The sequence below is a fragment of the Rhinoraja longicauda genome, chromosome 21 (assembly GCF_053455715.1).
Source record: "Rhinoraja longicauda isolate Sanriku21f chromosome 21, sRhiLon1.1, whole genome shotgun sequence".
In the NCBI taxonomy this organism is placed as follows: domain Eukaryota; kingdom Metazoa; phylum Chordata; class Chondrichthyes; order Rajiformes; family Arhynchobatidae; genus Rhinoraja; species Rhinoraja longicauda.
The window spans coordinates 4,940,683-5,053,739 of NC_135973.1; the positions used below are offsets into that span (position 1 = coordinate 4,940,683).

Genomic DNA, 113,057 nt, shown 5'->3' on the forward strand with positions numbered 1-113,057 from the left:
TAAAAAGATGTCATGCATTGGTGAAAGATTTAGAATTCTGTTGCTGAAGCAGAGCTGTGCCTGTATCTCTCCCAGTCTGAAGGGTCTCGACCCAAAATGGCACTCGTTCCTTCTCTGAAGACATGCTGCCTGCCTGCCCTGCTGAGTTACACCAGCTTTTTATGTCTATCTTGTGCCTGTAGACTGTTGCTCTAGGCCACATTTACTGGAGCATTCTGACTTTGGGGAGCATATTAGGATTATGCTTCTTGCATTCAGCATTACGCCAACTTTTTGGTGGCCACACCCTCTTGGGGCTTGAAGTTTGCGGATGGTGGAACGTAGACGAGGACTGAAGAGTTGTAAATTATGGCTTCAATAATCAAAAGGCATTGGTCACCCATCCCCCCCCGAAAGACTTGATGCAGTGACCATAATATTGAAGTGGGGAGGGGGGGCTGGGGTAAAAAGTAAAAGTCAGGCAGCATCTCTGGAGAACATGGGTGATATTTTACATTGGCCTTCATCCATCTGCCTCTCAAACACTTTTCCTCGTTGCTCATTTTCACCTATTACTTGCCACATTTGGTCCTGCCCCTCTCTTCTAGCTTTCTTCCACCCCCTGCCCACCCTCTCAGTCTGAAGGGCTGCAACCAAAAACATTACCTCCATTCTCCAGAGATGCTGCCTGACGCATTGAATTACTCAAGCATTGTTTCCACATGTTAGTCCAAGTTGCAGCAAGATTTGGGCTACCAGATGGAAGATCGATAAATTCAGCTACCACCTTGTTTGGCACACCTATTGGAAGTTTACTATTTTACTCAGACCTTTAAAACAACAAAGCCAACTGAATTTTTTTTTTCTGCAAAAGAGTTTATTGGTGAAAGTACAAGTTATTGCACCAACTGCTTTGCTGCACATTTTAAAGTTGGAATCTATTGTTGAGAACATCGACTTTGTACTGCATTCCTTCATTTCTGTCTTCTGGCTCCACATCTGGAACTTGGTGCTCCTAGAGAAAAATCATTCAGGTTTTAATAGTTTGGATTATTTCAGTCTTCAAATTGTCATCTACTAAAAATATGCAGGAAAATTAACTAGTACCTCCCTTATCTCTCTTCCTCACCCTTAATTCCCCCCCCCCCCCCCCCCTCCTAAAAGAAAAAGTACAGCAGACCACTCTGGACAGCAGGGACATTTCACAGCGACATGGCTGAACTGTTCTGCGGGTTGCAGCCTGCAGGAGGAAGGCACTGAGCCCATCCCCATGCTCATTGGACCCAGTTGACCGCCAGCCTGGAAGGGGAACCTGCTGTGCTCGTTCCCTGAAGACCAGGAAGAGGGAGCCAGCAACGACAGGCGTGATGTGCGAGGAGCAAGGCTGGTAGGAGAGGATGGTGTACTGGGGTCTGGCCGATAGCACCCTCTGGGCACTTTAGCCCACGCCAACCATCCATCACCCGTTCACACAAGCTCTATGTCATCCGACTTTCTCATACACTCACACACGAGGGACAATTTACATACAAACGCTTGGGATATGGGAGGAAACCTATGCAGTTGGATTTAGCTCTTAGGGCTAAAGGAATTAAGGGATACGGGGGGAAAAGCAGGAACGGGGTACTGATGATCAGCCATGATTATATTGAATGGTGGTGCTGGCTCAAAGGGCCAAATGGCCTACTCCTGCATCTAGTTTTCTATGTTTCTATGTTTTACAGGAAAAATGAACAAACTCCACACAGACAGAACCAGAGGAAATGATTGAACCCAGGTCTCTGGCGCTGCAAGGCAGCAGCTACCAGCTGTGCCACTTAATGCAAATAAACTGTTACATTCTAGACTTTAGTTCAGTTATTACATTATGTTAGTGACCACACCATTAACATTAAACTCCTAGAAGATAAATTATTCAAGTACAAGAGTTTGGTTTATGACAGTCTTCAAGTTAGATCCTATAGATAAAAAATAAGTGTAGTTTAATTTTGAATTGATATGTATCAGCATATTTTAGTTGAAATAAAAGCACAGCAAAGGACTTACAAAAGTAATGCTCATTTACTTTTTGGCAAACAAATCAAAATAGTCATTCCTTCCCCTTATCAGTAGCAGGATCAAAGGATAGCCATGAATCCAAATATTCCTCATTTCACAGTAACAGAAGCCAGCGTAGATTTGAAAAGAAAAAGCATTAGGTAGCAGTGGCAAGGTCACCCGTGAGTGCTCACCTCATCATAGAAATACTTCTCAATTAGCTTTAACGAGGTTTGATACACCATGCTATTTGAATGGAACTGAAGAGCCTCTATTTTCTCCAAGCCATTAAATTCCTCTATTATTAAACATAGTTTATCTGTTTCGCCCAACTGCTCAGCAGCCTGTAACACAAAGATACAATTAGTTAATGGCTTTTTTAGTATATGGTTGCTGCTCATCGCAGGCCCTGCTTGTCACACCAAGATTCCCTTCTCTTTTGGCTGATTCAGTGGCAGGTTCTGTAAAATGGCAAGACTACACATAGAAACAGAGAAAATAGGTGCAGGAGGAGGCCATTTGGCCCTTCAAGCCGGCACCACCATTCATTGTAATCATGGCTGATCATCCACAATCAGTAACCTGTGCCTGCCTTCTCCCCATATCCCTTGATTCCGCTAGCCCCTAGAGCTCTATCTAACTTTTTAAAATTCATCCAGTGAATTGGCCTCCACTGCCTTCTGTGGCAGAGAACTCCACAAATTCACAACTCTCTGGGTGAAAAAGTTTATTCTCACCTCAGTTTTAAATGGCCTCCCATTTATTCTAAGACTGTGGCCCCTGGTTTTGGACTCTCCAACATTGGGAATATTGCATCTAGCTTGTCCAGTCCTTTTATATGATTTTATAAGATACTAGACCAAGTCGGCCCAAACCTCTCCAAGATGTTTCTAAGAAATCTACTGACATACACCAGGAAAGAGGGGTAGAGCACATTACAGAGAAGACTAACAAGCAGAGTCTTCACATTCTTCAAAGAATCCCTATATGAAGGAGTTACGATTGAAGTCTGATACAATAAACCGAAATGCAAGTTTTAATACAATCCCCAAAATTGAAAGAAATCTGAAACTGTAGAATGGAAGTGCCGGTTGACCATAGAGCTGATTATACTTGGAGGTAATTAGTCCCACATCATTAATGTTCCCTTTACTTTTACTGTCCCTCTTCACAGTAATCTTCTATCTCCAAAACACTCTTCACAAGCTCCAACCAAAGCCTTTGGTCATCCAATAATGGGCAAGTTTCATAAAGCTCGAGTTGGTCCTAAACAGGTTGATGCCAAGCATGGGTTCCATGGACTAGAACCACTGGCTGGGCAGAGCAAGACCATCCAAACGGTGGGGAATAAGCGCTGGACAGATTGGCACATGTGGGAGTGCACACTGAGCCTGTAGACTGGGGATGAATGGAACGTTCTGAAGCTTTATCACCAGAGGCTTCAGCGAAGTGGCCGAGTGGAAAGACGCTGCCCGAACAGCTGGGCTCAAGTTCAGCAGCAGGAGGCGCTGCCAGGTCACAAAGGCAGACAGGCGAGTAGAGGGGTGTCGCATCCAAGAAATGAGATGGCGAGAGGTCTGCAGCAGCTGGAGATCTTGCCTGGATCGGGCACCGTTCACAAGAACTAGAGCCAGCATCCTTGTGAAGCCATGACATTGCTATGCCAACTGGCAAATCTCACACTAATCTTTACCTACGCCTTTGTCTGTGCAGGAAGAAACTGCAGATGCTGGCTTACATTGAAAATAGACAAAATGCTGGAGTAACTCAACAGTTCTGGCAGCATTTGTGGAGAAAAGGAATGGGTGACATTTTGGGTCAAGACCCTTCTTCAGACAGAGTCGGGGAGAGTAAGTCTAGAGATACAGAAGGGAAAAGTTCCGTTTATTTCCCCATGTGTGCCAAGTCCTCAACTCAACACAAAATCTGCTGGGGGGTAAAAACTGCCCATAACCCAATCCTTCATTGCCCAGATCACTGCCGTAGCCTCTGGTATTCTTCCCTTTGGACAACTCGATGGCTTTCTACAAGTAGTAGGGAGATTATCTACAATGAGTTTGCAACATCCTCTGTCTATTCATTCCGTAAAGAACATTGTTGCAGAATCCTCCACAACTGCGACATTGGGAGATACTTTTCTCCAGTAAAAGGACAAAGTCTTCATTCACGAAGTCAGCCATGAACTTTAGCCTCCACCAGATTTTTTTTTTTTTTTAGTCACAACCCTTGTTACTTTAAAGAAAAAAACATTTGCTTACAAGAAAGATATTTCCCAGAGCATCCAGGATCACAAGGATCATTTTGGCATCTTTGATGTCGAGTAGATTAATGAGGGGCTGCAGCACTCCGCACTGTACAAGGTGCACAACCTGTTCAACCATACCACCATTAGTGTAATTGGTAATAGCCCAAACTGCTTCCTTCTGAGCTTTAAAATCGCCCTGCAAGATAAGTGGGGGGAAAAAAATAAATTACTATTAGCTCAAAGGAATGTTTTATCAACAAACATAAGGCCTCAGTTAAAACACAATTGCATTACAGTCACTCAATGTACTGGACCATAACCTTCAATAGTAATATTCTATTAGTGCCAGCAATGCTCATGTCCATGTTTAAATGTGATTGCAATGGTCACGTTTGTAACGGCTTGGTGGGATTTTACTGGTTAAATGCCACCCTAAATGAGTGGTGCAAAAACCTTCTGGTGCTTGCCAATGCTGCTAGGTAATAGGTACAATGTTTTTAACCACAGATCAAACAATAAATAGTAGGCAGACAAAACGCTGGAGTAACTCAGCAGGACAGGCAGCAACTCTGGAGAGAAGTAATGGGTGATGTTTTGGGTCGAGACCCTTCATTCCTTCTCTCCAGAAATGCTGCCTGACCCACTGAGTTGCTTGAGCATTTTGTGTACATCTTCAGTGTAAACCAACATCTGCAGTTCCTTCCGACACATGCACTCAAATAATTCTCATTTAACAAATAGTCATCAATTCTGTGAACGACTCACAACTGAAGTACCTACTTTTATCAGCAGCTCAATAAGAGGAGCTATAATTCCACAAGTAATCAACTGTTGAATCTGCATTGGATGTCCTGCAGCAATGTTGGAAATGGCCCAGGCTGCTTCCTTCTGTACGGAGATCTTGGGATGTTTCAGGAGCTTTGGCAGAACAGAAAGAACCCCAGCTTCGAGGACAGCCTCTGTTTGACTGTCAGTCCCACTCACAACGTTGCCAACAGCACGGAGGGCAGGGGTCTGAAATACATCGCAAACCCAAGACACTTGTGAGAAAGTGGACCAAACTGAAATGCCCAGCAACTCATAATAAAACTATGGTTCAATAACTGATGTTTAATTTGACATATTCCCAAGATGGAGCATCCATGGCTACAGATGCTGCCGCACTCTGGAAAGTCTAGCTACAAATACAAACGTCACATTTAAGGACCGGGAACCTGCGTGAAGACTTGGTCAGTGGGATTGGAAACCAGTTCATTGGATTGTGGACCTGCCCGAAGTCTCGGATAAGGTAGGTCGCCTTCCAGGTAGGCTACAGGAGGCATCCCCGGGACTCAAAGATGGCTGGGGAAGGAGAGGAGAGTGAAGTTGTTTCATAGACATAGAAACATAGAAAATAGGTGCAGGAGTAGGCCGTTCGGCCCTTCGAGCCTGCACCGCCATTCAATATGATCATGGCTGATCATCCAACTCAGTATTCTGTACCTGCCTTCTCTCCATACCCCCTGATCCCTTTAGCCACAAGGGCCACATCTAACTCCCTCTTAAATATAGCCAATGAACTGTGGCAGAGAATTCCACAGATTCACCACTCTGTGTGAAAAAAACCTTTCTCATCTCGTTCCTAAAAGACTTCCCCCCCTTATCCTTAAACTGTGACCCCTTGTTCTGGACTTCCCCAACATCGGGCACAATCTTCCTGCATCTAGCCTGTCTAACCCCTTAAGAATTTTGTAAGTTTCTATAAGATCCCCTCTCAATCTTCTAAATTCCAGCGAGTACAAGCCGAGTCTATCCAGTCTTTCTTCATATGAAAGTCCTGCCATCCCAGGAATCAATCTGGTGAACCTTCTCTGTACTCCCTCTATGGCAAGAATGTCTTTCCTCAGATTAGGAGACCAAAACTGTAGGCAATACTCCAGGTGTGGTCTCACCAATGCCCTTTACAACTGCAGCAGAACCTCCCTGCTCCTAAACTCAAATCCCAAGTTTCATGGGAACTGTTCCAGTACATAGAGCTCGCGGGTTGACCGGACTTTGAATAATGGCGGTGCCTGCACGTGTAATATATGCAAAGGGAATTTCACCATGCAGTTGCAAATAAACCATTATTGAACTATTGCTAAATTTTGAAAACCTAATAAGGACCCGATGAGCTGCAGGTGAAACAGAAGCCAATCTCCCTCCTCAAAGCACCTGTGAAGTAAATGTCAGGCAACATGTAGCTGCTGTACACATCCTGCAGAAGATCTCTTCATTCTCCACACCAATAAAGACTTGCACATACTCAATATCCTCAAATCCGATCAAGCTGCAAAGCTAGATCCAATCTCCCTTTTGACAAAATAGCAATTTCATTTGGCACACCGTGCATGACAAAAAAACCAAGAATTTTAAAATCTTATCTTATTTTCTCTGCTCTAGTTTAGTCGTGGGTCCAATCAGCGAAACGTCGATGAAAGTAGGTGCCCACTTGATAACCCCAATGACCTGTCTGCCTAGCCTTCCTCAACATCGGAGGAGCATAGGTGAGTGCATAAGCCTCCCATCACCACCGGGAGCAAGTTGACATTTGGCACTTTGGATTTCTAACATCTTGTCCTGTGTATTTGGAAACATTGTCATGTGGAAAGAGACACAGTGACAAGCCTTTTTGCACGCTATCCAGTCAGTGGAAAGGCAATACACGATTACAATCAAGCTGTCCACAGTGTAGAGATAAGGGATAAAGGGAATAACGACTATAAAGACAAGTAAAGTCTATGTTTCCCACATCTCAAATACCCCAAAAGATTAATAATACTCATCTGGGAATTTATTCAATGAATAACTTTGAGCTGTTTCTCCCAGAGGATAGTGGGTATGTCGAGCGAGCTGCCAGAGCAGGTGACTTGGACAGTTACATGGTTAGGCAAGGTTTAGTGGGATATGAGCAGCATTGGATTAGCTTAGCTGGGGCATCATGGTCAGCATGGAGGAGCTGGGTTGAAGGGCCTGTTTCCGTGCTGAACGCCTCGAGACAAAACAATCCATTGTGTCATGAATAAGCATCTCCACCACAAGCAGATTTTCCAGCATTGTTTTGTGAAAGCTGATCACACAACAGTCTGCCATTTTCTTCTCGTCTTTCCTTGTAATGTAATTATGGCAATAATGAAAACAAAATACTCAACGTGCAGTTAACTGACAAGTGCTCACAATTACCAATTCAACACAAAATTGCTTTTTGTCATCGGCGGGATTCTGACGTCCCAGTTGATTAATTAAAATGGGCAAATTCGGAGACCGTGCGAAATCAAGTAGAAGCAAATATTAATTTCTAGGCCACACAGCCACCTTTGAAAGATTCCTTACCCCATAAGTTTAGCAGAGCATGATGTTTTCTTTGAATAAATTTACACAACTTATTTTGAAGTTTAATTTAACATGACTGGGGATCCATCCAGACTCAGGTGCCCTCTGTGCAGAGTTTGCACGTTCTCCGTGGCTAAACGGGTTTCCTGAAGTGGTCTGGTTTCCTCCCACATCCCAAAGATCTGGATTAATTGGAGTCTAAATTGTCCCCAGCATGTAGGGAGCGGATGTGAAAGTGAGATAACCTAGAAATACACTGGTGTGCCTGCGCTGCCCTAGCAGCTGCGGCTTGCCTGCAGTCCGTTTATCTTTTGTGTTTTTTGTCTTAATTGTAGTGTTTAGATGTGATGTAGTGTTTTTTGTGGTTGCGAGTTATGTGTGGTTTCTTCGGCCGCGGGCCGTGTGGCTTTCGGAAGCTCGCAGGCCCTGCCCTGGGTGGGGGCTGACATCGGGAGCTCCGGCAGCAGCAGCGTCTTTGCCCACCTTGAATCGCGGGGCTTGGGTCGAACCGCTGAGGACCTTTCACCGTCCGGCGCGGCCTGCAGAAATAGGCCGCGGGATATTCTCTGCCCGGCGGGGGCTTCAATGTCGGGAGCCATGACCGCCCCCACGTGGCAACGTCAACAGCCTGACCGTGGGAGAAGACGGCAGGGGAAGAGAAAAGACATTCTGGCCTTCCATCACAGTGAGGAGGTGGCTGGAGGAGACTCAGTGATGGATGTTTCTTGCTTATTTTTATTGCTTATTTTTATTGGTCTTATTGTTGGACTGTGGGTGATCTTTCATTTCACTGCACATTTATGTGTATGTGACAAATAAAACATGCAAGGAGAAGCAAGGTAGAGCCATCAGGTTACTCACCAACACAGTCAGTTGTGCATTACCCATCAATTGGACAAGTTTTGCCAAAATACCAGTCTGGATCACCACTTCGATGCGCTCGTTCGGGCCATCAGTGAGGTAGGATATTGCCCAACAAGCATCAGAGAGCAGCTCAGAGTCACGATGATGAAGCAACTGAACCAGCGTGGGGAGTATCTGGCGAACTGTCTCGAGCGGCGGATGTGGGTTTTTGTTGCGACATAGGTTTGACAAAGTCCATGTGATATTGCGCAAGAATGCAATCTAAAATTTAAATTTAAAAATTTGATAGGTCAACACTTAGGTAGAGGTGGGTAATTTATTAGGTTTAACAACAAGATCAGATATCAGGGGAATAGTCAATGTACCAACTGTCCAGCCGCAAGCAAATTTACAAAGATATTCTAGTTGCCCCCATTGTCGAGTTAAACATAATCAATTTGCACAAGAAAGGCAACTGGATCAAAATCAATGACAAGGGAGGAGTTGTATTTGCATCAACCAGGTTCTCAACACAGGGAAGACAGGATGCAAGAGGTACCTTTAGTACTTTAAATGTAGCAATGTTTCTCAAGGCATTTCACAGCAACACTTTCAAACAATATTTGACTGAGCTACTTGAGGTCAGATGTTATTCATTTATTTTCTAAGAATCTTGTGAAATCTAAGCAATGGAACAAAAGGAGAAAATTCTAAATAGATCCGTGAAAGCTGAAGGCAGAATATCAGTGAAATAGAGAGGTTCACATTCAAAGAGCCTAAAAAAGCAGGAAAAACCTTTTGTGATCAGAGGAATATTCTCCTGATTGTTATTCATGTCAATGGTACATTGAAATGAATAACAGGGGTGGCAGTGGTAGACTTGCTGCCTTAGAACACCAGAGACCTGGATGCTGTCTGTACGGAGTTAGTACATTCACCCTGTGACCATACAAGTTTTCCAGATGCTCCAGGTTCCTCCCACATTCCAGAGATGTGCAGTTTAGTAGGTTAATTGGCTTCTGTAAAGTGTCCCAAGTGTGTAGGATATGGGCCCATTTCCACACTGTGTCTCTAAACTAACTGTCACATGGACAGTTCATTTTTTTGCATAAAGTTCAGTAAAAATGTTACTATGTATCAGCCCAATTATACTCCAGTACAAGTGCGTAGGAATAGTAGATTACACAAAGACCGTACACAAGAGTTGGCTCAACCCCAGCACCATTGACATCATTTCAAATTGTAACCTCAACAGTACAACAGCAGCCTCCAACAGGATGGTAAACAGAGGAACTACACGTGGCAGTCTACACTTACGGAAAGGTCAGGTTTCACCAGCCCCAGAAGTGCCGGGACAGCAGAACTCTCAATGACAGCATCACGATAAAGAGGACCATCGCCTGGAAGAAATGTTAAAGAGTTACTGCTTCCATCGCTGTGCATCAGCCTGGCTAGAATGTCAATTAAAAGCAGCTGGCTGGAAACAAGCCGTTTTGTACCTGCAATGTTACCCAAAGCCCACACAGCTTGCTCACTGATGTGCACGTGTTGAGAGTCAAGGAGACGAACAAGTGCTGGAATAGCACCTCCTTCCACCACAGCTTTGGTCTGGAGCGATGTACCAGATGAGATGTTAGTGAGTGCCCAGGCAGACTCAAACTGCAGTGATGAATGATCGTCACAACCAAGGAATTCAACAAACTTTTTGACTAGTCCCACTTCAATTATTTCATCTACTGGAGGCTTCCACGCTCGTGACAGAACCTTCCTATAGAGGAAACATTGTACAAAGGATTCAAATCGCTGGATTTTTACTCATCACTAAGTGAATTGACTAAACTGGATGAGGATTGTGTTTTGGCTGCTTTGGGTGGCACCAAACCTCGAGGACAAGCCTTTGGATGGAGCGGCAAAGGTGGTGTACGGTTTGCTTGCCTTGGCAGGTTGGGGCATTGAGTACAAGAATCAAAATCATGCTGCAGCTTTGTAGGACTTTGTCTAGGCTGCAATTGCATTATTTGGGCAGTTCTGGTTGCTTCAACACAGGAAGATGGACAATAGACAATAGGAGCAGGAGTAGGCCACTTGGTCCTTCGAGCCAGCACCACCATTCAATGTGATCATGGCTGTAATCAAGATGGAGGCTTTGGAAAGGGTGCAGAAGAAGTGGTTTACCAGATGGCTGAATTCGAGGGTATTATTTACAAGGAGAAGTTAGACAAACTTAGATTGTTTTCTCTGGTGCGTTAGAGGCCGAGGAGAGACCTGATAGAAGTATAAAGTGATGAGATGCATAGACAGGGTTAGCATTTACAACGTTTTCCCCAGGGTGGAACTGTCACAGAGTGGAGAGTGCTTGGAATGAGCATCCAGGAGCAGTGGTGGAGATATATGATAGGATAATTTAAGAGGCTTTGAGATAGGCACATGGTTATGCAGGGAATGGAAGGATATGGATCTTTTGAGTTAGAGGAAGTTAGCTTATTTTGGCATCATGTTTAGTGCAGACATGGTGGACTGAAGGGCATGTTCCACACTTCCTGTTGTATGATAAAGACAGAAGTGCAAAATGTCACCTTGCATGCAAGGATTCAGAGGTATGGATAATGTAAAGAAATAAAATAACTACAGTACATACGATGTTTGCTTACTTGAATAAAAGTTAGCATTTTTCTTCAGGGGATATGGAAACACTCAAGCAGAGAGAACAATGTACAGAGAAATAACAGAGCAATCATTTTTTGTTCTGATATTTGAAACTTTAATGACTTTCCCTGATTATCGGTTGGTTTGACATAGGCCGATGGGGGTTTGGGAGAAGAAGCAAGACCCAATGAACAGATCTCAATTCAATTGAGAATTCAATACTTTTGTTGATAGTGTCCTAAATTTAATCACTTCACAGACCTACCCTTACAATGGAAATGAGACTTAGGCGGGTCGATTAATATGGTCAGCAGTTTTTCAAGCTCATACCTGGCTTTGTAGGCAGCCTGGAGTTGTTGCAGTGGCTCCTGGCTATTCATTCCCATCACCATCTCTTCTGTCGTCATGTCAGAGTCCTACAGGAGATTGAAGAGTAACGCTTCAGGTTTGACTGAACAAGGTTATCAGGTTAATGTTTGGATAAGGATAATTTAATGGAGTGATTGGTGTTCATTAAATTTAAAAATGGCTAAATTAAAAAAGTGTGCACAACAGTGCCACAGCAGGAGAGCTCCTGCCTCACAGCGCCAGAGACCCATATTAAATCCTGACTATGGGTGCTGCCTGCACGGAGTTTGTACGTTCTCCTGTGAATGCTTGGGCTTTCTCCGGGATCTCTCCTTTACTCACACATTCCAAAGAAGTACTGGTTTGTAGATTAATTGGCTACTGTAAATTGTCCCTCGTGTGTGCAACAGAACTAGTGTATAGGGTGATCACTGATCAGCGTGGACTCGGTGGGCCAAAGGACACATTTCCACACAGCAGCTCCAAACTAAGAACGTAGAAACAATACAAAAACCATGCAGAACAAGTTGATTCAAGTTTTCTATATATGTGGTTAGGCGCAGTTGCTAATTCACTGCGTTCGATCCAAGTCTCGGGTGCATGTGACCATGTGGGCTTCCTCCCACATCCCAAAGACATGCAGGTCTTGGGTTAATTGTAAAATTGCCCCCTTGTGTGTAGAGTGGATGCAAAAGTGGAATAACAGAAATAGTGTGAACAGGTTACCAATGGTTGATCACCTGAACAGGTGATCAATGGGTTGATCACTTGGAGGGCTGAAGGCCTCGTTTCCATTCTGCATCTTTCAAGTCAATCAATTAACAACTTGTATCTAAAAACGGCAGGTCACCAGCTCATTGTGGGGTTGTACCAAAGCAAGACTCCCGAGAATGAAAACTCAAGGTACATGGCACACGTCACGTTGCTGAGAAAGACTGAGCATTTCACCAGAAGCCATACACACCACCCAGCAAGGATTACAAATCACGTTTGGCAAACAATACCGCAAGGAATGTGCCCCGTCCCTTCAAATGTTGAAAAGCAAAGCCAATACAAAATTAAGCAAAGGATAAAATCATAGTTTCAACTTCAGCTGAGTGTTTTGACAAAGACAACAGCCAATGGAACAAAATACATACATTAACTCCCGCCGGTTTCAGCAATGAGTAAATATCGCCATCTGGAAAATTGCCTATATTGCGCCTCTTCAAGATTTGTTCATCTTTTTTAGCTTTTCGTAATTCAACACAATATTCAGCCCTTTGTCTCCTCTGATCCTGTTTTGTGGGTGGGGTGGGAAGAAAAGAAACTAGAGAGTTATCAGAGGAATTAAGAAAGAGTTCTTACAATTCACACAAGGTCATAATCCAAGCACTTGAACCCGTTTGCAACAATTGAAGATATTTCCATCTGTTTAAGTCCCCCAAACTTAGTGAATTTGCACAAAACTATTGGATAAATAAATACAACTCTATGGCACAGTGACGCAGCGGTAGAGTTGATGCCTTACAGTGCCAGACCCAGGTTGGAACCTGACTACGGGTACTGTCTGTAAGTTTTCCCCATGACCACATGGGTTTTCTCCAGATGCTCTGGATCCCTCCCACATCCCAAAGTCGTGCAGGTTTGTAGGTTAACTGGCTTCTGCAAATCATCACTAGTGCGTAGGATAGAAGTAGCGTACGGGTGATCACTGATTGGCAGAGACTTGGTGAGCTGAAGGGCCCGTTTCCGCGTTGTATCCGAGGTCTAAAGAATTACTAAGAGCATATAGTGGAGAAATAGAACGTAGAGTCCAAACATTGCACGTGTACTCAATTTCACCTCTTCATCTGGCTCCTTAGTTCATTAGCCAATATTTGTTTCCTCGTATGCTTTCCTTAAATGCATCATTTCAACTGCTCTGTGGCAGCCAGTATTGCACGCAACATCCTGGCAGAAGGACTACTTTCGGAACGTTTCCTTAAATATTTACTAGTGGTCACGTCTTGTTGGGGCATTCTTGATCTTCAGCACAAATCTTCTGTGTTAAATCCTTTCATAATTCTCAGAAGCTGCACCAAGGTCACTCCTGAGACTCTGCCCAAGTAGTAAGGAAATGTATCTGTGCTTTGCAAGGAAGTACGGACAATATCAATTCTGGCTTGACTTTAATGCACTCTCAACAATGCTTTTTTTGTTACACAGGGCAGTCAAACCCATGCGCTGTACTTTTAAGTTTCATCCAGGATTTGATAAAGTTTTTAAAAAGTCCCCTCTGGAAGTAAACTGAATGTTACAAGCTCATAAGGAGTAGAAATGGGCCATTCGGCCCATCAAGTCTGCTCCACCATTCAATCCTGGCTGATCTATCTCTCCCTCCTCACCCCATTCTCCTGCCTTCTCCCCACAAACCCCGACACCTGTACTGAACACGGCGTGACTTTGGACTGAATCACTATTCAGCCTTTCTGCCTTCTAGAATTAGACTTGTAATTCCATATCCTATTTTTCCACTACCATTACCAAGTGACCACTCTTCCATTAGTTTAGTGCATTATTGTCACGTGTACCCAAGTACAGTGAAAGGTTTTCGCTGCGTGCCAAACAAAGGAAAAAACTAGACATGATTACAATCAGGATATCCACTAAGCTAAAATACGTTCATGAGTTTTAAGAGGAGAATAAGGTCATTCGGCCCATCAGGTCCACTCTGCCATTCAACCATGGCTGATCTATCTTTCCCTCTCAACCCCGTTCTCCTGCCTTTGCCCCCGGCCACCCGTACTAATGAAGAATCTGTCATCCTGTTGAGTATAGGAGCAAAGAGGTCCTTCTACAGTTGTACCGGGCCCTGGTGAGACCGCACCTGGAGTACTGTGTGCAGTTTTGGTCTCCAAATTTGAGGAAGGATATTCTTGCTATTGAGGGCGTGCAGCGTAGGTTCACTAGGTTAATTCCCGGAATGGCAGGACTGTCGTATGTTGAAAGGCTGGAGCAATTAGGCTTGTATACACTGGAATTTAGAAGGATGAGGGGGGGATCTTATTGAAACATATAAGATAATTAGGGGATTGGACACATTAGAGGCAGGAAACATGTTCCCAATGTTGGGGGAGTCCAGAACAAGGGGCCACAGTTTAAGAATAAGGGGTAGGCCATTTAGAACGGAGATGAGGAAGAACTTTTTCAGTCAGAGAGTGGTGAAGGTGTGGAATTCTCTGCCTCAGAAGGCAGTGGAGGCCAGTTCGTTGGATGCTTTCAAGAGAGCTGGATAGAGCTCTTAAGGATAGCGGAGTGAGGGGGTATGGGGAGAAGGCAGGAACGGGGTACTGATTGAGAGTGATCAGCCATGATCGCATTGAATGGCGGTGCTGGCTCGAAGGGCTGAATGGCCTACTCCTGCACCTATTGTCTATTGTCTATCCTCAGCGTTAAAAATATCCATTGACCTTGGCCACCATAGCCTTCTGTCGAAATACATTATGTCATGGAACCATTTATCTGGTTTGAACCATTCATCTTTCCTTTGATCTGATTAACTTATTCCAAGATTGACAACCCCTACCTTCCTTTGAAACCTCTGGAATGATTTGAAGCCGAATTTATGTTTCCAGAGAAAGAGTACAAAGTCCCAAGCGACCAATTATAAATTTCAGTCGCATATATTGAGCACTCCAACCGAACAAGAGGCAGACGATAGGCAGAGAGAATGCAAGTTCAATGCAAGCGATAGCCAAACGAAGAGAAGCGAATCACGCAAAAACAAGTACCTGAATACTTTTGCCATAATTCTTGAATTTTTTCATCCTGTCATGTTCCGATTTGCAGCTGGACGACATCTTCACAGCCGGAGTTTTTACACAGACCACGACAAGGCTTCAAACAATGAGAGCAATAAACTAAAAAAACAAACGACATTTTAGCCAAAGATCACCACTACTGTGACTCAAAGTTAATCCATGTGAGCACAGCCTAGAAACCACAGTGTTCTACATATAACCACTCATCTCTCCTTTGATCTGATTAACTTATTGCAAGATTGCCAAATTCCACCTTCCTTTGAAACTGCTGGAATGATTTGGTGCAGAATTTAAGAAGATAACTGCAGATGCTGGTACAAATCGAAGGTATCACAAAATGCTGGAGTAACTCAGCAGGTCAGACAGCATCTCAGGAGAGAAGGAATGGATGACGTTTCAGGTCGAGACCCTACTTCAGACTGAAGAAGGGTCTCGACCCGAAACGTCACCCATTCCTTCTCTCCTGAGATGCTGCCTGACCTGCTGAGTTACTCCACCATTTTGTGATACTTTGAAACAGAATTTAAGGTTCCCGAGAAAGAGCACAAAGACCCAAACAACCCATCTAATTCAGAATCTGACAACAAAAATATGACATGCAAAAAATACTTCTACACAACTATTCACTACGCACTTCAGGTACTTATTTTCCCCTTTGGATTTTTAAATGGTTAACTAAACAGCCCATTTCAGTGCAATTTAGTAATTTTGCTTCCATGTTATTGCTCATTTTATGTTAGAAAATAATTGCATCCATATGAAATGAGAAACAGTTCAAGAGATTTTGAATGATTAGTCACATTCTATCCCCTCTCCCAATAAACATCAGCAACCCATATAGATTGAATGCAATTATCTTTAAAATACTCAAGCAGGAATATTAATCATCAATTCAGTGGTTTTTAGTACAATCATTTGAAATGCACAGGTTTGCCACAACCCACATTTGCTTTTAAATAAATCATTGTTCCGGCAATAACAGTAACTTTGTCTAGACATTCAGATAGCCAAATATCACAATGGATTTGCAAGAAGATACATTGCCACTTGCAAGGTTAGCACTACAAGGTAGACAGAAGTGCGTTAGAGTCTGATCATTGGTTTGGTTTGGAGCTGGTGCCTTCATAGAGTGCAAGGTGTTCTACACAGTCTGCTTATGTCACGTGAACTTTATGCAAAACCAATTTGAAGCATTCCACTTCAATTCCCTGATGGCATTTTTAAGAATCTTTATTCACTTACTGCATAATCTGCTGGCTACATCATGTGCTTATTCTTCATTGAATTTTGAGTCAACCATTCCTGACAACTTTGGCATGTGGATTTCGGGAGGGGGGGGGGGGGTGGGTAGGAGGAAAGAGGTGGAAGAGTGCAAAACAGGGTTGGGAATTAAGATTTTACTTTGAACTCGAAGGCTAAACGAGGGAAACCCATCTGATTGATGAAAGGGTGGCGGGTGCCTGGAACAGGGACACGAGAGGAGCAATTACTGGACAGGCACATGGATATGCAAGGAATGGAGGGATATTGTGGATCATGTGCACGCAATGAGATTGTTTATCTTGACCACATGGTCTCGATCGGCATTGTTCCTATCCTATACCACGGCTCAAGAACCGAACTGAGCATGGGATTGTTAAAGCAAAATAATTGGAGTCAGACATAAAGTGAAATTTGGAGTGCACTGCCAGGGGTAGTGGAAGCAAATTCAATGTCGGTACTTGCAGGGAGCAAGTTATGCATGAAAGCAGTTGTAAGAAGAATTACTGGGCAGGACGGGGTTAGGAATGGCTTAATGGTTCTTGTGTGGGCGTTGTCCCAAGGTGAGAGCGAGCAACGCGACAGCTTAATTGATTCAATAAATGCACAATTATCACTTTCGCTATCGATTTTATAAAAAAAACAATGTGCAAAACATCTCTCGGTGCTTTTAAAAAAAACAACCTTCTCACCCATACAAGAGTTAGAAACAAAAAGACTGAATACAAATCTAGATTGTACTCAATCTTTCCCCAAACGCCAGTAAAACAATCTTGTTCGCCGATAGCTGGATGAAAATATTTATAGCAATTGGAGCTTTTAGCAAAATAATTCGAGGTCGCAAATTAGAGAACATAAAACCCATTCAAACAAATACTCGAGAATTGTGGCATTAATTCCTCCCCCCTCCAGTTAGTAAACCGGATTCACCCTTCGTTGACAAACTCCTATAGAAAAAAAAAATCCATTGCGCACGAGTTTAAAAATACACATGAGCAGTCAGCCCATTAAGCGTTTTCAAAATCGATTTAATCTAATTAATCAATTCTCCCCACAGACCATGAAGGGTTTTCTGGCGTCAAGGTCCCTCATCAACCTATTTAAAGATTTGATGGCTGTGTGATATCCAATTATGCATTCAATTTGAAGGCATTAATACAACTTGGATATTGTTTTTAGCCTGGATACCAAATTCGCGACATCGAGTAAACAACGTCTTCAAAAACCTCATCGTAATGAACTCGATATATTCTGATACTTTAATCTCACAATAAATTTACCACGAAAGAACAACAACCAGGATCCAACCCAAGAAGCGTTAGAAAATTAACGTTGCTTTTAATCTACACGAAACCCATTTGTTATCGTTTGTTACCAGATTAATCAAGTCACCGAATTTTTAACTGAAACACATCAAATTATTTTACGGGATAACTATTGTCATGGAAAGTTTTAATACTAACGTAATCCATGTTAACAAAGGTGCAGCTTGATTTTAGGAAGGACCCGATTAAAAAAATAAATTATGGGGCAATTTGATACTAGGTAGATTTTAAATGGTAAGAAGACTGGTCTTGAACAGGAACACCAATAATTCAGTTACAATTACTTTGTCTTTGGTTAAAACGAAAAAAAGAGTTTACAATCTCGGTTAGAAACAAATTTCTTACTAAACAAAATTGTTACAACATCCTCTGCCTGCCTAACGAGAACACTGCAAGAAACGGGAAACGGAGGGGACTGGAGGTGTTGCAAATCCTGAGCAAAGCCCTGAGCTGGAGGAACTCAGCGGCAGGTGCCCTCCACAGATGCTGACTGACCCGCTGACTAACTCCTCCAGCCACAGCACTCCATCTTAAACCAGCAACACCACGGGCACCAATGATACAGAGAACACACAAAAGGAATAACTGAACAGGAATAATTGCAGGCGTCGCGAAAGTTGGATTCGGTGCCACATCCAAAATGGTGAAGGACTAGAGGTTGGGTTTATTTATTTAACAAGATTTGAACATTAGAGCAACGAGATTAAAGATTAGTAAAACATTATGAGGTTCAGACCTTCAAAAGGGGTTAATAATTTGTCGACTTATGGGCAAAAATAAGATAGGCGTTTTGCACCCGTTAGCAAAGAAACGTTTCACAAAAACGACAGGTAATGGTCCCTAATATCTATGACGAATAAATGAACTCAAATCTCCCTGCGCCTTCACTCACCGCCACGTTACTTTGCTGTGAATATCAACAGGAGTGGGTGCAGAAGTCGCGGCGGCGTTTAAATTTCCCGGCCTTTGCTCGTCTCTCTCCACCTCTACACCGGTTGGGTGACCCGCGGTGGGCTCCGCCCAGGGGCCATGAGCATGTTGACCCGACCTCTCCTGTCAGTAACCACTGATTCCAACGAGAAAGACACAACAAGCTGGAGTATCTCAGTTAGCATCTCTGGAGAGAAGGAATGGGTGACTTTTCATTTTCCGGTCGAGACCCTTCTTCAGATTATAATGATATGTTCATTCTTACTTTTCAACAACAACAGTTCAACAGAGCTTTATTTGTCATTCGGTACCAAGGTACCGAACGAAACTACATAGCAGTCACACACAAAAAAGAACACAAGACACATGACCCCAACACAAACGTCCATCACAGTGACTCCAAACACCCCCTCACTGTGATGGAGGCAACAAAACTTCCACTCTCTTCCCCACGCCCACGGACAGACAGCTCGTCCCCGACCGACCCGCACAGTCCCCGCGGCCGAGTCGCACCGGGCGCTGAAACGTCTCGCGGCCGAACCGGGCGATGGAAGGCCCCGCGACCGGCCGTGCGCAGCTAAGTCCCGCGGCCGAGCCGCGCCGGGCGATGTTAGGCCCCGCGGCCGAGCCGCACCGGGCGATGTTAGGCCCCGCAGCCGAGCCGCACCGGGCGATGTTAGGCCCCGCGGCCGAGCCGCACCGGGCGATGGAAGGCCCCGCGGCCAAGCAGCACCGGGCGATGTTAAGTCCAGCGGCCGAGCCGCACCAGCGATGAAAAGTCCCGTGGCCGAGCCGCGCCAGGCGATGTTAGGCCCCGCGGCCGAGCCGCACCGGGCACTGTTAAGACCAGCGGCCGAGCCGCACCAGCGATGTTAGGCCCCGCGGCCGAACTGCACCGGGCACTGTTAAGTCCAGCGACCGAGCCGCGCCGGGCGATGTTAAGTTAAGTCCAGCGGCCGAGCCGCACCAGCGATGTTAGGCCCCGCGGCTGAGCCGCACCGGGCGATGGAAGGCCCCGCTCTAGTGTTATATGACTCTGTGGTATTTATTCACAAAATGCTGGAGTAACTCAGCAGGTCAGGCAGCATCTCAGGAGAGAAGGAATGGGTGACGTTTCGGGTCGAGACCCTTCTTCAGACTGAAGACACACAGAGTAATTCAGCAGGTCAGGCAGCATCTTTGGAGAACATGGATAGTTTTGGGTTGGGACCCTTCTTCAGACTGAAGAAGGGTCTCGACCCGAAACGTCACCCATTACTTTGCTCCTGAGATGCTGCCTGACCTGCTGAGTTACTCCAGCATTTTGTGAGTAAATACCTTCGATTTGCACCAGCATCTGCAGTTATTTTCTGGTGCACAATATGACAATAATAATGAACCTACATCTGAATGGGCTGCATAAAATCCGAAGTGCAGTATTCCTTTCACAATTTCATAAATTCAGAACTTCTAGGAGCAGAATAAGGCCATTCGGCCCATCGGGTCTCCTCCACCATTCAATCATGGGAGATCTATCTTTCCCTTTCATCGCCATTCTCCGGCCTTTGCCTCATAACTCCTGACACCCCGACTAATAAAATCATCTGTCAACCTCCACCTTAAAAATTTCAATTGACTTGTCTGTCTCTCGTATTGCTAGATTTTTCAAAAAATTAAACAGAGCAATATAAAAATTAAAAGAAATAGCTACGATTACAATTAAAAGTACAATATTTATACAATTAATAGGAATATACTTTTCTTTAGAGGCTTTGAGGGATGTGGGCCAAACGCAGGCAGGTGGGTTTAGTGTAGATAGGCCAATAAACTTATTCATTCATTCATTCATTCATTCATTCATTCATTCATTCATTCATCTTGGTTGGCATAGGCAAGTTGGGCCGAATGGCCTGTTTCTTGGCTGTATGACTCTTTGACTTTACTCTTAGCCTGGCCAAGCTAGAGAAGAAATTGTTAACACACAGGTAGTTCAGAAGGTATTGATGCAAGGAACCGCAGATGCTCGTTTACAACAAGAAACACACACAGAGTAATTCAGCAGGTCAGGCAGCATCTTTGGAGAACATGGATAGTTTTGGGTTAGGACCCTTTTTCAGACGCAATAAGAAGGGTTACAACACAGAACGTCACCAATCCATGTTCCCCAGAGATGTTGCTTGTCCCGCTCAGTTAATCCAGCACTGTGTGTCCTTTGTGGTGCAGAGGGTAAGATTCTTAATAATGCATTACATTTATATAGCGCTTTTCAAACACTCAAAGACGCTTTACAGGGATTACTAGAACATAGAGAAGAAAATAAATAGATAAATAAGTAAATGAACAGAAAAAGGAGACAGAAGGTGAGGTGACGGTCAGTGGTTGAAGGCAGTGCTGAACAGGTGAGACTTCAGTGTTGTTTTGAATGTGGTGAGTGAGGAGGAGTCTCTGACGGTTTGGGGTAGTGAGTTCCAGAGGGTGGGAGCAGCGATGGAGAAAGCCCTGTCCCCCCAGGATCTGAGTTTGGTCCGGATGGGGGGGACAGGAGGTTGGCAGCAGCAGAGCGGAGGGTGGAGGTGGGAGTGTGTCTGTGGAGGAGGTCAGTCAGGTAGGATGGGGCCAGGTTATGGAGGGCTTTGTAGGTCATGAGGAGGATTTTGTACTGGATTCTCTGGGGGATGGGGAGCCAGTGGAGCTTGTAAAGGACAGGGGTGATATGGTCACGGATTGGGGAGTGGGTGAGTAGACGGGCAGCGGAGTTTTGAATGTATTGAAGTTTACTGATGATTTTTGAGGGTGAGCCATAGAGGAGGCTGTTGCAGTAGTCCAGACGGGAGGTGATGAAGGCGTGGATGAGGGTTTCTGCAGCTGTGGAGGAGAGGGATGGACGGAGACGGGCGATGTTTTTGAGGTGGAAGAAGGCTGTCTTGGTGATGTGTTTGTCGAAAGAGAGGGTTTGATCAAAGATGATTCCAAGATTCCGGATGTGAGGGGAGGTGGATACTGGGAGACCATCAATATTGAGGATGAAGTTTTGGGTGGATTTGGTGAGCGTTTTTGGACCAATGATGATGATTTCGGATTTGTTGCAGTTGAGTTTGAGGAAATTTGATTGAAGCCAAGATTTTATTTCAGTGATGCAGTTTGTCAGTGTAGAGTGTGTGGTGGTGGAGATTGACTTGGTGGAGATGAGGAGCTGGATATCATCGGCGAAGCAGTGGAAGTTGAGACCATGACGGCGGATTAATTGACCAAGGGGGAACAGGTAGAGGATGAAGAGGAGGGGGCCAAGGACTGAGCCTTGGGGGACACCTTGGGGGAGGGGAGCGGTGGGGGATTTACAGTTGTTAATGGAGATGAACTGGTGCCTGTCGGAGAGGTAAGATTTGATCCATCTTAGTGTGTAAGAAGGAACTGCAGATGCTGGCTTAAACCGAAGATAGACACTAAATGTCGGAGTAACTCAGCGGGACAGGCAGCATCTCTGGATAGAAGGAATGGGTGACGTCTCGGGTCGAGACCCTTCTTCAGGTTCTGAAGTTTGAAGATGGGTCTCAACCCGAAACGTCACCCATTCCTTCTATCCAGAGAATCTGCCTGCCCTGCAGTCTGTTTCTATGGAAGATTCTTAGTGGGAGTTTCCATCTTTCAGATGAGCTGTTAAACCAAGGGTTTGTAGGTTAATTGGCTTTTGGGTGAATGGTGCCAATAATCTATCTTGCCAATTTTTCCATTCTTTTTGATAATGCTGGAGTAACTCAGCGGGTCAGGCAGCGTCTCTGGAGAAGTCTCAGGCAGCATCTCTCTTTGTCAGCTTGGTCAACTCATTGCACTGAAAGGAGTAACCTTTATCTCACTGTTGTAGTTCTAATATAAAGACATATGAAGACCCCCATTGTCATAGTTCACGACATAGATGCAGCAAAATCTCAACCCTCAGCAGAAACGCCCTTCATGTGATAGGAGCAGAATTAGGCCATTTGGCCCATCAAGTCTACTCCGCCATTCAATCATGGCTGATCTATCACTCGCTCCTAACCAAATTCTCCTGACTTCTCCCCATAACCCCCGACACCTGTACTAATCAAGAATCTATCCATCTCTGCCTTAAAATTTGACCAATTGAACAAATACTTTGGTTCTGTCTTCACTAAGGAAGACATAAATAGTCTGCTGGAAATAGCGGGGGACCGGGGGTCTAATGAGATGGAGGAACTGAGGGAAATCCAGGTTAGTCAGGAAGTGGTGTTAGGTAAATTAAATGGCTTAAAGGCAGATAAATCCCCAGGGCCAGATAGGCTGCATCCCAGTGTGCTTAAGGAAGTAGCCTCAGAAATAGTGGATGCATTAGTGATAATTTTTCAAAACTCTTTAGATTCTGGAGTAGTTCCTGAGGACTGGAGGGTAGCTAATGTAACCCCACTTTTCAAAAAGGGAGGGAGAGAGAAAACGGGGAATTATAGACCAGTTAGCCTAACATCGGTAGTGGGGAAAATGCTAGAGTCAGTTATTAAAGATGTGATAGCATCACATTTGGAAAGTGGTGAAATCATCGGACAACATCAGCATGGATTTACAAAAGGCAAATCATGTCTGACGAATCTTATAGAATTTTTCGAGGATGTAACTAGTAGAGTGGATAAGGGAGAACCAGTCGATGTGTTGTATCTGGACTTTCAGAAGGCCTTCGACAAGGTCCCACATAGGAGATTGGTGTACAAACTTAAAGCACACGGTATTGAGGGTTCAGTGTTGAGGTGGATAGAAAATTGGTTGGCGGACAGGAAGCAAAGAGTAGGAATAAACGGGTCCTTTTCGGAATGGCAGGCAGTGACTAGTGGGGTACCGCAAGGCTCAGTGCTGGGACCCCAGTTATTTACAGTGTATATTAATGATTTGGACGAGGGAATTGAATGCAACATCTCTAAGTTTGCGGATGACACGAAGCTGGGTGGCAGTGTTAGCTGCGAGGAGGATGCTAGGAGGCTGCAGAGTGACGGATAGATTAGGCGAGTGGGCAAATGCATGGCAGATGCAATATAATGTGGATAAATGTGAGGTTATCCACTTTGGCGGCAAGAACAGGAAAGCAGAGCATTACCTGAATGGTGACCGATTAGGAGAAGGGGAGATGCAACGTGACCTGGGTGTCATGGTGCACCAGTCATTGAAAGCAAGCGTGCAGGTGCAGCAGGCAGTGAAGAAAGCGAATGGTATGTTGGCATTCATAGCAAGAGGATTTGAGTTTAGGAGCAGGGAGGTTCTACTGCAGTTGTACAGGGCATTGGTGAGACCGCACCTGGAGTATTGTGTGCAGTTTTGGTCTCCAAATCTGAGTAAAGACGTTCTTGCCTTAGAGGGAGTACAGAGAAGGTTCACCAGATTGATCCCTGGGATGGCGGGACTTTCATATGAAGAAAGACTGGATAGACTAGGCTTGTACTCGCTGGAATTTAGAAGACTGAGGGGGGATCTTATAGAAACATATAAAATTCTTAAGGGGTTGGAGAGGCTAGATGCGGGAAGATTGTTCCCGATGTTGGGGGAGTCCAGAACCAGGGGTCACAGCTTAAGGATAAGGGGGAAGTCTTTTAGGACCGAGTTGAGAAAACATTTCTTCACACAGAGAGTGGTGAGTCTGTGGAATTCTCTGCCACAGAAGGTAGTTGAGGCCAGTTCATTGGCTATATTTAAGAGGGAGTTAGATGTGGCCCTTGTGGCTAAAGGGATCAGGGGGTATGGAGAGAAGGCAGGTACAGGTTACTGAGCTGGATGATCAGCCATGATCATATTGAATGGCGGTGCAGACTCGAAGGGCCGAATGGCCTACTCCTGCACCTATTTTCTATGTTTCTATGTTATTATCTGTGTGGTGCAGATTAGCAGCTATTAAATCATCAGCTTCTGCATAATTTCACATTAACTATTTTGCTGTCTCGGTGTCAATCATGGAGAGGGTTCACTTTGATGAAGAATATCCTGCTCAGTGCTAGCTGATGAGATTTATTTATACATATTGACATCATTAATTAGAACTGAATGGATTCAAACGCAAGTGTCTGATGTTACTAAAAATATAGTTGAAATGCACTTCAGATGCGGTCTAATGGGTCTCCCAGGATTTAACCGTTCAGCCGTGAGAAGGCTTGCTGACGAAGTAATGCATCTGTTTCGGAGCTCCCAGCGCTAGGAGATAACGATAAAACACTAACCCACAAGAAAAGAATGATAACTGGGAATAAACTTCACATTTATATTTTTGCTATAATTACCTTTTCTTTTTACGCATTGCGAGGAACAGCAATGCTGACGAAACAAAACATCTTTATTGTGCTTGCACACTAACAGCATTGAATCCTGATTTGAAGACGGTATAAATAGAATATCATCCTCAAATTCATTCTGCATTTGAAACTGCTACTGTGAAAACCGTCACCTGTCAAATTTCTGTCAAAACCTGTCATAAATAAAGCTCTCTCCAAGCCTGCACACGCACAAATTGTCTTGTTTATAGGAAAGCTTATGGATATGGAATACTCTGCGTTTTTTTTCTGTAAAAACTTAGTTCTAGAGCATCTGAACTATAGTCAGGATAGCAGCCAATGATAAGATGATAATTATATTCTTTTAAGATGTTATTGGCATCTTAAATTGTATTTTTAAGGATTAAAAATGATAACTACTGCTTGCTGAATACACAATAATGCTCATAATAGTTTTGACAATATTATTTATTTATTTACAAATGACTGAATATTTTTCTATGCGTAGCAAATATTAACTTTTTAAGTCCAATGGCAGCATGTTTTAGGTTTATTATACGCGTACAGCGTAGGTTTACTAGGTTAATTCCCGGAATGGCGGGACTGTCATATGTTGAAAGACTGGAGCGACTAGGCTTGTATACACTGGAATTTAGAAGGATGAGAGGGGATCTTATCGAAACGTATAAGATTATTAAGGGGTTGGACACATTAGAGGCAGGAAACATGTTCCCAATGTTGGGGAAGTCCAGAACCAGGGGCCACAGTTTAAGAATAAGGGGTAGGCCATTTAGAACAGAGATGAGGAAAAACTTTTTCAGTCAGAGAGTTGTGAATCTGTGGAATTCTCTGCCTCAGAGGGCAGTGGAGGCCAATTCTCTGAATACATTCAAGAGAGAGCTAGATAGAGCTCTTAAGGATAGCGGAGTCAGGGGGTATGGGGAGAAAGCAGGAACGGGGTACTGATTGAGAATGATCAGCCATGATCACATTGAATGGCGGTGCTGGCTCGAAGGGCCGAATGGCCCACTCCTGCACCTATTGTCTATTGTCTATTATTGTCACGTGTACCGTGAAAAGCTTTATTTTGCATGCTGTCCAATTAAATTGGATAATACTTTTCATAAATACAATCAAGTCAAACTCATGTACAATAGATAGAGCAAGTTGCAAGGTACAGAGTGCAGAATATAGTTCTCAGCATTGCTGCGCATCAGTTCCAGAGACCAAGTCCAATGTCCACAATGGGGTAGCAGTAAATTGGACAGTTCCCTAGTTTATGTTAGGAGAGTTCCCGAGTTTATAGCGGAATCAAGGGATATGGGGAGAAGGCAGGTACGGGTTACTGTTTGTGGATGATCAGCCATGATCACAATGAATGGCGGTCTGAAGAAGGGTCTCGACCCGAAACATCACCCATTCCTTCTCTCCCGAGATGCTGCCCGACCTGCTGAGTTACTCCAGCATTTTGTGAATAAATACCTTCGATTTGTACCAGCATCTGCAGTTATTTTCTTACAATGAATGGTGGTGCTGGCTCGAAGGGCCAAATGGCCTCCTCCTGCACCTATTTTCTATGTTTCTAATACTACCATGCAGAGAGTTTTAACAGCAGCCAAGATTCTATCACCCAGCTGATAAAGCTATCAGTTCTGGTTATCTTTGTGGCCAAATAAATGTTGTCTCACCACTCGCCTATCCCAATCTATCCATCTTATAAAAGTATAAGAAATAAAAGCTAGACCGGGTTGAGCCACCGTTGAATCATGACCATGGCCAAATCTACCTTCCTCACCTTCTGACCCTACTACCATATACTTTGTGTCCATTAGCATCCAATGATGTATCTGGCTCAATGTTGAATTTGTTCAACAATTGACCATTCATAGGTCTTAGGGCAGAACATGTGGACGATTCACAGCAGCATGTGAAGACAGTTCTCATCTTAGAAGATGCATTGTGCTTTTTATATCTCTCACGATAATGCAATGGTAAACACCGGTAACTGACACATAAAAGTTGTTAGACAGGTAGACACAAAATGCTGGAGTAACATCTCGGGAGAGAAGGAATGGGAGATGGTTCGGGACGAGACCCTTCTTCAGATAATATAAAATTCACACAAAATTAAGATAGAAATGAAATTTTGTAAACAAACTTTAAAAAATAAAAAAATAAAATAAATAATCTAAAACTGCAGTATATTGTGAAATACTTATCTGAGGTAATTACAGTCTACACATATAAAATTACTGCTTTAGAACGAGTAAGGTTGTTAAGCACTAATTATTGCTCGTTATGCAATTGGAAGCTTCGACAAAGAGTGACATCTTCAGTGTTTCTATAACAGGGATAATTTGTAAGTACTTGAAATTCTCTTCAAGTGACTGATTTCTTAAGATTATGCCGGAGTGGATCAGAGAAAAGTATAGCTTTGGATGAACAAGTCATCAATGGCAGTATCTTCTGGATTGCCGTGTTTAGTTGCATTGACGTATTTCAAAAACTCTCATCGGCTTGTGATTCGTGAATGGTACCAATTCTGCTGTCATTACAACATCAAGGTGGTGGGTGAATGGAACAAGCTGCCAGAGGAGGTAGTTGAGGCTGGGACTATCCCATCGTTTAAGAAACAGTTGGACAGGTACATGGATAGGACAGGTTTGGAGGGTTATTGGCCAAGCGCAGGCAAGTGGGACTAGGGTAGCTGGGACATTGTTGGCCGGTGTGAGCGTGTTGGGCCAAAGGGCCTGTTTCCACACTGTATCACTCTGTGACTCTAAGGTCGTGACGAGCAAGTCGATGACCATTTTACTGATGTGGTCTACAGGATAAATATTTGCCAGGACAACACGGTGAATTCTCAAGCTCTTCTCCAAATATTGTCGTGAGATCTTTCATGTGAAGTTGCACAGAGAGCAGCTGCCTCAGCACCAGAGACACTGGTTCGATCCTGACCTCGGATGCTGTTGACAGGTGTTGAGTTGGCACCTTCTCCCTGTGACTGCGTGGGTTCCCTCTGGGTGCTCCAGTTTCCTCCCAAACACGAAAGGCAATCAAATGTCGGTTGATTGGCATTGGTAAAATTGTAAAATTTTCCCCAGTGTGTAGGATCGTGCAAGAATGCAAGGTGATCGCTGGCCGGCACAGACTCGGTGGGCCGAAGGGCCTGTTTCCATGCTGTTTCTCTAAACTAAACTAAATGTGCAAGTTTGCAGATTAATTGGTCTCTGTAAATTGCCTCAAGTGTGCAGGGAGTGGATGCAAAAGGGGGATAACATATAGAACTGGTGTCAACGTATCGTCCTGGAAATACTCAGTAAGTCAGGGTGCATCAGTGGAGGGAGAACCGCAAGAGTGGAAAAATAAGGTGGAGACACGAGGAAAACAGATGCTGGAATCCTGAGCAAAACACAAAAGTGCTGGAGAAATTCAGCGGCTCAGGCAATATCTGTGGAGGGAGTGGACAGATGAGGTTTCTGGACGGGACCCTTCTTCAGACTCCCGAAATGTTGTCCGTCCATTCTTTCTACAGAGGCTGCCTGAACCAATGAGTTCCTCCAGCACTTTGTGTTTTGTTCATGTTTTAAGTTACTGGGAAAAGGGGAAAGTCGAGAGAAAGAGAGTGTGTCTGTAATTAGGTGAAGACTAATATGTTTAATAAGGTGAAGACTAATAACGCACGTCTGTCTGGAATTAGCATGCAGTTCTGAGGCTAATTGATCATTAGTGTGATTTAAACATGCCTGCAGGTGCTAAAATTCTCTTGTAGATTTAGCACTTGATATCTGATTAGTGACAGTTTTCAGAAGAGATCCGTCTCACCTCCCAGGCATCTTGTTCCACTGAAATTGAGACTGAACCTCTTCATGGAAACATGGATATTTGATGGGTCGGGGCAAATGGGTTTGTAATTTGCCAGATGACCATTGGAATAGACAATAGACAATAGGTGCAGAAGTAGGCCATTCGGCCCTTCGAGCCAGCACCACCATTCAATGTGATCATGGCTGATCATTCTCAATCAGTACCACGTTCCTGCCTTCTCCCCATACCCCCTGACTCCGCTATCCTTAAGAGCTCTATCTAGCTCTCTCTTGAATGCATTCAGATAATTGGCCTCCACTGCCTTCTGAGGCAGAGAATTCCACAGATTTACAACTCTCTGAGTGAAAAAGTTTTTCCTCATCTCCGTTCTAAATGGCCTTCTTAAACTGTGGCCCCTGGTTCTGGACTCACCCAACATTGGGAACATGTTTCCTGCCTCTAACATGTCCAACCCCTTAGTAATCTTATACGTTACGATAAGATCCCCTCTCATCCTTCTAAATTCCAGTGTATACAAGCCTAGCCGCTTTCAACATATGACAGTCCCGCCATTCCGGGAATTAACCTGGTAAACCTACGCTGCACGCCCTCAATAGCAAGAATATCCTTCCTCAAATTTGGAGACCAAAGCTGCACACAGTACTCCAGGTGCGGTCTCACTAGGGCCCTGTACAACTGCAGAAGGACCTCTTTGCTCCTATACTCAACTCCTCTTGTTATGAAGAACAATTCATGTGGGACCCATGTGGGAGGAGATGGTGCAGGAGGGCAGAGGCAAAGGTTCTGGTCCTTGGATGCTGCTCCAGTGCCTAAACGTAGTAACAGTTTAATGCATCAGCATGGTAACGATCAATGCGAGAAGCAAAGTGCCACGGCAAATCTGCAGCACAACGGTGCTTCATTGCTTCTACTCTGGAGCTGTAGAGAGCATCCTGTCCGGCAACATCACAGTCTGGTTTGGGAACAGCTCTGCCCAGGACAGGATGGCCCTGCAGAGAGTAGTGCGTTCGGCAGAACGCACCATGGGAACTACACTCGCCCCCCTGCAGGACCTATACATCAGGAGGTGCAGATCCAGAGCAAGCAAGATTATGAGGGACCCCTACCACCCCCAGCAACGGACTGTTCCAGCTGCTACGGTCAGGCAAACGCCTCCGCTGTCACGCTGTGAAAACAGAGAGGATGAGTCGGAGTTTCTTCCCACAGGCCATCAGGACTGTTAACTTTAATAACTCCAGGGACTAAATTTTGTCTTCTCTATATTAACTTTATTAACTTTATTTATATGCTGTAACTGTAATTCTTTTTTGTGCACAATCCGCAGGCATTGCCACTTTCATTTCACTGCACATCGTGTATGTGTATGTGACAAATAAACTTGACTTGACTTGACAATCCCACACCATGACATCCTTGTATAGACCACACAAGCATGCACTCATGTGTACATATTTACACAAGCACACACACCCACACACATATACACACGTATTGACAATCAAACACCATTACATCCTTGTCAAGTCAAGTCAAGTCAAGTCAACTTTATTTGTCACATACATATACAAGACGTGCAGTTAAATGAAAGTGGCAACGCCTGCGGATTGTGCTAAACTACAAAACAGAATAGATTTTTTTTTTTTTTAACACACAATTTTTTTTTTAATACAGTAAATTAAATTAGTCCCTGGTGATATGAGAGTTAACAGTCCTAATGGCCTGTGGGAAGAAACTCCGTCTCATCCTCTCTGTTTTCACAGCGTGACAGCGGAGGCGTTTGCCTGACTGTAGCAGCTGGAACAGTCCGTTGCTGGGGTGGTAGGGGAACCCCATAATGTATAGAGCACACATGCATGCACGCATGTTACAGACATGCATGTGTACACACATATACACCTGCACACATTTACACACACATGAACAGTTACATACAATCACATGCTATTACACACTTGTATACAGCACACATGCACATTGTCAATTACACACTATTACACACTATTACACACTTGTATAGAGCACATGCATGCACTCATGTGTACATATACACACACACACACGTATATACACATATATGATCGCCCATTCACACTAGTTCTATGTTATCCCCCACTTCCTCATCCACTCCCTACACACGAGGGGCAATTTACAGCGGCCAATTAACCTACAAACCCGCACATCTTTGGGATGCGGGAGGAAACTAGAGCACCTGGAGGAAGCCCACGTGGTCAGTGGATGGGTGGGAAAGGATAGGCACATGGAACTGCAGATGTTGGTTAACAAAATAAGACACAAAGTGCTGGAGTACTTCAGTAGACCAGAGTAGGCCATCTCTGGAGAACATGGATAGGTTCTGGTTCTGAGGGGCTGTGGTAGTCTGGCGTGCTGACCTCTACCGCACCGAGGCCAGACGACAACTATCAGACACCTCTTCCTACCTATCCCTGGACCATGACCCCACCGATAAACACCAGACCTTCATCACCAGCACCATCACCGACCTCACCAACTCCGGCGAACTACCCCTCAGTGCCTCCAATCTCATAGTTCCCCAGCCCCGCACGGCCCGATTCTACCTCCTACCCAAAATCCACAAACACAATTGTCCCGGCAGACCCATTGTCTCTGCCTGCTCATGCCCCACCGAACTTATCTCTACCTACCTCGAGTCCATCCTATCCCCCCTGGTCAAATCCCTCCCCACCTACGTCCAAGACACCTCACACGCTCTCCATCTCCTGGATAACTTCCGGTTCCCAGGCCCCCACTCCCTCATTTTCACCATGGATGTCCAGTCACTCTACACTTCCATCCCCCACAAGGATGGTCTCGAAGCCCTCCGTTTCTTCCTCGACCGTAGAACCAGCCAATCCCCATCGACCAACACTCTCCTCCGCCTAGCAGAGCTGGTTCTTACCCTCAACAACTTCTCCTTTGACTCCTCCCACTTCCTCCAAACCAGAGGCGTAGCTATGGGCACTCGCATGGGCCCTAGCTACGCCTGCCTCTTTGTTGGGTACGTCGAACAATCCCTGTTCCAGACGTACACTGGCCCCATCCCCGAACTCTACCTCCGCTACATCGACGACTGCATTGGTGCTACCTCTTGCACCCATGCCCACTGACTTTATACACTTCACCTCCAATTTCCATCCTGCCCTTAAATATACCTGGACTATCTCTGACATCTCCCTCCCGTTTCTGGACCTCACCATCTCCATCACAGGAGAAAAACTAGTGACGGACATTTATTACAAGCCCACCGACTCGCACAGCTATCTGGACTACACTTCTTCCCACCCGGTCCCCTGCAAAAAGTCTATCCCCTACTCCCAATTCCTCCGTCTACGCCGCATCTGCGCCCGGGATGAGGTGTTTCACACTAGGGCTTCCGAGATGTCCTCGTTTTTCAGAAAACGGGGCTTCCCCTCCTCCATTATAGATGAGGCTCTCACTAGGGTCTCTTCTACATCCCGCAGCTCCGCTCTTGCTCCCCATCCCCACACTCGCAACAAGGACAGGATCCCCCTCGTTCTCACCTTCCACCCCACCAGCCAGCGGATCCAACATATTATCCACCAACATTTCCGTCACCTACAACAGGACCCCACCACTGGCCATATCTTCCCATCCCCTCCCCTCTCTGCGTTCCGCAGAGACCGTTCCCTCCGCAACTCCCTGGTCCACTCGTCCCTTCCTACCCAAACCACCCTAACCCCGGGCACTTTCCCTTGCAACCGCACGAGATGCAACACCTGTCCCTTTACCTCCCCCCTCAACTCCATCAAAGGACCCAAACATTCTTTCCAGGTGAGACAGAGGTTCACCTGCACCTCCTCCAACCTCATCTATTGCATCCGCTGCTCTAGATGTCAACTTATCTATATCGGCGAAACCAAGCGCAGGCTCGGCGATCGCTTCGCTGAACACCTGCGCTCGGTCCGCATTAACGCAACTGATCTCCCGGTGGCCCAGCACTTTAACTCCCCCTCCCATTCCCAGTCTGACCTCTCTGTCATGGGCCTCCTCCAGTGCCATAGTGAGGCCCGCCGGAAATTGGAGGAGCAGCACCTCATATTTCGCCTGGGCAGTTTGCGGCCCGGTGGTATGAACGTCGACTTCTCCAACTTCAGATAGCTCCTCTGTCCCTCCCTTCCCTTCCTCCTTCCCAGATCTCCCTCTATCTTCCTGTCTCCACCTATATCCTTCCTTTGTCCCACCCCCGACATCAGTCTGAAGAAGGGTCTCGACCCGAAACGTCACCCATTCCTTCTCTCCCGAGATGCTGCCTGACCTGCTGAGTTACTCCAGCATTTTGTGAATAAATCGATTTGTACCAGCATCTGCAGTTATTTTCTTATATGAACATGGATAGGTGATGTTTTGGGTCGGGACCCTTCTTCAGACTGGAGAAAAGACCCGACCCGAATACCTATCCATGTCCTCCAGAGATGCCGACTGCCCCGCTGAGTTACTCCAGCACGTTGTGTCTGATTTTGGTGGGGAAAGGGTAGGGTGGGAAGAGGTCACCTGACAGGATGTACCTTGGGAATTCAATGTTGTGGCAAGCAGCCTTGTAAGGCTGGCCAAGGAGACCAATGAGCGCACTTGGTTAACGCTTAATATAATTTTAGTCTTGCAATGCGTCACTTGAGCTTTTTAATTCCAGTATCAAGTGCATGTATAAGTTGCAGCTATTTCTTAAAGCCCAAGAGGGTCTGTTTATTTTCTGTACATGTGCTTGATGCTAGAAGAATGTTTGCAAAAGTAGACGACCTCCTCATGCAAAGTTGTTTCAGAAGAATATGGAAATAAATATGCAATACATATTTTTTTAAATTGTCAGTTAGAACATAGAGTGGGATTGCACAGGAACTGGTCCTTCGGCCCACGTTGTTTGTGCTGAACATGGTGCCAAGTTCCCACTCCCATCTTTCTTCCAGCTTTCTATCCCCCCCGCCCCTCCCTGCCCCCCCCCACTACAAACAGCCTGACCCACAATGTTGCCGATCTATATTCTCCTGCAACGCTGCTTGACTTGCTGAGCTACTCCAGTGCTTTGTAACTTTCTTTGTAAGGACAAGCACCTACATGCAGTTCCTTGAGCTGCCAATTTAAACTAATCTGCTCTGCCTGCGCATGGTCCATATCCCTCCATTCCCTGCATTATCCAGAAGCTTCGTATACGCCACTATTGTACCTGTTTCCACCACCACCCCTGGCAATGCATTCCAAGCACTCACTGCCCTCTGTATAAACCGGCACGGTGGCACAGCGGTAGAGTTGCTGCTTTACAGCGCTTGCTGCGCCGGTGACCCGGGTTCGATCCCGACTGCGGGCGCTGTCTGTACGGCATTTGTACATTCTCCCCGTGACCCGCGTGGGTTTTCTCCGAGATCTTCGGTTTCCTCCCACGCTCCAAAGACGTACAGGTTTGTAGGTGAATTGGTTTGGTATAAATGTAAATTGTGTGTGAGGGACCGTGTTAGTGTGTGTGTGTGTGTGTGACTTGGTGGGCCGAAGGGCCTGTTTAGAGATATAGCACAGAAACAGGCCCTTCGGCCCACCGGGTCCGCGCCGCCCAGCGATCCCCGCACATTAACACTATCCTACACCCACTAGGGACAATTTTTACATTTGCCCAGCCAATTAACGTACAAACCTGCACGTCTTTGGAGAATTATCAGATTCTCTGACGTACAAACGCCATACAGACAGCACCCGTCGTCGGGATCCAACTCGGGTCACCAGCACAGCAAGCGCTGTAAAAAGAGAATTATCAGAGATATTAACCTTAGTTTCCTCACAGATCTGCATCTGTAATGTAGAAACAAGGCACTACAGATGCTGGTTTACAAAAAAAAGACACAACATGCTGGAGTAACTCAGGCAGCAGGTCTGGAGAATTCAACCAGCAGTATAGTCGTAGTCAATAAATGGAACAACTTGTGGCATAAACAGGGCGGCATGGTGGCGCAGCGCCAGAGACGAGGGTTCGATCCTGACTAAAGGGGGCTGTCTGTACGGAGTTTGTACGTTCTCTCTCTGACCACGTGGGTTTTCTCCTGGTGCTCCGGTTTCCTCGCACACTCCAAACGCGTACAGGTTTGTAGGTTAACTGGCTTTGGTAAAATTGTAAATTGTCCCCAGTGTGCAGGGTAGTGCGAGTGTACGGGGTGATCGCTGGTCGGTGTGTACTCGGTGGGCAGGAGGGCCTGATTCTGCGCTGTAGTCTAAAGTTTAAAGTATAAAGAGAATAATCTTTCTCCGTTTATTTTTCTTTCAGAAACACGTCATGAATTAATTGATTAATTTTTAAATAACCACCTTGTCCATTAACCCTCGAGCAATGCTGAAACTCTATCGCCTGTGTCTTAAGTATATACAGACTCCAGGTTAGCACCTGTTCCATGTCCCTTATACGGATATAAGCTGGACCACAGAATTCCCAAGAAACTGGCTATTAACTGCACCGTACACTGGGGATCCGGTTTAGCCAATGAGAGTTCAATTCAGGATGCTTTGCTTCATCATTTATGCTTGCTCAGGAAATTACGGGAAGTATAAAAGTCAAATTCCAAGAAGACTTCACAACAGCTTCTGCCCCTGTGTCTGGTAAGTATTTGGTCACAACGTTTCCGGTGGTAAGTTAATGCTCTATCCTTCACAGTATTGACAAAATCTCAGTTAAGCTGCCAATTGTAATTATTTTCTTTGACTGGATAGCACACCAACAAAAAGCTTGTCTCTGTGCGTTGGTACAAGTGAAAATAATAAACTAAACTAAACTAAACTTACTGTGCAGTGAAGTTTACCCATCGGCTTACTCTGATAGGCAGTTGTTTTTATGAAGACATTTTACGATAAGTATATAAGTCGCAAAGGAGTGAGATGGTTTATTTTTTTGCACAGTGTGTTGCTACAGTTTGGACCGCACACGCCGAGAGTTGATTCTCTCATTACTTTAAGAGAGATATTTGTAAAGAAACAAAAATGCGGGAAGTGGGGGGTGGGGGGTGGGGAGGGGGGGTGGGGGGGGGGGGAGGGGGGGGGGGGAAGAGAGGGAGACAGCGAGGATAAAGGATATCTGTTCCCAGGTGCTGAGAGAGTTCCTGAACTGTTTGCCTGAACAGTTTGAGGATGGGTACAAAATGTGTCCTATTACAAACATATGGATTTGTGTATTACACCATGAAACGATGGAGGTACAAGGAACTGCAGAGGTGGAAATGGTCAGAGTGAAGGGGAAGATATAGAATGCAGAATATAGTTCTCGGCATTGTTGAGTAACAATTTCCTAGACAATGTCCAATGTCCGCTATGGGGGTAGATCTGGGCTGCTTGCAGCCTTGGTAAAGTGCTTGGTAAGTGGGTATTTGTCACATCTATGCTCCGTTGCTAAGATAGTATTTTGACCCACTGACCTGCTGCTTGGGTCTGACCGTGCAGCCTTCATCCACGCCATTTGTATTTGGGACTTGATTCTTCTCACGTACACCTCTCACCTTGCCACCTTCGTACCCACCACTTTGCTCCTCAATTATTCCCTTGTTCCCAGCCTCCTTCACACCTTTCACTTCTCTCCCTCTTGACAGTGTTTCAGTTTTAATATCCTTAACCTTGTTTTCAAATCCCTCCAAGGACGTGATCACCCCCCCCCCCCCCCCCCCCCCACGCTCTCCGTCTGCACAATCTCAAGAAGCCTTGTGGACCTCAACGCTCCTCTTATTTCTGGCCTCTTGTCTCCACGGATTTCAATTCTTCCAAATCTGGTGGCTGTACTCTCAATTGCCACAGTTCTAAGGGCTGGTCTTTCAAAATTAGGGCATTGTAGCATTGTTTGCAATCATTAATATCAGACACGTGCAGGCATATAGGTCTCTGGTTTCATCAGCCTACTCCAGATTGCGTTTCTTAGAAGTCCAGTGACCAAAGTAGGTTCCCAACCTGAAACGTCACCCATTCACGAGGGGCTGCCTTACCTGCCGAGTTACTCCAGCACTTTGCGTCTTTTCATTGTCAACCAGCATCTGCAGTTCCTTGTTTCTCCAAAGATGAATTTCTCCCCCTTTGTAGACTTTTGGACTTTTGAGATACAGTGAGGAAACAGGCCCCTCGGTCCACTGAGTCCACACCGACCTGCGATCAGGACCGATAGACAATAGACAATAGGTGCAGGAGGAGGCCATTCGGCCCTTCGAGCCAGCACCGCCATTCAATGTGATCATGGCTGATCATTCTCAATCAGTACCCCGTTCCTGCCTTCTCCCAATACCCCCTGATTCCACTATCCTTAAGAGCTCTATCTAGCTCTCTCTTGAATGCATTCAGAGAATTGACCTCCACTGCCTTCTGAGGCAGAGAATTCCACAGATTCACAACTCTCTGACTGAAAAAGTTTTTCCTCATCTCCATTCTAAATGGCCTACCCCTTATTCTTAAACTGTGGCCCCTGGTTCTGGACTCCCCCAACATTGGGAACATGTTTCCTGCCTCTAACGTGTCCAACCCCTTAATAATCTTATAAGTTTCAATAAGGTCTCCTCTCATCCTTCTAAATTCCAGTGTATACAAGCCTAGTCGCTCCAGTCTTTCAACATATGACAGTCCCGCCATTCCGGGAATTAACCTAGTAAACCTACGCTGCACGCCCTCAATAGCAAGACCGATCAGTAGACTGAACATTAGGACTACTGCTAGTACACTAGCATTATCCTACGCACTAGGGACAATTTACAATTTACAGAAGCCAATTAATCTACAGACCTGCACGTCTTTGGAGTGTGGGAGAAACTGGAGCACCCAAAGTAAACCCACGTGCTCACAGGGCGAATGTACAAACTCCGTACAGGCAGCACCCGTAGTCAGGATCGAACCGGGTTCTCTGGCGCAGTGAGGCAGCAACTCTACCGCTGTGCCACCGTGCCGCACCAGCCTCTTCCCAACCCTCTGGATTTAATAAATACAGAATACAGAATACAGAATACAGAGCCTTTATTTGTCATTCGGTACCGAGGTACCGAACGAAATTACGTTACCAGCAGTCACACAAAAAAAGAAACACAAGACACATAACCCCAACACAAACACCCATCACAGTGACTCCAAACACCCCCTCACTGTGATGGAGGCAACAAAACTTCCGTTCTCTTCCCCACGCCCAAGTCCCCGCGGCCGAGCCACACCGGGCGCTGAAACATCCCACGGCCGAGCCGGGCGATGGAAGGCCCCGCGGCCGTACCGTGCGCAGCTAAGTCCCGCGGCCGAGCTGCGCCGGGCGATGGAAGGCCCCGCGGCCGAGCCGCGCCGGGCGATGGAAGGCCCCGCGGCCGAGCCGCGCCGGGCGATGGAAGGCTGCAAGAGATGCTGTGGGTAGTCAGACGGTCAGGTCAAAGCTTCTGAGTTCTACAATCCCTTACGTATCTGATCTTTCTCTCCCCCTGTCTTCTCTTGTACTGTCTCCTTCAGAGGGAGATCTTTGTTCTTCTCGAGCATACTCTGCAGACGATTTGAATCCAAAATGGGAGGCAAGGGAGAATGTGGAGACGATGTCGATCCAATGCCTTTCTTGGCTCCAACTGACAAGGAGAAAATGGACATCATGAAGAAGCCCTATGACATCAAGAGGTCCTGCTGGATCAAGGATGACAAGGAAGGCTTTGTTGAAGGAGAGATCCAGTCTGAAAAAGATGAGCAAGTCACTGTGAGGACGGTCAAGAATACAGTAAGTGGAAATTAAAATGCAATTTGTATTTGGGGAAACAGAAACCTAATGAGAACAGAATAGAATAGAATGAGTACAGCACAGGAACAGGCCACTCGGCCCACAATATCGGTGCCAAACACAATGTCAAAATAATCTAATTTAGTTTAATTTAGTTTAGAGATACAGCGTGGAAACAGGCCTTTCGGCCCACCGAGTCCGTACCGACCAGCGATCCCTGTGCACTAGTTCTATGTTATTCCAGTTTGGCATCCTACACACCCGGGGCAATTTAGAGAAACCAATTAACCGACAAACCTGCACGTCTTTGGAATATGGGAGGAAAATAGATCACTCGGAGAAAACCCGTGCAGTCACAGGGAGAAGGTACAATCTCCATACAGACAGCACCCATAGTCAGAATCTAACCCGGGTCTCTGGCTGGACTGGTATCAGTTATACTCTTCTACAGTAACATCATAGCTATCTTAAATCGCAATTTGAGATTTTTTTTAACGCAAATGACCTTCCTGAAACATCTGCGTCCCTGCTTTGGGAAACATTTAAAGCGTTTGTGAGAGGATGTATTATTGCTTTTCAAGCGTCTCAAAACAAGAAGAACCGAGCTGAACAGAATGACTTGGAAAGTCAGATAAGACAGTTAGACATAACAAATGCCATCGCTCCCTCTATTGAAATACATAATAAAATTGCAGTTCTCAAATATGAGTTAAATTATATCCTTTCAGCTCATATTTTAAGGCTTTTTCAATATACTAAACAAAAACATTTTGAATTTGGAGATAAACCACAGAAATTGCTAGCACGTCAACTCCGTAAATTAGAAGATGATTCTACAATTCATAAAATTAGATCAGAAAATGGAGATTTGCTTAAACTACCTAAGGATATTAATCAGAGATTTTTGCAATTTTATCAGTCATTATATTCATCAAAAATAACAGATACTTCTGCGCAGATGCAAAAGTTTTTGCAGGAATGTAATCTTCCTGGTTTGAATGTGAGTGATAGAAATTTACTGGGCGCAGAAATAACTATGAAAGACGTTGAAGAGACTATTAAATCCATGAAAAATGGGAAGACTCCTGGCCCTGATGGCTTAAATAATGAATTTTATAAAAAATTTAGTGGTTTGATCTCTCCACGTTTGCAAACTGTATATAGTCACGCCTTTAAACAACAGAGATTGCCACAAACTCTGACTGAATCAACAATAATCCTCATTCCTAAAAAAGATAAGGATTCTGAAGACCCTGGTTCGTATAGGGCGATAGCTCTTTTAAATACTGATCAGAAGATATTAGCGAAAATTTTAGCTCAGAGATTAAGTCTAGTTATAGACAAATTGATACACCCCGATCAATCAGGCTTTATAGCTAAACGATATTCATTTTTCAACTTGAGACGCTTGTTTAATATAATTTATTCAAATAGACTATTAAATGAAGATTTAGCAATCATCTCGCTAGATGCTGAAAAAGCATTTGATCAAGTAGAATGGCCCTATCTTTTCTCAGTGATGGAAAAATTTCAACTAGGTGAAAATTTTTGTGCATGGGTGAAACTTTTATATACATCCCCAACAGCTAGAATATTAACTAATCAAATGCTGTCATCTAAATTTCATTTAGCTAGGGGTTGTAGACAAGGATGTCCACTATCACCACTTTTATTTGCCCTTATTATAGAACCACTTGCTGAGAGTATTAGATCAAATTCAGATATTCATGGCTACAACACTAAACATACAACCAATAAAATTTCTTTATATGCGGATGATGTATTAATATATATTACAAAGCCAGAAATTAGCATTCCGAATTTATTAAATCTCATAACTCAATTTGGTTCATTTTCAGGTTATAGAATTAACTGGTATAAAAGTGAAATTATGCCAATAATGGAGCATAATCCGGCCATACTTCAACAATTTCCTTTTAAAATTGCCTATGAAAAGTTTAAATATCTTGGAATTTACGTGACTAGGAAATATACTTCTTTATTTAAATCAAATTTTCCTCCTTTACTTGCTAAATTACACAGAAATATCCAATTTTGGAAAACACTTCCTATATCATTAGTTGGTCGTAGTAATGCTATAAAGATGATCTTTCTTCCACAGCTACTATATTTATTTCAAGCAATTCCGATCTATCTTCCAAAAAAGTTTTTTTTTTAAATTGATTCAATTGTCACTAATTTTATTTGGGACTACAAGACTCATAGAATAAATAAAAGACACTTATGTAAGTCTAAAATTAATGGAGGAATTGCTTTACCTAACTTTTTATTTTATTATTGGGCGGTTAATATTAAAAATATAACCTGCTGGTTGGATGATTCTGATCAACAACCGGATTGGTTAAAGATGGAGAAAGAGGAATGTTTACCATTCGATATTGGTGCGATCCTCTTAGCTCCAATAAATTTAAATAAAAAAACATATGGAGGTAATCCCATTATACATAGTGTTATCCGTACCTGGAAACAATTAAAGCTTACGTTAAAATTGAGTAAATTATCTGTTTTCCTTCCTATTGCGAATAATCCTTCTTTTAAACCGTCTGTCTTAGATAGAGGCTTTGCTCAATGGAAAAGTTATGGAATCAAAAGGGTGGGAGATCTTTATCATAAGGGAACTTTTCTTTCGTTTCAGGAGTTATAGCAGAAGTACGGATTACATGTTAATAATTATTTTAGATATTTACAACTTAGAGATTATGTAAAATCACACATGCAAGAATATAAGTTTAGAGGTCCAGAAACACTTGATGTATGCCTGAATCGATATTATAATTCAAATAAATTAATATCCTTTATTTACAATACTCTCCTTGACACTGACATTCCGTCATCAGAATCTTATAGACGAGCATGGGAGGACGAATTGAATCAATTTATAATGCAAGATATATGGGATGAAAGCTTACAACATATACATCAATGTTCATTGAATACTAGACATTCCTTAATACAATTTAAAATAATACATAGATTACATTATTCGAAGACGAAATTAAATAGGATTTTTCCTAGTATCTCTCCTATTTGTGATAAATGTCAATTTCAAGAAGCTAATTTAACTCATATTTTCGTAACTTGTATAAAAATGCAAAACTTCTGGTTGGAGATTTTAAAAATAGTTTCTAAAGTTATTAATAAAAAATTAGATATGGACCCAAAATTAATTATATTAGGATTATCAGAACATACTACAAATTTTACAGTAAGTCAGGTACATTTTCTTGATTACAGTCTAATAACTGCGAAAAAATTAATACTTAAATTTTGGAAAAAACCAATAACCCCCACAATTAAAATGTGGACTACGGAAATGACAGAGACCCTGCATTTGGAAAAAATAAGGTTTGCCTTAATCGACAAACCTGAGTTATTTTTAAAAATATGGTCTCCATTTATTGAATTTTTAGAAAAGTAAATGGGTTTGGCACAGGATTAAAATAAAAAAATTTAAATTAAAAGTTGAAACTTGAGTTAGGGGTTGGATGTACAACTGTGGTTATTGTCTCCCGGATCTACTCCCTTTAATTTTTATTGTTAGATCCTTTTTTTTATTTTTATTAACCCTCTTATTCTCTCTCCCCAAGTTTATAGTTTTTTATTTTTATTTTTACTTTCTCTCTTCAAAAATTTAAAAATTGAAGCTATGTAAGAACTTTGTAACAAATGTGTTTTTTCTTATTTCTATTTGTACATATGCTTTTCAAAAAAAATAAATAAATAAAAAAAATAAAAAAAATACTCTTCTACAGTAACATCGTAGCTATTAATTCTGACCACGTTTTGATTTATGTTTCAGACTGTGACTTTGAAGAAGGATCTTGTTCAACAAATGAATCCACCTAAGTTTATTCAAGCCACAGACATGGCCAACCTGACCTTTCTGAATGAGGCCAGCGTCCTGGTGAATCTCCGAGATCGCTATGTCAACATGCGAATCTATGTAAGTCTCACACTCATCTTCACCTGCTCCTTTCTATCTGTGTGGGAAGGAACTGCAGAGGCTGGTTTATATCGAAAATAGACTTAAAAAGCTGGAGTACCTCAGCGGGATAGGCAGCATCCCTGGAGAGAAGGACTGACTGACGTTTCAGGTCAAGACCCTTCTTATAAACAATAGACAATAGACAATAGGTGCAGGATGAGGCCATTCGGCCCTTCGAGCCAGCACAGCCATTCAATGTGATCATGGCTGATCATTCTCAATCAGTACCCCTTTCCTGCCTTCTCCCCATACCCCCTGACTCTGCTATCCTTAAGAGCTCTATCTAGCTCTCTCTTGAATGCATTCAGAGAATTGGCCTCCACTGCCTTCTGAGGCAGAGAATTCCACAGATTCACAACTCTCTGACTGAAAATGTTTTTCCTCATCTCAGTTTTAAATGGCCTACCCCTTATTCTTAAACGGTGGCCCCTTGTTCTGGACTCCCCCAACATTGGGAACATGTTTCCTGCCTCTAACGTGTCCAGCCCATTAATAATCTTATACGTTTCGATAAGATCTCCTCTCATCCTTCTTCACCTCCACAAGAAGGTTCTCAATCTGAAATGTCAACCATTCCTTCTCTCCAGAGATGCTGCCTGTCCCGCTGAGTTACCCCAGCATTTTGTGTCTATCCTGTTTATCTGTGTTTGTTTGTGAGAAAGCAATGTGAAGGGACAGAGATCTCAATAGAAATGATGACCTGCCACGCTTTGTCCTGCCCACCTTTCTTCTTGTTTCTTCACCCCCCCCCCCCCCGATCGCTACAATCAGATTGAAGAAGGGTCCCGACCCAAAACATCACCTATCCATGTTCTTCAGCCTGCTGCCTGACCTGTGCTGTGAGTTACTCCAGCACTTTGAGTCTTTTTTTTGTTGTAAACCAGCATCTGCGGTTACTCGCGTCTCCATGGTTCATGGGGTGGTACACTCAACTGTGAATGAGAAGCTTGTGGATTCAATTTCTGCTGCAGAACATGAGTACAACGTTCTGGTTAATGTGCGGGGCGGTACATGGAACATAAGAGATGCCTTCCTTCTGCATTGGCCCTCAATGTGTCAAACATAATGCCAAGCTAAAGCAATCTCATCCGCCTGCACGTGATGCATATCCCTCCGTTCCCTACATATCCATGTGCCTATCTCAAAGCCTTAAAAACACCTCTGTCGTATCTGCTTCACCGAGCTGTGCATTCCAGCCGGAGTGAAAGACAAACTAGCCCACACACCGCCTTTAGATGTTGACTATCCCCCCTTATCGGCCGCGGGACGTTTCAGCGTCCGGTGCGGCTCGGCCGCGGGGACTGTGCGGGTCGGTCGGGGACGAGCTGTCTGTCCGTGGGCGTGGGGAAGAGAGTGGAAGTTTTGTTGCCTCCATCACAGTGAGGGGGTGTTTGGAGTCACTGTGATGGACGTTTGTGTTGGGGTCATGTGTCTTGTGTTCTTTTTTGTGTATGACTGCTATGTAATTTTGTTCGGTACCTTGGTACCGAATGACAAATAAAGCTCTGTTGAACTGTTGAACTTATAGCCATGCCCTATTGTTGGAGATGCTGAATTTCCGATGAGACATTAAACCGAGACCTTGTGATTTAAAAAATAAAGAAAACAAGGATTTTAAGAGTGTCAGGGGTTAAGGGGAGAAGGCAGGAGAATGAGGTTGAGAGGGGGGGGGAAGATAGATCAGCCATGATTGAATGGCGGAGTAGACTTGATGGGCCGAATGGCCCAATTCTGCTCCTGTAACTCATGAACTTATGAATTATTTCATTGGTGCCTTTACAATAGACAATAGGTGCAGGAGGAGGCCATTCGGCCCTTCGAGCCATTCAATGTGATCATGACTGATCATTCTCAATCAGTACCCCGTTCCTGCCTTCTCCCCATACCCCCTGACTCCCCTATCCTTAAGAGCTCTATCTAGCTCTCTCTTGAATGCATTCAGAGAATTGGCCTCCACTGCCTTCTGAGGCAGAGAATTCCACAGATTCACAACTCTCTGACTGAAAAGGTTTTTCCTTTGGGAGTGTTTTGTGTCTAATTCTGGGCTGAATTTACAACAGGAACAATTTCAAAGGCCTTTCATTGTCTGAGAAGTGTTCTGAAGTCATGATAAGTTCCATGTTCTGTCAATCCTTGTTCTGTTATTGTAGCTTTGGGTCAGTTGTGGATATTTACTAAAGACTTTGTGAAATCAATGAAGCAAAGGTGTTGCTTTAAAGGGAAGCACGTTCTCATTCCATTCCACCTGTTTTTGATGTTTGCAGACATATTCTGGGCTGTTCTGTGTCACTGTGAACCCCTACAAATGGCTTCCCATCTACGGCACCAGAGTGGCGAATATGTACAAGGGCAGGAAACGCAATGAGATGCCTCCTCATCTTTTCTCAATCTCTGACAACGCATATCATGACATGCTCATGGGTAAGGAACTGATCGATCGGACCCAAAGTTCTGAATTCAGTACCGAGAAGATTTCTGCATCAAATATTGAAAGGTCGCTTTGATCAATAAACCTTCTTAATTAGTTTAGTTCAGTTTAGTTTATTGTCACATATACCAAGGTACAGTGAAAAGCTTTCATTGCATGCTGACTAGTCAGCTAATCTGAAGAAGGGTCTTGACCTGAAACATCACCCATTCCTTCTCTCCAGAGATGCTGCCTGTCCCACTGAGTTACTCCAGCTTTTGTGTGTCTATCTTCAGTTGAAAGACTATGATGAAGACAAGACTATACTTAGTTTAGTTTATAGTGAAAAGCTTTTGTTGCGTGCTTACCATGATTACAATCAAGCCATCCACCGTGTACAGATACAAGGTAAAGTGAAGAACATTTAGTGCACGATAAAGTCCGATTAAAGATAGTTTGAGGGTAGAGAGTAGCTGTGGATCGCTTTCTGGTCGCTGATAGGATGGTTCAGTTGCCTGATTACAGCTGGGAAGAAACTGTCCCTGCTTATTTTATGTGTAGGAAGGAACTGTAGATACTGGTTTACACCGAGGATAGACACAAAATGCTGGAGTAACTCAGCGGGTCAGGCAGCATCTCTGGAGAGAAGGAATCGGTGACGTTTCGGCTACCCTGCTTATTTTTTATTATCGATTGGCTATTTTAATCAACTAAGTTCCATATTTTTATGGAAAGGGCTGGCAGACGTTCGACAGAAGCTCCATTTACAGCAGGAATTAGAGGCAGCACAGATGTTATGGCAGGATGTACAGCAAACCATCCATTTACTCAGCAAACAAAGTCTGTTTAAACAACAGAGGGCGGCAAACAGGCTGACCGGTCCACTTAGAAACCGGAGTGTTTACCGGCTGAATGAAATCAATCTTAATTTAAAACTATTACCAGCTTTTTGATTAGAAAAATTGAGTTGTTCCTTTTGTAAAATGCACTGGTTGGAGGGGAGTTGTCTGCATATGTTGTGGGTGAAATCAAACCAGATACCTCCAACAGTGCAGTGTACACGATGTGATTTGCACACAAATTATTTCCCTTCTGGCCGAGGGTGATAATGTCACATTTTACTTGTATGCAAGTTGGAATCAAGAGTAAATAGGGTTTTGGTAGCAGATGGAATCTGGGTACTCTTTGAGTAGTACATACTGTTGACTTCGGGAGGATTTCAGTGTTTACACGAGCCAGTTCCACCAAACCATTGCCACATTTACTCTCTCTCTTTCAGCCTCTCTTTTGGTCCTCCCCAGTACGTTCTCTGAGCACAAAGTCTGCCATAGTTTAGTTTAATTTAGAGATACAGCGCAGAAACAGGTCCTTCGGTCCACCGAGTCCGCGCCGACCAGCGATCCCTGCACATTACCACTATCCTACACACACAAGGGACAATTTACAATTATACCAAGCCAATTTAACCTACAAACCTGCACGTCTTTGGAGTGTGGGAGGAAACCAGAGATTCCGGGGAAAACCCACGCAGGTCCCAGGGAGAACGTACAAACTCCGTACAGACAAGCGCCCGTGGTCAGGATCGAACCCGGGACTCTGGCGCTGTAAGGCAGCACTCTACCTCTGTGCCACCATGCCACCCCATAGCTTCTCTCATTTGATCTCTATTCTTCTTTGCCAGTATGTCCTTCTCCTCATCTCTCAATGACATCGGCCCCCTAGTGATCCTTTTACACCTCCTGGTCGCAAAGTGGGGATCAGAATGTGCAGGAAAACACAGCAACTCAGCAGATCAGGCAGCAACTGTGGAGGGAATGGATAACAGATGTTCCGGGTCGGGACTCTTCTTCAGACTGATTGTAGTTGGGAAAGATTATGAAAGCTGGGAAAGACAGCTGAGGGTGATGAGTGTTTATAAGTAAAAGGGGAGTTACTATCAAGACTGTTACTATCAAGTCAGCAGAAATGGAGCCTTACTTGCTGATGCTTTGAGAATGTTGGAACTGCAGAGAAGAATATCAAACGTAGATTCCTACACCCCTGAAACATTTTGATATTAGCAGCATTTTGACCTGTGTACGAAATTGCAATAATTTTGCAGCCTGCAATTCATGGGTTGTTTGAGAATGGTACCAAGGTGATGCCAATGTTATGTGCAGAAAAAAACACGCCATTACCGATTTAATGCTGTAACCTTTTAGTATTGGTATTAACTTTCATAATGGAAGAGACAGAAATGATGCCTTTCACTAATGTTTCTTTGCCTTTTTTTTGCAGAGCGTGAAAATCAGTCAATGTTGATCACGTAAGTTCCTGTTTATATAAATCTATTTTTTTAAACACAAGTCTGATCTACAACAAATTATTTTTAAAAAGCCAACAAAGGACCCGTAAAACGAATCTAGACAAACTGGTTTAAATCTTAGAGAACTGAGTATAGAAGTTGGGAGGTCATGTTGCAGTTGTATAAGACGTTGGTGAGGCCACATTGAGAGCATAGTGTTCAGTTCTGGGCACCGTGTTATAGGAAAGATGTTGTCAAGCTGGAAAGGGTACAGAGAAGATTTACGAGGATGTTGCCAGGACTAGAGGGTCTGAGCTATAGGCAGAGGTTGAGTAGGCTGGGCCTCTATTCCTTGGAGCACAAGGAGGATGAGCTGGTGATCTTATAGATGTGTATAAGATCTTGAGAGGAATAGATCGGGTAGATGTACAGAGTCTTTTGCCCGGAGTAGGTGAATTGAGGACCAGAGGACATTGGGGAAAAGTGAAGGGGAAAAGATTTAATAGGAATCAGAGTGGTAACTATTTCACACAAGTTGCCAGAGGAGGTAGTTAAGGCAGATAGTATCCCAACATTAAAGAAGTAGTTAGACAGGTACATGGATAGGACAGGTTTGGAGGGATATGGACCAAATGCTGGCAGGTGGGACTAGTGTAGCTGGGACATGTTGGCCGGTGTGGGTAAGTTGGGCCGAAGGGCCTGTTTCCACACTGTATCACTCTATGACTCTAGTAGAAACAAGGAACAAACTGCTGATGCTGGTTAATACACAAATGGACTCGAAGTGCTGGAGCAACTCTGCAGGTCAGGCAGCATCTCTGGAGAACATGGATAGGCGATGTTAATTGCTTCCATCCTGGATAATCCTTCAGTGAAAGCCCAACCCTTACTAACATTTGTTAGATTCCCAGCCATGAACCCATGCTGAAATATCAAGATGCCAGAAATATGAAATAAAATCATAAGATGCCGGAAACACTCAGCAGGTCAGGCAGGATGGATGAGAAAGTCTGAAGAAGGGTCTCGACCCAAAACGTCACCCATTCCTTCTCTCCCGAGATGCTGCCTGACCTGCTGAGTTTGTGAATAAAAACCTTCGATTGGTACCAGCATCTGCAGTTATTTTCTTATAGGCTGGATGAGCAATTTGGGTGGTTTCACAATTTGCAACTCTCCAATCCTTTTGTCTCACACCTTCTGTGTTATTCTCTGGCCTGTGTTACAACCACCTGCCTATTAAAAAGCCCCCTTTGCCTGAGTCCCCCTGTCACCTGCTGCCCCTTGTCATGCCTCCCCCTCCTAGCCTTACAATCAGTCTGAGGAAGGTTCCCCACCCAAAACGTCACATATCCATATTCTTCAGAGATGATGCCTGACCCGCTGAGTTACTCCAGCACTTTGTGTCCTTTACGACCCGAAACATTGTCTGTCCATTCCTTCCACGGATGCTGCCCGACCCGCTGAGTTCCTCCAGCACTGCGTGTTTTTTCCACATCTTTGTGTTTTCCCATCTGGACTTCCTTCACAACAGTCAGTTAATGTGCCCGTAAGTACCAGCAAGCAGAGGTTTATGGCTCTTCTTGCACTGAGTTTGGATATATCAGTCTGAAGAAGGGTCTCGACCCGAAACGTCACCCATTCCTTCTCTCCTGAGATGCTGCCTGACCTGCTGAGTTACTCCAGCATTTTGTGAATAAATACCTTCGATTTGTACCAGCATCTGCAGTTATTTTCTTACACCTAGATATATTAGAGATATATTCGTGTGCTTAGCATAAGAATAAGGGGAAACATAATGAATCAATACCAAGGAAGGAAATGATGGATGTGATTTGGTCAGATTATCGTCAGCCATCAGTGCATGTTACCCTGACGACTGATGCTAGCTTGTGTTAAGTGGAACTACAGTGCCACCACTAGGGGTAAGACTGAATAGCAAGTACAGGTCCACCATCAATATTCCGGCACCCTTTGTTCCAGGGCCTTGGTGGATTATCCGTTTTGCCAGACCAACAGAGGTCACTAATAATAATAATTCAACTCTAACCCACTAATTATACCCCTCCCATGTCTCTCAAGCACCATGGATTGCTGGAAACGTAAATAAAACAAATATAAAATGTGAATTAAATGATTGAAGAAATACATTAGTACTGGTATAAAATGATACGGGTTTGTTAGTACAGTAAGCAAAAATAAGCTAAGAATCGCACAAGACCGAGGGGGTCACCATGAACAACTATGGATGAAGGAGCAGGGGGTAGAGTTGCTGCCTTACAGTGCCTGGAGACCCGGGTTCCATCCTCACTACGGATGCTGTCTGAACGGATGTGCATGTTTCCCCTGTGACCACGTGGGTTTGTTCTGGGTGATCAGGTTTCTTCCTGTGACACAAGGACATGTGGGTATGTAGGTTCATTGGCCTTGAAAAACTATCCCAAGGGTGTGGGGAGTGGATTACATAGAACTAGTTTGGACACGTCAACATTGTGAACATTGGGCAGCGTGGACTCAGTGGCCCAAAGAGATGCTGCAGCTCTAAACTAAACCTAAACTGATGTCTTTGAAGTAAAGGGAACAGAAGATTCATCAGTCCCCTTGTTTGCTCTTGTGCCACATCCTTGTAGGAACATTGTGCTTGCTGCTCAGAGTACTTGACATTGGTTTAGAGACACAGGAGCTGAAGTGATTCAATTTGGTCCATCGAGTCTGCTCCTCCATTCGATCATGGCTGATCTATTTTTTCCTCCCAATCCAATTATCCTGTCTTTAAAAATACCCAAAGTTTCAGCATTTCAAGGAATGCAGATTTTCAGGTAGTGAAAGTGAAAAGAATATTTGCAATTCGACTTGAGAAATCAATGAGCATCTAAATATGACTTTTTTTTCCCACACAGAGGAGAATCTGGTGCTGGAAAGACTGAAAATACCAAGAAGGTTATCCAGTATTTTGCCAACATGGGTGGCTGTAAGCCAGTCGGTGGTGAAGAGAAGGTAGGATTGGAACTAGGGTGAAGAAGTGCGAAGTGATGAGAAAAAAACAATATCTACTCAGTACAATAATTATAAAGGTGATGCAGGAAAAGTGACAACTAGGGCTTATAGGTCACATTCTTTGAATGGACTGGGACCTTGAGAAGGTTGTTTAGAAAGTATATCTTCAGCATTATTAGACAACGTCTATAAAACAAAATCAAGAAAGTTTTGCTAAAACAGGAGACATAGCCCAGTCCATCATGCAATCCAACCTACCTTCCATGGGCTCCATTTATACTTCATGCTGCCTCGGCAAGGCCAGCAGCATAATCAAGGACCAGAGTCACCCCGGTCACCAGAACAAGGGGCCACAGTTTAAGAATAAGGGGTAGGCCATTTAGAACTGAGATGAGGAAGAACTTTTTCAGTCAGAGAGTTGTGAATCTATGGAATTCTCTGCCTCAGAAGGCAGTGGAGGCAAATTCTCTGAATGCATTCAAGAGAGAGCTAGATAGAGCTCTTAAGGATAGCGGAGTCAGGGGGTATGGGGAGAAGGCAGGAACGGGGTATTGATTGAGAATGATCAGCCATGATCACATTGAATGGCAGTGCTGGCTCGAAGGGCCGAATGGCCTCCTCCTGCACTTATTGTCTATTGTCTATTGTCACTCCCTCTTTTCCCCACTCCCATCAGGCAAGAGGTACAGAAGTGTGAAAATGCACACCTCCAGATTCAGGGACAGTTTCTTCCCAGCTGTTATCAGGTGACTGAACCATCCTATCGCCAGCTAGAGAGCAGTCCTGGGCTACCAGCTACCTCTTTGGAGACCTTCGAACTATCTTTAATTGGAATTTAATCGAACTTTACTGGACTTTATCTTGCACTAAATGTTATTGACTTTATCCTGTATCTGTACACTCTGACGGCTTGATTGTAATCACGTATAGTCTGACTCGATAGCACGCAACAAAAAAGCTTTTCTCTCTATCTCGGTACACATGATAGTAAGAAACTAAACCAAAACTAAGCTAAACTTTGGTTCATTGTTTATATGAACCAATCTAATTATGACCTTTGCAGCTTTTATCACAGCTCAGTCAGATGTATGACTGAATTTAAAAGAGAGTTAGATAAAGCTCTAGGGGCTAGTTGCGAATTAGTGGAATTCTCTGCCACAGAGGGCAGTGGACACCAATTCACTGGATGAATTTAAAAGAAAGTTAGATAGAGCTCTAGGGGCTAGCGGAATCAAGGGATATGGGGAGAAGGCAGGCACAGGTTACTGATTGTGGATGATCAGCCATGATCACAATGAATGGCGGTGCTGGATCGAAGGGCCACATGGCCTCCTCCTGCACCTATTTTCTATGTTTCTATGTATGATAAACATAGTTTATGTCACACCAGTTACATTATATAACTGTGTAAGAAGAAACTGCAGAAGCTGGTTTACACCATAGATAGACACAAAATGCTGGAGTAACTCAGCGGGTCAGGCAGCATCTCTGGAGAGAAGGAATGGGTGACGTTTTAGGTCAAGACCCTTCTTCAGACTGGGTCTGCAGTCTGAAGAAGGGTCTCAAGCCGAAATGTCACCCATTCCTTCTCTCCAGAGATGCTGCCTGTCCTGCTGAGTTACTCCGGCATTTTGTGCATTATATAACTAGTATTACATACAAATAATTTCTTAATTCAAACATTTTGCGAAGTAAATTTGGAACTGTTGGTCATTATTTACCACTGTAGGTTTTAATGTATCTGAGGGTTTAATGTTATATCCTTAATTTTGTTACTCCTGAAGTGAGTTTACTCTTTAAAAAGATATATTTATGCAGGATTTCAAGATGTATTCAAGGGAGAGTTGGATGTGGCTGTTTGGGCTAATGGAATCAAGGGATATGGGGAGAAAGCAGGGATGGGGTACTGATTCTGGATGATCAGCCATGATCATTAGTGTTGAATGGCCGACTCCTGCACCAATTTTCTATGTTTCTATGTTTCTAAAATGTGTTGAACTGTTACCAGACATTTCACTTTTTCTTTTCTGCTTCTTTATTTATAAAGGGCTCCCTGGAAGATCAAGTCATCCAGGCCAACCCTGTGCTAGAAGCTTTTGGCAACGCCAAGACCACCAGAAACAACAACTCCTCGCGCTTTGTAAGTCTTTGTTTGCTCTTTGCCTTCCGTGATTTCCGCCTCTATTGTCTCATCTCCAACACGTCAGTAGGGAATCGGACTGGAGTTGCTTTCCAATTATATGAACAACTTCCATAGGTTAAATTCATTCACAAAATGCTGGAGTAACTCAGCAGGTCAGGCAGCATCTCAGGAGAGAAGGAATGGGTGACGTTTCGGGTCGAGACTCTTCTTCAGACTGATGTCAGGGGGGCAGGACAAAGGAAGGATATAGGTGGAGACAGGGAGATAGAGGGAAAACTGGGAAAGGGGGGGGGGGGGAAGAGAGGGACAGAGGAACTATCTAAAGTTGGAGAAGTCAATGTTCATACCGCTGGGCTGTAAGCTGCCCAAGCGAAATATGAGGTGCTGTTCCTCCAATTTCCGGTGGGCCTCACTATGGCACTGGAGGAGGCCCATGACAGAAAGGTCAGACTGGGAGTGGGAGGGGGAGTTGAAGTGCTCAGCCACCGGGAGATCAGGTTGGTTAAGGCGGACTGAGCGAAGGTGTTGAGCGAAACGATCGCCGAGCCTGCGTTTGGTTTCGCCGATGTAAAGAAGTTGACATCTAGAGCAGTGGATGCAATAGATGAGGTTGGAGGAGGTGCAGGTGAACCTCTGTCTCACCTGGAAAGACTGTTTGGGTCCTTGGATGGAGTCGAGGGGGGAGGTAAAGGGGCAGGTGTTGCATCTCCTGCGGTTGCAGGGGAAAGTGCCCGGGGATGGGGTGGTTTGGGTCGGAAGGGACGAGTGGACCAGGGAGTTACGGAGGGAACGGTCTCTGCGGAACGCAGAAAGGGGAGGGGATGGGAAGATGTGGCCAGTAGTGGGGTCCTGTTGTGGGGTCCAAAGGTTAAATGGGAGGCACAGTGGCGAGGCGGGTAGAGCCGCTGCCTCACCGCGCCAGAGACACAGTTTTGATTCTGACCTCAGGTGCTGTTTGTATGGAGTTTGCACATTCTCCCTGTGACCTTGTGGGTTTCCTCTGGGCACACTGGCTTCCTCCCACATCCCAAAGACGGCGGGTTTTATTGGCTTCTGTAAATTGCCCCGAGTGTGCAAGGAGCGGGTGTGAAAGTGGGATAACATAGAACTAGTGTGAACGGGCGATCAATGGTCAGCGTGGACTCAGAGGGCTGAAGGTGCGTTTAGGAAGAAACTGCAGACGCTGGTTTACACCGAAGATAGACACAGAGTGCTGGAGTAACTCAGCGGGACAGGCAGCATCTCTGGAGAGAAGGAATGGGTGACGTCTGAAGAAGGCTCTTGACCCGAAGCATCACCCATTCCTTCTCTCCAGAGATGCTGCCTGACCTGCTGAGTTACTCCAGCATTTTGTGTCGACCTTGGTAACGTTCAGTGTCAAATAAGAATAAACTGGAAATAAACATCTGACCCTAAGCAAGTGTGTTTGACTTGACATACAAATAGAAGGTGCTGGAAATACTCTCTGGGACAGGCAGCCGGTGTGGAGAGAGAGTTAAAATTCAGGTCCATGATCTTTCACAGAACATAGAACATAGAACGGCACAGCTCAGCAACAGGCCCTTCGGCCCACAATCATTACTTACAGAATAATGAAAGGCATCGATAGAGTGGATGTGGAAAGGATGTTTCCACTGGTGGGAGAGTCTAGGACCAGAGGTCACAGCCTGAGAATTAATGGGCGCTCTTTTAGAAAGGAGGTGAGGAGGAACTTCTTTAGTCAGAGGGTAGTTAATCTGTGGAACTCATTGCCACAGAGGGCTGTGGAGGCCAAGTCAGTGGATATTTTTAAGGCAGAGACAGACAAATTCTTGATTAGAACGGGTGTCAGGGGTTATGGGGAGAAGGCAGTAAAATGGGATTAGGAGGCAGAGTTCAGCCGTGATTGAATGGCAGAGTAGACTCGATGGGCCGAATGGCCTAATTCTACTCCTATAACCTGTGAATGTGAACTTGTGAACAGTGCCTGTGCCGTACATGATGCTAAGACCACTGTCCACACATAATCCATATCCCTATTCAAAATCATATTATGGTTACTATCATATGACACAATCATATTACTGGCATATTTGACTCCACCACCACCACTGGCTGCAGGTTCCAATTGCTCACCACCTTCTGTGTAAAAACAAACCCAACATCTTTCATTAGAACTCGAGAAAATTAGTGTTGAGTTCCATCCTGAAGGGAGTAAGGAGCGTTATGTTGTGTGTGCGTGCGTGCATGCGTGTGTAAGCGAGCGTGCAAGTGTGCGCACATATATTTAGGACTGAAGTTGAATATTAATGGTAACTCGTAGCAAAATACCGTCTAATTTCACTCTCTCATCCTCTCAAGGGAAAATTCATTCGCATTCACTTTGGTCCGACTGGCAAACTCTCGGGTGCTGATATTGAGAGCTGTAAGCATATGTATTTATTCATACATATATTTTTTAAAGCTGCATTTGTTATTTAAAGAACGTTAGCCGTTTGAGATTTCTGCCATTTCATGATTTTGTGACAATAAGCTGAACTGAACAATTTGAACACTGGAGAGTTTGATTCACACGTTTGCAATGTGTCTGTTCATTCAGATTTGCTTGAAAAGTCGCGTGTGATCTCGCAACAATCAGCTGAGAGAGGCTACCACATCTTCTATCAGCTCTTGTCTGGAAAGATCCCAAGCATAATCGGTAAGTGGTTGGTAGTTAACAAGCATCATTAACTCACAAAGCACTGGGAAGAAACTATCCTCAGTCCATAAAGGGAGCCCAGCGCAGCTATCAAATATGAATCATGGTGATCACACAACTACTCCGCTCAGCATCATTGCCAATTTATTGATTGAATTGATTGAAAGGTTCAGCATGGAAACAGGCCCTTCGGCCCATCAAGTTCATGCCGACCATCGCTCACCCGTTCACACTACAGTAGTTCTATGCTGTCCCACTTTCTCAACCGCCCCCTACACATTGGGGAACAATTTGCAGAGGCCAATTGACCTGCGGACCAGTATGTCTTTGGGAGGAAACCGGAGCACCCGGAGAGAACTCCACTCGGTCAAAGGGAGAACGTGTAAACTCCACACGGAGAGCGCCCGAGGTCAGACTCGAACTCGGGTCTCTGGCGCTGCGAGGCAGCAGCTCTACCATCTGTACCACTGTGTGGCCCCTACTTTGCTGGGCCAGATGTGTGCGAGTAGACAGGAATGCAAATAGCAGTGGCACAGGGGTAGAGTTGCTGCCTTACAGCGCCAGAGACCCGGGTTCGATCCTGACGGCGGGTGCCGTCTGTACGGAGTTTGTACGTTCTCCCCGTGGCCTACGTGGGTTTTCGCCAAGATCTTCGGTCTCCTCCCACACTCCAAAGACGTACAGGTTTGTAGGTTCATTGGCTTGGCACAAATGTAAATTGTCCCGAGTCCGTGTAGGATAGTTTTAATGTGCGGGGATCGCTGGTCAGCGTGGACTCGGTGGGCCAAAGGGCTTGTTTCCGCGCTGTATCTCTAAGCTAAACTAAGCAAGTCAAGGTGAAAAACCATATCCACCTCAATTCACCCAACCTTGTTGTTGGTGTACTCCTGTACATACAGAACTGACGGAGCAAATTGTCTCCTTCCAATTGAGCTCTTGTTCATCACTTTGATCAGAGAGCAAAAAAAAACAACGCAAGGATGAGATAATCATAAAGAAAACTTGAAATGGATGAGATAATATGAGCGGAAAAAGTCTTGGCTAAAAGACGATCTAATTTTATCTTTGGTGTAAAATCTAGCGAGTCTGATCATTCTCTGCATCATGTAGCCCATCTGTTGTGACAAGAATACATGGGATTGGCAGAGTAGACAGTGATTAAGATATCGCAGGGAGGGAAGTGTGTTCTCTCATGCCTCCTACAACACGAATATACTTAGAGACAAATTAAAATAGACTGCAGTTGGCCTCAAAATTGTTCCAAACCAAGATGGGAAATGTTGACATAAATGACACAATTGACAGTGTGACTGAAGTTTAAATGAATTGGTCTTGACCTTCTGCCACAAAGTGCAGGTTTTGTGCGCTACTTATTAAATTTCATCAAAAATCAACTTGAATGCGTGCAGCGCAGGTTTACTAGGTTAATTCCCGGAATGGCGGGACTGTCGTATGTTGAAAGACTGGAGCAGCTAGGCTTGTATACACTGGAATTTAGAAGGATGAAAGGGGATCTTATCGAAACGTATAAGATTGTTAAGGGGTTGGACACGTTAGAGGCAGGAAACATGTTCCCAATGTTGGGGGAGTCCAGAACAAGGGGCCACAGTTTAAGAATAAGGGGTAGGCCATTTAGAACGGAGATGAGGAGAAACTTTTTCAGTCAGAGAGTTGTGATCCGTTGCCTGATCCGTTGAGTTACTCCAATGTTTTTTGTTGAAGTATTCAATAGACAATAGACAATAGGTGCAGGAGGAGGCCATTCGGCCCTTCGAGCCAGCACCACCATTCAATGTGATCATGGCTGATCATTCTCAATCAGTACCCCGTTCCTGCCTTCTCCCCATACCCCCTGACTCCGCTATCCTTAAGAGCTCTATCTAGCTCTCTCTTGAATGCATTCAGAGAATTGGCCTCCACTGCCTTCTGAGGCAGTGAATTCCACAGATTTACAACTGAAAAGGTTTTTCCTCATCTCCGTTCTAAATGGCCTACCCCTTATTCTTAAACTGTGGCCCCTTGTTCTGGACTCCCCCAACATTTGGGAACATGTTTCCTGCCTCTAACGTGTCCAACCCTTTAATAATCTTATATGTTTCGATAAGATCTCCTCTCATCCTTCTAAATTCCAGTGTATACAAGCCTAAAACTCTGTTGTTGTTATTTTCCCAAACAGAGGCACTGTTGTTGCAGGCTGACCCCAACCAATACTTCTGGGTGTGTCAGGGTGTCGTTAATGTGGAGAACATGGATGATGGAGAGGAGTTGGGTCTCACTGATGTAAGTATTTTAACATTTAACACTTAGTCCCTTGAAACTTTACCCAATAGTGAAGGGCCTGGTTAGAGTGGATAGAGTGGCTAGGATGTTTCCACTAGTGGGAGAGCCATCTCATCGGAATAAAAGGACGTAGCTTTAGAGAGGAGTTGGGGCGGCACGGTGGCGCAGCGGTAGAGTTGCTGCCTTACAGCGCCAGAGACCCGGGTTTGATCTTGACTGCGGGTGCTGTCTGTACGGAGTTTGTACGTCCTCCCTGTGACCTGCGTGGGTTTTTGTCTGGGAGCTCCGGTTTCCTCCCACACTCCTAGGACGTACAGGTATGTAGGTTAATTAGCTTGGTAAAATTGTAAATTGTTCCAAGTGTGTGCAGTATGGTGTTACTGTGCGGGAATCGCTGGTCGGCACAGCCTCTGTGGGCCGAAGGGCCTGTTTCCGTACTGTATCTCTAAACTAAACCAAGCTAAAGATGAGGAGGAATTTCTTTAGCCAGAGGATGGTGAATCTGTGGAATTAATTGCCACAGATGGCTGTGGAGGCCATCGTTGGGCATTATTAAGGCACAGATTAACAGATTCTTGATTAGTAAAGGACTCAGGGGTTATGTGGAGAAGGCAGAAAAATGCCGTTGAGAAGAAAAGATGCCAGGCACGAATGAATGGTGGAGTAGACCTGGCTTATTTCTGCTCCTTAAAATGAATGCACTGCAACTGTGAATTGGCAACACGTCTCGGTGGAAGTAATTGTTATAAACTGGGAAATATACTTGGATGGGAGATTGGAGGGTGAAGAAGAGCTTTATCAGCCTGCAGAAACAAGGAACTGCAGAAGCAAAAGGACACAAAGTGCTGGAGTAACTCAGCGGATCAGCAAGCAACTCTGGAGAACATGGATAGATGATATTTCGGGTCAGGACCCTTCTTCAGACTGATTGTAGGTGTGGGGGTGGGGGTGGAAGAGAGGAAAGTTATTAGATCATAAGATCATAAGTGATAGGAGCAGAATTAGGCCATTTGGCCCATCGTCTACTCCGCCATTCAATCATGGCTTATCTACCTTTTCCTCTTAACCCCATTCTCCTGCCTTCTCCTCATAACCTCTGGCACCCATCTCCAGACCTGAGTTGCCACTTGACTCTGAGATAGGGTTGCCAACTGTCCCGTATTAGCCGGGACATCCTGGTATTTTGGGCTAAATTGGTTTCCCCCTTACGGGACAGCCCTTGTCCCGTATTAGGCCCTGGGGGCACAGTCGGCCCGGACTCTGCAGGCCCCGACACTGTGGGCCCCGACACCATAGACGGGCCCGACACTGTGGGCCCCGACACTGTGGGCCCCGACACCATAGACCCCAACGCTGTAGGTCCCGACAGTCTAGGTTTCTGGTATTTTAGCTCCGCACAGTCTAGATCCGGAGGCCCGGGTGCCGCCTGACGGAGGTTGCCTAGCAACCCGCCTCCCGGCCCTAGCGGCCACTGTTGGTGGAGCGGGAGCACGTGGCCGCTGGCTGGGTGAAGTCACGTGGGGCATGGGGCAGAGACATCACCTTGTCCCATATTTGGGAGTGAGATAGTTGGCACCCCTACTCCGAGATGACCATTTAGAGCATGTGGAAGATAGACATCAAATGCTGGCGTAACCTAGCGGGACAGTTATGAACAACAGCATTTATAAGGCATTTGGATAGGCAGACGGTATAGGAAGGGTTGAGAGGGATTTTGGCCAAGCAGGTAAATGGGATGAGCTTAGTTGGTTGGTTCTCGGTTGGCATTCTTGCTTGGCATGAACGGGCCTGTTTCCGTGCTCAATGACAAGTCTGTGATGTTTGATCACCAGGTTGCCTTTGATGTCTTGGGGTTCACTGCTGAAGAGAAACTTGGCATCTACAAGTTGACTGGGGCCATTATGCATTTCGGTAACATGAAGTTCAAGCAAAAACCAAGGGAAGAGCAAGCTGAAGTTGACACTCCTGAAGGTAGATTCCCCATCATTCAATGGAATATCTCCAATCATATGAATTGAAAGAAGCACAAGGTAGAAAAGTGGGGAAAGTGACTCACTGGAAAATACTGAACAGTACTATGTGGAGAAACATCTGAACAGTAATGCAGCACAGTGGCGCAGGTGGTCGAGCAGTTGTCTCACCAGTCAGTTCAGTTTAATTTGTTGTCATGTGTGTCGAGGGGGTACGGTGGAAAGTTTTTTGTTGCGTGCTAACCAGTCAGCGGAAAGATAATGCATGATTATAATCGAGCCAATTACTGGGCATAGATACATGATAAGGGAATAACGTTTAGTGCAAGGTAAACCGGCGAAGACCGATCAAGGATAGTCCGATCAAGGTACGACCAAAGAGGTAGATACAAGAAGTTAGGTTTATCCGGAGTATTGTGTGCAGTTTTGGTCTCCTAATTTGAGGGAGGACGTCCTTGCTATTGAAGCAATGCAGCGTAGGTTCACGAGGTTAACCCCCGGGATGGCGGGACTGTCGTATGAGGAAAGAATGGAAAGACTGGGCTTGTGTTCACTGGAGTTTAGAAGGATGTGAGGGGATCTTATAGAGACGTATAAAATTATGGAAGGACTGGACAAGCTAGCTGCAGGAAAAATGTTCCCAATGTTGGGGGAGTCCAGAACCAGGGGCCACACAGTCTAAGAATAAGGGGGAGGCCATTTAAAACTGAAGTGAGAGAAAACATTTTCGCCCAGAGAGATGTGAATTTGTGGAATTCTCTGCCACAGAAGGCAGTGGAAGCCAATTCACTGGATGAATTTAAAAGAGGTAGATAGAGCTCTGGGGGCTAGTGGAATCAAGGGATATGGGGAGAAGGCAGGCACGGGTTACTGATTGTGGATGATTGGCCATGATCACAATGAACGGATAGCGTAGATGGGCATTTTGGTCTGGATGGGTCGAAGGGCCTGTGTGCTGGGTGACTCCATGACTCTGACTCTAGAAGAGGCTTGGACAGAGTGGATGTGGAGAGGATGTTTCCATTAGTGGGAGAGTCCAGTACGAGCGGTCATAGCCTCAGATTTAAAGAACTTTTTTTAGGAAGAAGATGAGGAGAAATTTCTTTAGTCAGAGGGCGGTGAATTGGTGGAATTCTTTGCCACAGAAGGCTGTGGAGGCCAAGTCAGTGGATATATTTAAGGCCGAGATAGATAGATTCTTGATTTGTATGGGTGTCAGAGGTTGTGGGAAGATGGCAGGAGAATGGGGTTAAGGAGGGAGAGATAGATGAGCCATGATTGAATTGCAGAGTAGACTCGATGGGCCAAATGGCCTAATTCTACCTCTATCCCTTATGAACTTATGAAGAGGAGGTATAAAATACTGACATTTCATTGTGCAACGCATTAATGTTTTGTGATAATGAACCAGAAAATGCCAGAAGAGATTCAGCAGGTTCATTCAACTTCTCTACCTTCTCTGTCCTCTGTATCTAGTGGCTGACAAAGTCGCCCACTTGATGTCCATCAATGCAGGAGATTTGCAAAAGGGCATCACCAGGCCCAGGGTGAAGGTTGGCAATGAGTTTGTGCAGAAGAGCCAGAATGTGGACCAGGTGAGCATGGGCATCCAACCTCATTCCAATGTAATAAATAGACCATTGAACACAGAACAGTACAGCACAGGACCAGGCCTTTCAACCCACAACATTTGGACCGAATATGAGACCAACACCAATTCTTATCTTACTGCATAAAATCCATATCACTCATTCTCTGCATATCCATATGCATATCCAAAAGTGTCTTAAATGCTACTATCTCCTCTTTAATGCTACCATCACTGCCACCATAACCTGGCAGCCTGTTCCAGGCAGTCACGACACTCTGCGTAAAAACCTGCCTTGCACACCCCCTTTAAACTTTGCCCCCTCTCACCTTATAAGGCTATTACATTTCTATTGTTTAAAAAATTCCATCCACCAGAAAAAAAACCCTGATATATTATCAGTCCACTAACATTTGGATTTGGTTGGTTTAATTGCCAGCTTTCACCTTCTCCCTCTCCAAAGGATTTGACTGTCTTTTTTGATCATGCTCCCTTTGATAAAAGAGCATTCCCTCACGTCGTCACTGGTGGTCTTCTGTTGCCTCACTTTTCAATTTTGGAAGCACTTTCCACGGGGATTTTGAATGCCACCAGCACTACCAACACCAGGCAGAATTATGCTTTTGTTTTGTACAAATGACGGTGGCGCAGCGGTAGAGTTGCTGCCGTACAGCGCCAGAGACCCGGGTTCGATCCTGACTACGGGTGCTGTCTGTATGGAGTTTGTACGGTCTCCCTGTGACCTGTGTATGGTTTCTCCGGGTGCTCCGGTTTCCTCCCACACTCCAAAGGTGGACAGGTTTATCGGTTAATTGGCTTTGGGAAAATTGTAAACTGTCCCCAGTGTGTGGGATAGTGGCGGTCACAGGAATCGCTGGCCGGCGTGGACTCGGTGGGCCAAAGAGCCAGCTTCCGCGCTATATCTCTAAACTAAAAACCAAACTAATAAGGCCAGGCTTCCACTGTCATCTCGATCTATCTCAAACTCAGGGACCAATCTTGCTGCGTGTTAAAATGTTTTCCCACACAGTAAGAATAGATCTTGCCTCTGCAGTCAATACAAGGGTGAGTTTGATGAACTTGTTTTCATTTGTGTCTTCTTTCAGTGCTACAATGCGATCGGCGCGTTGGCCAAGTCTGTTTATGACAAAATGTTCAAATGGATGGTGGTCAGAATCAACAAGACCTTGGACACCAAGTTGCAGCGCCAATACTTCATAGGAGTGCTGGACATCGCTGGCTTTGAAATCTTTGAGGTAGAGTCTTACAATGGAGACACTTTGCAATGCAGATCACCAAAAATTAGCAATCTACTAACATTGTTGATTATTAAGGTAGACACAAAATGCTGGAGTAACTCAGTGGGTCAGGCAGCATCTCAGGAGAGAAGGAATGGGTGGCGTTTCGGGTCGACCCGAAACGCCACCCATTCCTTCTCTCCTGAGATGCTGCCTGACTCGCTGAGTTACTCCAGCATTTTGTGTCTACCTTCGATTTAAACCAGCATCTGCAGTTATTTTCCTGCATTTGTTCATTATTGAAGCAGAAGATGAAATGTTATTCGCGTTTCAAGTTCTGATGATATAAAATAATCTTTACAGGGGCTAATTTTAACTTTAAAAATTGGCAGTATTGGTTCAACTAATACGGACTACTAACATCTGAGAAGTAGTATGTTGGGAGGAACATTTGTTATAGTTCATTTTCCATTGTCAAATGACCGGAAATACTCTAAAAAGAAAGGACAGAATGAATCAGGACAATTGACTCTTCACGGCTGCTGAAACATTCATAAGGATCATGGCTGATCGTCCATCTCAACTCCCACTGTTCCGACTCCCACTGTCTCTGTAACCTATGGTTCTCTGAGTATCTAAGAACTATGGATTGCTGAGCCAAATTTGCTCCACAACAGGACATTCATTGTCCTCTGGAGTAGTAACGTCGGGAGCCTAACAGCTCTCTGAATTAAGTTGTTTCTCCTCACCGATCCTGAATGAAAGATCGATTATTCTGAGAATGGTCCCCATTCTCGTCTCTTGACTCAAAGGAAACATACACCCGGCATCCAACCTTTCAAACTTCTTAGGAATTTATTTTTCTGTTCCTTTGAGATCACCTTTCATTTTCCTAATCTCAATCGAATATAGGTTTGGTTCACAGAACCTCTCATGATGTGATTATCATCCCAAGCCAGAATCAATCTGGTCATAAGGAGTAGAATTAGGCCATTCGGCCCATCAAGTCTACTCTGCCATTCAATCATGGCTGATCTATCTCTCCCTCCCAACCCCATTCTCCTGCCTTCTCCCCATAACCTCTGACACCCGTACTAATCAAGAATCTATTTATCTCGGCCTTAAAAATATCCACCGACAACGTCCACAGCCTTCTGTTGCAAAGAATTCCACACATTCACCACCCTCTGACTAAAGGAATTTCTCCTCATCTTCTTCCTAAAAGAATGTCCTTTAATACTGAGGCTATGACCTCTAGTCCTAGACTCTCCCACTAGTGGAAACATCCTCTCCACATCCACTCTATCCAAGCCTTTCACTGTTCTGTATGTTTCAATGAGTTCCCTCCTCATTCTTCTAAACTCCAGCGAGTACAGGCCCAGTGCCGACAAACGCTCATCATACGTTAACCTACTCATTCCTGGGATCATTCTTGTAAACTTTCTCTGGACCCTCTCCAGAGCCAGCACATCCTTCAAAATCTGATGATTTTTCCTTTGCAAGACAAAGGAAAAGGAGAACAGTGGAAGGAATGTTAGACAAAGGAAGAATCGGGAGAGGGGGAAGAGTAGTGTTTTGCCTCCAACTCTCTTCCAGGTTTCTCCCCCCGACTACAATCAGTCAGAAGAAAGGTCCCGACCCAAAACATCGCCTATCCATGTTCTCCAGAGATGTTGCCTGACCCGCTGAGTTACTCCAGCACTCTGTATCTCTGTCTGGTGTGGAATGCAGTGAGTTGCTTGGACCCAGAGACTTGTAACTGCATTTAAAATTTGTCGACAGAATCATGGGTGAAAATGCAGATTTAAAAATTGGGACTTTCAAAGGACAAGGGAATGACAATCAATAGATAATCTTAATGGTTTGAAAGTAAACCTTGATTTCTAAATAAATAAGTGCTATGCGAGATGCGAAAGGAATGAGAATTAAACAGTTGTCCAAATAGTTTGGTAAGGAAATATTCTTATTTTCCACCATTATTATACTTCTGTAGTGACCGTAGTGATGTATCCTTATTATAGACAATAGACAATAGACAATAGGTGCAGGAGGAGGCCATTCGGCCCTTCGAGCCAGCACCGCAATTCAATGTGATCATGGCTGATCATTCTCAATCAGTACCCCGTTCCTGCCTTCTCCCCATACCCCCTGACTCCGCTATCCTTAAGAGCTCTATCTAGCTCTCTCTTGAATGCATTCAGAGAATTGACCTCCACTGCCTTCTGAGGCAGAGAATTCCACAGATTCATAACTCTCTGACAATTAGACCGTAATGTTGTATCCTTATTGTTTTGGTTATGCTTTATTCGTAATTGTTAACTGTACGTTTGTGTTGTCATTTGCGAGCGGAGCACCGAGGCACATTCCTTGTATATGCACATACTTGGCCAATAAACGTATTCATTCATTCATTCATTCATTCCACAGTTCAACAGCTTTGAGCAACTCTGCATCAACTTCACCAACGAGAAGCTGCAACAGTTTTTCAATCACCACATGTTTGTCCTGGAACAGGAGGAATATAAGAAGGAGGGGATTATCTGGCAGTTCATTGATTTCGGCATGGATCTCCAAGCTTGCATCGAGCTGCTGGAGAAGGTAATTGCATCAAACAACTCCCAAAAACATTGACAGAACGGACAATGACCAAGAGCCAGAAACAAGAAGGTAAAACATTGGGGAGAAAAATTCATAGAGGGTGGAAACAGGTCCTTTGACCCAACTTGCCCACACCAACCAACATGTCCCAACTACACTAGTCCCACCTGCCTGCATTTGGCACATATCCCTCCAAACCTGTCCTATCCATGCACCTGTTTAATGTTTCTTAAACGTTGCAATAGTACCTACCTCAATTACCCCCGCCAACAGCTCATTCCAAACACCCACCACCCTTTGTGTAAAAAAGTTACCCCTCAGGTTCCTATTGGGTGGCACGTTGGCGCAGCGGTAGAGTTGCTGCCTTATAGTGCTTGCAGCGCCGGAGACCCGGGTTTGATCCCGACTACGGGTGCTGTCTGTAGGGAGTTTGTACGTTCTCCCTGTGACCGCGTGGGTTTTCTAAGAGATCTTCGGTTTCCACCCACACTCTAAACACATACAGGTATGTGCTGAGGGTAAATTGACTTCCGATGTTCTTGAGCTAACATTGTGTCTTGGCCCAGAGGGCCACTCCACATCACTGAAGCACTTGTCACTCTCCAAATCTCACCGTACCAATCCCATGACCTCTTTCAACTAAATTGATGAATGTGTATGGAATCAAAGGGTCTTAACCTGTTCGGCCAGACAACACCCAGAGTTGTGCAGCTAGTAGAGCTTCTGCCTCACAGCGCCAGTGTCCCAAATAGTTCGATCCTGACTTCGTCTGTTCTCTGTGTGGAGTTTGTAACGTTCTCCCTGTGACCGTGTGGGTTTCCTCTGGGTGCTCCTGCTTCTTCCCACATCCCAAAGACGTGCGGATTTGTAGGTTAATTGGCCTCTGTAAAATGGCCCCTCCTGTGTAGAAGCCTAATGAGAAAGTGTGACAATGTGGAAATGGTGTGAACGGTTGATCGATAGTCAGCGTGGACTCACTTGGATGAAGGGCCGGTGTCAATGCCATGTCTCTAAACGTGGTTGGGCAATCCAAATGTATCCACTTTGGGGTAGCAGTTTGACCATTGCTTGTGGATGAGTAGCCATGGCACAACCCAGTGAAAATTCTTCTGCTCTTGTTTTTCCAGCCCATGGGAATCTTCTCCATCCTGGAGGAGCAATGTGTGTTCCCCAAAGCCACGGATGCAACATTCAAGGCCGCCCTGTACGACAACCATTTGGGCAAGTCCAACAATTTCTTGAAACCAAAAGGTGGCAAAGGAAAAGCAGAAGCCACCTTTGAGCTGGTCCACTACGCGGGCACGGTGAGTATTGACATCTTTAGCAAACGTGCCGGGCTCTGCAATTCCACCAGTTCCAAAATAAGACTTGCCGGTGGTTGGTGAGCGGTGTGAGCCAATGGTGGGATTGGCCAATGTTCGTGGCCGATAGATTGCTGGCCAATAACTCAGCGGGTCAGGCAGCAACTCTGGAGAAAAAGGATGGGTGACATTTCCGGTCGGCACCCTTCTTCACCTATTCTTTATTCTCCAGAGATGCTGCCTGACCCACTGAGTTACTCAAAGCATTTTGTGTCTAAATTCAGTATGAACCAACATCTTCTTACACACTTGATGTCAAATCCACTCTGAAGATCCTTGGCGAAGACAATGTGGGATTCTGTAGATTGTGCATGCTGATTTGTCACCAGTCCATTTCACACAGCTGGTAGAGCTGCTGCCTCACAGTGCCAGAGACCCGGGTTCCCCCCTGATCTCGGGTGCTGCTTGTGTGGAGTTTGCACGTTCTCTCTGTGACTGCTTGGGTTCCCTCCAGGCGCTCTGGGTTTTCCCCCACATCCTAAAGACACGCGATCTTAGTTTACAATGCCTCCAGTCTGTGGGGAGTGGGTGTGAAAATGGGATAACATGGAACTGGTGTGAATGGGTGGTTGATGGTCGGTGTGGACACATCGACTTGCCATCCACAAGGTCCCTAACTCGACTCCAAGCTAGTCTAGACCAGTGCTTCTTAAACTGGTGAATGGTTCACCCAAGGGTGAATGAAACTAGAGGGGCGCATGAAGGGTGAATGAGTTAATATATGTAAAATTATACACAAGGGAGAATAAGACAAAAAGTATCCCAAAAAAAAAGAAAATTTAGTCGAGGGTGAATTAAATTTTGTGATAAAGACTCAAGGGTGAATCAGTTTAAGAAGCACTGGTCTAGACTCGATGTGTACCTTCACTGCGATACATTGTGATTGTCTTCTTGATCTTCATCAGGTTGGCTACAGCACCCAAGGTTGGCTGGAGAAGAACAAGGATCCCTTGAATGAAACGGTGGTGGGTCTTTTCCAAAAGTCAGCCCAGGCTTTGCTACCCATTCTGTTTAAAGAAGAAGAGGCACCAGGTACGTTACAGAGAACAGAGATGTGAAAGAGAGTGAGATACAACTCCAGGGGCTAGTGGAATCAAGGGATTATGGGGAGAAGGCAGGCATGGGTTACTGATTGTGGACGATCAGCCATGATCATCAATGAATGGCGGTGCTGGCTCGAAGGGCCAAATGGCCTCCTTTCTCCTGCATAGAAAGGAGAGGTGTTTTACTGTGCAGCGTGTTTTCTAAGCTGAAGGAAAAGAGAGATACACTTGTATGAGTTGGACAAGCTGGAATTAAGGAGTTCCTGCCACATCACACATGCATGAACATGCAGGCCTCAACTACCTCTAAGCCTGTTGTTTGATTTAGAAGTATAAGAACTGTTAGTTGAGTTTAGTTTAGTTCAGAGATACAGCACGGAAACAGGGCCTTCGGGCCACCGAGTCCTCACCGACCAGTGATCCCCGCACACTAACAGTACCCTAAATGTACCAAGGACAATTTTACATTGATACCAAGCCAATTAACTTACAAAACCTGTACGCCTTTGGAGTGCGGGAGGAAATAGAAGATCTTGGAGAAAACCCACGCAGATCACGGGGAGAAGGTACAAACTCCGTATAAACAGCACCCGTAGTCAGGATCGAACCCAGGTCTCTGCCGCTGTAAGGCAGCAACTCTACCTGTTACTTGAGTGGAAAAATCTTCTATCCCATTGCAGCTGGTGGAAAGAAACAGAGAAAAGGCTCTTCCTTCCAGACTGTTTCTGCAGTTTACAGGGTAAGGTTTTATTTTAGACATTTAACTGTCAGAGCTCACTCTAATGCTGGAAAATGATGACTGGGCTGGGATTCGAAGGCTGCATAATAATGATATCCAGTGAACTGTACTGAGTGTTGGGCCATCACCAATTGAAATCTGAGAATGGGCACAAAATGGTGGAGTAACTCAGCGGGACAGGCAGCATCTCTGGAGAGAAGGAATGGGTGATGTTTCGAGCAGAGGGTAAGGGTTTTACAGGGTAAAGTTTCTGTTTGGATTCTCCAGCAAGGACAATCGGCAAAACTTCTCTCCCTTGTATTTTCTTGGTTGGTTTGCCTTCATCCCAGACTACTCATCATTCAATCCTTCCTGGTTGAGTTTACTTCATTGTTGTCATGTGTGCACTGAAAAGCTTTTGTTGGCATGCTATCGAGTCAAAGAAAATATTTCTCAGCTGTAATCAGGCAACTGAAAGATCCTCTCACCAGCTAGAATGTGGTCCTGACTTGCCGTCTTCCTCGTTGGAGAACGTTGAACTATCTTTAACTGGACTTTATCTGACACTAAATAATAAACCTTTTATCATATATCTGTACACTGTGGGTGCCTTGACTGTAATCATGTATAGTCTTCTCATTGACTGGATAGCAAGCAATAAATAGCATGTATAGTCTTCTGGATAGCAAGCAATAAAAAAAGCTTTTCACTGTACCTCGTTGCACCTGACAATAATAAACTAAATTAAACTCATCTACACTAAACTAAATTAAACGTGAATACATTCAAGCCATCCACATATAAAGGATGAAGCATAAAGGATACAATATTTAGTGCAAGATATAATATTGAAGTCCGATAAAGTTCGATTAAAGATTGTTCACAGGTCTCACATGAGGTAGATGGGAGGTCAGGACCCCACTAGCTGATGAGAGGACCGTTCAGTTTATTGAATGATTTAATTTAATTATTCCACACTTGCTCTTTATTCAACACTTCGTGATTTCATTTAACTCGTGGAGTAACTTTGACATTTCTGGACCGATTGTTGTTTTTGCTCCATTTGATGCCTGGTCTCTTTGTGACCGGTCTCATTTCCCTTCACTGCCTCCATTTAAAATATTCCTCCTTTCAACACCACAGGAGCAGCTGAACAAGCTAATGACCACGCTGCGTAGCACTGCTCCCCACTTTGTGCGATGCATTGTGCCAAATGAAAACAAGCAATCGGGTGAGTCCCGTTCTATGTATAATCTTTGTAACTAGCACAAAAAAAAAAGTATAATTTTCTCTCGTCGAGCCAGAAGGTCACACGGCCCAGAAACAGGCCCTTCGGCACGACTCGTTCATGCCGATGAAGATGACCCATCGAAGCTAAGTGTTAAAGGACATCTATTCCCCCCACCGACCCTCCCCGCGGCTTTACGACATTCTTTTCTCTCCCTCTCAGGTCTGACGTAAGGTGTCCCACCTGCAACATTGACCCAGTTTGTCTTCCCACAGATGCGGTCTGACCTGTTGAAGATTTCCTGATTTTTTACATTTTTGTTTCAGTGGACTTTTAATTTAGACATTTAACTATCAGTGCTCACTATAATGCTGGAAAATCATGGCTGGGATTCAAAGGCTACAGCAATACTGATGTCTCGTGAACTATACTGAGTGTTGCAGCATTTCAGGAGAGAAGAAATGGGTGACGTTTCGGGTCGAGTCCCTTCTTCAGTCTGAAGAAGGGTCTCGACCCGAAACGTCACCCATTCCTTCTCTCCTGAGATGCTGCCTGACCTGCTGAGTTAGTCCAGCATTTTGTGAAATAAATTCCTTCGATTTGTACCAGCATCTGCAGTTATTTTCTTATACTGAGTGTTGGGTCACCACCAATTGAAATCTGATAATAAACACAAAATGCTGGAGTAACTTAGCGGGACAGGTGAGAAGGAATGGGTGACATTTCGGGTAGAGACCCTTCTTCAGACCGAGAGTCAGTGGAGAGGGAAACTGGAGGTACAGGAAGGTACAAAGAGAACATAAGGTGCGAAAAGGACAAATGAAAGCAGATGCAGTTCAAGGAACTGTACGACGGTTCATTGTTGGCTATTGGGAAAGGTGACAACGAGGCATAAAAAACAGTAAAACTAATCAGGAGGACAGTGAAACAAGTCGGACAACTAAGGAGGAGAAGGGACAGAGAGAGAGAGGGAAAGGAAGGGTTACTTGAAGTTGGAGAAATCAATATTCGCTGGGTTTTTCACACAATGCTGGAGTAACTTAGCAGGTCAGGCAGCATCTCGGGAGGGAAGGAATGGGTGACATTTTGGGTCGAGACCCTTTTTCAGACTGATGTCATGGGAGGGGGCGGGACAAAGATAGAATGTAGTCAGAGACAGTAAGACTAGTGGGAGAACTGGGAAGGGGGAGGGGATAGAGAGGGAAAAGCAGGGACTATCTGGAGTTAGAGAAGTCGACGTTCACATTGCGGGGGTGTAAACTACCCAAGCGAAATATGAGGTGCTGTTCCTCCAATTTGTGCTGGGCCTCACTCTGACGATGGAGGAGGCCCAGGGCAGAAAGGTCAGACTGGGAGTGGGAGGGGGAGTTGAAGTGCTGAGCCACCGGGGGATCAAGGAGGCTAAGACGAACTCCTTCGCCGGGTTAGAAGCTGCTCAAGCGAAATGTGATAATCATTGGTTTTGGTTTCTCCTGCAGGTGTGTGTGATGCTGCCCTCGTTCTTCATCAACTCGCATGTAACGGTGTGCTAGAGGGGATCCGTATCTGCAGGAAAGGGTTCCCCAACAGACTGCAGTATCCTGAGTTTAAACAGAGGCAAGTTTGCAGGACTTTGGTTCGACAACATTTGGAGCACAGCTTCCAGTTTATGTCATAATCTGTGAGGGATTTTCTCGGGGCATTGAGTATAAAAGTCAGGAAGCCATCGAACTTCATTCAGCTTTATAGAACTCTGGTTTGGCCGCATTTGGGGCATTGCTTCCAGTTCTGGTTGCCCCCCTTTACAGGAAGGAGGTTTTGAAAAGGGTGCAAGAGGAGTTTCACCAGAATGATGCCTGGATTAGTGAGTATTGGCTGCAGGGAGAGATGAGGGGCATGTCTCCATGAAACTTTTCCCCTTTCACTTTATAGCTGTTACCTCTAGTGTTGGACATTTCCACCCTGGGATATATATGTTCTGTCTACCTTATGTATAACAACATCTGCAGTTATTTCCCTACACAACTCATCTGCATTTATGTATGCCTCTCATCATTTTATATACTATATCCACTATTCTTCGACTTCAAAGTGGAATTCTTTGCCGCAGAAGGCTGTGGGGGCCAAGTCAGTGGATATATTTAAGGTAGAGATAGATAGGTTCTTGATTGTACAGCAGACGGAGGTTATGGGGAGAAGGCAGGAGAATGGGGTTAGGAGGGAGAGACAGTTCAGCCATGATTGAATGGCGGAGTAAACTTGTTGGGCCAAATGGCCTAATTCTACTCCTATTCCTTATGACCTTACTAAGTTCTCCCTTCAGCCTCCGACATTCCGGAGCAACAATCCATATGAATCTGACCTCACCCTGTAGCTAAAACCGGCTCAAGGAATCAAAGGACTGATGGACTACGTTGGACTAATGACAATCAGGGATGATCAAGAAGGCAGAACTGAAGGAAAATCAAAGAGTTTACAGATGTTGGGAGTGATGAAGCCTTGGAGGGATTTGGAAACAAATGTGTAAAAAGCCAATGCATTGGGCGGCACGGCACGGCACGGCACGGCACGGCACGGTGGTGCAGCGGCAGAGTTGCTGCCTTACAGCGCGCCAGAAATCCGGGTTCGATCCTGACAGCAAGTGCTGTCTGCATGGAGATGGCACGTTCTTCCTCTGACTGTGCGGTTTTTCTCTGGGTGCTTCTGTTTTCTCCCACATTCTAAAGAATGCAGGTTTGTAGGTTAATTGACTTCTCTAAATTGTCCCTCGAGTGTTGGATAGATCTGGTGTATGGGGTGATTGTTGGCCGGCGTATACTCAGTGGGCCGAAGGGCCTGTTGTTTCCATTCTGCATCTCTAAACTAAACTCTAAACTAAATGACAGGACTGATGGGTGATCGGGACTTGAGAGTAGATGATTCCATTTATGCGGACTGCAAAGTTGGAGACACTGAGTTGAAGAGTATTAGAACTGTTAAGTATAAAAGTAACACAGGCAAGGATGAGGGTTTCAGCAGTGAATGAACTGAGACATGGACTGTTTAGTTTAGTTATATAGCATAGAAACAGGCCCTTCGGTCCACTGAATCCACGCCAACCAACAATCACCTCTGCACTCAATAGACAATAGACAATAGGTGCAGGCTTAGGTCCTTTGGCCCTTCGAGCCAGCACCACCATTCAATGTGATCATGGCTGATCATTCTCAATCAGTACCCCGTTCCTGCCTTCTCCTCATACTCCCTGACTCCGCTATCCTTAAGAGCTTTATCTAGCTCTCTCTTGATTGCATTCAGAGAATTGGCCTCCACTGCCTTCTGAGGCAGTGAATTCCACAGATTTACAAATCTCTGACTGAAAAGGTTTTTCCTCATCTCCGTTCTAAATGGCCTACCGCTTATTCTTAAACTGTGGCCCCTGGTTCTGGACTCCCCCAACATTGGGAACATGTTTCCTGCCTCTAACGTGTCCAACCCCTTAATAATCTTATATGTTTCGATAAGATCCCCTCTCATCCTTCTAAATTCCAGTGTATACAAGCCTAGCCGCTCCAGTCTTTCAACAAATGACAGTCCCGCCATTCCGGGAATTCACCTAGTAAACCTATGCTGCACGCCCTCAATAGCAAGAATATCCTTCCTCAAATTTGGAGACCAAAACTGCACACAGTACTCCAGGTGCGGTCTCACTAGGGCCCTGTACAACTGTAGAAGGACCTCTTTGCTCCTATACTCAACTCCTCCTGTTATGAAGGCCAACATTCCATTGGCTTTCTTCACTGCCTGCTGTACCTGCATGCTTCCTTTCAGTGACTGATGCACTAGGACACCCAGATCTCGTTCTGTCCACACTAGGGACAGTTGACCTTTCACTGTCCCTCAGTACATGTGACATAAATAACAATAATAAACTAAACTAAATTTGGAAGCCGATTAATGCTGGAGTAACTCGGCAGGACAGGCAGCATCACTGGAGAGAAGGGCGGCACGGTAGCGCAGCGGTAGAGTTGCTGCTTTACAGCGAATGCAGCGCCGGAGACTCAGGTTCGATCCTGACTACGGGTGCTGCACTGTATGGAGTTTGTACGTTCTCCCCGTGACCTGCGTGGGTTTTCTCCGAGATCTTCGGTTTCCTCCCACACTCCAAAGACGTACAGGTATGTAGGTTAATTGGTTGGGTAAATGTAAAAATTGTCCCTAGTGGGTGTAGGATAGTGTTAATGTACGGGGATCGCTGGGCGGCACGGACTTGGTGGGCCGAAAAGGCCTGTTTCCGGCTGTATATATATGATATGATATGATAACCTACAAACCTGTACGTCTTTGGGATGTGGGAGGAATCCAGAGCACCCGGAGAAAACCCCAGTGACCACAAGAAGGACATGCAAACTTCACACCGACATCACCTGTAGTCAGGATTGAACCCGTGCCTCTGGCACTGTGAGACAGCAACTCTACCACCATGCTGCCCTGAGTGATAAGGGTATTGTTACTGAGATGGTACCTGAGATCCTCAGGTGGATATGGAGGGAGATATTCGGCTCAGAATCAGTCGAGATGCTCAGATTGGGGACAGTGTGGGTGGGGCAGCATCAACCATTAATGAAGGGGGTTTTGTCTGGATGCTGAGGGAAAGGAGTGAGTGGTCTCTTAAATTAATTTCACTGTTTAAATAAGAAGAAGCAGAATAAATATGTGGGAAGGAACTGCAGATGCTGGTTTACACCGAAGAAAGACACAAAATGCTGGAGTATCTCGACTGGACATGCAGCATCTCTGGAGAGAAGGAAGGGGTGACGTTTTTGGTCGAGGACTTCCTTCTCTCCAGTGATGCTGCCTGTCCTGCCGAGTTACTCCAGCATTTTGTCGCCCATCTTAGAAGCAGAATAAAGGTAAGTAATAAAGCTGCAGTCATGAAGTCTGATTGCCCAGTCTCACGTCACGTATCGCTTTTATAGACAATAGACAATAGACAATAGGTGCAGGAGGAGGCCATTCGGCCCTTCGAGCCAGCACCGCCATTCAATGTGATCATGGCTGATCATTCTCAATCAGTACCCTGTTCCTGCCTTCTCCCCATACCCCTTGACTCCACTATCCTTGAGAGCTCTATCCAGCTCTCTCTCGAATGCATTCAGAGAATTGGCCTCCACTGCCTTCTGAGGCAGAGAATTCCACAGATTCACAACTCTCTGACTGAATTTTTTTTTCCTCATCTCAGTTCTAAATGGCCTACCCCTTATTCTTAAACTGTGGCCCCTTGTTCTGGACTCCCCCAACATTGGGAACATGTTTCCTGCCTCTAACGTGTCTAACCCCTTAATAATCTTGTACGTTTCGATAAGATCTCCTCTCATCCTTCTTTTTTGTCCAGGTACCACATCTTGAACCCAAACGTCATCCCCAAGGGATTTGTTGATAACAAGAAAGCTTCAGAATTGGTCCTTGCTTCAATTGGTCTGGACGATAATGAGTACAAAATCGGACACACTAAGGTAACGCATCTTTCAGCTGAACAGAGAGATCACTCGAGTACTAACGTGCAGGTAACCCTTGTTATAACGGACCACGGGACTGGCGGGGGGGGATGGTGTCCGTTATTCCCAACATGTGTCCGCTATAACCAAGTAAGGGATAACCACCCAGCCGTCACACTCCGTCAAATAACCAGTAGTTTTCACATACAAAGTTCTTTTTAACAACTAAAAAATGCTAAGAGCTGTTTGTAACGTTGTTCAGTAGAGGATCGTTGCGCATGCATTGATCGAGGCAATTGCATGTCGGTCAGACGGCCTCCCACAGTGTAACGAGCAGCCCGTGTTCTTAAAGTGGCAGCGGTGCCTTATTACTGTGGGGCCATTCCGCCCTGTGTAACCAAAATCTGTTACAAAGAGGTCCGTAATAAGCGAGGGTCACACGGATGTTGCTACGGATATGAATTTTCTGCCGTTTAGTTCATTTAAATGGCATGAACGGTGGATATTGTTAGTTTGCAGTTTCATTCAAGGTTGCATTGAAATTTCTAACCTGCCTCAGTCCTGAGATTATTGTCAATCTTCAGGCATCTGTATCACCTTCACATTCTGAATTGTTATAATTTAATTTCTTATTGATTTTTTAATTAATTTCAAATATTAATTTATTTATCTGATGCGTTGCTTCTCTGCACCTTTTCATTCACAAGGGAAGATTTTCATTCATAGTCTAGGCCATGCCACACACGTTTCCTGTCATCGGTTTAAGTCGACTAATGGTCTTGATATGGTTGACGTATAAAATCCCTTTCTTTAGTTCAGAGATACAGCATGGAAACAGAGTCCGGCCCAATGAGCCAACGCCGACCATCAATCTCCCATTCACATAAGTTCTTTGTTACCCCACTTTCGCATCCACTCCATACAAACTTAGGGCAATCACCCTATATGTCCACACATCTTTGGGAAGTGGGAGGAGACAGGAGCACCTGGAGGAAACCCATGCAGTCACACTCCACCAAGGCAGCACTCGAGATCAAGATCAAACCTGGGTCTCTGGCACTGTGAGGCAGCAGCTCTACCACCTGTGCCACTGTGCCGCCTGAAGGATGGAATAATCTTTCATGACTCTTGCTTTCCACATCATTTATCAGTGTTTAGCTTCATATAGTTTAGAGATACAGCGCAGAAACAGGCCCTTCGGCCCACTGAATCCATGCTGACCTGTGATCCCCGTACACTAACACTATCCTACACACCAGGGACTACGTATAATTTTTACCAAAGCCAATTAACCTACAAACCTGCACGTCTTTGGAGTGTGGAAGGAAACTGGAGCACCCGGAGAAAATCCACAAGGTCACGGGGAGAACATACAAACTCCGTACAGACAGTCAGGATCAAACCTGAGCCTCTGGCGCTATAAGGCACCAACTCTACCGCTGTGCCTTATAGCGCCATGTTCCCAATGTTGGGGGAGTCCAGAACAAGGGGCCACAGTTTAAGAATAAGGAGTAGGCCATTTAGAACTGAGATGAGGAAAAACTTTTTCAGTCAGAGAGCTGTGAATCTGTGGAATTCTCTGCCTCAGAAGGCAGTGGAGGCCAATTCTCTGAATGTATTCAAGAAAGAGCTGGATAGAGCTCTTAAGGATAGTGAAGTCAGGGGGTAGGGGAGAAGGCAGGAACGGGGTACTGATTGAGAATGATCAGCCATGATCACATTGAATGGCGGTGCTGGCTCAAAGGGCCGAATGGCCTCCTCCTGCACCTATTGTCTATTGTCTATTGTCTATTGACATTTGTAGAGTTTACATCTCTTGTACGTACTGAACAGGTGTTCTTCCGAGCTGGAGTTCTGGCTAAGCTGGAGGACTTCCGTGATGACCGACTGGCAAAGATTCTAACAATGATTCAGTCTCGTTGCCGTGGGATGCTGATGCGAATAGAATTCAAAAAGATGCTGGATAGAAGGTGGGTCTTCAAGTTCAATAAAGCTTTTATGAGACACATCCTCATCTATTCTTAAACTTCCTCCCTAACCCAGGGTACAGTCCCAATTCTCCTCATTGCGGACATTGGACTCTGTCTCTAGAACCTTTTGTTTAGAGATAAAGCGCGGAAACAGGCCCTTTCGGCCCATCGGGTCCACGCTGACCAGCGGTCCCCGCACATTAACACTGTCTTATGCACACTAGGGACAATTTTTTTAAATGTTCACCAAGCCAATTAACTTACACACCTGTACGTCTTTGGAGTGTGGGAGGAAACTGTCGGAGAAAACCCACTCAGGTCACGGGGAGAACGAACAAACTCCGTGCAGACAGCACCCGTAGACGGGATCGAACCCGGGTCTCCGGCGCTGCATTCACTGTAAGGCAGCAACTCTACCGCTGCACCACCTGTTACAAAACAATGCTGCAAAACTATATTGTGCACTCTATATCTTTCTGTATTGTACTTGAGTTTGGCTTGATCATATTTGAGGACATAATTATCTGATTTGATTGGATGGCACATAAACAAAAAGCTTTTCCCTGTTTCTCAGTATACCTGACAATAATAAACCTAAACAATGATAAATTATGTTCAGTTTTGAAGGAATGTATCTGACAGTCCGACATAGGAAAATCAGTAGATTAAATAAAACTAAGGTCCATTTAGTTGGTGATTCTAACTTCCTGACAGTTACATAATACAACGGCAGTGTTTAGCTTCAGACTTTGGAGATACAGCATGGCAACAGGCCCTTCGGCCCACCATGTACACTCCGACAAAAGATCCCCAGATACTAGCTCTATCCTACACACTAGGAATAATTTCCAGAAGCCAATTAACCTACAAACCTGAACGTATTTGGAGTGTGGGAGGAACCCAGAGCACCTGTAGAAAACCCACACAGTCACAGGGAGAACGTGCAAACTCCATACAGACAGCACTTGTAGTCGGGATCAAACCCGGGTCACTGGCGCTGTAAGGTAGATTCATCAGAACAATAACCTTGATCAATTAGCCTACAGAAGATCCAGAGATTTTACAAGGAAATCTCCACTCGTGCGAGCATTGAGAATGGCAGGTTCATGGTCACCTTATTCCTCCCAACGTTATTGTATTCACGATTGCTTTTTTGTACGTATTTGAGATTCCTGTCCTCACATCACATTTATATAATGTGTGTGGTTACATATTATGAGCTTATCTGCAGCTACATTGTACCAGTACATTGTTCAGCCTTGAAAATACTTGCCCAGCTTCCAAGGAGCAATTCATGTGAAGAGATAACTTGCCAATCCATTAAATGCATGCCTCACCCTACCCAAGGCCAAAGATGAGCGATAATTGGCATGCGATGTTCCCTCACTGACACAATCATAGAGTAATAGTATAATAACTGAGCAACAAAAAGATGGGAAGGTACTAATAATAATAATAATAATAATAATAATAATAATAATAATAATAATAATAATAATAATAATAATAATAATAATAATAATAATAATAATAATAATAATAATAATAATAATAATAATAATAATAATAATAAAACAATAATAATAACAACAATAATAACAATAACAATAACAATAACAATAACAATAACAATAACAATAACAATAATAATAACAATAATAATAATAATAATAATAATAATAATAATAATAATAATTGATAATAAAAAAAAGATAAAATTATTAATAATGATGATATTTTTTTAAAATAATAATAATTAATAATAATAATAATAATAATAATAATAATAATAATAATAATAATAATAATAATAATAATAATAATAATAATAATAATAATAATAATAATAATAATAATAATAATAATAATAATAATAATTAATAATGATAATAATAACTATAATAACAACAATAATTTAATTTAAAAAAATTAAAAAATTAATAATAATAATAATAATAATAATAACTATTTAATTTATATAGCACTTTTCATGCAATTGAATGCAGTCCAACGTGCTTTCCACAAAAACAAACACATGTCTATCAAAAATACAATTAAAAACAGTAAAGACATAGCATCATACAAGGCATAGATTTATATAAAAATAATATAAAATGTAAAATTGAGAGTGTAAAAAGGCAAACAAAGTAAAATCAGTTAAAAGCATGATTAAAACGACATGTTTTTAACTGTAGTTTAAAAATGTCATATTGATTTGATATTAAGTATTGATATTAATAAGGAGTGGGTCTATGAAGCGTGTCTCTGGTCTCCCACATCCTCGCGCGTTGCTGAGAAATATCTTGTTTGCATTATTTGCAGAATCGGACTGATCGTTATTCAACGCAATGTCCGCAAATTCCTGCAACTTCGCTACTGGGGCTGGTGGAAACTGTACACCAAGGTAAAGTATTACAGAGGATATGTTATTTATGTCAACTTTATAACAGAACTTTATTGTCATTCGGTATAAATACCGAACGAAATTTCAGCAGTCACAAGACACAGCAAAAAAGAAAAGAACACAGGACACACGACCCCAACACAAACATCCATCACAGTGACTCCAAACACCCCCTCACTGTGATGGAAGGCAACAAAACTTCCACTCTCTTCCCCCCCCGCGCCCATGGACAGGCAGCTCGACCCCTACCGAGGCGACCGACACGCACAGCCCCCGCAAGGGGATGGAAGGCCCTGCGGCCGAGCCGCACCGGGCACTGAAACGTCCTGCGGCCGAGCCGCGCCGGCGATGTTAAGTCCAGCGGCCGCGCCGACGATGTTAAGTCCAGCGGCCGAGCTGGAAGGCCCCGCGGGCGATGGAAGGCCCCGCGGCCGAGCTGCGCCCCGGGGAAGAGACCTAATAAAAGAAAGGTTTCCCCCACCCCCCTCCCCCACCCCCCCCCACCCCCCCCCCCACCCACCCCCCCCACCCCACCCCCACCCCCCACCCCCCCCACCCCCCCACCCCCCCACCCCACCCCCCCCCACCCCCCACCCCCCACCCCCCCCACCCCCACACCCCACACACATACACAGCCAAAAACAGAAACAAAAACCATCCCAACACCGACACACACACAAAAAAGACAAACAGACTGCCAGAGAGCCGCAGCCGTTAGGCGCAGCCACACGTGACCCGGGAGCCACAAAGGTTATGTATATCATAGAGTTATACGGCACGGTAATAGGCCCTTTGGCCCAACTCATCCATGCCGACCAAGAACCCCCATCTAAGATAGTTCCATTTGCTGCCATTTGGTCCATATCCCTCTGCACTGTTCCTATCCAAGCACCTGGCCTAGTGAGACAAAAAGTGCTGGAGTAACTCAGCAGGTCAGGAGTACATGGAGGCGATGTCTTGGATCGGGACCCTACTTCAATCTGATTTATTCCAGCACTGAGTCTTTTTTTTTGTGAGCGCCATTTGCCCTTCCTTGTTTCCATGGTTCTCTGCTGGAGTTCTGAAGTTATCTTTACCCCATTCTGCCACTGAAACATGAACTCTGTTTTTCTCTCCGTTGATGCTGCCTGACCTGCTGAGTACCCACGGCATTTTCTGTCTCTATTCCGACTTGTTATTGCGTGTATCTCAGAAAAAGTCTCTATTGCCACAGGTTATAACATAGGCGCCCATACTAAGTGTCGCCCAATAACCCTCTTCAGGTTAAGCCTCTGTTGAACGTGGCCCGCCAGGAGGACGAGATGAAGCAGAAAGAGGAAGAGCTGAGAGCTGCAATGTCACAGACCGGCGACCTCCTTACCCGTATCAAGGAACTCGAGGAGAAGACAGCAACCCTCTCACAGGAAAAGAACGACCTCTCGTTGCAAGTCCAGGCAGTAAGTGATCAGCAATAACCAGGACATGACCATAATGGGAGGGCAGTAACTAATTCATGCTGCATAGAACAGCAGATAACAGGCCCATACGACAAAGGAGCAGAATTGGGCCATTTGGCTGATCTGGTCTGCTCCGCCTTTCAATCATGGCTGATTTATTTTTCCATCACAACACCACTCCCCTGTCTTCTCCCCGTAAACCTGTGACGTCCTGACTAATCAAGAACCTATCATTCTCCGCTTTAGCGATACTCAATGATGTGGCCTCCACTGCCGTCCGTACCGTTACAAGCACCCACCACTCTCTCTTTTTGCTCTTCCACAGGAACAAGATAACATTTCTGATCTGGAGGAACGGCTCACTCTACTGATGAAGACAAAGATGGAACATGAAAATCTGATCTCGGATATGAGGGAGCGGCTGGAGGAAGAGGAGAACTCGAGTTCCAATCTCTCGTCTCAGAAACGGAAAATGGATTCAGAGTTATCCGAACTGAAACTTGATCTCGAGGGCTTGGAAACAACCCTTGTGAAAACCGAGAAAGAAAAGCAGGTAGAGCGGCTGGCATTTTACGTATCACGATATTTACCTCAGCCTTGAGAGATACAGCATGGAAACAGACCCTTTGGCCCTCCGGGTCCATGCCAACCAGCGATCACCCACACACGAGGAACAATTTACCAAACTCAATTAACCTGCAAACCTGCAAACCTGCATGTCCGTGGAATGTGGGAGGTAACTGGAAAAGCCAGAGAAAACCCTCGTGGTCACGGGGAGAACGTACAAACTCCATACAGACAGCACCCACAGTCAGGATCGAACCCGGGTCTCTGGCACTGACTCGCTGGAATTTAGAAGATTGAGGGGGGATCTTATAGAAACTTACAAAATTCTTAAGGGGTTGGACAGGCTAGATGCAGGAAGATTGTTCCCGATGTTGGGGAAGTCCAGAACAAGGGGTCACAGTTTAAGGATAAAGGGGAAGTCTTTTAGGACCGAGATGAGAAAGTTTTTTTTCACACAGAGAGTGGTGAATCTGTGGAATTCTCTGCCACAGAAGGTAGTTGAGGCCAGTTCATTGGCTATATTTAAGAGGGAGTTAGATGTGGCCCTTGTGGCTAAAGGGATCAGGGGGTATGGAGAGAAGGCAGGTACAGGATACTGAGTTGGATGATCAGCCATGATCATATTGAATGGCGGTGCAGGCTCGAAGGGCCGAATGGCCTACTCCTGCACCTACTTTCTATCTTTCTATGTTTCTATGTCTCTATTGATACACACTGCAAGATGCAGTGCCCAATGCAGTTACCATTGTGATCTGATGCTTTTTAAAACTCCCTTTTTCTTACAAGTGGCCGAGATGCCTTGTGTTTAGCCCAGACTTCATTGGTATTTAGTACATATGGAACCTGCTTACAGCCTCGTCACATGCCAATTGGTTGGCAGAGATGAGTTGGACTGAGTTGAGTATAGGAGCAAAGAGGTCCTTCTGCAGTTGTACAGGGCCCTAGTGAGACCGTACCTGGAGTACTGTGTGCAGCTTTGGTCTCCAAATTTGAGGAAGGATATTCTTGCTATTGAGGGCGTGCAGCGTAGGTTTACTGGGTTAATTCCCGGAATGGCGGGACTGTCATATGTTGAAAGACTGGAGCGACTAGACTTGTATACACTGGAATTTAGAAGGATGAGAGGGGATCTTATCGAAACGTATAAGATTATTAAGTGGTTGGACACGTTAGAGGCAGGAAACATGTTCCCAATGTTGGGGAGTCCAGAACAAGGGGCCACAGTGTAAGAATAAGGGGTAGGCCATTTAGAACAGAGATGAGGAAAAACTTTTTCAGTCAGAGAGTTGTGAATCTGTGGAATTCTCTGCCTCAGAAGGCAGTGGAGGCCAATTCTCTGAATGCATTCAGGAGAGAGCTAGATAGAGCTCTTAAGGATAGCGGAGTCAGGGGGTATGGGGAGAAGGCAGGAACGGGGTACTGATTGAGAATGATCAGCCATGATCACATTGAATGGCGGTGCTGGCTCGAAGGGCCGAATGGCCTACTCCTGCACCTATTGTCTATTGCCTATTGTCTATTGAAAGGGCTTTTTTTCGTGCTGTGTGACACTATGACATATGTAATCTTCTTTAAAGTTGGCATAAATAACATACTCTTTGTAATAATTTACCTTAGTGTACGGTTTCCACCTGCCCAGTAGCACAGTTGCAAGAATTTGCAGATACTATGTTGAATCACTATTTTCAGCTATTAGGCTATATATTAACAGAGTAGCCTTTTTGTAAATATTGCCCTTTAAAAAATATTGTAGTATTCAGCTTCCAGATAAATGAAAACTAAGGTGTTCGTACAGCTCAACTATAGAACGTGAATTGGGGGTCACTGAGAAGCAAGGAAAAGCAATTGGTTACAAGTCCAGAGGAAGGGTGAAAATTGGGATAAATGAGAAAGCAGTTCCGATCTAGGCATTAAATGATCACCAGTGGGAATGTGGAACAGACCTGGGGCAACTTAAAAAACCCATTAATACCAATTGCTGAAATGTTTCTCAGTTGCATCAGACGCCACAGAGTTCCTTACACAAACTGAAAGCACCCTTAGTTGCAACCAGAGCTGGAATCTTTGAGAACCAGCAGAATCCTTAGCCTAATCCATATTCTTCGGACTTGTTTCCTGAGCCGCTGAGTTACTCCAGCACTTTGTATCATTTCTGAGTTGTAACCAGTAGGGTCCTGATGCGAAACATCTCCTATCCATTCCATCCCCAGATACTGCCTGACCTGCTCAGTTCCTCCACACTTTTACATTTTGCTTGGTTCTAACTGCAGTGATGACAACAGGGAAATTAACATACATCTTAAAACCTAATGAACCCAAACTATCCAGCGGCCTTCCACCTTCCCACTAGGAAAAAGTGCTCGCTCTCATACCAGCAATAAGACAATAGACAATAGACAATAGACAATAGGCCCATGCTGACTCTGAACAATCCTGTTACTACAATCCAAATGCTCCGCAGTAAGGCACAAGTCCTCCTTCATGCACGCTATTCAGCCGAGCTTACCCTTGCACGCTGATCATGCACGTTATTCAGCTGAGCTTACCCTTACCCGCCCATGACGATCGGTTATGTTACTCCATCAGGCTCTGGATGGCAAAGTGCGCTCCATGACCAATGACCTCAATCAGCGGGATGATACCATCGCCAAACTGCAAAAGGAGAAGAGAGCCTTGGACGAGCTTCACCAGGTTGGTATGACTCCACAAAGCCTCTGAACTGACGGTGTTATTAGTGACAATTATCTGCGGCTTCCTCTTCGCACCATTTGAAGTGCGGGGTGATAACTCCAAAAAGTTTGCACTTGAACTAAATGACTCTAATGTGGACTGAATGTAAAATTTGAAATATTGTTAGTTCTTCAACACTGGCACCAGGGTTGAGATTAATGATCAATGGTAGAATTATGTTGCTTTCTGATGATTATTCCAGGTATTTTAAAGGGGTGCTTAATGTTTAGTTTAGTTTAGCTTATTATTGTCACATGTACCTAGTTAAAGTGAAAGGCTTTTTGTTGTGCGCTATCCAGTCAGTGGAAAGACGATACATATGTACAGTCAAGCCGTCCACAGTGTGCAGGTACAGGATAAAGGGAATAATGTGAATAACGTTTAGTGCAAGATAAAGTCCAGTAAAATCTGATCAAAGATAGTCGGAGGGTCTCCAGTGAAGTAGATAGTAGCTCAAGAGTTGGAGTAACTCAATGGGTCAGGCAGCATCTCTGGAGGACAAGGATAGGTGATGTTTCGGGTTGGGTCTGAAGAAGAGACCCAACCCGAAACGTCACCGATCGATGTCCTCAAGAGTGTGCTGCCTGACCCGCTGAGTTACTCCAACACTTTGTGTTCTATCCACCTTTTAATTAGATTATGTTTAACCGATACCTCTACTCCACCTACTCACCTTAACTACTTACCATCGGACATGTTGAGTAACTCTACAAAACAAGTACTTGATTAAATCATTGAAGATAACAATTTAATCATGTTCTATATTTTCAGAAAACACTGGATGATCTTCAGTCTGAGGAAGATAAAGTCAATCATCTCACCAAAACCAACTCAAAACTCAACTCCCAGATTCAAGAGGTAAACGTGCAGAATATTCTGACGATATTTACCCAAGCGTTAGCTGATGGTCTAAGCCAGCATTTCTCAACCTTTTTACCCTTGTGGGAACCCTTGAAATAATTTTCATGCCTCAGGGAACCTCTACATAAAAATTATTATATATCTTTATTAATCTCTTTCTATCTCAGGCTGTAGACTTTATTATAATACCCAAGAATTTTCCAAGAATATGCCGTACGTGTATAATAAAATTACGAATTTGAAATTAAACACAAAAATGACTCAAAAGTGTATTTACATATGATTAGCCGAATTATTACTATTTGTCTCGGAACCCCTAGCGACCTCTCGCTGAACCCGATGGTTCCAGGGAAATCCAGTTGAGAAACGCTGGTCTAAGCTTTTCATTTTTATTTGCCATGTGGCTGTGTCACAAGGACTTCTATATTTTTCATGTCATGTTTACAATAGACAATAGACAATAGGTGCAGGAGGAGGCCATTCGGCCCTTCGAGCCAGCACCACCATTCAATGTGATCATGGCTGATCATTCTCAATCAGTACCCCGTTCCTGCCTTCTCCCCATACCCCCTGACTCCGCTATCCTTAAGAGCTCGATCTAGCTCTCTCTTGAATGCATTCAGAGAATTGGCCTCCACTGCCTTCTGAGGCAGAGAATTCCACAGATTCACAACTCTCTGGCTGAAAATGTTTTTCCTCATCTCAGTTCTAAATGGCCTACCCCTTATTCTTAAACTGTGGCCCCTTGTTCTGGACTCCCCCAACATTGGGAACATGTTTCCTGCCTCTAACGTGTCCAACCCCTTAATAATTTTATTAAGTTTCGATAAGATCTCCTCTCATCCTTCTAAATTCCAGTGTGAACAAGCCTAGTCGCTCCAGTCTTTCAACATATGACAGTCCCGCCATTCCGAGAATTAACCTATGTGTGTTTGGATTGCTGTAGATGTGTTTCAAATGAAGGGCAGAAAAAATTCTCAATGTTACAATTCGTGAATTATTCATTAAAACACAATAATAGCCAAGTAAATATTTTCAAATTTACTGCTCGACCAGTGTGGGCAAATTACTTTACATTTTAGAGATGCAGCGTGGAAACAGGTCCTTTTTACCCCACCGTGTCTGTGCCGACCATCAATCACCCCATGCCCCATACACTACCCTACTTGTCCCTACCCTACACACTAGGGACAAGTTAAAATTTACAGAAGCCAACTAACCTACAAACCTGTACGTCTTTGGAGTGTGGAAGGAAACCAGAGCACCCGGAGAAAACCCACGCAGTCACGGGGAGAACGTACAAATTCCAACACTGTACAGATTGTGTGGTTTACCTGAACGTCTAAGGGAGACTAAGGGTCTCGTCCCTGGCGCTGTGAGGCAGCAAGTCTACCACTGCGTCACTGTGCGGCTTCCAAGAACGCCTCCCAGAAGCTTGGCATTTAGTCTCCCATGATATTGTGATGATGTATTGTTATCCCTTCAACAGTGGCTAACGCGGACTTTACAGGTAGATGCAGTCTAATGTTTGACAATTGTTTCACTACGTGATAGCTGGAAGATAACTGGAACCAGGAGAAGAAAATCAGGACTGAGGTGGAGAAGGCTCGGCGAAAGGCTGAGGGAGATCTGAAGATGACAATTGAAAACCTGAATGAGATGGAAAGAGCAAAACTGGACCTGGAGGAAATTCTGAAGAAGTAAGTGACTTATTTTTCAGTAATCTGTATTTATCCTGGTATCCCTTGTAATGGTCTAGGGGTCAACTTTTTAATTTATAACCTTTTAGTTGGGTGCCTTGGAACGATTTATTCTATTTAAGCTACTATGGAAATGCAAGTTGATCGAGGAGTCGAAGTATTCACTGTTTATATAAAGAGTTAATCATTTTGAAATGACAAATTGGAGAAAATTGCTCATCACCTTCATTCTGAATGAGGAATTACGAGTATTTTTTATTGCTGTACCAGGAATATATTTAACCGGTGAAATTATATTATGTGAATATTGACACACCCCATTCATCATTACTTCCACAATATTTGCACAGAGTCATTTTAAATACCTTAGTTCATATAAATAATCCACAGATTTTACTCAAGGGTGTCTTCTTGAGATGTAAAGACCATTAAGAATGTAAAATAGACAAAAAGAGAGATTCAGGTAACACTTGCAAGTATACCAGCTGCTCCTCAAATTCATTGTTCCTGTCAGTCCATATTCCGATAACTTTTAATTTTTTTTAACTTAACTGTAGTTGCAAAGTCTGGTTTTAAGAGAAATATTTTTTTTTAAACTATTTAATTGAGTCATACAGCTTGCATACAGGCCCTTTGGCCCAACTGACCCATGCCGACCAAGATGGCCTGTCTAAGCTAGTCCATTCTGCTCATGCCTGGCCCATATCCCTCTAAACCTTTCCTATCCATGTTCCAACTTAGTGTCATAGAGCATGGAAACAGGCCCTTTGGCCCAACTCGCCCATGTTGACCATAATGCCCCATCTGCACGAGTCCCACCTGCCTATGTTTGGCCCATATCCTTTCCCATCCATCTACATGTCCAAATGTCTTTTAAAAGTTGTACGGGAATCGTGGTCGGCGTGGACTCGGTGGGCCGAAGGGCCTATTTCCAAGCTGTATCTCTAAAACTAAACTCACAATCAATCACAATCACAATCATACTTTATTAGCCAAGTATGTTTTGCAACATACGAGGAATTTCATTTGCCATACAGTCATAACAATAAAAAGAAACGGGATACACAAAAAAACATTTTAACATGAACATCCACCACAGCGACTACTCCACATTCCTCACTGTGATGGAAGGTGAAAAAAAGTTCAATCTCTCCCTTCTTTGTCCTCCAGCGGTATAATTGAAAATAAACTAAACAATCAGGTCATTTGGTCTTCTCCGTCAGTTTTTTTACCTGAACCGCTGACATTATTTCATCAACAATGGTTTGCACAGTGACCTGAAACTTATTTTTGATTTTTTTAAGGAGGGACATGGAGATTAATTTATTGACCTCCAAGTTGGAAGATGAACAGTCTCTGAACACCACGTTACATAGGAAGCTGAAAGAGCATCAGGTATGGAGAGGACTAATCTCATACATGCAATCAGAACATGGTCTATTCTTGCCAATAACCGATGGAGATAAATTTTAAGGTATCACAAAATGCTGGAGTAACTCAGCAGGTCAGGCAGCATCTAGGAGAGAGGGAATGGGTGACGTTTCGGGTCGAGACCCTTCTTCAGACTGATGTCAGGGGGGCGGGACAAAGAAAGGATATAGGTGGAGACAGGAAGACAGTGGGAGAACTGGGAAGGGGAGGGGGGAGGGGGGGAAAGAGAGAGACAGAGGAACTATCTAAAGTTGGAGAAGTCAATGTTCATACCGTTGGGCTGCAAGCTGCCCAAGCGAAATATGAGGTGCTGTTCCTCCAATTTCCGGTGGGCCTCACTATGGCACTGGAGGAGGCCCATGACAGAAAGGTCAGACTGAGAGTGGGAGGGGGAGTTGAAGTGCTCAGCCACCGGGAGATCAGGTTGGTTAAGGCGGACTGAGCGAAGGTGTTGAGTGAAACGATCGCCGAGCCTGCGTTTGGTCTCGCCGATGTAGAGATAAATTTTAAAGCAAATTGAAACAATGTAATACGTGTAAAGTTGGCTGATGACTCAAAGCTAGAATGTAAGGTTGGGAGTGTGATTAATTTTACCCTCATTTGCCAATAATGGCTGGAATGCTGGCACTGTACCTGCCCACTGTTCCCCTCCCCACCATTTCTTCTGTCAAAGACCAAAATCCTGTATTCCCAAAATCTTGCCAATTTAGTATATCTGAAGAGTGTATGATGTCTGAAGAAGGGTCTCGGCCCAAAACATCACCTATTCCTTCTCTGCAGAGATGCTGCCTGTCCCGCTGAGTTACTCATTTTAGCATTTTGTGTGTAAACCTTCAGTGTAAACCAGCATCTGTAGTTCCGTCCTACACACTGTTCCCTCAATTGACTTAAGATTGTTAGAATGATTCCATGGTATGCGTTGAATACAAATAACAAATACCTTGTGTGATACAAACTCAACCACAGCGGTCATTTGAAAAAGCAATAAAAATGTGCAAAGTAGTTTCATGATGCTGGTATAATTTGACTTTAAAATGCAGTTTTTGGAGTAAGAATAAAAAATACCCCAGAGATCTGTGTAACCCTTCTGATATTTTAAATGTGACTCTAAAGACTTGTAAAACTTGTACATCTTCATATGTAATGTTTCCGTTTAAGGCCACAGTTTAAGAATAAGGGGTAGGCTATTTAGAACGGAGATGAGGAAATACATTTTCAGTCAGAGAGTTGTAAATCTGTGGAATTCACTGCCTCAGAAGGCAGTGGAGGCCAAGTCTCTGAATGCATTCAAGAGAGAACTAGATAGAGCTCTTAAGGATAGCGGAGTCAGGGGGTATGGGGAGAAGGCAGGAACGGGGTACTGATTGAGAATGATCAGCCATGATCACATTGAATGGTGCTGCTGGCTCGAAGGGCCGAATGGCCTACTCCTGCACCTATTGTCTATTGTCTATTGTCTATTGTCTTTGCCTGAATGGCCAGAAGACTTTGAAGAGAAAGGCTTCTTTAATTTGTTAATTTTGTATGAGCTTACCATTATTAAACTAAAATTCTGATTCAAAGAAAAGACCAAAATCACACATTCCCGAAATCTTGCCAACTTAGTATATCTGAAGAGTATATCATTAATCTGTCTGAAGAAGGATCTCGACCCGAAACATCACCCTTTTCCTTTTCTCCAGAGATGCTGCCTGACCCGCTGAGTTACTCCAGTATGTGTGCCTATCTTCCATTTAAACCAGCGTTCCTTCCGACACAGAATTCATATGTATCATTGGTTTTAAATTTAGAAAGGGGATAGAGAGATATTAAACACTAATGCATGTGTTTCTGTTTGTAGTCCCGAATTGAAGAGCTGGAAGAGGAGCTTGAGGGAGAACGGGCGATGAGAGCCAAGGTAAAACTACATCCGATTGCTGCTTCGTGCAAAAATCTCTCATGATATTTTAGATTTTAGATTTAGAGATACAGCGCGGAAACAGGCTCTTCGGCCCACCGAGTCCGCGACGCCCAGCGATCCCTGCACATTAACACTATCCTACACACACTAGGGGAATTTTTAAAAAACATTTTACCCAGTCAATTAACCTACATACCTGTACGTCTTTGGAGTGTGGGAGGAAACCGAAGATCTCGGAGAAAACCCACGCAGGTCACGGGGAGAACGTACAAACTGCGTACAGACGGCACCCATAGTCAGGCTCGAACCTGAGTCTCCGGCACTGCATTCGCTGTAAGGCAGCAACTCTACCGCTGTGCCACCGTGCCGCCGGTGAACCAGTCTGTAATAGTTCAGCTTACTTTAGAGACACAACACTGAAACAGGCCCTGCGGCCCACCGAGTCCTCGTCGACCATCCATCACCCGTTCACACTAGTTCTGTGTTATCCCACTTTCTCATCCACTCCCTGCCACACTAGGGGCAATTTACAGAGGGCCAATTAACCGACAAACCCGCATGTCTATGGGATGTGGGGAAGAAACCGGAGCACCCGGAGGAACCCCACACGGTCACTGTGTAAACGTGCAAACTCCACTTCAGACAGCACCTGAGGTCAGGATTGAACCTGGGTCTCTGGCACTGGGAGGCAGCGGCTCTACCAGCTGTGCCATTGTGCTGCCCAAGTCATGTCTACGGTAACACTTCGTTAATCATGAACACCATGGCCAGGGTACATCTGAAAACATGTTTTTCTCATTATCTTTATGCCGGATCACACGGCCAGATGCCGACCGCAGCTAAAATGGTGAAGAACCAAATAGAAATTTTAGAGGTGGGGTAAAGGGTTATTGTTAGGATATATCATGCCATATCTTGGTGCAGACGTCATGGGGTCAAGCCCTTTGTTGGTGAAGACACTTGGGAGATGCTGGAGCAAAGGTCTTGAAGCAAACTCAGGGTGAGAAGGGAAGTGAGAAGGAGAAAAACCATTTGGGAATGTGATCATCATCAATGGCCTCATGAACCAGCTTCCTAATAATCCACCATCTCCTCCATGGAGTTAGAAGAATCCTACCCTGAAGACCGCCACCATAGCCGTGCTTGTTGCCTCAGCATTTGCCTGCCCCATCATCTTGCACCACGTGGCTTCCAGGTCCGTTTCCACATCTCCCAGTTTGGACCCAACTCGGATTTCAGGTACCCAGTCTGAAGAAGGATCTCGACTCAAAACATCACTGATCCAGGTTCTCCAAAGTTACTGCATGACCCACTAAATTACTCCAGCGTTCTGCGTCTTTCCCCATCAAATCTCCCTTGGTAGAAAATGATATCTGATAACAGCCGGGATAATCTTTACTGTTCTTGGTTTAAGTGGTAGTGTTTGGTTTCAAATGGCGTTCCTCCAATCCATGCAGGTTGAGAAGCAGAGAGCCGAGTATGCCCGTGACTTGGAGGAACTCAGTGACAGACTGGAAGAAGCTGGTGGAGCCACAGTGTCTCAGGTAACTTCAGGGGCAAGTGGAGGGATTTCAATCCGAGCACTTTCCATCGGTGCTTCTTATCATCGTGTCTGCATGTACGTTTATCTTCAATTGGAGCAGGGAAGAGTTGTTTACTTTAGTTTGGTTTAGAGGTACGGCATGTGAGCAGGCCCTTCGGCCCACCAATTCCACACAGACCAGCAATTAGTTCAACACTACACATTAGGGACAATTTACTGAAGCCAATTAACCTGCGAACCTGCATGTCTTTGGAATATGGGAGGAAACCGGAGCACCCGGGGAAAACCCACACGGTCACAGGGAGAACATGCAAACTCTGCACAGACAGCACCTAAAGTCTAGACCGAACACGGGCTTCTGGCTCTTTGCGGCAGCAATTCTACCGCTGCGCCACTGTGGCGCCCAGTTGCCGTATCCCTGCTTCACCCTTTCTCCACCTTCACATTGAAAAGACCCAGGAGGAAGGCAGCATCCTGAGATGTTGCTGTCGGATTGGTTGTATGTATTGTCATATGTATTGAGGTACAGTGAAAAGCTTTTGTTTGCGTGCTGTCCAGTCAGCGGAAAGACTATATGTTAACACAATCGTGGATTGCACAGATACAGGATAAAGGGAACAATATTTAGCCCAGTTAATGTCCTCAGTTAAACATTGTCCGATTAAACTTAGTTCAAAGGCCTCCACAGATTCCACAGATTCACCACCCAGGTTAGATCATCCATGAGAGAGAGAGCTGGATAGAGCTCTTAAGGATAGCGGAGTCAGGGGGTATGGGGAGAAGGCAGGAACGGGGTACTGATTGAGAATGATCAGCCATGATCACATTGAATGGCGGTGCTGGCTCGAAGGGCCGAATGGCCTCCTCCTGCACCTATTGTCTATTGTCTATGAGTGAATAGCACAGTAGACTTGATGGGCTGCATGGCCTAATTCTGCTCCTCGGACTTATGAACCCTCTGGCTAAAGAAACTGTTCCTCACACTTTAAAATTATTGGCAAATTCTTCAGGTTGTTCAGCGCAAGAAAGCAATTAAGGAATCTTTTTTTTTTGCTTTGGTAAGTTGCAGACAGTGCTTTCTCTTGTGTATCACAAAAAGCTGGAGTAACTCAGCGGGTCAGGCAGCATCTCAGGAGAGAAGGATTGGGTGACGTTTCGGGTCAAGACCCTTCTTCAGTCTGATGTCAGGGGAGGGGGCGGGTCCCGCCCCCTCCTCTGACATCAGACTGAAGAAGGGTCTCGACCCGAAACGAAACGTCATCCACTCCTTCTCTCCTGAGATGCTGCCTGACCCGCTGAGTTACTCCAACATTTTTGTGATACCTTCGATTTGTACCAGCATCTGCAGTTATTTTCCTACACAACAATGCTTTCTCTTGTGAGTGTTTGTTTGTTGGTAGGGGGAGGGGTTGTGGAAATCACCTTGTTCCCTCTGTCCCCCACAGATTGAGATGAACAAAAAGCGGGAAACGGAACTTCTGAAACTGCGACGTGAGCTGGAGGAGTCGGCACTGCAGTCTGAGGCCACCTCCGCGGCGTTCAGGAAGAAGCACACCGACTCCTTGGCTGAGCTGACGGAGCACATCGAGAACCTGCAGAGGGTCAAGGGCAAGCTGGAGAAGGACAAGCAGGTCATGAAATCCGAGATCGACGATCTCAGCAGCAACACGGAGACCCTGCAGAAAGCCAAGGTAACGGACCTCACCAGGGCCCACCACAGTTTAAGAATAAGGGCTAGGCCATTTGGGACGGAGATGAGGGAAAAACTTTTTCGCTCAGAGAGTTGTAAATGTGGGGAATTCTCTGCCTCAGAAGGCGGTGGATGCCAATTCTCTGGATGCTTTCAAGAGAGAGTTAGATAGAGCTCTTAATGATAGCGGAGGGGATATGGGGAGAGGGTGAATTTAGATTTTTTAGATTTAGAGATACAGTGCGGAAACAGGCACTTCGGCCCACCGAGTCCGCGCCGCCCAGCGATCCCCGCACATTAACACTATCCTACACAGACTAGGGACAATTTTTACATTTACCCAGTCAATTAACCTACCTACCTGTACGTCTTTGGAGTGTGGGAGGAAACCGAAGATCTCGGATAAAACCCATGCAGGTAACGGGGAGAACGTACAAACTCCGTACAGACGGCGCCCGTAGTCAGGATCGAACCTGAGTCTCCGGCGCTGCATTCGCTGTAAGGCAGCAACTCTACCACTGCGCCACCGTGCCGCCCAATACCATGATCACATTGAATGGCGGTGCTGGCTCGAAGGGCCGAGTGGTCTACTCCTGCACCTACTGCCTATTGTCTATTGTCTAACGTGAAAAATACCCTGAACCCAGGCTCACCGCAATGGTTTGCTAAAGCTAAACACAGTACATCTGGGCCATTCTTTGGAAAGTGAACCAAAATGTCACACACGTGACCAGACATCATCACATAAAGTAAAACATTAAATGATTATTGTAAGAGATTAATCTTATTTATTGCTATTTTCCTACCTACAGAACCAAAATGCATGTCTTTTTTAAAATTCACAGAGTTTGTAAGATGAAACTGAGTTATGAAAAAAATTGCTTCCGTGTGAGGTCACACACGTGACCAGTCCTATTTGACCTCTGACCCTAAACAAACATTGTCAGCATCTATAATACTAAAACTCTCGTTTGTTATCTTGTTTGTGACTGAACTTCAGCCAAAACGGTACACGATAGCGCGACAATTTTAGGCCCACCTTACTCACCATTGTCACTTTAGTGATAATGCAAGTAGTTTTATTGAAATCGGTGTTATATTTTTAAAGTTATTCACATTTTAAAGTTTAAAAGGAGGGGAGGGGGAGGGGAGGAGGGAGGAGGGAGGGGCGAAGGGGGGAGTGGGGGAGAAGGGAGAGGGGAGGGGGGTGGTTGAGGAGAGAGGGGAGGTGGGGAGGACAGGGTGCTGCACCAATGCAGGAGAGGTTTGGGCCCAACTTTGTCTAGTAACTTTGTCTAGTAACTTTGTCTAGTACTTTGTCTAGTACTGTTACTTTGTCTAGTAACATATAAAACATATAAAAATTTCACTTGATAAGCTTCGACATATATAAGTCATTTATACAGTACAAAACAATATACCTGTAATGCTTTCAGAAGTAAAAGAGATGTATTCCACAATTTTTCATATTCTTGGTCACACACGTGACTAAGAATGGCCCATATAGTCAACATGATTTTCAGCATTCTCAATTATACCTCAAGATGCAATGCACCAAGTTAGGTCTGAAGAAGGGTCCAGACCCAAAACGTCCTCTCTCTATTCTTTCTTCAGGTGCTGTGGACCCTTTACAAAACAATTTATGTTTTGCTCAAGATTCCAGCATCTGCGGTTCCTTACGTCCTCAAGTTTGATCTGATATGGCACTAAATTATCAATCAAGTTCAGAGAAATTCCAAGTAATATTGATTTTATTTAGAGATGCAGCACGTAAACAGACCCTTTGGCCCACCGAGTCCACGCTGACCAGCGATCCCCAATCCCCAATCCCCGTAAACGAGCACTATCCTACAGACTAGACAATTTACAATTTTTACCAAAGCCAATTTGCCTACAAACCTGTACGAATCTGGAGCGTGGGAAGAAACCGGCGCCCCTGGAAAAAACCCACGCAGTCACAGGGAGAACGTACAATCTCCATCCAGACACCACCTGTAGTTAGGGTCTGGGGTCTCTAGCACTCCAAGGCAGCAACTCTACCGCTGCAACATCATGCCACCCCTGAACTGTGATGATTTATCAGGGCCATAGAACTGCTCTTTCTAATATTGGTTTTACACATTAAAAACACAATGTACAAAGAACCTTACATCTCCCTTTGATCCAGCTCCTTCTAGCATTGATGTTTGATGATTTTATAATCTTCATCTCCGCGGAAAGATATGGTCAGAATGTGAAATTAACTGTAACTTTACGGGTCTTTCATCGAGATTCAGAGAAGTTCCAGACAATTCTAGCCTTAGTGGGAGTACAGAGAAGGTTCACCAGATTGATCCCTGGGATGGCAGGACTTTCATATGAAGAAAGACTGGATAGACTAGGCTTATACTCCCTCTCTCTCTGTTCCCGAGAATTGTGATATTTCCTTTGTTGTACTAAATGGTAAAAGCCTTTTCGATGATAAATGACCATTGTGCTCCTCTGTGTGCAGCTGGGCGCAGACATGCATGTTCGAAAGCTGGAAGACAACTTAGCAGAGGCCGTTGCCAAGTATTCCGAAATTGAAAGAAACATGACTGAAGTTAATACTGTGAAGACCAGGTTATCAGGTATCAGATAATTTGCCTCTCCTCCCTACGTCTGCAACTGTCGCAGTCATAGACGTTTGCAAAGCGGAAAATAACCTCCCTTAATTAATATTCTTAATTAATTAAGAATTAAGAATCAAACCTTAATGTGCCGCCAATCAGAATTAGTTTAACTTTCGCACTTGCGATAACGCTTTGATTTGAAACCAGTTTCATTGACAATGAAAAAACATCTGTAAAATATAAGCAATATCTTTTTTTTTTTAATGCAATTTATCCCGCTATATTCTCCAGTGCTTGGAATTTAATGTATTTATGATTTATTTTCTGTAACCTAGTTTCCTATTTCTTTTACCTTGGGCTGATGTCCAATTTGGCTATGCTCTGTTGCTCTGCTACACTGTGTCTCTTTGTCTTACAATTTTAATGCAGTGAGTGCCTTCACGTCCTGACATTGCTAGACCTGGTGGATTCTATTCACCTAGTTTTCCGAGTTAAAGTACAATATAGACCAGAAATTATTCTGAAAGACTTTGTATGATTTCCTTTTGGTTACTATCTTGATTGTCCAGTTGAGTGCAACTCTTACTTTTGAGACAGAAGAGTGGTTTAAGTTTTAGTATAATAATAACAAGAGCACAATAGTCAAGATTGTGCCTCTGAAACATGTTTATTCTGGTACATGGATAGGACAGGGTTAGATATGGGCCAAACGCAGGCAGGTGGGACTAGTGTAGATGCGACATGTTGGTTGGTGTGGGCAAGTAGGGCTGATGAGACTGCTTCCATGCTGTAAGACTCTATGGTCTGAAGAGACTTTTGTACAGGCATGAGGGAGGATATGCAGGGAATGGAGGGATATGGATTATATCACTTCCATCACAGTGAGGAGGTGACTGGAGGAGACTCACTGTGATGGATGTTTATTTTTGTTTGATTGTGTGTGTGTGTTATTGCTTATTTTTATTGCTCTTGTTGTTGGACTGTGGGTAATCTTTCATTTCACTGCACATTTATGTGTATGTGACAAATAAACTTGACTTGACTTGACTAGCTAAAAGTTGGTCTTGCCATCATGTTCGGCACAGACTTTGTGGGCCTAAGGGCCTGTTCTTGTACTGTGCAGTTCTATGTTCCTAAATGCCACTTTTGCATCTGCCTCCACCATCGCCCGCTACATTGTGCAGGAATCTCCGTGAAGGATCGATACACTTTTCCTTGCAGGTGTTGCCAATGGCTCGAAGGGCCGAATGGCCTCCTCCTGCACCTATTGTCTATTGTAACTTTTAACCTTAAGTAAATGCAGAAAGGAAACAGTGAAGTGCACACAATTTACAGCAAAAAAAAGGTTGCTGATTATTTTTCTGCCTTTCTTTCTTGACCAGCTGAGAACAGTGAGTTGAGTCGTGGATATGAGGAAGCCCAGAGTAAACTGAACCAGCTGATCAGAACCAAAACTACCCTCAGTACACAAGTTGAGGAATTCAAGAGGCATATGGAAGAAGAGACACGGGTGAGACTTATTTTATTTAGTGCGTTGAATGTTTAGTTGGATGGGGCACACTGCATAGTTAACGCCATTTCCAATCTTCCAATCTTCAGTCCAGAAGTTTAGCAGTGGTGGGTCTAGCCAATGCCAAGCACGACATGGACCTGACGAAGGAACAACTGGAGGAAGAGCAAGAAAGCAAAGCTGAACTGCAACGACTGGTTTCTAAACTAAACAGTGAAGTGACAACATGGAGGACCAAGTATGAGACCGATGCCATTCAGAAGACAGAGGAACTGGAAGAGACAAAGTGAGTAATTCTTCCTTAAGTGAGTAAAGAAGATTGATTAACGTCCACGGATATTGTTACAGAGCTCTCCCAGAACATTTCCTGAGAAAAATGTTCCCAGGATAGTGTTCCATGCAACACGCAAATTGGAGGAACAGCACCTCAAATTTTGCTTATGAAATCAAGTAGCCAAATATTATTAGTTTTGCCCATGTTCCCATTGAGTCACTGGGTGTTATATTATCACACACATTCAAACAGACTAAATACCTTCCAAAACACACAAAGTGCTTGAGGATCTTTAGATGGCGATAGAATTGCTGCCTCACAGTGCCAGACAATAGACAATAGGGATCTCGACCCGAAACGTCACCCATTCCTTCTCTCCCGAGATGCTGCCTGACCTGCTGAGTTACTCCAGCATTTTGTGAATAAATCGATTTGTACCAGCATCTGCAGTTATTTTCTTACGTCTCTTGTGTCTGCCTTGATCTTGAGACTTTTGAGATACAGTGTGGAAATAGGCTTTACTGCCCATTCGGCCCTTCCAGCCAGCACCACCATTCAATGTGATCATGGCTGATCATTCTCAATCAGTACCCCGTTCCTGCCTTCTCCCCATACCCCCTGACTCCGCTATCCTTAAGAGCTCTATCTAGCTCTCTCTTGAATGCATTCAGAGAATTGGCCTCCACTGCCTTCTGAGGCAGAGAATTCCACAGATTTACAACTCTCTGACTGAAAAAGTCTTTCCTCATCTCCGTTCCAAATGGCCTACCCCTTATTCTTAAACTGTGGCCCCTGGTTCTGGATTCCCCCAACATTGGGAACATGTTTCCTGCCTCTAACGTGTCCAACCCCTTAATAATCTTATATGTGCTGAGATAAGATCCCCTCTCATCCTTCTAAATTCAAGTGTATTCCAGAGACCCGGGTTTGATTCGTAACTGTATGGAGTTTGTACATTCTCCCTCTGACCACATAGGTTTCTCCCGGATGCTCCGGTTTCCACCCACATTCCAAAGATGTTTGTAGGTTAATTGGCATCCATAAATTGTCTTCACTGTGTAGGATAGAACAAGTGTATGGGTGATTGCTGGTCGGCACAAACTCTGTGGGCCGATGGGCCTATTTCCACACTGCGTCTCTCAAACTAAAAAATGAAAACTCAGTGGTTCAGGCGGCATCTGGGGATGGAATGGACAGGCGATGTTTTGGGTTGGGATCCTTCTTCACACCTGAAACTGTCTATCTCCTTCCTGACATGCTGTGTCGTTGAGATGTTGAGTTCCTCCAGCACTTTGTGTTAGGCTCAAGTTTCCAGCACCTGCAGTCTCTTGTGTCTCGATTTATTCACAAAATGCTGGAGTAACTCAGCAGGTCAGGCAGCATCTTGGGAGAGAAGGAATGGGTGACGTTTCGGGTCGAGACCCTTCATCAGTCTGAAGAGGGGTCTCGACCCGAAACGTCACCCATTCCTTCTCTCCCGAGATGCTGCCTGACCTGCTGAGTTACTCCAGCATTTTGTGAATAAATCGATTTGTACCGGCATCTGCAGTTATTTTCTTATGTCTCTTGTGTTTCCCTTGATCTTGAGACTTTTGAGATACAGTGTGGAAATAGGCTTTACTGCCCACTGAGCTCACGCCGACCAACAATCATCCCGTACACTAGCACTTTCCTGCACACAAGGGCCAATTTACAGAAGCCAATTAGCCAACAAACCTATACGTCTTTGGGAAGTGGGAGGACACTGGAGCACTTGGAGAAAACCTACGCGGTCACGGGGAGAACGTACAAATTCCGTACAGACAACACCCGTGGTCAGGATCAAACCTGGGTCTCCGGCGTTGTAAGGCAGCAACTGTACCGCTGCGCCACCGTGCTGCCCTCTATCTATTTTGCCCTGGCTAACATCTTACACCACCTTCTGGTTAACAGGAGAAAGCTGGCCGCTCGGTTGCAGGAGGCTGAGGAAGCTGCTGAGGCTGCACAAGCCCGAGCAGCCAGCCTGGAGAAGTCCAAGCAGAGACTCACAGGGGAGGTGGAAGACTTATCCATTGAGCTGGAAAAGGTAATGAGACATTGGCTGCTACTCGTCCTTGAAATATGCAGTGAAAAATGCAATTGATTCCTTCTGCCCAACAGATTAAATACAGATCACCTCAGATTGATTGGTTGGCAGATACAGCATGGAAACAGGCCCTACACCCGCCCATCGATCACCCGTTCACACTAGTTCTCTGTTATCCCATTTTCCCATCCACTCCAGGGGCAATTAACTAACAAACCTGCACGCCTTTGGGCTGTAGGAGGGAAACCTGAGCACCCAAAGGAAACCCACCTGGTCACAGGGAGAACGTGCAAACTCCACACAGACGGCACCTGAGGTTGGGGTTGAATCCGGGTCTCTGGCGCCGCGAGGCAGCAGTTCTACCCGCTGCGCCACTGTGTAGACCTGGAGTGAAATATTTTATTACCAGGGAAAAAAAACAAAAGGGCATTTAATCAGTGTAAAAAAAGACATTTTTAAAAGGTATGTTCTTTGATTTTCATGAAATAATCATGCAAATAATCGAGAATTGTTTTGAAAAAAAGATCTCTTGATTGAGTGGCCTGTTTGGAGGTTGCATGGTAAAATCTCCAGGAGTATATCAAATCAGAATCAACACCTTCACAGGGTCACACACAATGGGTTCACTGGCTCAAGACATAAGTCAGAAGAGCAGTATTAGGCCATTCGGCCCATCGAGTCTGCAAACGGCTGAACTATTTGTCCCCTCGCAACCCCATTCTCCTGCCTTCTCCCTGTAACCTCAAGAGCTTAGCAACAAGTTAAATGGCCCTCCAGTTTCCCAACCAATGCACTCTGGATGTACATTTGAACAAGTTCAGATGAAATAGAAGCCCTATTTCTGAGGGTATTTCTGCAGGGGGTGTAATACCTGCCATCTTTTCCGATTATTCTCAGTCAAACGCTGCTGCAGCACTTCTGGACAAAAAGCAACGATCCTTTGACAAAATGCTTTCAGAATGGCAGCAGAAGTATGAGGAAATACAGGTTGAACTTGACAGCTCGCAGAAGGAGTGCCGGACCTACGTGACGGAAGTCTTCAAACTGAAGACAAGCTATGAGGAGATTATTGAGCACCTCGTGGTTGTGAAGAAAGATAATAAAAATCTTCAAGGTAATCATTTATTATAAACCGTCTCGTGGCAGAGAAGAGCAAGCAAATATTTCGATCTGCTTTAAATGAGTCTTTCTGCAGAACACATTTCAATTGAAGCTTTCGCAATATACAATGTTACGCACGCACACACATCTCGCACACACACACATTCACACGCATGTGCTCACATACACGCAAACGCACGCTTGCACACGCACACACACACACACAATTAAATCATTATATAACCTCAGATAGAAGGATAGATAATGAGTGGTGATGGGTGTTTAGTTTAATTTAGTTTAGTGATACAGCGCGGAAACAGGCCCTTTGGCCCTTCAGTGCACCGAGTCCATGCCAACCAATGATCAACCATGCCCTACACACTTGCGGCAATTTACGGAAGCCAATCAACGTACAAACCTGCACCCCCTTGGAATGTGGGAGGAAATTGCAGCACCCAGAGAAAACCTGTCATGGGGAGAACGTACAAACTCTGCACAGATGGCACCCGTAGTCAGCATCAAACCCGGTCTCTGAGGCTGTAAAGGCAGCAACTCTACCACTGAGCCACTGTGCACACGATCAAATGGTGCAAAACATTGCAGCAAAACGCATCGTGCTGGAGGGACTCCACGGGGCAGGCAGCATTTGCGGAGAGAATCGACAGGCAATGGACAGGCAATGTCTTGCATCGGTACATTGGAAGAAGGATCCCCAATCCGAAACGTCTTCTGACCATCACCCTCCACACATGCTCCCTCTTCTCCCCTCGCCCATCGGGCAAAGGTTATTGAAGTGTGAAAATGCACACTTCCAGACCCAGAGACAGTTTCTTCCCAGCTGTTATCAGGCAACTTAACCACCCAACCCCATCTAGAGAGCAGACAAAATGTGTAAGAAGGAACTGCAGATGCTGGTTTAAACCAAAGATTGACACAAAAAGCTGGAGTAAATCAGTGGGCAGGCAGCATTTCTGCAGAGAGGAATTGGTGACGTTTCGGGTTGAGACCCTTCTTCAGATCCTTCACACCCTTCTAGAGAACAGTCCTGAACTACTATCTATCTCAATGGAGTCCCTCTGACTATCTTTGATCGGACTTTACTGGTTTTATCTTGCACTAAACGTTATTCATGTTATTCCCTTTATAATGTATCTGTACACTGTGGATAGCTCGATTGTAATCATGTATTTTCTGACCATCTTTCAATTGTATGATCATCTTTATTGTCTAATCATCTTTCCGCTGACTAGTTAGCACGCAACTAACATTTTTCATTGCACCTTGGTACATGTGACAATAAACTAAACTCAACCCAACCCACTGAGGTCCTCCAGCAGTTTGAGTGTTGCTCAAGATATCAGCATCTGCAGTTCTTTGTGTCTCTATGAAATCAGAGTTTGAATCAGTTTAGGTTACCTCGCACAGATAATGGGCGCTGAACTCTCAGGTATATCAGTGCTCAATCCTGATCAATGAAGCTTCAGAAAGAAGCGGAAGTCTGAATTGTCCTGTTGCTGACAGATGTTTCCAAAATGGAGACAGATGAATTGCAGATGCCGGAATCTTGAGGAAAATATAAAGGAGGAACTCCACAGGTCAGGTAGCAATCGTAGAGGTAAATGGGCAGGCAACGTTTTGGTTGGAATCCTTCAGCAGAGAAGTCCAAAAGCCTGATCTCACCTGTAGTTATCTTGATATAAATGGTCATTGGACTCTGATTTCACTGTATAATTTTGTGTGATCCTTCAGATGAGATTAAGGAGCTGGTTGATCAACTCTCAGAAGGTGGGAAGAGTGTGCACGAGCTGATGAAACTAAAGAAGAAGCTGGAAATTGAAAAGGACGAACTGCAACTGGCTCTGGAAGAGGCTGAAAGTTTGCTGGAGGTAATGGAGTTTGATTCAGTGAATGGCTCTCAGATTAAGCATTGATTCATAATAAAGATGTGGACATCATTGCGTGGAATCATTATCTCTGTGACGTAGGCTGCACAATGTCCAAGGCAAACACTCAGTGAAGCTTTCACATTGTGATTTAAGGTATCACAAAATGCTGGAGTAACTCAGCAGGTCAGGCAGCATCTAGGAGAGAGGGAATGGGTGACGTTTCGGGTCGAGACTGATGTCGGGGGGGGGACAAAGAAGGGATATAGGCGGAGACAGGAAGACTGTAGGAGAACGGGGAAGGGGGAGGGGAAGAGAGGGACAGAGGAACTATCTCAAGTTGGAGAAGTCAATGTTCATACCGCTGGGCTGTAGGCCGCCATTCCCTCTCTCCTAGATGCTGCCTGACCTGCTGAGTTACTCCAGCATTTTGTGATACCTTCGATTTGTACCGGCATCTGCAGCTATTTTCCTACACATTGTGATTTAGTTTATTTTAAGCCAAGTGCATGCCAGGTCACATCATGCGGATGGCTCGATTGTAATCATGTCTAGTCTTTCGTCTGACTCGTTAGCACACCACATGACAATAAACTAACTAAACGTTCTCCAGAGATGCTGCCTGACCCACACTTTGTGTCCTTTTGTGTAAACCAGCATCTCCAGTTCCTTGTCTCTGCATGCAACATTGTCCCTGTTCCTTGTTGCTGCATGCAACAACTAAGTCCCTGTGATTTTGCCTTGCATTCGCACTGAGGGCATAACCTAAATCACATATCACTAATTCTGAGTCCAGAATCAGAATCAGAATCTCATGGAATTGCTCAGACGGGACTAGCATGGAGACAATGGGCTGAAAGGCCACCTTCTGTTGCAGTAAATAAGTACATTGTCTGCTTTGTGTGAGGAACAGTCTTTAATTCTTTTTTTATTAAGAGGGTTTTGTTGGAGAGCTACAAAAATCATACGAAGAACATCTCTGAAATCTTTAAATTTCTGGCTTTTTCTTTTTACTTGTCTCTTTTTGGGAATTTCCTTGAAACATGTGTTTTGTTATGTTTGTAGGTCCTGCATTTAAGATAATACATGACCAGTTTGTACTTTGTTGAGTGGACTTATTTGGTTTCTTTACCTGTAGACAGAGGAGGCTAAGGTGGTTCGGGTTCAGCTGGAACTGGCACAGGTGAAGGCGGACATCGAGAGGAGAATCCATGAGAAGGAAGAGGAATTTGAAATCACCAGGTCTGCAGGATGATAAGATTATTTTAATTTTATACATTTTATTGAGTATGCCTTATCTACAGTCTTAGTTGTCTAGATACTTAGATACTTATTTGATCCTGACCTTTGGTGCTCTCTGCGTGGAGTTTGCACGTTCTCGCCTGTGACCGTGTGGATTTCCTCCAGGTGCTTCTGGTTTCCTCCAATATCCCCCAAAACATATGTAGGTTAATTGGCTTCTGTAAATCGCCCCTCGTGTGTCGGGAGGGAATAGCATAGAACGTTGCACTCAGTGGGCTGAAGGGCCTGTTTCCGTGCTGCATCTCTAAATCAAACTGCACTAAACTGTCATCATGATTGCAGCAGCATCCATTTCATACTTGGCCCTCTTCAGTTCAGCCAAAACTGAACACAACTCTTAGCAATATCATTGTTCTCTGCTTTGCATTCTTGTTCCAATAGAGGACACCTCAATAGGGGCTCCATAGTTTGCGGTTCTGTGCCACATATGCAGATGACGTCTTCAGTGTCTATAATAACCCCACTTCTTGAGAGTTGCTTTACAACGATCAGTACCAGCTCTCAGTCTGTTGAGGCATTTCCATTCAGCCCAGCTTGATTCGGTACCGGGAGGAAGTTCTTCTTTAGCACTTATAGACATGGATGTTGTTGATGGGAGATTGGCTAGTCCCTTTGAGAACATTGGGTGTAGACGCCACTGTAATATTTCACCGGGAAGTAAGAAACTCATGCTTCAAATGGCACCTTCTCCAATGAACTTGCAGAAAGAACCACCAGCGTGCCATTGAATCGCTGCAGGCCAGCTTAGATGTTGAATCGAAGGGCCGTGCTGAGGCTCTCAGGCTGAAGAAGAAGATGGAGTCCGATGTGAACGAGATGGAGATCCAGCTGGAGCATGCAAACAAGAACAATGCAGAGTTGGTCAAGACCCTGAAGAAACTCCAGCAGCAACTCAAGGTAGATACGAGCTGGAAGTATTTTCTTTCAAGGGAATACTCAGACATGTCTTTCCAGAGAAGCTAATGAGATATAGATAGTGCAGTTGGTCAGGACCTTTTTCCCCAGGGTGCAAAATTTCAAGGACTAGAGGGGGACATTTTCAAGAGGTGCGGGCAGGTTTTATTACACAAAGGGTGATGGGTGTAAGGACCAGAAGGCACAGCCTCAGAACAAAAGGATGCACCTTTAGAAAGAGATGAGGAGGAATTTCTGTAGTCAGTGGGTGGTGAATCAGTGGATTTCATTGCCACAGGTGGCTGTGGAGGTCGTCAATGGGTATTTTTAAGGCAGAGAAGGATTAAGGGTAAGGGGGAGAAGGCAGGAGAATGGGGTTGAGAGGGAACGATAGTTTAGCCAATGTAAAATTGTCCCTAGTGTGTGTGGGATAGTGTTAATGTGTGGGGATCGCTGGTTGATGTGGACTTGGTGGGCCGAAGGGCCTATTTCCACGCTGTATTGCTAAATCAAAAAATTGAAACTAAAAATTCGCAAGCAAAATTTGATTTGAAGCTATTAAGAACAATATTTGTGGCAGTGAGGCTGCTTTAAGGGATTGAGGGAGGAATTTCAAAACTTAGGCCCAAGTAAAATTTAAAGCCTGTCTGCTCGTGATGGAGCAGTGGAAATAAGGAACGCAAAGTTAGCCAGGGTCAGAAGATCACAGTGCACGGTGCACATGAGTTTTGGGCTGGAAGTGGTTCAGAAATTAGGGAGGTGTGGGAGTGAAGAGTAGGGTTGCCAACTTTCTCACTCCCAAATAAGGGACAAAAGGTGACTTCACTGACCTGCGCCCCACATGACCTCACCCAGCCAGCGGCCCTGTGTTCCCGCTCCATCAATGGCGGCCGCCCAGGCCGGGAGGCAGGTTGCCAGGCAACCTCCATTAGGTGGTGCCCTTGCCTCTGGGCCTACACTGTCTGGGCCTACAGCGGCCCCTGGGCCTACAGTGTCTGGGCCTACAGTGTGTGGGCCTACAGTGTGTGGGCCTACAGTGTCCGGGCCTACAGTGTCTGGGCCTACAGTGTCTGGGCCTACAGTGTGTGGGCCTACAGTGTCTGGGCCTACAGTGTCCGAGCCCCCCCCCCCCCCCCCCGTACGGGACAAACCAATTTAGCACTATATACGGGATGTCCCAGCTAATACAGGACAGTTGGCAACCCTAGTGGAGAGATTTGGTGGTGATTTTCAATTCAAGGCGTTGGCAGTCTCTCTTGTGACAGAACAAAATGGTCTTCTTGCCCCTCAGGAAACACAGGCTCAAATGGACGAGGACATTCGGCGTCATGAGGAACTGCGAGAACAGTTCAACCTGTCGGAGCGCCGCATCAGCCTCCTGCAGACGGAGCTGGAGGAACACCGCAACACGCTGGAATCTAGTGAGCGCTCCCGCAAGCTCACCGAGCAGGAACTGGTGGAAGTCAGCGAGCGCTACAATGAACTCAACGTGCAGGTAAATGCAAGTACTGCGAGTAAATGTGGTGAGAGCTGATCAAAAATTAACATTGCCATCACCCACACATGAAAGCAGAGGAAAATGATTTGAAAATTTCGTGTGGAGGGAGCAGAATCAGGCCATTCGGCCCGTCGAGTCTACTCCGCCATTTAATCATAGCTGATCTATCTCTCCATCCTAACCCCGTTCTCCTGCCTTCTCCCCATAACCCCTGACACCCGCACTAATCAAGAATCTATCTATCACTGCCTTAAAATATCCATTGACTTGGCCTCCACAGCCGTCTGTGGCAGTGAATTGCACAGATTAACCACCCTCTGACTATAGATTTATGTTGATATAACTTGAAAGAGGATCTGGTTTGAACGCATTATTGGCTTCATCATTATTTTTCCTCTCTGCTTAAATCTGCCCTTTAGCTGCTGGAGGAGAGAGTTGAGGCAGGTACGATCACAACGTGTAGCAACGTGTAGGACAGGCATCTAGATCGGACAGGTTTAGAGGGACATGGGCCAAACGCAGGCAGGTGGCAGTAGGGATAAGTTTCCATGCTGTAATTCCATGACTCTATATGGGCTGTAACTGAAGAGGCTTTTCATGGTGTCTAGAGCATACTGACCTGCAGTGATAGATGGTTTACATGTTGTGTCTCAGCTCTCAGGTTAATTGCAGCAAATGCAGTCATCTTCCTTGTGTAGGGACTGCTGCCCTTCAGAGTAGTTTATGATTCACTGCAGCTTGCCTCTGCGCAACACTCATCTTCTTGGACTTCTCACGGAATTGAGAATGACTTACCTGAAGCCCAGTTCCGTGGGGTCCAAAGTGGCTGATGTGCACATTGCAGGCACTTCTGGTGCATGGACATGAGGTTCTCAGCACCGTAATGAACTGTCCTTCTCCACTTTGAGTAGTCATGGATAGGTGACGTTTTGGTCGAGCCCCTTCTTCAGAATTATGAAGATTAGCTCCACTCCCCTGCAAGGTTTGCTGGAGGTGAGGCTGTGATAAGAAAGATTAGAACCAGTGCACTAGCCTTGTTTGATACCGATCTCCACTACGAATGGTGTAAGAAAATAACTGCAAATGCTGGTACAAATCGAAGATATTTATTTCACAAAGTGCTGGAGTAACTCAGCAGGTCAGGCAGTATCTCAGGAGAGAAGGAATGGGTGACCTTTCGGGTCGAGACCCTTCTTCAGACTGATGTCAGGGGGGCGGGACAAAGGAAGGATATAGGTGGAGACAGGAAGATAGAGGGAGAACTGGGAAGGGGAGGGGAAACATAGAAACATAGAAAATAGGTGTGTATCAATAGAGACATAGAAACATAGAAAGATAGAAAGTAGGTGCAGGAGTAGGCCATTCGGCCCTTCGAGCCTGCACCGCCATTCAATATGATCATGGCTGATCATCCAACTCAGTATCCTGTACCTGCCTTCTCTCCATACCCCCTGATCCCTTTAGCCACAAGGGCCACATCTAACTCCCTCTTAAATATAGCCAATGAACTGGCCTCAACTACCTTCTATGGCAGAGAATTCCACAGATTCACCACTCTCTTTGTGAAAAAAAACGTTCTCATCTCGGTCCTAAAAGACTTCCCCCTTATCCTTAAACTGTGACCCCCTTGTTCTGGACTTCCCCAACATCGGGAACAATCTTCCTGCATCTAGCCTGTCCAACCCCTTAAGAGAGGGACAGAGGAACTATCTAAAGTTGGAGAAGTCAATGTTCTAAAAACTTCTCGACCTTTAAAAGACATTTGGACAGATATATGGATCGGAAGAATTTGGAGCTATCGGCCAAATCTAGTCAAATAGGACTAGCCAAACCGGCCAACTAGGCCAGCTGTACAGCTCTATGATCCATTCAATTCATGGTTTCTATGCCATTGTGAAGCAAGCGTAAGATGGAGGTGGATTTCTGAGGTGAGTATTCTTGTGTCCCTCCTGATCAGTGACCTGTGCAACATAGCAAAATATTGGCCAGGAGTCTGGAATGCTGTGTGTGAACAAAGGTGATGAGAAAACACTCTTCTCAAGCAATTTAAATTGGACAGAATAAATTGCCTTCAAACTTTCAATGTTCTTTCCCCTTCAGAATAGCACCTTGCTGGTGTACAAACGTAAACTAGAAGGGGATCTCCAGTCACTCACCAATGCACACGAGGAAATGATTCACGAATTCCGATCTGCTGACGAGAAGGCCAAGAAGGCCATGAGTGATGTAAGTTCAGTCTCAAACACAATATAGATACTCTTGCTAAATAGTTGTGCATCATTCATTTCACTCAGCCAACATTATTCATAAACTAATCAATTTTTGGTTTAATTTCCATTCACCCAAGAAATCATTATGCTTTTAATTTGAAATTACTGCCTCTGGCCCTTATTTTATAATGTTAATGATAAGTTACATTAAATATGAAAAATTAATATTTCAAAAATTGGTATTGAATAGTTTCTTGCCTGGATGTGTACGTGGGTTGAATTTACACCCACTTTGTGGTGCACATTTTGAAATTTTTATATTATTAATATTAAAAGCGTCTAACAAGCACAAAAGCCATTTAACCAAAGGTTGATGATATATTTTGACCGGAGTGGATTCGAAGTCCACCACGAGCAGTTACCTGAATGTCCTCCCTTTCTTCTTTGTCCAGGCCACCCGCATGGCCGAGGAACTGCGGCAAGAACAGGAACACTGCATGCACTTGGAGAAGATCAAGAAGAACTTTGAGATCACCATCAAGGATTTGCAGGGGAAACTGGAGGAAGCTGAGCAAATGGCCCTGAAGGGTGGACGAAGAATCATCCAGAAACTGGAGTCAAAGGTGAGGAGAGCAAAGCGGACGGGCGGGTGTCGGGAGGCAAAGGATGACCTCAGAAAATGGTCAGTTCCTCACTGCCCCAAGATCATTTCACTGCACATCGAGTATGTGTATGTGACAAATAAATTTGACTTGACTTGATCATGTACATAAATCAGAGGTGCAGAATTAGGCCATTCGGCCCATTGGATCTACTCTGACATTCAATCATGGCTGATCCATCTTTCCCTCTTAACCCCATTCTCCTGCCTTCTCCCCATAACCCTTGACACCCTTACTAATCAAGAATCTGTCAATCTAGTATAAGAAAATAACTGCAGATGCTGGTACAAATCGAAGGTATTTATTCACAAAATGCTGGAGTAACTCAGCAGGTCAGGCAGCATCTCAGGAGAGAAGGAATGGGCAACGTTTTGGGCCGAGACCCTTCTTCAGACTGATTTGTCAGAAGATTTTTCAGAAGAATCTGTCAATCTCTGCCTTAAAAATAACCAATGCCTTGGCCTCCACAGCCATCTGTGGCAATGAATTTTATAGATTCACCAGCACCAAAGATGAGATTCCCCGGTGAACATTACATTACTTTAAGAGTCTTACGTCAATCGATGTTATCTTTTACTCTAAGAAAAAATAAATTCAAGGTGAGAGGGGCAAGATTTAATAAGAATGTAGGGGGTAATTTTTTCCACACAGAGGCTGGTGGGTAAATGGAGCGAACTACCTGAGGAGGTAGTTGAGTTACACAACTACAATAGCATTTAAAAGATACTTGGACTGGCACATGGATAGGAAAGGTTTAGAGGGATACGGGCCAAATTTGGCCAAATGGGACTAGTTGTGATGGGGCACTTTGGTCAGCTTGGACGGGTTGGGATGAAGGGCCTATTTCTATTCTGTGTGACTCCATGGTCCATGAAGAAGATTCTGTTGGGTTAATAGTTTCACAGAACGTGCAGTGCAAGTTGATTTTCATCCATTAATTCGAAGGTATGATCACTTTAAGTCATAGAAATGGCTAATGCTTGCACATGAGTTGTGAAAGATTGATTGGAATATACAGCATGAAAACAGGCCCTTCAGCCCATGCTGACCATCGATCGACCATTCACACTAGTTCTACGTTATCCCACTTTCTCAAACACTCCCTACACACTAGTGGCAATTTACAAATGCCAATCAACCTAAAACCTACGTGTTTGGGATATGGGAGGAAACCGGAGCACCTCCAGGAAACTCACACAGTCACATTGAGAACGTGCAAACTCCACACAGTCAGCACCCGAGGTCAGGATTGAACCTGGGTCTCTGGTGCTGTGAGGCAGCGGCTCTACCAGTTGCCCCACTCTGTCATCTTTGCAAGCTTTCCTTTTTGTTCTGATTAGCAATTACATAGAAAATAGGTGCAGGAATAGGCCATTTGGCCCTTCGAGCCAGCACCGCCATTCAATGTGATCATGGCTGATCATCCACAATCAGTACCCCGTTCCTGCCTTCTCCCCATATCCCTTGATTCCACTAGCCCTAAGAGCTCTATCTAACTCTCTTTTGAATGCATCCAGTGAATCAGCCTCCACTGCCTTCTGAGGCAGAGAATTCCACAGATTCACAACTCTGGGCGAAAAGGTTTTTCCTCATCTCAGTTCTAAATGGCCTACCCCTTATTCTTAAACTGTGGCCCCTAATTCTGGACTCCCCCAATATTGGGAACATGTTTCCTGCATCTAGCGTGTCCAATCACCTTAATAATTTTATATGTTTCTATAAGATCCCCTCGCATCCTTCTAAATTCCAGTGAATACAAGCCCAGTCGTTCCATTCTTTCATCATATGACAGTCCCGCCATCCCGGGAATTAACCTCGTGAACCTACGCTGCAATCCCTCAATAGCAAGAATGTCCTTCCTCAAATTAAATGCCGTTCAGTTACAAAGTCATGGAAACATGTGATCACTAAATTGTGTTTTTGCTACAATCTAGATCAAGGAAATGGAGTCTGAGCTAGACACAGAGCAGAAACGCCATGTGGAGACAGTGAAAAATCTGCGTAAGAATGAGCGCCGACTGAAGGAGCTGATCTTCCAAACCGACGAAGATCACAAGACTAACCAACACATGCAGGAACTGGTTGAGAAACTGCAGGCCAAGCTGAAGTACTACAAAAGGCAGATTGAAGAGTCTGTAAGTCATCTGCACATCCCTGACCTTGGAACTGGGTTTAGAAAAGCAAGCTCTTCTGAATGTCCTCAGTCTGAATGTCCTTCCTCAAGTCCCTCCTTCCACTTAATTCTTTACAGAACATTGTTAAAGCCTATTCCTTTGTACAGGCTTGATCCTCCTTCATAGCTCCCCCTCACGCGACATTGAAAAGCTTTTTTCCTGCATGCTATCCAGTCAGCAGAAAGACAATAATGATTACAATCAATCCATCCATGTATACAAATGCAGGACAAAGGGGAATAATGTTTACTGCAAGATAAAGATACAGGACGATTGAGACAGTACAGTAAATCCCACAACACTGACTTTAGACTCTGGAGACACAGTGTGGAAACAGGCCCTTCGGCCCCCTGAGTCCATGCCACCAGCAATCACCCCATACACTAGCACTACCCAACACAAAGAATTGTCCATCCTAATGCCAACTGATTTGGACATTAATCTCTCACACCCATCTGAAGGCCCAGTGGTCACTGTTCCAAACAAAAGACACCAGCTAGAAAAGAGCCAGTAAATATCAGTTGATTGGATCAATATTCACTGCTTCTAAGTGCTTATCGAAGTGCTTATGTGTAGTGATAGGTGCTGAACTGTATACAAAAAATATTTTCACTGTACCTCGGCACATGTGACAAATACAGTGTCATTAAACCAAGGGTTCCCAACCTGGGGTAAATTCCGCCTACTATTATGGTTATTTGAATAAAATAATAATGTTAAAAACAGTATTTTAAAATTTCCCCTTTGTCGGTTGCTTTATTATGGTAGAAGTGTAAACTCAAATTACTGAACAAAGCAGGGTGGGGGGGTAAATTTACTTTCGAAACATTGCCAGGGGTGAACGGGATGAAAAATGTTGGGAACCCCTGCGTGATTAAACCATTGTTTCTCTTTACCTCCTCTTTCCCAGGAGGAACAGGCTAACCAAAGTCTGACAAAGTACAGGAAGACCGTGCATGATTTGGACGATGCCGAGGAGAGAGCAGGAATGGCAGAGTGCGCCCTGAACAAACTCCGCACCAGGAACCGCGTCTCCGCCAGCAAAAGTTTCAGCACCGTCGAGGTCATCCAGGTGTCCTCCAAATCCACCACCGAGGAGTAGGAACAACCTTGCCCCGTCTCGGCCGGCAGCCCCAACTTTAGTCATTGAGCGAAACCATATGTAAAAGATACATTAAAGTTTGTCCGTGTTGAACATTTCATTTGTTCCTTGCCTCTGTATTCTTTCCTGGCTCAGAATGTACGATAGATTGTAGACACAACTGCTGGCGTAACTCAGGGGGTCAGGCAGCATCTTGGGAGAGAAGGAATGGGTGGCATTTTTTTCCCCTATTCATATACGATAGTGTAGCGACAATAGAGAATGGCCCAGGTCGTCGAACCCTCGGATTGGCCAGCGAGGTCACGTGTGAACGCGACCATGGGGATTGGTCCAGGGAGCGACATCGCTGATTGGCCAGCGATGTCATGTGCGCTTTTGGCGCCCGAAATAGCAGTTCGGCGAAGTCTTCGAAGAAGACAGTAAGTTTTTGATGGTTGTCCTTTACCTTGTTGTTTAACTCTGTATTCGAATATTGCGGCTGCAATAAACTTCTTCTACAACCAACAAGTTTTCGGACTCGCCATAAAAGATTGTTTGATTGAAAGACATAGCACGGAAACAGTGACAATAATAAGCTTTCTGTCTCCTGAATAGCCTTTCCACCTCCTCAATTTCTATTGTCAGTGGTGGAGAAGTGGCCAGACTGATGTCGGGCAGTAAGGAGGGGGTGGGTAGTGGAGGAGGGCCCAGACTGGAGTCAGGCTGTAAGTGGGTGTGAAGTGGTGATTGGGGAGGAGTGGGTAGTGGGGGAGGGCCCAGTCTTTCAGACTGGAGTCAGGCTGTAAGTAGGTGTGGTGGTGATTGGGAGGAGTGGGTGGGGGAGGGGTACCAGGGTTATGTTTCTGTCTATCAAACCTGCAGTAGAACTCATTCAGGTCATTGGTCAGCTGAAGCTGGTGATTTCTTGCAAGCCCTTCCACACTGAAGAACTTGCTCCTCAACTTCTCATAGTACCTTTCCTTGGCAGCTCTGATTCCTCTTCTCAGCTTGTACTTGGCCTGCCTGTAGAGGTCTGCATCCCCGCTCGTGTA

At 44.7% G+C, this 113,057-nt stretch overlaps 2 protein-coding genes across 2 annotated transcripts; one reads left to right on the top strand and one right to left on the bottom strand.

The window, feature by feature from the left end:
- Positions 1 to 904: 904 nt before the first annotated feature.
- LOC144603866 (importin subunit alpha-5-like) lies at positions 905 to 15,270 on the bottom strand. The gene is made up of 10 exons (XM_078417638.1): positions 15,202 to 15,270; positions 12,589 to 12,726; positions 11,432 to 11,517; positions 9,955 to 10,223; positions 9,773 to 9,855; positions 8,474 to 8,737; positions 5,042 to 5,275; positions 4,275 to 4,457; positions 2,211 to 2,360; positions 905 to 994 (listed from the first exon to the last, which is right to left on the bottom strand). Exons 1-10 carry the CDS (start codon positions 15,268 to 15,270, stop codon positions 905 to 907), a joined length of 1,566 nt encoding a protein of 521 aa, XP_078273764.1.
- Positions 15,271 to 38,348: 23,078 nt separating this feature from the next.
- LOC144603867 (myosin-16-like) lies at positions 38,349 to 112,070 on the top strand. Its single transcript, XM_078417639.1, has 43 exons — positions 38,349 to 38,537; positions 42,358 to 42,501; positions 44,808 to 44,964; positions 47,228 to 47,255; positions 50,132 to 50,228; positions 52,276 to 52,368; positions 54,712 to 54,775; positions 54,950 to 55,048; positions 57,225 to 57,328; positions 59,161 to 59,299; positions 60,775 to 60,893; positions 61,993 to 62,142; positions 64,552 to 64,722; positions 65,850 to 66,026; positions 66,989 to 67,115; positions 67,807 to 67,865; positions 68,988 to 69,075; positions 70,551 to 70,668; positions 74,426 to 74,546; positions 76,362 to 76,498; positions 78,821 to 78,902; positions 80,165 to 80,338; positions 80,664 to 80,891; positions 83,492 to 83,596; positions 84,407 to 84,493; positions 86,051 to 86,196; positions 87,501 to 87,591; positions 89,468 to 89,524; positions 90,985 to 91,071; positions 92,516 to 92,761; positions 95,252 to 95,369; positions 96,734 to 96,861; positions 96,951 to 97,147; positions 99,068 to 99,200; positions 100,098 to 100,314; positions 102,051 to 102,187; positions 103,323 to 103,426; positions 104,191 to 104,383; positions 105,672 to 105,875; positions 107,979 to 108,104; positions 108,541 to 108,711; positions 110,685 to 110,885; positions 111,835 to 112,070. Exons 1-43 carry the CDS (start codon positions 38,373 to 38,375, stop codon positions 112,024 to 112,026), a joined length of 5,781 nt encoding a protein of 1,926 aa, XP_078273765.1. The 5' UTR covers positions 38,349 to 38,372; the 3' UTR covers positions 112,027 to 112,070.
- Positions 112,071 to 113,057: the final 987 nt, after the last annotated feature.

Coding starts and splice junctions, on each gene's coding strand:
- LOC144603866 (XM_078417638.1), bottom strand. CDS start 15,270: ATGTCGTCCAGCTGCAAATCGGAACATGACAGGATGAAAAAATTCAAG. Junction 10,224..11,431: donor CAGGCTGCCTACAAAGCCAG/GTATGAGCTTGA, acceptor TTTCCTCTATAG/GAAGGTTCTGTCACGAGCGT. Junction 5,276..8,473: donor ATGCACAACTGACTGTGTTG/GTGAGTAACCTG, acceptor GATGTATTTCAG/ACCCCTGCCCTCCGTGCTGT.
- LOC144603867 (XM_078417639.1), top strand. CDS start 38,373: ATGCCTTTCTTGGCTCCAACTGACAAGGAGAAAATGGACATCATGAAG. Junction 78,903..80,164: donor GGTGGAAACTGTACACCAAG/GTAAAGTATTAC, acceptor AACCCTCTTCAG/GTTAAGCCTCTGTTGAACGT. Junction 80,339..80,663: donor TCTCGTTGCAAGTCCAGGCA/GTAAGTGATCAG, acceptor GCTCTTCCACAG/GAACAAGATAACATTTCTGA.